General features: G+C 40.6%; 10 protein-coding genes across 12 annotated transcripts; 1 reads left to right on the forward strand and 9 right to left on the reverse strand.

Moving 5' to 3' along the window:
- Positions 1–12,202: 12,202 nt before the first annotated feature.
- Positions 12,203–13,309, reverse strand: LOC115731220 (acid phosphatase 1-like). Its single transcript, XM_030661859.1, has 3 exons — positions 12,864–13,309; positions 12,577–12,786; positions 12,203–12,476 (listed from the first exon to the last, which is right to left on the reverse strand). The coding sequence occupies exons 1-3, from the start codon at positions 13,268–13,270 to the stop codon at positions 12,299–12,301; spliced, it is 795 nt and encodes a 264-aa protein (XP_030517719.1). The 5' UTR covers positions 13,271–13,309; the 3' UTR covers positions 12,203–12,298.
- Positions 13,310–18,346: 5,037 nt separating this feature from the next.
- Positions 18,347–24,586, reverse strand: LOC115731221 (DNA repair protein RadA-like). 3 transcript variants are annotated; one of them, XM_048283411.1, is made up of 15 exons: positions 23,728–24,586; positions 23,249–23,304; positions 23,056–23,114; positions 22,858–22,929; positions 22,409–22,492; positions 21,983–22,090; positions 21,582–21,644; positions 21,303–21,383; positions 20,824–20,889; positions 20,204–20,359; positions 19,820–19,897; positions 19,414–19,452; positions 19,128–19,210; positions 18,862–18,934; positions 18,347–18,732 (listed from the first exon to the last, which is right to left on the reverse strand). In XM_048283411.1, the coding sequence occupies exons 1-15, from the start codon at positions 24,375–24,377 to the stop codon at positions 18,691–18,693; spliced, it is 1,710 nt and encodes a 569-aa protein (XP_048139368.1). In that variant the 5' UTR covers positions 24,378–24,586; the 3' UTR covers positions 18,347–18,690. The 3 variants fall into 3 exon arrangements, with proteins under 3 accessions (XP_048139368.1, XP_030526221.1, XP_048139367.1); XM_030670361.2 differs by having other exon boundaries at positions 18,347–18,740; positions 23,728–24,585; XM_048283410.1 differs by lacking the exon at positions 21,582–21,644 and having other exon boundaries at positions 18,347–18,740.
- A 1,010-nt stretch (positions 24,587–25,596) lies between these two features.
- LOC115737931 (receptor-like protein kinase At3g21340) lies at positions 25,597–31,072 on the reverse strand. Its single transcript, XM_030670359.2, has 13 exons — positions 31,003–31,072; positions 29,836–30,355; positions 29,140–29,612; positions 28,926–29,061; positions 28,660–28,731; positions 28,435–28,506; positions 28,265–28,345; positions 27,860–28,020; positions 27,173–27,411; positions 26,953–27,079; positions 26,606–26,668; positions 26,320–26,509; positions 25,597–26,125 (listed from the first exon to the last, which is right to left on the reverse strand). The coding sequence occupies exons 1-13, from the start codon at positions 31,064–31,066 to the stop codon at positions 25,708–25,710; spliced, it is 2,616 nt and encodes an 871-aa protein (XP_030526219.2). The 5' UTR covers positions 31,067–31,072; the 3' UTR covers positions 25,597–25,707.
- A 9,542-nt stretch (positions 31,073–40,614) lies between these two features.
- Positions 40,615–42,891, reverse strand: LOC115738007 (ankyrin repeat-containing protein BDA1-like). The gene is made up of 2 exons (XM_030670483.2): positions 42,292–42,891; positions 40,615–41,376 (listed from the first exon to the last, which is right to left on the reverse strand). The coding sequence occupies exons 1-2, from the start codon at positions 42,889–42,891 to the stop codon at positions 40,615–40,617; spliced, it is 1,362 nt and encodes a 453-aa protein (XP_030526343.2).
- A 4,671-nt stretch (positions 42,892–47,562) lies between these two features.
- On the reverse strand, positions 47,563–102,853 carry LOC115732958 (receptor-like protein kinase At3g21340). Its single transcript, XM_048283409.1, has 12 exons — positions 102,363–102,853; positions 102,138–102,273; positions 101,845–101,916; positions 66,542–66,613; positions 66,372–66,452; positions 65,959–66,134; positions 65,415–65,653; positions 65,195–65,321; positions 64,945–65,007; positions 64,661–64,850; positions 64,040–64,459; positions 47,563–47,660 (listed from the first exon to the last, which is right to left on the reverse strand). The coding sequence occupies exons 1-11, from the start codon at positions 102,769–102,771 to the stop codon at positions 64,042–64,044; spliced, it is 1,983 nt and encodes a 660-aa protein (XP_048139366.1). The 5' UTR covers positions 102,772–102,853; the 3' UTR covers positions 47,563–47,660; positions 64,040–64,041.
- LOC115737933 (probable LRR receptor-like serine/threonine-protein kinase At4g29180) lies at positions 47,682–58,199 on the reverse strand. The gene is given in 15 exon segments (XM_048283609.1): positions 47,682–48,099; positions 48,306–48,495; positions 48,592–48,654; positions 48,923–49,049; positions 49,142–49,380; positions 52,520–52,686; positions 52,921–53,001; positions 53,091–53,162; positions 53,334–53,405; positions 53,627–53,762; positions 53,852–53,896; positions 53,899–54,337; positions 54,563–55,041; positions 57,416–57,457; positions 58,127–58,199. Coding segments are annotated over 15 exon segments (2,643 nt in total).
- On the reverse strand, positions 91,132–94,788 carry LOC125316118 (ankyrin repeat-containing protein BDA1-like). The gene is given in 3 exon segments (XM_048283412.1): positions 91,132–91,534; positions 91,537–91,747; positions 94,649–94,788. Coding segments are annotated over 3 exon segments (642 nt in total). The 3' UTR covers positions 91,132–91,243.
- Positions 102,854–103,131: 278 nt separating the features above from the next.
- Positions 103,132–104,320, reverse strand: LOC115732817 (probable LRR receptor-like serine/threonine-protein kinase At4g29180). Its single transcript, XM_048283610.1, has 2 exons — positions 104,248–104,320; positions 103,132–103,595 (listed from the first exon to the last, which is right to left on the reverse strand). Exons 1-2 carry the CDS (start codon positions 104,318–104,320, stop codon positions 103,132–103,134), a joined length of 537 nt encoding a protein of 178 aa, XP_048139567.1.
- An 891-nt stretch (positions 104,321–105,211) lies between these two features.
- LOC125316155 lies at positions 105,212–106,012 on the forward strand. Its single transcript, XM_048283611.1, has one exon. It carries the CDS (start codon positions 105,212–105,214, stop codon positions 106,010–106,012), a length of 801 nt encoding a protein of 266 aa, XP_048139568.1.
- A 22,799-nt stretch (positions 106,013–128,811) lies between these two features.
- On the reverse strand, positions 128,812–131,251 carry LOC115732981 (ankyrin repeat-containing protein BDA1-like). Its single transcript, XM_048283624.1, has 3 exons — positions 130,652–131,251; positions 129,684–129,735; positions 128,812–129,635 (listed from the first exon to the last, which is right to left on the reverse strand). The coding sequence occupies exons 1-3, from the start codon at positions 131,249–131,251 to the stop codon at positions 128,971–128,973; spliced, it is 1,317 nt and encodes a 438-aa protein (XP_048139581.1). The 3' UTR covers positions 128,812–128,970.
- Positions 131,252–144,179: the final 12,928 nt, after the last annotated feature.

Here is a 144,179-nt window from a genome sequence, read left to right on the forward strand (position 1 = left end):
AAAGGAAAATCTCCTATGTTGTAGTTGTAAGAATATCCTCCAGCATATCCACTGTCCAACTCCAAATGCTTTTAAATTCCACTATAGACATGTACTATCGTCTGGCTTATTTAGATTAAAAAAGCATCTGCATTAGTCATCTGAATTATTAAATAAAAAAGTCGAGTAATCCGGGCACTAACCACGTTTGTAACATTATATAAACCTGGAAAATATTTAATTAATGGAGGACCGTCTTCCCAACATTTTTTCTTTGATATCTTTATTATTTTGTTAACATTATCCGGATAAGTCTCTAGAGGGACCTCTCATGATTTAAGTAGTATCGACACGGACACGCGATATGATATAACGACACAACATTTCTCAAAACTTAGAGAATTTTCGACACGTAGTATATTAAAAAATATCGGATGTGAGTTTCTTCTTCTTCTGTTAAAAATTCATAATTTGATTTTTTTTTTGTCTGATTGGGTATATTAATCTTGGGGTGGCCGAATATACGAGTTAAGTTATATAATATATTTATCGATTTACGTTTTGACTCCTAATTTTTTGAAAAGTCTTAAAATTAATCTCATACTTGTTGAAATGCCCAACTCGTGTGTCGCTGGCATGTTCGAAGTGCTGATCACGTATTGGATATCTGACACTTATAAAGCACGTGTCGATCGCATATCGAAGAGCGTCGAACGCGTGTGATGTTCGACACGTGTCCGATATGACACGAAGCCTCTTGGATAGCTGATGATTTTCGTCCAAGCTTTTCGGTACGGTGCCCTAATCTTCAATGAGAAGCTCCAATTATATAAAGCTGCTGATTTTCATCCAAGCTTTTTGGGACACGTTATCTTCGTGAAACAGTCACGATCGGTCCCCCAATCTTCAATGAGAAGCTCCAGTTACATCTACTTCAATAGAAAAGAAGAAAAACAAAGCATCCGACCTCCATTCAATTTGACAAAGAAGATAACTTTTTCTTCATGCCTTTTTCCCTTTTTCATGCATTTCACCAACGTGAAATAAAATCCCATAATTACTTATGGATGGATAATCGAAGCATGATGGGTCATAATGTCTTATATTTTTTTCATAGCGCCTATATAATACAACATCCGAAATTTGCTCTTCTTTTTTACATTTTTTTTAATCCAACGGTCACCAACGAATTGAAGATCTGCTCTCGAAGAATCTTTAGAAAAAGAAGCCTTTCAATTCTACTTTAGGACTCTGTTTAGTTCGCGAGAAATGAATAATTCAAAGAATATTTTCCTAATAATGATACTTTGTATCGTGCGAAATAAATTAATTGATTAAAAATATTTTTATAATCGACAATAATTTATGTTTAAATATTTTCATAGAGGGTGAAAATATTCTTTCTTCATTTATTTTTGTAAACAATAAAGGTAATCATTTTTCAGAAAACTGTTTTATTGATAAAAAGTTTTGCAAACAAGAATCGGTTGAGGAGGATGAGGCTCGTCGGTTTCATTCTCTCTCTGTCTCTCTTAATCTTGAAGCTGAATTATTAGACGCAAGCAAGAATCGGCTGTCCTTTATACTAGGCACGGATGAATATTTAATTTGTCGAGATCCCACATCGGATAATTGATGTGGTGTGGAGCGGTTAATATATCTTAGTTGGCCCATAACTCATTGGCTTAAGCTTTTGAGTGAAGATGAGTCCAACTAGATATGTTGACGGGCTCGGACTTGGGCTCCCTCTTGGTGATCTCCCGTCACCTTGGCATTGTCAGTGGACATCTAATATTTCTCCTAATTCCCCTTGATGAGAAGGGGCTAGGGAAAGCTTGAATCTAATTTGTACAATGATCAACAGAAGCGCAACTAAAATGGAGCTAAGGTCCAACTCTGGGGATAAGATGTAGAGGGGAAAATCCATTCTACTAATTCTACCACTCAGTCAATTCTGTTAGGCTTGATCCCTATTTTATGGCCATGTGTTTTCCAGCTAAATAGAGAGAAACCTTTCTACCGTTATTCAAATCCGATTTTCATTTCTTTCGGTTTCAAAAGTTGTTTTTATTTCTTTCGTTCCCACTCCAATTATTACGGAATGCCATTTATTCGACAAAACAAATCAATATTGGAGGTGCTTAAGTACCTACCTAATTCCTGGCTTCATCCATCATCTTAAAATGATTCTTTTGTTATATATTATAAAATAGTTCCCTAGAATCGATTAGAAACTAACATATGAAGCCGAAAAGAGGTGTTCTTCTTGATTAACTGGAATTGTTCTGTAATCAACCAAATTATTCATCCGCCGATGATCGATCGTGTTGAAGTATTCCAAATCGTATCTCTACAGTGTTTGTATGTCATTTATTTACACGTGGTCCCATTCACCTATCAGTTTAATCTTTTGAATGGAACTTTTAAACACATTATCAAATTCAGTTCCGTCTTGTTTATTTCAAATGTGCGGTTCCGATTCGTCAAATTTTACTTTGTGTGTGGGGACTCTCCCTCGACATTATTTCATGGAAACATGGATACCACATATATGAACGAAGTCCAATGTCCTCCGAGGTTGGGTCAAAGAATGAACGTACTTTCACTGCTTGAGTGTGCGTGATTGGAATTTGAGTCCTCGTTTGGGTAATTGGCCTAATATTTTGCATTCGATGGAGTTAGAGATTTATGTAAACATTCAATTAATGGTTTGTCCCGCCAACGGATGACCAATGCCGACATCTCTTGTCCATGTATCTAGAGATATCTATCAATTGCGTTTTTCCGCTCAAGCAGTAAAAGTATGTTCATTCTTTACTCGATCAAGGCATAGGTTCCGATTATCTTATTCGTAACTTCTCTCGGAGACACTCTTGAGATTATGAAGCTATCGTTCTTCAGCAGTTATGTTATACGCATGGGATGAGTTATTGTCACTCTTAATAGAGGTTCATCGAGCATTCAACGAGCCCGGGATATATCATTATTAGAGAAGGAAAAAAAAAAGTTAAATCCTGCCAAGTTCTATGTGATAATTAAATCAATTTTGTAGTGGGAAACCTTTTTATAAAAACACGAATTCATTCAATTTTCATCCCTTCCAATTTCAAAAGTTGTTTCTATTTCTTCCATTTCTACCCCAATTGCTATGGGAATATAGCTTAGTCCACAGAAAAAAAAATCATTTTGGAGATGTTTAACGTTCCTACAAAATAGACAAGTGCATTGCCGCAATTAATAAACACTTCTTTTCAGATTTAAGTATAATCTACCTAACCCAAAAAAAAAAAAAAAGTGAAAAGTCTCATATGATAATTTAAATCAATTTTGTAGTGGGAAACCTTTTTACCGTTACACGAATTCGATTTTCGGGAATACGGTTTAGTCCACGAAAAAAAATCTATTTTGGAGATACTTTAAGGTTCCTGTAAGATGGATACATGCATTGCCACCGCTAACATTTCTTTTCAGATTTAAGTATAATCTACCTAACTAAAAAAAAGGTGAAGAAAAATTGAAAATTCTGCCAAGTCCCGTGTGATAATTTAAATCAATTTTGTAGTTTGGAAACCATTTGACCGTTACATGATTTCGATTTTCATCTCTTCCGATTTCGGAAGTTGTTTCTATTTCTTTCGTTTCTAATCCAATTGTTATGGGAATACAGTTTAGTCCACAAAAAAAAAAAAATCAATTTTGGAGATGTTTTATGGTTCATACAAAATAGACATATGCATTGCCACCGTTAATAAACATTCTTTTAATGTATAATCTACCCGTTGACACCTAATTTTAACAGTCTCGTATTTTATCATCTTCTTAAAATAGAATATTTCTAATTTATTAAATATGCATCTTCTCTTGGGTTATTGAAAATACGAAAAAAAAAAATAATAATTGATGAATTGATTTGTTATTTTGAATTTTAAAATTAAATAAAAAAAAGAAAAAAAAATCTGACCGGGCCAGTTTAACTCAAGCCCGCGAGCCTTCTCCTCTTCCCGCGCGGGTTCGCTCGGGTGTGGGCCCCCTTTTTCCTCCTCCCTTGCATGGACCTGTCTTGCCTTCCTTTATTTTTCTTTTTCTTCTAGGCCCAGCCTTCCTTTTCTTCCCACGTGGGCTTGGGCGGACAGCCCATCTTCTCTCCCTTTTCCCCCACAGCCCGCCAGCCTTCTCCTTCAGTTTGACCACACATTTCACGTGGTCAATCATCAGTACACGTCTCTATCAAGCGGGTTTCACTCCCGTCCATGTAAGGAAGCTTGGGGAAGGAGGCGAAAGTGACAATATAAGCAGGAGAGATGGGCAGGCTGTGTGTTGATCTCCGGGAACTCACCCGCGAACCTACGACTTCGTACGTAAAGGTTGGCCTGCTCTCTCAAGTTTGGTTGCCCCGTTTCAGTCCCGGAGTTTGCCGGGCCGGGAGTTTCCATGTCTCGGACGGGCGAGCCTTGGGTCGCGGCGTTGTCTTGGCCGCTACTGGTTTTGCTATCGAGTTCTTAGTTTGCTTTAGTTGGGTACCCATGTCCGGTCGTAGGCTTCCGATTCGCTATTCGTGGGCACTCGTTTGCTCGGGTTGTTAGCTCACTGTCTTTATTCGGTTTTGAACTATGGCGGGTCTTTTGAGTGAACAACTGTTCGGAGAGGTTAAGCCGCGCGAGATGGAGTAGTGGTGGTAGTCTTGAGCCTCTGCTGAACCCCGTTGTTGGTGGTCGTTGGATCATGGTGAGACGTTGGAGTTGCTTTGGGAGGTGACCGGTTAAGTGGTTCAAGGTCCGGCGGGATTCCGACGCATGAGGAAACCCCGAGCTCGTATCAGTGGCGACGCGAACGTGAGTGAAGGCGGAGCGCGAGCCGGTCATGGCGGTGAGGCAACCTGAACCAGTGTTTGCGCACGAGGTCCGGAGGTGACTGCGAGTTTGGGTTGAGGCGACGCGAGTCCGAACGGAGGAGAGGTGAGGCCGACTGAGTTGGCGAGAGAGGCGACTCGAGCTCGAGCTGGGGCTTACGAGCTCCGAACGGTGACAGCGCAAGCGGTGACTCGAGTCAGAGGCGATGGCGCGGAGGTCGGGTCTCAGCGTCGCGATCTCGGCGCCCGGTGAACAAAGCCGGTTGGCTTCCAGCAGGCCCAACGGGCGGGTCCTGGTGGCGGTTCGATGATCGAGTCCCGGCGGTGCAGCGGCTAGGCGAGTAAAGGCTGTTGGCGTCGGAAGGGCAGGACCACCGTCGGAGTCACAGAAGGAAGACGCGGCCGAAGAAGACGATGAATACTAGCGTGAATGGGTCTTTGGGCGTGTGGGCTGGTCGTGTGGGCTGCTGTGGAGAGAAAAGAAAATATTTTGGGCCTGGGCTGTGTGGCTGATCGAGTGGGCTGGCCAGAGCAAAATGAAGAGCAAATGCTAGTGGGCTGGTCCGAAAAGACTGAAAAGAAAGGATGTTGGGCTCCGAGCGGGCTGAGGGAAAGAGAAAAAGGATTTTGGGCTTGGGCAGTTTTGTTCAAGAGGGTGGCTGTTCCGGGCCAGAAGGAAGGCTGGGCCCAGTTCGGTGGTGATAAAGAAAAATGGGCCTGAGCCATCTTTGTGCCAAGGCCCGATTAGGGTCGTTTCTACCTGGCCCGATCAGGTCCGACGGCCTGATCCAGGCCCGGATCCGAGAAACTGACCCGACCCGGACCCAGACCCTTTTAAAAATAATAAAAATAGTAAAATAATAAAAATTCAAAAAAATAAGAAAAATTTCAGAAAATTAGAAAAATGGTTTCATAACCTTTTTACTCCAAATGCGAATTTTTAAGTCTTAAATTGGCGTTGATTGAAGACCGATGTCCAATCCGGTCTGATCTTGTTATAATTCAACCTTCGAGTCGAAATTGTTTGTTTAAATATCGCCATCATAGATTTGGTCTGCATATGCTTATCCCGATCTTTATTTGGCATATTTACCTGATTGAGTGTTTATAACACTGTCTTTTGAGAAATTGCCTATTAATCGCTTTTTCCGTATTGTACGAAATGACAGAAAACATTATGCATGATCATTTAATACTTGGTTAGATACTTGACGAGCTTAAAATGATATGCAGAATGTGTGGTCACCTTAGAGAATATCGACCGGTTAGGTACCGAAATGACGCTAATTATCTAGTTAGCGTAAACAAGTCCCCCGAACCTAAATGCTCGGTTGCGTAGCAATCAAAATAACCCTCTTGTGTCTCGATTGGTTTCTAGCTGACCCCAATAGGTTAGTGACGACTTTTAATAGCATTTTAGTTTGTTAATCAGTAAAAAATGAATCCAATGTCACGCGAGGTAAGGCTTGGGAGAGTCCACGCCATAGATCGATTGCAATACCTTTAAATCCGTTGGACCCTCGAGAGAGACCGAAGGCAAGGTCGCGGCACTACCTAATAAAAAAAAGGTGAAGAAAGATAGGAAATCCTACCAAGACCCATGTGATAATTTAAATCAATTTTGTAGTGGGAAACTTTTTTACCATTACACAAATTCGATTTCCATTTTTTCCGATTTTGGAAGTTGTTTCTATTTCTTCTTTTTCTACTCCAATGGTTACGGGAATATAGTTTAGCCCGCATAAAAAAAAAAAATCAATTTTGAAGATGCTTTAAGGTTCTCACAAAATAGACATATGCCACCATTAATATAAACTTCTTTTTAGATTTAAGTATAATTTAGCTAACTGAAAAAATATACATGAAGACAGATCGGAAATCCTGCCAAGTCTCATGTGATAATTTAAATGAATTTTGCAGTGGAAAACCTTTCTACAATGACACGAATTCGATTTTCATTTCTTTCGATTTTGGAAGTCGTTTCTATTTCTTCCGTTTTTACTCCAATTGTTAAGGGAATATAGTTTAGCCCACGAAAAAAAATCAATTTTGAAGATGCTTTAAGGTTCCCACAAAATAGACATATGCCATCGCTAATAAAAACTTCTTTTTAGATTTAAGTATAATTTAGCTAACCGAAAAAATATACGTGAAGAAAGATTGGAAATTCCGCCAAGTCTCATGTGATAATTTAAATGAATTTTGCAGTGGAAAACCTTTGTACCGTGACATGAATTCGATTTTCATTTCTTTCGATTTCGGAAGTTGTTTCCATTTCTTCCGTTTTTACTCCAATTGTTACAGGAATATAGTTTAGCTCACAAAAAAAAATCAATTTTGAAGATGCTTTAAGGTTCCCACAAAATAGACATATGCCACCACTAATAAAAACCTCCTTTTAGATTTACATATAATTTAGCTAACCGAAAAAATATATGTGAAGAAAGATCGGAAATCCTGCCAAGTCTCATGTGATAATTTAAATGAATTTTGTAGTGGAAAACCTTTGTACCGTGACACGAATTCGATTTTCATTTCTTTTGATTTTGAAAGTTGTTTCTATTTTTTCCGTTTCTACTTCAATTTTTACTCTACAAAATAGACATATGCATTGTCACTATTAATGAACACTTCTTTTCAGAGTTAAGTATAATTTATTTAACCGAGGAAAAAGGTGAAGAAATATCGAAAATCTTGCCAAGTCCCATGTGATTATTTAAATCAATTTTGTAGTGGGAAACCTTTTTACTCTTACACAAATTCGATTTTCATTTCTTCTGATTTCGATAGTTGTTTTTATTTCTTCCGCTTCTACTTCAATTGGTCCAGGAATACAATTTAGTCCATGAAAAAAAAATCAATTTTGGAGATGCTTTAAGGTTCCTACAAAATAGACATATGTATTGCCACCGTTAACAAACACTTCTTTTCAGATTTAAGCATAATCTACCTAAAAAAAAAAAAGATGAAGAAAGATCGAAAATCATGCCAAGTCCATGTGATAATTTAAATCAATTTTTTAGGGGGAAAACCTTCTAGGTTACACGAATTCGATTTTTATTTCTTTCGATTGCGGAAGTTATTTCTATTTCTTCCATATATACTCCAATTGTAATGAGAATATAGTTTTGTTCATGGAAAAAAAAATCAATTTTGGAGATACTTTAAGGTTCCTACAAAATAGACATATGCATTGCCAACTTAATAAACACTTCTTTTTAGATTTCAGTATAATCCACCTAACCTTAAGAAAAAGAGAAGAAAAATCGAAAATCCTCGCAAGTCTCATGTGATAATTTAAATGAATTTTGTAGTGGGAAACCCTTTTACCGTTACACGAATTTGATTTTCGTCTCTTCTGATTTTGGAAGTTGTGTCTATTTCTTTCGTTTCTACTCCAAATGTTATGGGAATTCAGTTTAGTCCATGAAAAAAAAAAAAAACAATTTTGGAGATGCTTTAAGGTTCATACAAAATATACATATGCATTGCCATCATTATGGAACACTTCTTTTCAGATTTACGTATAATCTACTTAATAAAAAAAAAAGTGAAGAAAGAGAATTCCTGCCAAGTCCCACGATAACTTAAATCAATTTTGAAGTGAGAAACCTTTTTACCGTTACACGAATTCGATTTTCATCTCTTCCGATTTCGGAATTTGTTTGTATTTCTTCCGTTTCTACTTCAATTGTTACGGGAATACAGTTTAGTCCACGAAAAAAAAAATTGGAGATGCTTTAAGTTTCCTACAAAATAGGTATATGCATTGCTATCGTTAATAAGCACTTCTTTTCATATTTAAGTATAATCTACCTAACCGAAAATAATGTGAAGAAAGATCAGAAATCGTGCCATGTCCCATGTGATAATTTAAATCAATTTTGAAGTGGGAAATGTTTTTACTATTACACGAATTCGATTTTCATTTTTTTCGATTTCGGATGTTGTTTCTATTTCTTCCGTGTCTACTCCAATGGGAATACAATTTAGTCCACGAAAAAAAATTCAATTTTGAATATGCTTTAAGTTCTTACAAAATAGACATATGCATTGTCACCATTAATAAACACTTCTTTTCAAATTTAAGTATAATCTAGCTTAAAAATAAAAAGTAAGAAAGATTGGAAATCCTGCCAAGTCCCATGTGATTGTCATTGCTTGGAGTCAATTTCAAGAAATTAGATATAGTGGAAAGAATTGGTCAAAAAGTACTGTTCAACCAAATTATTACCTTTATTCTCATTTTTTTCGTCATAATTGCCATTATTTTTAATTTCTTTGGTCAGATAATTTTGCAACTACACATTAACCAAGTCCCATGTGATTGTCTATGATTGCTTGGTGGACAAAGAATGGATGCCCCATGTGCCATAGATTCGATGTAGATGATAATTATATACTGTAAATTGGAGGTCAATGTGTAGTTGCAAAATCGTGCTTGCTTAAGGGTCTATTTTTATTTTACGGTGTTTTACTACTAAAATTGAATAGTTTGACTCAAAATATGAAAAAGGGAATATGCTGTCTCTAATCTACGATGCTTTTCCAATAATTAATTGTATATGATACAGCCCACGTGACAGTAATGGTGTTCTCCCACAAAAAAAAAAAAAAAATAATTATGGTGTTCAGAATTAAGCTCATGAAACATGCACGAGGTAAATTTATTTGCCTCGTTTTGCTACGGTCCAAAAAACAGATGCAAGTCCCCGTTAAGTTGAAAAGGATATGGGTTAATTTTTTATTCAACTTATAGAGAAAAATACTTTACATATATAAACATTTAAATAGTATCTCTTGATTGAGATTGCCCAACCTAATTTCTGACTTCAATGATCATCTTAAATGAACCCTATGGTAGGATTTGGTGCACAATCAATTCGAAGTAAAACGTAAAGTGAGAAAAAGAAATTGAGACACGAGATTTTATCCTGGTTTACCTTTAAACTAGAGTTACATTTCGGAGAGGATTCCACTATAATTTATGAGCGGGACTCACGTGCTTTTCCGTCGTTGGAGAGTATGAACCACACCTTAACACCATTTTTATTAATTTTATTAAATGGTTCATAAGAATCGATTAGAGACTAACATGTGAAGCCGAAAAAGACGCGGTCATCTCAATTAACTCGAGCTGTTCTTCAATCAACCAAATTATTCATCTGCGCCGATGGTCGATCGTGTTGAAGTATCCCAAGTCGTACGTTTATGGCGGTTGTATGCTATTTATTTACATGTGATCTCCATTTATATATATGTTTAAGCTTTTGAATTAAACTTTTTAACATATCCGAGAAAATTCCAAATAAGGGTTCGAAGTGCTCTAATTTTTTCAAATAAGGGCCTGAAGTGGAACTTGTTTTGAATAAGGGCATGAAATGCCCTTTTTGTTTCAAAGAAGGGCCTAGCTGAATGACATTTTCATCTTTTACTGTTTTATTTTTTTTTCCTTTCTTTCCTCTTTTCTTTTCTTTTTCCATTTTTCTATATCTTTTTCTTTTCCCTTTTTCTTTCCCCTTCCCCAGCCAATGCCGACCTCGCCTGAGGAACGCCGGCGAGGCAACCCTCGCCCTACGTTGGCCTTGGGGTAAGGACCGCCTTGCCGAATCCGGTGAGCAAAGCCTTCATCCGCGGGGTTGCCTCGCCTAGTATTTCCATTGATCATCGTTTCATGAACATAATGGCTTGAATCGGTTGCATTGGCGATTCCTCTAATCCATGTTCCTGTCGTTTTAAGGACCCGGCATTGACATTTAGAATCAGATTTGCTTGTAAAACTTTTTGGTATCACTATATCTCCCTATCATTTTTTTAGGGGATGTACTCTCTGGAAATCAGCCCGATCAGCCCGATGAATCCGTCCATCCGGGGATCTTGCAGGAGTGGCTCGGTGTTCCCCGGTGGAACTCCCGAGAATTTGCGCTCCTTCATTCTAGCGTTTGTCATGCTTCCACTATTCTTGCTGCGCCGCGTTGGTGAGTATTTGTAGGCCATCTTTCTTTTTAACTCTCCCGCAGTCATGGGAGCGAGACGGTTGTGGTGAGGAAAGCCCTCGCCTAGGCTGGCGAGGCCGGTGTCGAGCGAGGGTTGCCTTGCCGGATCCGGTGGAGCAACCCTCGCCCTACATTGGGAGGTTGGCGTTGGCTAGGGAAGGGAAGGGAAAGAAAAAGGAAAAAAAAAAAAGAAAAAAGGAAAAAGAAAAGAAAAGGAGGAAAGAAAGGAAAACAAAACAAAAAGAAAAGGAAAAAAAATGGTAAAAGATAAAAATGCCCTTCGCTAGGCCGTTCGTGAAATTCTACTTTGTGTGTGGGGCCTCCTCCCACAACATTATTTCTTGGAAACACGTATACCGCAAATATGAATGGACTCACTTATTCATATCCGAAACATCGCATCGCGCAATCACACGCGGGTATAGTGGGTTCTAGCTCACTTGCCAATTTCTTTATTCTGAAAGACTATTGTGGCCTTCTAATTAATAAAGAGACTTGCACTCTTCTTTCTATCCTATGTGGGATTGAAAATGCAGCTTTTGTTTTAACAAACAAACTTCAACAGGATCAAATGAAACTCGACAAAGAAGTCTCGGTTGCCTCATCCAAAGCGCAGCTATATTTGGATCAGAATAGACCTGTCTAAAGCTCCTTTAAGCATAATAAATGGTCGACATTGCTGGATAAGAATGGACCAACCAACGAACAGATTTTTTTATTTCGGAATTTGATGTACATTTGAGTCCTCGTTTGAGTAATTGACCTAATGTTTTGCAATCGATGGAGTTAGAGATTTATGTAGACATTCCATAAATCTTTTGTCTCACCAACAAATGACTAATGCCGACATCTCTTGTCCATATATCCAGCGATATTTATTGACTTCGCTTTGCCGCTTGAGCGGTGAATGTACGATAATTCTTTACTCAATTAAGGCGTGGGTTATGATAATCTTATTCGTAAGACACTCTCAAGATTATGAAGCTTGGAGGTTAATCGAGCATTCAACGAGTCTGAGATATCCCATCATTAGAAAAGATTAAAAAAAAAAATAAGTTTCATGTACCTGAATTCTACCTATCCAAACCAATTGAATTCCACGAATCTCAAACGAGTCTCAGCACGTAAAAAGGAAAGAAAGAGATAACAGTGGCACAATTATTGCATTTCCAATAGGACATAGGTAAAGACAAGACGTTAAAGACAAAGAGAAAAAAAAAAAAAAGGACATAGGTAAAGACAAGACGTTAAAGACAGAGAGAAAAAAAAAAGGACATAGGTAAAGACAAGACGTTAAACATAACGAGGGAATCTGTCTTTTAAGCTCTTTTTTTTTCTGTTTGCCGACGAAAAGAGCCCTCGAGTTAGCTAGCGTTGCTAAGCATTCGGCCTTTCAAATACCACAAATTATTGGGGCATAGGTTCAGACATATTTTTAATCGAAGCTGGAATACTTTGGACAGTGATCCGAGGTTCAGGCGATGTAGAACATCGGATTCGGGACTTTGAATGTGCGGTTCCCGACGTGAGTCCCCAGCAGATCGCTCCACTGGTCGCCCATGTTCCCCAGGATTCTGTAGCCCGCCTCTTCGAGCTCCTTCCTCTCCTTCGACTTGTACACCATTGCTGTCGTCCCAGATTCTGATGTTTGCCTGCATATGTCAACGTTTTTTGCTGTTTAGTTTTGGGTCGGGAGGGAGTGAATGGGAAGATCGTCGGGGGAGATGGAGGATGAGGGTGGTGCTTGCTTACTTGAGGATGAGCTTCTCCCAAGTGTAGTAGCCCACCTTCTTCATGTTGTAGACGGTGATGGACCTCAAGCTCTCGGACTTGCCGGAGATGAACACGATCTTGAACCCTAGTTTCAGCAGCCTCTTGTACAGATCCAGTATCGCTGGCACCGCCGGTGCTTTGCCCTCCAGTTCCCACTCCTTGAACGTCGTCTCGTTGTACTCCTTTGCCCTGTATCGTCGAACATCGTGAAAAAACACTAGCTGTTTTCATTTAGATCGTAACACTAGCTGTTTTTATTAAGTTACCCGAATGCATTGTCGGGGCGGGCATAGTAAGGGAGATTGGAGAGGGAGGTCTCGTCGATGTCGAAGACCCACACGTCCTTCCCGTCCTTCTTGAGCGTCAGCCCCTTGGCGTAGTCGTACGCTGCCCACGCTGCGGCGTTGCAGTCCTTGCGGTACTGGTGGCCGAGCATGTAGTGCCCGACGTAGCCCTCGCAGGACGAGGGGACCAGGTCCCAGTCCCGGATGTTGTCGGTCTCCACCGCCAGCCGCCAGCTCAGGCAGGAGACACCCGGGATGCGGTGGCCGCCGGAGCCAGCTTGTGTCCGGAGGGGGTGGATTCGGTCGGGCATTTGGCCGGCATAGGTCAACGATGTCGGCATTGTGATGGCGAGGATGAGGAGGATGAGGCTTGGGGGCTTCATTGTCATCTAACTTTAATCTTGCAGCTGAATTATTGAACAACTAGGGCTCTTGCCAATGACTTTGCATGCATGCACGAATTGGTGGTCCTCTAAATAGGCAATGTCCCTTCCCATTTTTGCAGGCAAAGTTCCCAAGCGCCACGTCCCGACAAATATCTCTAGGAAATAATCTTTTAATTGATCTATCTCTAGGATATTTCAAACGTGTTTCTTAGTGCCCAGTTAATCTTCATCGTATACATATAGATTAAAAAGATTATTTCACGAGAAATAGATAAATTATATTGCTTGATCTATAATAAAATGTTGTGTTGTTCTGTCTGTGGAGTAGGTTGCACTGACTGAATCGCGTAAATCCGACGTTCGAATTATTTTTCCTATTCTATTTATTTTGTCATTTTATCGTTCATTTTTCGTAATATTTACGACTCCCTATATGATGTGCGCTTATGTTAGAAAAAATCATGAATGAAGTGGTGTGGCGAAGGCGACGCATGATATTATTGAAACCATTTGGGGCTAAAACTACAAAAATTGTTACATAAAATGAGAAATGAATAGGACAGTTTTAAGACATAAATAGGAAGAAGGAAAATTTCCTATGTAGTAGTTGTAAGAATATCCTCCAGAATATCCACTGTCCAAATGCTTTTAAATTTCACTATAGACATGTACTATCGTCTGGCTTTTTTAGATTAAAAAGGCATCTGCATTAGTGATCTGAATTATTAAATAAAAAAGTCGAGTAGTCCGGGCACTAACCACGTTTGTAACATTATATAAACCTGGAAGATATTTAATTAATGGAGGACCCTCTTCCCAACTTTTTTCTTTGATATCTTTATTATTTTGTTAACATTGTCCGGATAAGTCTCTAGAGGGATCTCTCATGATCTAAGTAGCATCGACACGGACACGCGACATGATATAACGACACATCATTTCTCAAATCTTAGAGAATTTTCGACACGTAGTATATTAAAAAATATCGGATGTGAGTTTCTTCTTTTTTTGTTAAGGATTCACGATTTGATTTTTTTTTTGTCTGATTGGGTATATTAATCTTGGGGTGGCCGAATATACGAGTAAAGTTATATAATATATTTATCGATTTACGTTTTGACTCCTAATTTCTTGAAAAGTCTTAAAATTAATCTCGTGCTTATCGAAATGCTGGACTCGTATATCATTGGCATGTCCGGAGCGCCGATCACGTGTTGAATATCTGACACTTATTGATCACGTGTCGGTTGCATGTTAGAGAGTGTCGAACGCGTGTGATGTTCGACACGTGTCAGATATGACACGAAGCCTCTTGGATAGCTGATGATTTTCGTCCAAGCTTTTCGGGACGGTGCCCCAATCTTCAATGAGAAGCTCCAATTATATAAAGCTGATGATTTTCATCCAAGCTTTTTGGGACACGCTATCCTCGTGAAACAGTCACGATCGGTCCCCCAATCTTCAATGAGAAGCTCCAGTTATATCTGCTTCAATATAAAAGAAGAAAAACAAAGCATCCGACCCCGATTCAACTTGACAAAGAAGATAACTTTTTCTTCATGCCTTTTTCCCTTTTTCATGCATTTCACCAACGTGAAATAAAATCCCATAATTACTTATGGATGGATAATCGAAGCATAATGGGTCATAATGTCTTATATTTTTTTCATAGTGCCTATATAATACAACATCCGAAATTCGCTCTTCTTTTTTACTTTTTTTTTAATCCAACGGTCACCAACGAATTGAAGATCCGCTCTCCAAGAATCCTTGGAAAAAGAATCCTTTTAATTCTACTTTAGGACTGTTTAGTTCGCGAGAAATGAATAATTCAAAGAATATTTTCCGAATAATGATAATTTGTATCACGCGAAATAAATTAATTGATTAAAAATATTTTTTATAATCGACAACAATTTATGTTTAAATATTTTCATAGAGGGTGAAAATATTCTTTCTTCATTTATTTTTGTAAGCAATAAAGGTAATCATTTTTCAGAAAACTGTTTTATTGATAAAAAGTTTTGCAAACAAGAATCGGTTGAGGAGGATGAGGCTCGTCGGTTTCATTCTCTCTCTGTCTCTCTTAATCTTGAAGCTGAATTATTAGACGCAAGCAAGAATCGGCTGTCCTTTATGTAGGCCCCATTCGGTCAAGAACGACCCCATTTTGCGAACAGAAAATCCCGAAACGCCACGTCCCCACAAATGAAAAAATATTAGACAGATTTTAAACGTGGTAATCATCATGGTATGCGTGAGATTTTGTAGAATTACTGCTAATTATTCTAAAAAGTTAAAGAGAACTGATTACATAACACTCTTTTAGTGACTGTAAGATTAACAATTTGTTTTGGGCCACAAAAAAGATTAAAATTATAGTGGGGTTCATATATATATATATTTTTTATAAATTTGTGGCTCATAATATACATTTACTCTCATAGTAAAGACTGTTATGCTAGCAAAGCCTGAATTTAAATATTCTAACACTCGTTTTCACGGGTAGGTTGGATTTTGGCCTAAGCCTAGGCGTGGAAATATGCAATGAAGGGCCCGAAAAAATTTAAAATTTAAATTTCTAGATAAATACGTGATTTATTATATAAATATCTTGACATCAAACATGAGCTGATCCACGTCTCACGGGGCATCCAATAATCATTGTGAACACATGGGCTCATCTCATCATCTGTTTTCTTTTAATTATGCATCAGCACTTCCTACTTTACATGACATGCTCTTTAGTCATGAGTCCTTTTCTTCAAATACCAGCTAAAAGGGGACATACGATTTGGGCGAATCAGATTGAAAAAAAATAAAAAAAACACTCTAGTAAAGGGAGACAATACGTGATTTGTCTTATTCTAGGAGATAAATTAATTTTTTGAGAGCGCGGAAGATTTAAGATTCGACTGTATCATAGAAATGGAAGATATTTTCCTTGAAAACAATCACTTGTATTGCTTAGGAAAATGAACGAACGAAAAGAATTCGCATCATTCACGAATATTTTTTTGAACATAAGTTATTGTCGATGATGAGACAGTTTTCATCGACTAATTATTTCAAGCGATACAAATAATAAGGAAAAATGTATGCCAAATCATTTATTTTTTGTGAAACAAACGGAACCTTTAAGTTTGGAATCCAGAAACGAGAGGGATTTATATCGGGTAGTAGCCATGGATCTTATGATAATTTTTCTGTACCAAAGAGTTTGAGGCTAGAGCTGGAATTGTGTTTTCTTCGCAACAAAGAGATGAGAAAATCGTCGCCATTTTCTAGCACGATACTTACATGATTATTGTAAAATGTGGTTTAATCACCATCAATTGTTTTAAAATCTGGTAAACATATAACTATTTTAAACACCCCTCCTCATTTATATTTGAACTTTTCCATAACATTAAAGTGTGTGGATATATATTAAGACGTGAAATGATTTGAACTCAAAATTTTTTTGCTCCGATAACATGTAAGATTTTGTAGGACCACTGTAGTTGTTCTGAAAGGTTCAATTGTTAGATTAAGGCGGGGTTTTCCTTTCATGCTGTCATGCATATGCTAGACTTTTGACTAGAGATTGAAGCTTGGAAATATATAATAGGAGATGAAAATATGGGTTTCGAAGTATTTGAATTTAAGATCTCAAGCTCCGACACAATGTTAAAATTTTGCGGGATCACTACTAATTAAGTATTTTGAAACTATTTCCAGGATAAAAATACAAAATTGTACTTTTGAAATGATAAATGTATGGTTAAAAAAAGATGTCCTACGTAGTTGTAGGAATGTCCTCCACTCCAGCATATCCACACGTACAAAGTCTGCCTTACCTCTTTGCTGTCCAAACGCTTTCAAATTCACCCGACACGTGCACTATCCTCTCCGGCTTATGTACATTAAAAAACACATCTGCATTACTGATTTAAATTATTAGATAATAAATTTGATTAATTCGGCATTAGTCACGTTTATAACATTATCTGAAAGTCTGGAAAATATTTAGTTAACCTTTTTTTTTTGGCGTTATTATTGTGTTAACGTTGGGACTTTTGATGATTCTCAGCAATGCTTTTTGGTACACGTTTTACACGTGAAACCGTCACTATGAGATCGGTCCCCAGTGTCCTTTTTGTAACTTTGGATGGGTTCGTCACCTTCAATGACAAAAGATCCAATTATATCTGTTTTAATATAAAACCCAAAAAAAAAAAAAAAAAAAGACAAAGCATCCAACGTCAAATCAATTTGACAAAGAATATAAACTTTTTAATGTATTTTGTCCTTTTTCATGCATTTCACCCGTGCGAAATTCTATGATTTACTGATGGATGGACATTCAAATGGAAAAATCAAATGAATGGTCTATGAATTTTTGGATAATGGGTAACATAATCCCTAAACTTTTAATTCGTTTAATATAATCCCCAAAATTTAGCACAACATATAATATAATTTCTGAACTTTTAATTTGTTCAATATAGTTCCTAGACTTTTGATACAAGTTCAATTTAGTTCCTGGACAATACAAATATATCCAGGAGCTAAATTGTTCGAGAACTAAATTGAATGTATACTAAAAGTCCAGAGACTACATCGAACAAAATTAAAAGTTCAAAAATTACATTGAGCATTAAGTCAAAGTTTGGAGAACGCATTGAACAAATTAAAAATCCATAATGACATTACATATTGAGCTAAGATTCGGGAATCATTTTTGTCATTATACCTATTCAAATCACAATGCATAATAAATTTGTACGTTCTTCCATATGTCCGGTACAAAATTTCGCAACGCAGCAAGAGAAATTTACTCTTTCTTTGAATCCAACAGTCGTCGACGGATTGGAGATCCGTTCCCCAAGAATCCGCAAAAACACCCCCTTCAATTCTACCTACTCGCGTGCTTGTGTGTCGAAGCTAAGTCTTTCACTCGAAGAGCAACAGTCACGCTGAGCTTCAGGGCTTCATAGCATGATGGCCAGTACCAACACGTAGAAGCAACGAAATCGAAATCGAAATTGTGATCTCATCTGCCAGTTTTTTACACATGAATGTGCAGTAAAAGAAAAAGAAATATTGAAGACATCAAAGAGACTTACAATTTTACTTCACAGCCTAAGTTTTCCATATTCTGACATGAATGAGTGCAACCTGCGTATCATACCCACCCTTTCAAGCTCTTAACAGACATGAACTTTTCGACCACCGAACTGTGGAGACTTCAATGTGATCTGTAATTGTCACATCCCTCTGAATATGTAATGATTGATCACAAACCAATCTTGCCTCGGTCAATTTATGCGGTAAACACGGTGTTTATTACTTCCTTCAAATTCCGACACCCTACGATGACCATGTCACCAAAGGATGAACTCGCGAGAGCCTTCTCAGCTGACCTTGGGACGATACACATTTTATATCCAAGCTTTGCCACGGTGTGCACCCTCTTCTCGATTCTAGGAACCTAGAAATTACGGCATCAAATGGATTGACATGGCAAAATCAAATTGCAAAGGGGGCACAATTGCAGTTGCTTTAGTGTAATGAAATAAGTGGACTTAAAAATTTGGAAAACTGGATCTTACCACGCGAAGCTCACCACCAAGGCCAATCTCTCCAATAAAAGCAACACCGGAGGGAATGGGAAACTCAAGAAAGCTGAAGAAAGCGTAGGAAAAAGGAAAAGAGAAGGAAAGAGAAAAGAGTTTCAGGTAATGAACACCACATCAATGCACTAAATTGATTGGTGCCAGGAAAATGAAATCAATGCCATAAAAGCTCATTTTTTTAGCAGCATTGTATTTTTCGTTCATGAGAATAATAGACATCAAGAACATAACAGAGAGCGGACCTGCTGCAGATTGCTGCTGCTATGGCAAGATCACCAGACGTCTCTGTTAGTGTCACTCCACTCACCACATTTAAAAAGATGGCCTAAAGGAGGAAATATCACTTACAATTACACAAGATACTCAGAATCCTTATTTTTGTAGGTCACATTGTTCAGAAGCTCTATGTGTACGACATATTTAGTCAGATGCTAAAGTCCAGTAATATGTATAAGAGGAAGAGAGTATAGAAGTTCTGAAGGCATTAACAACTAGAAAAGAAGGTAGATAAAGTGTAATTCATCTCACATTTTCCTGAAGCTTCAAACCAGCTTGCTTCACTAAAACCTACGAAGAGCACACACAATAATAGTTAGCTTTTTACTTCCAGATTTCTCCATGCAGGGAACAGAAACTTTCAGCTCAGCTCAATAAATTAGGCCAAATGGCCTATTACCACACTTTCATGCTTCATTCTCCAGCCATTACCAAATTGCAAACAAGACACCTTTAGATTTCATGTCCATACAAGGACATACCAATTTTATAGCCTCAGTTCTTAGAACAAATAATAGAGGTGTATGTTTGGTTCATGATGCAGATTATTATGTAGAGGGATTGTTCTCGGAGATATCTCATTTCCATACAAACCAAACACCCCCCGACCCCCCGACCCCCCAAAAAAAAAAAAAAAAGAAAAACGAGTGTCACTAACCGAAATAATCATGTCTGCTCTGCTTCCTTGGATGCCATTGACCTGCCTTGAAACAGTAGAGCTTGATAAACATAAGGCCTACAGCAAAGTTACAATAGTCAGAATGAAGAAGACAATAAACAACACCACACACAGCAGAGTCAACAGCAAGGATGATGCTAGAACAGGCATTAGCATCATGGCCGAAGAAAAAATGTACATAAACTTTGTGTCTCCAAAATAAATGTTTCTGAAAAGTTCAAAATCTCGCCAAAGTAGAGTTGCTAACCTAAAGTCCATTTGGAAAGATGTACCCTCAGATACTATTTTATTATCGGGATGAGCAACTTCTTGTGTGAATGATGACTGTTGTAGGACAAAGAAAACTGATTGTGAAAAATCTACCTGAATTTCGAGAAGAAAGGTTCGAGATCCATCCATCACAACAGCAACAGCTAATCCAGCCATGACTTCTGATTCAGAATGCTCTTCACTTAACAAGATCTCACTGGGATTCAAGACAGCTTCAAGTCCCGATTGTGACATTTCAAATATGCCAAGCTACAATAGGGGAAAGGAAGATCTAAGTGTCCCAACACCTTGAGAGTTCACCTCTGCTCTATGAAATAGGGATATTTTAGCTTGCCAAAAATCTTTTAGCAAGTACACGATTGAAATTAGCAGGTATGAGAGAGAGAGAGAGAGAGAGAGAGAGCTCCAAAATGGAGCAACAGTTGCCCACAGCAAACACTTTCAAGCACATGTATCTTCTATCTACAATTGTATCAAGATGACTGGAAAAAATTTTAGAGATCAACTTGGTAATCATGATCTAGTTGTGTGCCAAAGAAAACATACAAAGCAAAGATTCGATGTCAAAGACATCTCAATAAAACAGCATTCCAAACAAAAGAACAAGTCAAAGACACGCAAAACTGCACAAAGAAAGAAAAGAAAACAGCATGAATTCCGGTTCATGTGCTAACACAGCACATTTACTGAATGAATATGACAGTGTCATATACCTCATCGGTGGAGCCAAAGCGATTTTTCACGGATCGCAGCAGACGATGGGTAGAGTGCTTCTCTCCCTAAGAATCAAGAGAGAGGTTACAATAAAATAGTGCAAAGCACTAACTTTTCAAGAAGCTTTTACGTGTAGCTTACCTAAACTAAGTATGATATGTCAATTAGAAAAGCTCTGCAGTTATTACTGAATGAAATATACAAGATCATAGCATGAAACTTTGTTCAAATGAACCATCGCTCTCCCTAAGACACAAAATCAATCTAGAAATAGCTGCTGGATATTCTTTTAGATTACCCCAACTAATTGTATGTGAAGAAAACTTGGATTGCTCAGTTGGAATCAAATCACTTCACTGAGAGCAAAAGAATGCATTAAACAACTCTAGAAGACCTAAAATGAGATGCTACAGTTACGCCACAGCTACAGAAAATCCACTATCAATACTACAAAAGAAATGTTGATAAAGGTACCAACTTCAAGATACAAAACGACATCCACAATGTGCTCCAGAACTCTGGGACCAGCTATTTCTCCAGATTTTGTCACATGTCCAATCTGAAACATACAATCAACAAAAGTGGACTCGCATAAGCAAAATCTTCTAGAAAGATTGGTACAGCAACTAGAATATCACTGAGACACCAAAGACGCATGGGCTCACATAAATGATGTAATGTCTTATAGGAATAGTCCAAATCTTTAGGTAATTTACCACGTACAAAACAAATGATGAGACTAAAAAACTTCGAATACCAATAGAACAGGAATGTTCGTCTTCTTTGCAAAACGAAGCAATGCTGATGTACATTCTTTCACCTGCCACACATCAATGTCAAGATCAATCACACATTTGCCATCAGTGCATTTATAAAGATAGTGAAGATGAAGAAATCAATCAGTACTCTTAAATATTGGGTAAAGTTGGTTGGTTGACCAATAACATTGCTCAGAAAAGCTCACTCGAATATGCAACAGCGACCACATGCTAGTAAATACCGGTCAATCTCACAAGAGAAGTGAAAAAGCTATGGGCAAAAGAATTTTTGGCAACACGAGATCACTCAACAAATTAAAGTGTCTTAAACTCAATCAGTAATCTCCTGAATTCAGATCCATTTTTGCCTCTTGCAAGGGGGAGATTGCAAAGATGTTACCTGTGAGAGACCTCCAGCACTTCCAGCCACTCCTTTGAGATAAACTGTCTGAATTGAATCAACAATCAAAGCTCGAGGTGCAAGAACCTGAATTTTTTCTAGTATGTCCTGCAGAACAAAACACATGTCAGACCTCACACAGAGCAAATGCATAATCAGCACTCTTGAATTTGCGACAGATCTGGTCTTTTGTATATCCAAACAGAGAGAAATTTTTGAATGTAGACAACCCATAAAAAGGTTCCTTTAATAAGCATGTGTTTCAGTAGTTTTCTAAGGAATTATCATTTCCATTGAACCTTGGGAACCTGATGGCAGCTCAAGGATTCGATCCGATTTACACATGAAAAATCAGGACAAAACTGTGAACGCAATTTGAGAGGTATAAATAAGTGCTCAATGCAAAATTCCTGACTTTGCACTCACCTCAATATCAGTGCTTGAGTACAAATACAGTTCTTCAGTGCCAATGCCTAGACGGTCAGCTCTGCTTCCAATTTGCTCCACACTCTACCACAAAATCAAGGAGAGTCCACAGAAGGGGAAAAGGTAGATTGCAAGTGCAATATGATAATGTCATATACAGGCTGGCCACAAAAAAGATAAGCAACACATACAGCAGATGCCTATCAGAGATAATCCATACGTTCATTATGTAATGTAGCTTTCTATCAACACTCCTCCAGTGAAATTGACTCATGGCCAAATGATAGGGTACAAGCCAGAGAAAGCCTAAGACAGAAATTGTGGAAGAGCCTATATTTACAAACAAGAAAAAATCGTCCGAGAAGCTATAACAAATTTGATTTGGCAACAAGAATGAATATGCATGACAGCAAAGACAAGCAGCAGGCTAAAATGACAACTTAATTTACCTCTTCCCCAGAGACATATACTACTGGAGCCGATCTTCCAAGATCATGCCCTTCAGCAATCATTGCAGCCATCTTCCAATAGAAAAATATTAGTATAGGAGATGGACAAGGTAGCGCTCAATGGTTAGACAGGGAAATAGATATATAGAGAACTAAACATATTTTATGAATGTTTAACGTATCCTTGAAGTACACTACCTGCAGCAACAGGGTACTCTTGCCAACACCAGGATCACCTCCCACCAAAATCAAGGAACCTTTAGAGCCACAATGCAGCAAAATCAATAGCTTTGACAAAATTAAATTCTTCAAAACTTCCATAGATCTCAAGTGCAAGTTCTATTACAGCAGCAGATACATGGAGACCATACAGCAAAAAAGTAGGTCAAACCTGGCACGAGACCACCACCTAGCACTCTTGAAATCTCCTCTCCAAAGGGTCCATACCTAAATATCAAGAACCCTAAGAGATTATATACTCAACGGAATTTGGGCGACACACATGTTTTTTCCATAATTAATTAATAGAAGTACTAATGTGTTAGAATAACCAGCATGTATGGTTTCATCAAGGTGGACAACAGATTGTCATCAGGACCAAAAGTCATATCTTCACTCTCATATTGCTAAAAAAAAAAAGAAAAATACTATCATTCCAGCAAAATTTCATCAGAAAATTTCAGAATCACCATGTAACGCTCTATGATCCAACTCCTAGAAAGATGTTTCGAAATGAAACGTGTCAAATGTAAATAAGACAAAAAAATCAACTAAACAACAACTTTCTTCAACTATTTATCTTTCTGTAGCAGCTGCATATAGGGTCCAAAGATAACCAGTCAATAATTTCCAAGAACAGAACAAACTTACAGAGAAATCCGCCACTCTAACTGATTCAACCCCCTATTCACATCCGTCAACCGCAGTGGCCGCACCTCGCCAGCCCGCTGCGGCAGCCAAGTCCTCACCACATTCTCCGACACCTCGAAACCCCTCACTTTCTCACTCCCGCCGCCATTTTCCTCCACCGTGAACTGCTTCATCGTCCCGGCGCTACGGCATGACCTGCAAGAACCCCACCATTGTCCATCCGTGTACCCGCAATTCGAACAAACCCAACAACCTCGCTTCTTCCCCTTCTTACTACTCCCAGTATAAGAACTCCTACCACCCCCAAAATGCCTCCTTTCTTCGAAAATTTCGCCATTCCCACTTCTTGCTTCATTCTCAGGACCCGCCCCTGCTTCCCTGCCACTGCTTCTGACCCAGCGGGTGGCAGGGTCGTAGATATTATCAACAGTGGGGGCAGTGTCGCTCGTCTCTGACTCAGAGCTCGAGGACGAGGACGCGAGACTGGGCTCTTGAGAGAGAAGGCGCTGATTTGTGGAGTGAATACCGCGACAGAAGCGGGGGTTTTGGAGGGGCTTGAAGAAGGCGAGGGATTTGGGGTTAGAGGTGGGAGTGAGGAGGTGTTTGTGGGTGTAGAGTGTTCTCAAAGATCTCATTTCCGATGCTTGCATGACATGAAAAGAGCGCGCGAGAATCTCAGAAAGGCGGAATCTTTAGGGCTTGTTAGCTGAGTACAGAGCGAGAGGAGGACGAAGGAGTCAGCACAGAACCCCGCGAAGTTCAAAAGACAGGGGAGCTTCGGACAGGTATAGGTGGAGACAGTCGAGAGTCAGAGGATCGTCAGGTCCATGGCTCTTGTCTTTGTTTTCCCGAAACGATAAAAGATAAATTATAAGTGAGTCAGATTATTGAATTATGCCAAACACTCCAATTTTCCTGTTGCAATTCCCGTTTTGTCGTCTCATTTATACTAATCATACAAAGTAAAGAAAACTCTAATTCTTATAATTCTATATTATTTCATTCATCGGAAAATTTGAATCGTTTGAGTGACTTTCTTGAAAGAATTACAAATCTCGCAATATGCTTCTCTTTCATTTTTTATTTAGACAATATCTTTATAGACTCTAATCAATTCATTATTTGATGGTTCGAGTTTCTCGTATTAAGGTGGCTTAATTAAATAACAAGAGAGTTCCTTCTCACTTGATTTTTTTGGGAAACACGTAACCCGTGTGCACATTTACTAGATTACACGACATGTGGTAAAAAGGTTCGTTAGACTACTCGGCTTATCGATATAAGCAATTTTCATTTTGATCTAGTTTATGGCCTATTAGGAGTAGAAGGCGCTCTGGTGGGATCCTCGCGGGCTAATAGTTTTCATTTCACATCTCATGGAAAAACCCTTTTCGCTCCGCGTTCAAAAAAGGCGCAACGGCCAACAATAATTCATCAAACATGAACTCTCGTGGGATATTTTCACAGACATGAATCCAAACCAGGTACCTTGCCAAGGGATATATATCAAGCTCCAGAGAAGTCAAGCGTACCGTTCAGCTCCAACAGCTTGCTGGTCCATGTTCAGCCTCTCGTTCGCACGACCCTGCTGTCTCGACTAGTTTCCGAGCAGATGCTGTGATGCTCTCCAGTCTCCATATGGGCTAAGTACTTAGCTGGTTGTGGTTGGCAAAGATTGTCCAAAGATGAATCTGTTTTATAAAACAGATAGTACTACAATGAAGGAAATTCATTTTTCCTCTGTCTCGTTATACAGGTGTTCACATGGATAACTGAGAAAGGCTAGCTCTCAACATCTCCATAACTGTACAGTTTGTAACCTTATAAAGAGGTGCCAGAGTGTGAATTGAACTCAACAATGACAATTTAAGGTCACAAGCTTAGACTGTGTACTTAAGTTTTCAAATCTGTAGGATCCAATAAATAATCCACAACTTATACAAGGAATCTGAACATGATAACCTTATGTATGGAGTATAGTTAACGCGCATCCGGAGCAATGTCAAGCTCACTTGTTGCCATCTCAGAAGACTCACTTCTGCTCTTACTAGTTCCCATTCTTTGGCTTCTTCCTGAACCCATCTCTGCCATCAAGCATTCTTTTAGTTCTGACAGAACATGGTTTATGTCCGGCCTTTGGACCGCCGTTGTCGGCACACACGACATGGCTATTTCCACTGTTTTCCATGCAGAACCAATGTTATAGTGGCCATTTAACCTTGGATCGACAATGCTTTGGATGTCCCCTCTTTCTATAAGTGGAGTTACCCAGAGAAGTATGTGTATGCTGCCCTCTGGACTTCTTATAACGGCGGGGTGGCCAGTGATTAACTCGAATAAAACTATGCCAAAGCTGTACACGTCGCTCTTCTTCCTCAAGTTTCCCGATGTATGAAACCTGAGGATTCGAAAGGAATTGTTGCTTTGATTAGTACAATAATAGCTGAAACTGCCTTTAACAAACGTACTTACATATGTAAATCCAACATAAACATGTACGAATAGATGTATGGGCCTCTCTGCTGTTCTAAATTAGTACAATTATTCGTTTTCCTAAGTGGAATAGTCTCAAAGATGTTTCGAGTCACTTACTCCGGATCGAGATAACCAGGCGTTCCCGCTGGGCAAGTCGAAATATGAGAATCATGCTCTGTTAGAAATGCCTTCGATAATCCAAAATCAGCAATCTTTGCTTGCATATTTTCGTTTAGTAAAATATTGGGCGTTTTTAAATCTCTGTGGACAATGGGAGGTTTGCAGCCATTATGCAGGTACTCCAACCCTGCACCACCAACAAAATGGAAAACTTAATGAAATGTATAATGTAGCTCAACTTATGGAACCGAGAGCAAAGATTTCATCAATCTACTTTATGTACCTTGAGCTGCATCGATTGCGATTCGTAATCTCTGGCTCCAACTCAAAACATTAGGGCTGCGTGCTGCTCGAAAGTAGAGAAATAAGGAGTATTCCAACCATGAAAGATGTAAAAGCCCGTTCACTATCGTATTTATTAGCTGAGAAAGATAATTTCATCTCCATTAATTTCATCTCCATGGTGCTTTTAATGAGTATGTAACTTGACCGATTAATGCAAAAGCCTGAACTATCAAAGAACAGTGTCAAGATACAATATATCTCGACACATGTCGTGCTGTCATATAGTGAGAGCCTAAAGAGATGCTTTATCCGTTTAGAATTAGTAAAAGGAAACATCAGACGAACCTGACAAATGTTGCTGTACATTTCCATTGGACATGAATTCGTAAATCAGCGCCACGTTTTCCAATTCTTCGCAATATCCAATAAGTGAAACCAGATTTTTATGGTGAACGACCATTAGGAGTTGCGCCTGCACATCAAGGTATCAGAGCTTGTTATTGGTAGAACACCTAGAAGACCGAAAACACGCCACAGCGGCTCTAGTTGCACTAATGTCTCAAACCTCTGTGTGGAACTCCTTGTAGCCTTGCTTTGATGAACGAGATAACAATTTTACCGCGACTTGAGTGCCATCATCAAGTGTGCCAAAGTAGACTTTCCCAAATCCTCCCTCTCCAATTACTGCTCTAAAATTATCAGTAATTCTTGTAACCTCAGTGGATGTAAAAGGTCGATTTTTTGACAGCCTTAATTTCCCAGTAGATCCTCCAGAAGTGGTGGGAGTAGTAATAGCAGCAACATCTGGAGAGATGAAAAGGCAATTAAGTAACCTGAGCAGTATCGGGTCATGATCTTCGGTCTGATATCATATGCCTTCACTGCAAAAGAAACCTTCTTGAAGAAGTAAGTGACTGTGTTATGAAAAACAAACCAGAAAGATTGAAGCGAGTTACCTCAACCAAATGAAGCATGCCCAGAAATGTATTTATTAAAATGACTTGTGGGTAAGTGTTGTTGCAAGTATGATGTCATTAACCAATAGCTTGTGCATATTTTTTGAACATGAAACAGTGATTAATATGGAAACATGATTTCGTGAGTGAGATCAAGTCGGTGTGTCATGTTCACTTTTTCCAGGTCCAATTGCGGAAAGGGCCATGAGCAATTGGACCAGTTAACCATTTTGGAGTTCAAAATCACATGTAGCACTTATGGTTTTCCTTGCACAAGCAATATGCAAAAGAGTTACTTTGGATCTGTCTTCTTCTGATTATCCACAATACTGCAAGAGCTCCCAATATAAAGACCAGAACAGCTGCAACTGAAGCGGTGATTGGAGCAATTTTCTTTGGCTTAACATTGCTGGTCTGACAATTGTCTGATTGGCAAAGATCTGGATTTCCATCTATGCTGTCAAAAATCGTTGATAGTACATGTCAATGCTGAAAGATTAATGCATGAATTCATGGACATTCCACTTTCAGTAAGTATTACATACACATGTTGATCAAAATGAAAACTAGAAAAAGGAAAGTATTTCTTCTTTTTCATCCTTCAGTGTGAGCAGCTACTTACAGAACGAAGAAACAGATTGTGCAGATATTAATAAGCAATTAAAAAATGTAGAGTTACAATAGTGTGATAATGAGCGAACCGTAGTAGCACCGAGCCATCTGCCTTCTTCTTCAAGAGGGTTTGAGGAACAGAGCCATTCAAGTTGTTTCCACTTAGATTACTGCAAGTATTCATACTTGGAATTTGATAGCCATTCACGCGAGCTATTTAACCACACATAAGCTTTCCATTAGAAGCTCAGTAACTCACAGAACTTTCAAGCTCGGCATTTGTGCTAAAAAGTCGGGAACAGACCCAGTTAGCGAATTGTTGGACAAATCCCTGTAATTAAGCCAAAAAAGTAGTAAGAAACTTCATATAATGAACATCATGCTCATGCTAAAGTAATCTGTCGCTTTTTTGGGCTTAGTGTTGTGTATTCTGTTTCTGTGCAAACTAAGTAAACAATATGCAAGAAAGACTGCTAATACATACAGGGATACAACTGCTGTCAAATTAGAGATTGATGTAGCTATCAGTCCTTTCAGTCCACTAGAGCTCAGGTTCCTGCACATCAGCACAGCATCTAACACGATTAGAGTAAAATCCCTCCGCTTAAAACTTCTAACATGGAAAGCATTGATTTAGAGACTTCATTTTCGAAATCATTCCTCTTGTTGCATGAAGAAAACTTATCCTTCAAGACTTGTGGTGTTCCAATGCAGCCTGCTGTCAGAGAAAATATGTTTTTGTGGACTTACAATGAGACGATTCTTGGAGAACTATCAGAGCTACAATTCAGTCCGCTCCATGAGTACTGTGCAGGAATGCATGGATCCCCCTGCCAGCTAGCTCTGATCACCCCATATGTTTTCTTGATGTCATACATGGCGTTGACTAAATCACCAGATAAAGAACTCCGATCATAAGGAAATCAAAGAGTATTCGTAAGTAAGAGCTTAGATATATACATACAGTCATCGACAAAAATCGGTGTATTTGGAAGCTGGACCACATTGAAATACTCGACGGCATTTAGGAGAGGTGGCAGACTAGACCGGGCCGTCGCATTAATAGTCAAGTTCAAATCACGTCCACTTACGGGCAATGAGGCTATGGTCACTGGCTTTAGGTTCTCAAGCAAGACGGTTTCCACAAATTCATCTTGTACATATACTGCAAGTTCTCTGAATAGGCCCTTTTGCAGTTGCAATTCCACAAAGTGAAAGTATATACACCAGACAGTAGTGGAATTGTCTGAAGTCCCGAACAGATTCAAAGGAACGGTGACATTTTGTACTTGTGTGGCCGTCATCAAAACTTCAGGCGGCACTTTATAGGCATCATTACTTGTACTTGTCAGGATGGCCGTCGTGTTGCTGACTGACGACTGACTTCCACTATAAGTCTCACCGGTCCAGAAGCGATCATACACATCTTGTGGATGCCTATTCATGCCAACGCCAATCAAACGATCATAGCAGTAAGTGCAAGATGATGAACAAGCCGACACAAATTGGTTTCGGAATAACAGCACGTTTAATATTGTTCACGCTGTTGCATAATGTGAAAACATATGTCTAGTCAAATGCGAATACACGAACGCGTCATTTACAAATTGATGAATTTGGTCAACATCCGAATATCACAGGCAATAAGAAGGAAAATCACCTGTAGCTGTCTGTGCTCCCTAAATTATATTTCCCATAGGTTACAAGTGCACCAGAATTGATCTGGTAAGTTGAGTTATCCAGCAACCGCAACTCGAGAGCCGATATGAATGGATCTCCCGAGCCGGTATTCACCAGGCAAACTTGAATGTAATCTCTTGGAGGAGTGTAAACAATCTCTTTGTATGTCCAGGACGAAGACTTCACCGGGCACAAATAGTTACCATCAACATGAAGGTCAAATGCCGGGGTTTGATTCTTGCCATCATAATCCCCATAAAAAAAAATAGCCCTGACTGAATATGTGTTGCCCTTCCCTGCATCTGGCATTAATGTGTAACAATTCCTTGTTCCGTTGGGGAAAGCCCTGAGAGTATTTGATTGTTGGTCTTTGGATTGGTAGAGGGTAGACACCTGCATGTTTGTTCCAGAATCTACAAATCCCGCATCGGCCTTGTAGTATATGTCGAGCTTATCATCATAATAATCATTAGGTGCCCCGCAATCAATGCTTATGAAACCTAAGCCGATGTGAAATCAGAGATTGTAACTACTCTTCACAATTCATCAAATCGAAATATGAACAGTGTTCTAAATATTCTTGATTCTTTGCAAGGTCCCTTAAACTTTTTTTGTTGCATTTTTTTTTTAACAGCCGCATCAACTAGATAGATATTTCAGCAACGAAGATTGCGTCTGTAGGAATTGGCTGATAAATAGTAAGTTGAAAAGAAGTTGTGCTGTAGGACGGATGGCAAAGGCACGGGTGAAAAGCTCGAAAAAAGTGACGTCATTTGCAAATATAAAGTAAGCTAGAGGACGATACACTGCTATAAATATTTTCTGGAGAATCTCAAACGGCCTTAACTTTGCTAAATTCCTCAATTTTAGCTCAAAAGATTGCTCTACGTAGCTTTAAAACCGTTAAAATTTCTTGAGCTGGACCCGGCCTAAATACTAGGCGCTCATTTTTGAAATCAGAGTGGAGCATGACTATGTTTGGTCTTCTGCTTGAAAGGTCGATCACTAACGGGGAGAAAGGTAGGCAACTGGATCATCACTGTGCCCTTTCCTAGAATCCGTTTTCTTATGTCTCAAACTCTTCACAATTCAACCATCACTATGCGCGCAAGCTAGAGAGAAAGAGAGAGACAGACAGGGAGAGAACCTGGATTTTGTTGCCCATGAGCGACAACTCCTAGAGCTAGACAACCAATCAAGACATGCAGCATCTTCAGCATCTTTCCTGGCATGTCAAACCATCTCCGTCTTGGAGATAGAGAGAGAGAGAGAGAGAGAGAGATTTTTAAGTACATGGCCAAATGAAGCATAGCTAGAGCCATTACTATAGACTGGGTGTGCTGTCTTGCACATCCATTGGCTTATACACAAGCTTGACCTGGTACTGATTTTGTCATATTGCTTTGGGTATCCTTGCAGATGCTGATGGGAGCACCAATGTTTCTAAGCTCACATAATACAGCTCTAAAATATAGCCAATGTTCATAAATATATCAAGAAAATAAAGCTAAACCAGGGTTTTTGAGAGAAATTAGGGGAGGGTGAGGACGAAACATGAAAAGGACATTGGGTGTCTCTTACATCAATTGATATGTATAGGAAGTCGCTTTGTTAGAATAAGTCATGCGAGTGCGTGAAGGCCAATATATATTGGAAAATTGATTATGTAACAGTCTTTGGGGGACTGTAAGACTAATAGTCTTATGTCGCCAGATTTGGTGAGGGCACCGACTCGACCCCGTGGGTGGCAAGGGCTTCATGGCCCTTACCCGGAGGCGGCGGGGGTCGTTGATCCTCTCCCAAGGGTCAGCAGCATCGCCGGCACATTGAAGAAAAAAAGAAAGATAGAAAAGAAAAGAATAAATTATAAACAGAGCAGTAAAATTTTTATGTATACATTTTAAATTAGAAAATGGCCCCAATTAGCACTGGCCATGCCACGTAGGTAGCTGGCGCTAACTAGATTGCCATGACAGGGATTTCCAACAGGAATTTTAAATTTTTTGAAAGGTTTAGGATTAACATGGCAAAACCTCAACACGTTTAGGGCTAAAATGAGCACAATAGAAATGCTTATGATTCCGGACAAAAAAAAAAAGAAATGGAAAATTATCAAAATGATCAAGACTAAATTGGCACAATTGAAAGTTTAGGATTGAATTGACTGCCATATAATATGTTTAGGACTTTTTGGACAATTTTTCATAAAATGACATGTGTCCCCATAATTTAGAGTAATGACAATACCAAAATTTTATGTTACATTATAAACCGTGTGATGTAGATATTATTGGGGTACATCATCGATTCATGTTTAGTGACGACGTTAAACTGTGGTTGGCCATGGTTAAATAGGGAAATAAGTTTGCCTGAGTATATGGGCCGAGTTTATCAGTTTCCACGATCAAGCAACACTCTCTTCATGTCATCTGGCAATCACCTCTTTTTCGGACGATCGATTCTTCTCACAATAACAAACTATTTCAATGGAGCAATTTGCAGTAGCTCGTCCAATCTGCAAACTTCCAGATGACGCCAAATTAAGTTTTCCATATTGTCAATTCGAGTCCTCGTCAGATTGGTGGCGACTCTTTTGTGAAGAGTGTACGTAGGCAAGTATTTGTTGTGACGTTGACGCAGACTAGTTCCATGAAAGGAAATTGCAAAGTTCTTTGAAAATATACCGTAAGATTAAAGTCTGGGCACCATCAATGATAAGATGCTGCCAACAGATGGATTTTTGACTTAATCAACTAAAGGAACATATTGTTGGTTTAAGTCAACAATCGCATACTTAATGCAACGACCCAACTCGACGAGGGCGGAGATGGTCGCCGGGGTTAAACGGCCTAGATAAGGAGCAGCTCCTGATATGCTTCTAGGATGACGAAGGGGACATGAATGAATTAAATGTGTATCGAACAAGAGGAGAGCGATTCTAGAATATATATCTGAAAACTTGAATTAACTCATAGAGACGCCTTTTGACGTAATGGCAATACTTAGCTTTGGTACTCCAATATCAGCATAAACTAAGAAAAAACAAAGGAGAAAAAAAAAAAAAACGACAAACGAGGAAGGAGGCTCGAAGATTGCATGTTTGACATGCTTTTGTTGCTTCCGGTCAAACCTGTTCGTTAATCGCTTTGAAAACTTTGGTCCGAACTTTGTTCTGACTTAAACCCCGTTGAGGCAAACTTGCGTGCCCCACCTTCGGCTTTTGTCCTCGCATCGAATTCACAAATGAGAGCGCGAACATGAGGAGCCTGATACGCATTGGGCGCATTCACATGCATCAAGCGGATCGATCGGTGCGGTTCATACCGATATCAAAGCAAACACGCCGGCGCACGCGTGTAGCTTGAGAGGGTGCGAGACGAGGGCATAGAATTATCTGAGTAATCGGTCCGGCGACATGTCAATAAATCAAGTATGTGACCCCGGAGTTTGACTCCGTGATGAAATTTCTTTAACCAAAAGGGGTTCGCCGATTTTTCTTAAAATAGATAGGTTCTATGGTGATTATAGGTAGGAAATATCAAAAGTAGATAAGAGAATAACTTCACTTCAAACGGAACTTAATGTACACAAACAGTGCCAGTATTTAATAGATGACAAAATCTGCGGAAGTAATCATGTCAAACAGAAACAAACGTACACATACTATGCCGCAAGTTAGTCAACGACAAATCCTGAGAACATGAAGATGCAACTTCGGATTTTATTGATGACAATGCATGTAGGATATACAGCAAAGATATACGCCAAAAAACACGCCGAAAATTAGAAGATAGCATGTTCGTTCGTCCGTTGGTTCGGGGCAGGGGGGGGTGGTTTGTGTGTTTTGTTCTCCAGTAATTGAGGACTAGTTTTTATGGTGCCTATGACATGATCCGCTCGAGAGTATTTCTTCTGCAGTTTTAGCCATGCTTCCATATCTCCAAGAATCTCGATCTCATCATGCTAGTTTCCATGGTTATATTAGTGCTGTTTACTCTTTTTATTGGAGATGTAGGAATTTTCTTTCCTTTTAATCAAGAAAGAATTCATTTGGATATATTATCCAAATTGTTCAATCCTCATAAACCATTTACATTAGAATTCAAATAATTCTGTGGATTGGTATGAATTTGTGACAAATGCAAGTTTATTGGTGCCTCGGTCGCCGAAGCCAATGCCCTTGCCCTGGTGCTTGAGACTAGGTCCATCAAGGTTCGGCCTTAGACCCCAATGCCCATGCTTGGGTCCTCGGTGCTTGGGCCTGGGTCCGTCCAAGCCGGGGTCCTCGATGCCCATGCCCATGTCACTACCCTCGGGAATGAGTCCATCGAGGTCAGGCCTGGGACCTCGGCACAAATGCCCATTCCTTGTCCATAGAGGCCAATCCCATGATCCCAACTCTCGCCTAGTTCCATCGAGGCCAAGCCCCGATCCATCAAGGTTGGGCCAAGGACCTTGATGCTCGTGCCCGGGGCCCAAACACCCATGCCTACATCCATTGAGATCAGACTCAAGACTCCGCCATCAGAATCGAGTCCTTGATTTGCCTTGCACAAGTCTCTAATGCTTGAATACTGTAGGTCTCGTTAGGAAAATCAAATCAGATTTTCATTTGTAAACAATGAAAAATACTTTTAAGTTCATTTTCAGATTTTCAGTCAAACATCAGAAAATATTGTCATTTCTTGAAAAATATTTTTCAGAAATGTCACATTTTAATAAATGAAGTCTAAGTACTTTTTGTTTTTGCTTTGCTCTTGTTGAAGTGTATAGCATTCCTAGTACCATTAGGAAAGCTTCTCAAGTTCTTCGATTGGTGCATGTTGCTGTAGACGAGGTTACAAGGGACTTGAATTAACTGTCCGGAGCCTGCATATCTGGTGTCTGTCTTGTAGGATGCTTCAAGAATATTGTCGTGGTAATCATTTGATGTTGTCAAAGAAGAGTTGTCCAAAAATCTTAAATTTATTGTACGATTAATTCAATTCTAAACTTTTTAATTATGTCAACTTAATCTTAAACTTTTGACAGGTTCCTAATGTAGTCATTCCACCCAAATTTAACAGAAAGAAGGTAACTTATTTTCATAATTATATCCAATTATATCCGTTTAATTTAAAAAAGAAAAAGAAAACAAAGAATCCAACCTCAATTCAATCTGACAAAGAAGGTAATTTTTTCCTCATGTTTTTTGTCCCCTTTTTCGTTCCGAAAAACACGTGATCCATACATTTGACCTTTATGAAATTTGTATAATTTACTGATGGTTGCATAATCAAATCATAACGCGTCATAATTCCGTACATTCTTTCCTAGCTTCTATATATAATCTCATAATACAACATGCGGAATTCACTATTTTTTTTAATCCAACGGTCAAAAAAGACATTGGAGATAATCAAAAAAATTACTTACAGTTTTAACCTCACAATTTTTTTTTTAATCTTCTGATATAGAGGAGCGCAACCTGCATATCAAAACACACCCTTTCAAGCTCTTACCAGAAGACATGACCTTTTCGACCAAGTGAGCGTGGAGACTTCACAATGTGATCTGTTCTTGTCACATCCCTCTTGATATGCAAAGATTGATCGCGGACCAATAGCGCCTCGGTCATCATATTGGGGAAACACGGTGTCTGCGACTTCCTTCAGATTCTGACACTCTACGATGACCATGCCATCAAGGGCTGAATCCGCCAGATCATTCTCAGCTGATCTTGGGACGATGCTCATTTCATATCCAAGCTTTGCCACAGTGTTCACCCTCTTCTTCATTCTAGGAACCTAGAAGTTGCGGCATCAAACTTAATGACATGGAAAAATCAAATTGCAAAGGGGGCTTTAGGGAAATGCAGTGTGTCTACTCAAACATTTGGAAACTCGATCTTACCATGCGAAGCTAGCTGCCGAGGCCAATCTCTCCAATGAAAGCAACGCCAGAGGGAATGGGAAACTCGAGATAGCTAAAGGGAAGGGCGTTAAAATGCAGAAGGGAAGGAAACAAAAGGATGTTATGTTAATGGACGACGCATCAATTCATTCAATTGTTTAGTGTCAGGAAAGCGAAATCAACGCCATAAAAGCGATGACAGAGAGAAGCACCTGCTGCAGATTGCTGCTGCTATAGCAAGATCGCCAGCCGTCTCTGTTAGCGTCACTCCACCCACCACATTTAGAAAAATGGCCTAGACTTGGAAATAGTATTGAATTAGTGAAAGCATAAACAACTAAATAAGCTTAATCTACTCACATTGCTTTGAAGCTTTAAACCAGCTTGCTTCACTATAATCCACGAAGAGCACAGGCGACAATGGTTAGCTTTTACTTCCTGATTGCTCCATGCAGGGGATAGAAACTTTCAGCTCAGTTCAATAAATTAGGCCAAATGGCCAATTACCACACAAGCACATACAAATTTCATAGCCTCGGCTCCTGGCCTCCGATAATAAAGACACGTGTTTGGTTTATGATGCAGCTTCTTATGTAGAGGCGTTGTTCTCCTAGATATACCATTTTCAAACCCAAAATGAAAAAGAAGAAGACACAAGAAAAACAGAGTATCACTAACCACAACAATCACGTCTGCTCTGCTTCGTTTGATGCCATTGACCTGCCCTGAAATTATTGAGCTTGGCGGTGATAGTAAACATAAAGCCTACAGCGAAGTCACCGTAGTCAGAATGAAGACGACAAGAAATAACACCACAGGGCAGAGTCAACAGCAAGGATGATGCTGGGAACAGGCATTAGCATCGTGGCTGAAGAAAACATGTACTTAAAACTTCGCCTCTCCAAAATAAATGATTCCGGAAAGTTCAGATCTCCCCAAAGTAGATTTGCTAACCTAAAGTCCATTCGGAAAGATGGACCCTAGGGATATTATACAAAGAATCTGGTTGTGGTTGGCAAAGATCGGCAAAAGACGACTTTGCTTTTATAAAACAGCTAGTAGAACAATGAAACAAGTTCATTTTTCCTCTGCCTCATTATACAGGTGTTCACATGGATAACTGAGCAAGGCTAGCTCTCAACATGTCCATAACTGTACAGCTTGTAACCTTATAAAGAGGGGCCAGAGTCTGAATTGAACTCAACATTCACTTATTTATCCACTAAGCTAGAAAAGCAACAACCCCAACATACAATGACAATTTACATTCACAAGCTCGGACTTTGCACATAAGTTTTCAAATCGTACAGATCCTATAATCCACTACTTATATAAGGAATCTGGACATGATAACCTTACGTACACAGCATAGTTAACGCGCATCGGGAGATGTGTACGCAGTATAGTTAACGCCCATCGGGCAAGGTCATCTCATAAGACTCACTCCTTCTCTTACTATTTCCCATTCTTTGGCTTCTTCCTGAACTGACCTCTACCGTCAAGCAGTCTTTTAGTCCCGATAGAACATCGTTTATGTCCGGCCTTTGGACCGCCGACGTCGGTACGCACGACATGGCTATTTCCACTGCTTTCCATGCAGAATCGATGTTGAATTGGCCATTTAACCTCTGATCGACAATGCTTTGGATGTCCCCTCTTTCAATGAGTGGAGGGACCCAGTGAAGTACGCGCATGCTGCCCTCCGGACTTCTTATAATGGCGGGGTGACCAGTGATTAACTTGAATACAACTATGCCGAAGCAGTACACGTCGCTCTTCTTCCTCAAGTTTCCAGATGTATGAAACCTGAGGATTCAAAAGGAATTGTTGCTTTGATTAGAACAATAGACAACAAAACAACACTTCTTTTGAGAATTTGTATCTTATCGGAACAATAATTGTTTTTCATTATCAACCATCATTTCTCTTCATGTCAATAATTACTTCCTTTCATATCCAACAATCACTTCTTTTCATGATAACAAACTCTTTCAACAATCCCTCACTTAGTTTGTTCTCTGTACTGATTTACATAATTTCTTACATACAAGAAGGCATCTATTAAGATTTGAACCGTCAATTAGTGTAAGCAATTCCATTAACGAAACCCATGGTAGATAAAACTTTGAACCATGATTTCATTTGTTACACACCTTCGGTTAGAAATTTCTTATGCTTTGTCACTTTTATGACCTTGTGCTTCCTCATGCATTCATGACATCAACAAAAGTTCATCTACTTTTTATTAGAAAAAGCAGCACCACTTCGAATGTTCTAATAGACGAAGTTCCTAACTTCATTAAGATCCTCCTAACTTTCCATGAGTAATAACCTTGTGCCACGTTACTTGTTCATTAATTGTCAAGATACAATGACTTGTTATTACCCATCGAACTCTGACAAATTCCTTAGAAATTATAAAGTTGGGTTTCTACTATGCCGGATTGTCTCTGTTTTGCAGGTTTTCCTGAGCCGATCGATAGCCCCGTCGAGCGAACAGCCGAGTGCCAAGTCCCTCGGTTGCTAGCCTTAATCCGCAAGCAGTCCCCCGTCCATCGACCACCAAGAATGTACCCCCGGCCAACCTCGACCGTTTGAGCCGTGTCTGAATCCCGATCCATTGCGTTCAAAACTTGGAGTTGTCTGGTCCAGAACAGACTCGAAGGATCGGTGACATTTTGTACTTGTGCGGCTGTCATCAAAACTTCGGGCGGAACTTTATGGGCATCATTGCTTGTATTTGTCACCATGGCCGTCCGTTGCCAACTGACGACTGATCTCCACTTTTAAGTCTGGCCGGTCCAGATGCGATCGTATACATCTTCTGGATGCGTATTAATGCGGATACCAAAACCAACGATTATAACAATAAGTGCAAAATTATGAACAAGCCAACATAGATAAGAACGCATACGAAACCTTTCTAAGTAAGCATAGTTTTATCGAAATAGATACTTTGAGGAAACATTTGAGGCCTCCACTGAAGGGCGAAGCAAAAAGCATAGATGAAATTTTCGTCATCCTGGCTTGTCCGATACCTTTCTAAATAAGTGTCAGTTTTATCGAAATAGATACTTTGTTCACATATGGATCCCTACGTCGTTCTATTCCATTTAGGATTAGGCATAAGCATAGTCAGACCCACTTTTTAAGTAGCTCTCCTTATTTGGGAACGTATTTCACTTTCTTTAGTTTTTATTGAATCGAGAAATGAGTTTGATTGTCTATCTTTTTTATTTGATATAATATTTTCTTATCCTTATGAATCGGACAGTACTATGCTATTTTCCACGGTTATATTAGTGCTATTTACCTTTTTTTGTTGGAGTCTTAGGAATTCCCTTTCATTTTAGGCAAGAAGGAGTTCAATTGGATATATTATCGAAATTGTTCAATCGGTTTATAGACCTTTTATATTAGAATTGAAATAACTCCATGAATTGCTATGAATTTGTGACAAATGCAAGTTTTTTTGTGTCCCTGTCCTCGGCGCCCGTGACCTTGTCCCGGCGCCCGAGACTATGTCCATCCAGGTTGGAATTGAGACACCAACGCCCCTGCCCCGGTCCTCGGTGCTTGGCCTGAGTCCGTCCATGCTTGGCGTGAGTCCTCTATGCTCGTTCCCATGTCTTTTCCCTTGGGATCGTGTCCATCAAGGTCGGGCTCGGGATCTCGGCACAAGTGCCCATGCTTGAGGCGGGCCTAGTGTCTAACTAGGATTAATTTTAGAGATATAGAATATATTTAAGATAAAAAAAATGATATTACCTCATCATATTCGCTAAGTATATAAACAAAATTGAAGCATAATTTTTTCAAGATAAGATGTGGTCGTAATTATTTAGACCCGAAAAAGAGAATCGAGACAATAAAGAATTTTTAATAAAGAAATGAAAACAATATAAAAATAAAAATATATTAATCTAAAAATAAATATGTTAGATTGTGAAGAATAAAATAAAAGTAGACTAAATCTAATGATACACTGTAGCTTCAATAAAATATGACATTAACCATAAAGTGCAAAAGGATTGGAAGGAACATAATTGGTACTTTTTAAACTCAGAAAGATTGTCGGCCAAAAAAAAAAAAAACTCAGAAAGATTTAAAAAGATAATTAGATAGAAAGATAAAGAAGGAAGGGAAAAGGGGATGATAGTATATATGCTTTTTTTTTTATTATTTAAGTAAGAAATTCTGATCGATTTCGCAGATTTGTTTCCAAATTCCAAGAGTCATAGTAGAAAATGCTTAATAAGATAAGTCGACCTCTTAAACTCGAGGTCGAGCCTTTTTCCCTAACGAAGGAAGAATGATGTGGGGCTCCTCAAGTTTGGATTTACGTTTTCTATTGGTGAATTTTGGATTTTGGAATTCGGTATATCCTTCTTTAATTAAGTTAGTTTAGAATATTCGCTCATTATACATATCTGAATTGATTTTCTTCATTATTTCAATCTTCTAAGAGCGTCAAGATATCTTATTTTCTATTGGAAGACACCATTGGAGCTAAGTTTCTCTTTTAAGGTTTAGCTAACCTTTTGTTATATTCCCAATATTTCTGTTTTCCGTTACTTGATTAGTTTCTAGAAAAAGGGTAACCAACGTATTAATTTAGTTTTTTTTTCTCTCTCTCTCATATCACGCAGTTTTTTCCCTTTTCCCATAAATGGCAAAAGGAAAAAAAAATTTGAGAGTCCTGAACTTTAAGCAAGTTTAAAGTTGTCCTAGGATTAAGGAATTGATAGATGAGTAGAGTACATGCAACTAACAAACAGAGTCTAGTACTTGAAAACCTCAGTACCAGATACAGACATGGGCTCTATTACATACGGGGAGAAAAATAAAAGTGAATAATACTTTCAAACTATTTCCGATCTTTCAGCTCTAGGAGGTTGCCGACGCGTCTCCTTGCGGCATCGGTTCCACCTGTGAGTAGGCGGTAACTTATGTGCCAGCACAAGGGGAGCACCAACACGAGACCCAGCAGGACCATGCAAAAATTCACTATGAGATCTCCTGTGGTCCTATCGGACTTCGGGAATTCGATTACAGTGGTAGAGAAGAAGGAATAACCAGCAAGTGACGCTAACACGTAAACCGGGAGAGTCTGGGGCAATAGGGGAACAGCGGTGATCCAGATTGTGAGGATGGACACCAAAAAAACCGTACTGTTGAGGGCCATGAACTGGTATAGTTTCGAGCCGTTCAGGATAATGTTCCCGGCTTGATGTGGGTTTTCGACGGCAACGCCGCTGGAATTGGCGGTGGCAACGGTGGAATTTGCTGCGGGATCTGGAGTGTTGTCCCCCCAGTATCCTCCTGGAGGAGTGAGCCCGACTTGGTACGTGGCGGTCGCAACCAAGGTTGCCACTAAAAGGATTATGTCGCGAGCGGATTCATCTTGGTAGCCGAACTGAAATTTGAACTTCTCAAAGAGGGTTGGTTCCACGCTTAAAAGCTGTGACAGAGGGAGGTTGCGACTAAAAAGTCCTGCTAGGCATCCTAAGCGCAAGCTCTTCGCAAGACCTGGATCGCCACTAGGATTCGCTTGGAAAATTTCCAGCACGGTCTCACCCTGGAAGTTCTTCGCATTTACTTTGACATGGCCTATCAACAGCTTGATGATCTGGAAGAAATACAAGGATAACAAAATGAAGTACCCTTCAATTGCAACCACTGCTTTGTCGCTGGCTTTACTATGCGCACAAAGTGAGCTCATGCCATACAAGTTTGAGCGATGCTAGTGATGCAACGACGGATGTACCATGGAGACAAAACCGTATTTATCAAATGCAACCATTTCAACCCATGTAATGAAGTCTCGAATGTTTTTAAAAAGGGGGATTTCGTCATCTCACCCAACATTATTTACGTGATAGCTAGGAAGTGCGCACGCGAGCTGAAACATAGGCGAATTCGCAAAAGTGCTAATGATTATGATTTTTCATAAAAAGTGTAGGACTTCATCACAATATTATAATGAGCTTAACAAATTGGTTTGTCGCAAAGTTTATCGGCAAACACTTGAGGTTGAAATTTCCAACAATTAAGTTCTATAATAGAAAAAGATCCGAAGTCGCATAATATCGTGACAATACGTATTAGTAATCACAGCTGATGTATAAATGGACGTGTTCAATTTTTTTTATCGTGGAGGTTCAATATGGTCCAATTATCACAATAATCGCCTATAATCTATCATTTCACTAGACAAATCATTTTTATTGATCATTTTCTTGTTTTTGCACAGGACTACTCCTAGCAAGCAAATTTATGGACACTTCTATAGCTTACAAAACCATACTGTACAACATCAAGTGTCAATCGCTAGGTAGATGCTTGCTGGAAAATATCATAATACTATATGATATACCGTTACACAAAACATAGTTCAAATCTCGTCTCTATCAATGTTTCCAAATCCATGTACTTTCAACTCCTGATATTTCATTATCATAGCATTTGTTCTTGGATTAGATTATGTCAAATTCAAGGATCAAATAATGAAAGGAAGAACAACCATGAAATCAAAGAACCATACCTCGGGCTGCCTTTCTAAAACAGCAATATGTAATACGGTGTTACCATCTTGGTCTTTCCAATTCAAGATTTCTCTCGGATAGACTCGCTTAAGCCATCCAAGCAAAACCTTGAATGCTCTGAGGTTGTGGTTCTTGACGGCAACGTGAACTGCAGTCTCGCATTGGCTTGTCAAGTCTTCGATGGATGATTTGCAAGCGCATAAGAATTCAGCCAAGAGCTCCAGGAGTGCCTGGACCTCCTCCTCATTGTCTCCTTTTTCCCCAGCGACATAATGCAAAGGGGTGATCCCACCTTGTCCTCGGACTCGGATCAACTCGGGGTTGAGGGTCATTAGTGCCCTCGCGGTGCGATAATGCTTCTTTCGCAAAGCCAAGTGCATAGGGCTATGACCCCCTCGATTGAGCTTTTGAGCGAACGACGGCTTCAAAATGGCCATCTCCATGGCCACTTGAGTTTGCCCCTTGTCCGCAGCGTCGTGGAGTGGAGTATTTGCGACGGGGTCCTCAAATGTACGATCAAAGAGATCTGCCTCTTGCTCAATCAAGCGATATAGCTCATCTTCATTGCCACGTTCGATTACTTGTTGAAGCCTGTCCATTGTTTGACGAGGGAAGTGTAGGGGAAGAGGGCGTTGCTCGCTGATGATCGATGGAAGTAGGAGACTAGGAGTAGCGAACTTGCAATATCAAAAATAGCGCCATAGTCAACGAAAATTTAGTTAGATGAGTCATTGTTTATGATTATCACAGGAAATTCAATTAGGTAAGTCATTGTTCATGATTTATCCCGTACAAACAGCTCAACTGGCTGGGTGGTCTTTCTCCCCCATCTTGGTACTCTAGGGAAAATTACCAAAAAAACCCTTAAACAAATTTTAATTGTGCCAATTAAGTTCTTTAGCCAATTTTAGCAAGAAATCGCTTACATGCTCCAACCAATGCTGACGTGGCATGACCAAAGTTTTTTTAATAATATTTTGATTTTTTTTCCTTTTTCTTTTCTTTCTCTTATTTTTTTTATTCTTCTTCTTTCTCCTCTAGCCGATTGCTAAGTCCGATGACCATCTAGAGTCAAGGGATGAAGTGGGTGAGCCTTGCCTGTCCCTGGTGAGGCCGGCCTCACCATTGCTAGGCAAGGTTGAGGCTTGCCCAACGATGCCCAACCAAGGTTGAGGCTTGCCCAATGATGCCCAACCATGTCGGGGCAAGACCTCGCCGTCGTTGGGCAAGGTTGGCCTTGCTCGAGGTGAGCGAGGCTCGCCCTTGCCGGTGGCTAGCAAAGCGTATCCACTTCAGTAACAAATGAGGGTGAGCCTTGCTCGGCAGTCGGCTAGAGGAGGAAGAAGAAGAAAGAAAGAAAAAGAAAAATAAGGAACGCAAGAAAATAAAAACAAAAATAAAAATTCAAAAAAAATATTAAAATATTATTGAAAATTTGCAATATCAAATAGGGGTGAGCTAATCGGACTGATCGAAGCAGTTCTCAAGACCGCCGGTCCGGTTTCCGGTTCCGAAAATTGAGAACCGGTACCACCGGTCCGGTTTTCGGTTCTTGAGGGGAATTGAACCGGACTGGGACCTGCTAAAGCCTAATATCGGGGCTGGTCGCGTCATGTCAATGATTTTCGACTAGAATTGGCTAAAAAGAATGAATTGGTACAAATGCAAAATGTTTATGACTAAATTAGCACGAATGTAAAATGGTTAGGACTGAATTAGTTTACATAGCTACTAGCTACTCCTATGACTGTTGATACTTGACATTTAGTTATAAAAGATCCATGATAGGAAAATGACAGTAAAAGGACGAACTGCATAAAAACCTCCCTTGGTGAGCTCTTTTGTTAAGACGGCGGTTTAAGTAGCTTAGGGGTGAGCAAGATGGATCGACCGGAATGAGGACCGCCCTAACCGGATCGGTTCTACGGGTTTGGTCCGGTTCTAGAGGTCACCGGTCCAGTCCTCGGTTCCTTAAGATGGAACCGGTGTCCGGTGGTCTAATTCCCGGTTCTAGAGGGGAATCGGATCAATGAACCGCCTACCCGGACCGACAAATTCATCTATAAGGCATTTAAGCAAATACCTTTCATACAAAGGGAGGACTTACCAGAGAAAATGCTCTGCTGCTTGACGAAAGACAACCAAATCTCAGAGCCCAGAAGGGCATCAATGCACGAGTTTGGTGATAGAAAAAAGAACGTCCTTTTATGGGCGGTTCATATGGAAGAGTGCGAAAAAAATATGTGGTGGATAATTAACAAAGGGACGGTTTTTGTTCTATTTTTTTGTTGTTGGGTTGGTGAGTGCGGGTGCTAGTGCGAGTGCGAGTGCGAGTGCGAGTGCGCACTGCGCAGTGGGTGGAGGAGGGTTCCTCGGCCCAAATCAGAACCTATCGTCACTGAGTCGTGCTCGCAACTGGAGCAACCCCATCTCTTTCTGTCGGTGCTCCTGTGTTGCTGAGTCCTATGATGTTTACCGTGTTCTTCTAGTATCGACGGTCCAGAAAGAAACTAGGGATACATTCTCTGAGAAGGATTCAGTGATCGGCCTTCAACAGAAGATGAGTCGGGGGAATCATCATCTAAATTAGAGTTGAATGTATCGAATTTATCAGTTTACTATTATTTTTATTTTACCGGTTTTATTGGACTACCCGGGAATCGGACCCGATTAGTGATCCGGTCCAGTCCACGGTTCCAAAAATTGAGAACCGGAGTTCCCAGTTTGATCCCCGATTCTTGAGGAAATCGGACCAATTCGGACCATGCTCACTCCTACGTTGAACCAAATGATCGTGGCACCAACTTCACTGGCTCAAAACGATAAGGCGAGTACATGAGATGGTTGTCATGCATACCATAAAGAGCCAATTTCTTGTTCAGGGAGTCAACACATTTCAGTAGCAGAGGAAACTGCTGTTTGATTTGCACACACAAATTTATTTCCCCTCCATATAATTCAAACTAATGTCAGGATTGAATTGTCCTTGAAAAAAGCTTAAGTAACAGTCACCGTTACTATTGCAAGTAACAGTGACATCTCAGTCACAAGATATAATATTAAAAAGACAACTGCTGTCCACATTCCACCACTGGTGTTATGCTGGAAGTCCAACTGGCGGCTCAGATGCCACCGTTGCTAACGGTGACCATTCTCCTAGCACTACCCAATATTTACGTCGAGCAGGGCGATGCTACTGTTGATTTGTAAGATAACGTCCGTCGGCATATCTGAAGTAGCCGTTTTGTAAATGTTCGTCCAAAAAATTAAAAAATAAAAAAAAATCTCCATTTTCTGTACTATCTAAACCGTGCTGCTTCTTCTGTGCAAAACCAAGATCGAGAGAGCTTCAAATAGGAAGAGAATAAAGAAAGCATGCGGGACTTTTCACAAAACGGAAGGAAGGAATGAAAACAAGCGGGGTGAATATGGAGGAGTTGAACGTCGGGGTGGAGAGTCTGGAGGCAATAGGATATATAAAGTATGTGAAACTTTTTCTTCCATTAATTCATGATTGTGTTGATTGTTCGATGGACTCTTTTGGCGAGACTTGGCTCGGTTCCTCGAGAATGTAACTTATGACATGAGTCAAACGTGGGGCCTCAGTGTTATGTTGCGTCGGACATTCTTCGACACTCCAACATTCTCTGACATGCGACGGACATGTGGTCAACGTTCCAGACATACCACACCAGCGACACGCGAGTCTAGCGTCCCGGCACGCTATTTCGATACACATGGGGGTTAATTTTAAGCATTTTCAATAAATTAGAGGTCAAAATATAAATCTATAAATAATATACACATACTTAATTCATAAATCCAGCCACTCCAAAATTAATACATCTAGCTAGTCCAAAAAACCCTAATCGTCAATCCCTCATAAAAGAATAAGAAACTCACCGTTGATAATTTTATATGTACATGGTAATTTATCATGTACACATTTAATATACAACGTATCGGAATTTTTTTTTTTTTAGAAATCACGTACCGGCGTGTCATGTCGTATCGTGTCGCGTGTCGTGACGATGCTACGTAGCTTCTCATACAATCAATTGAAATTCAAAATGAAGGTTGCATCCTCCTTAAAAGATTTTAAAAAATGAACGAAGCGATTAGATATCGGGTTCAACTTGCAGCCTCCTAGGAATTATCCCCATGTTTTGTTTAGTGATATAGTTGGGATCGTAGATTTTAGACTCTAGTTTCTTTTAGTTTGTACCTTTGAACGAAAGAACTATTGGCACCATATCACTCAAAACAAATTAGAGTGCCCTACACTTGAATCGATAATATGCTGAACTTCGATCCGTTTTCCCTTCTTTGCAAGGAGGGGAGATTGCGAAGATGTTACCTGTGACTGTGAGAGACCTCCAGCACTTCCAGGCCGCTCCTTTTAGATAAACTGTCTGAATTGAATCGACAATCAAAACTCGAGGTGAAAGAACTGGAATTCTTTCTCGTATGTCCTGCAGAACAAAACGCATGTCCGGCCTTACACAGAGCAAATGCATAATCAGCACTTTTGAATTTGCAACAGATCTGGACTTTCTATATCCAAACAACAGAGAGTAATTTTTTGAATGGAGACAATCCATAAAATGTTACCTTTAACATCGCCTTCAGTTCGAGCATTCATCGCGCACTGTCTAGAGGGAAGGGTGAAGCTGAACAGAATCCCTTGGTTCATCAGCTACCTCGCCTAGTAATACATGTCGAGCTCAAGGGAAGTCAGTTCAAAGGGCTCATTCTGTCACGAGGCGTGCTCACTTTTGCCAGGAACATCGATCTCCAGAGCCAAGCATATTCCTTCAGCTCTGATAGCATGCGGGTTTATGTTCGGCCTCTCGTTCACAGTCGCACCCAGGCCACGCACGGCATTGCCGTTTCAACTAGTTCCCAAGCAGATGCGGCCCTCATAGCCTCTGATCCATGATGCTCTCTCTATATCCCTCTTGTCCATTGAGAGGCGACACCGATTGGATGAGGGCTGCTCTTCGCGCTTCTCATAGGGGCCAGGTGGCTAGTAGTTAGGGGGTTGTGGTTGGCAAAGATTGGCAAAAGACGACTTTGATTTATGAAACAGATAGTAGAACAATGAAACAAGTTCATTTTTCCTCTGCCTCATTATACAGGTGTTCACGTGGATAACTGAGCAAGGTTAGCTATCAACATCTTCATAACCGTACCCTTTGTAACCTTACAGAAGGGGGCCAAAGCGTGAATTGAACTCAACATTCACTCATTTATTCACTAAGCTAGAAAAGCAAACAACCTCAATATGCGGCACTCATAGTTTAAAGTCACAAGCTCAGACTCTGTACAAAAGTTTTCAAATCTGTTCCAATCCAATAATCAACAACTTATGAAAGGAAGATGGATGTGGTTAACATGCTCTCGGAGAAATATCAAGGTCAATTGAGGTCATCTCAAAAGACTCGCTTCTTCTCAAGCTATTTCCCATTCTTTGGCTTCTTCCTGGACCAACCTCTGCCGTCAAGCATTCTTTTAGTTCCGACAGGACAAGGTTCATGTCCGGCCTTTGGACCGCCATCATTGGCACACACGACATGGCTATTTCCACCGCTTTCCATGCAGAACTGATGTTGAATTGGCCATTTAACCTCGGATCGACAATGCTTTGGATGTCCCCTCTTTCTATGAGCGGAGTTACCCAGTGAAGTATGTGCATGCTGCCCTCCGGACTTCTTATGATGGCGGGGTGGCCCGTGATTAACTCGAGTAAACCTACTCCAAAGCTGTACACGTCGCTTTTCTTGCTCAAGTTTCCAGATATATGAAACCTGAGGATTCAAAAGGATTTGTTGCTTTGATTAGTACAACAACTGCCGAAGCTGCCTTCACAAAAATGTACTTACACACGTCTATCCAACATAAACATGTACGAATAGATGTATGGGCCTCTCGTGCTGGTCTAAATTAGTACAGTTATTCTGCTTCCTAAGTGGAATAGTCTTTGTATTCAGAGATGTTATTTCAAGTCACTTACTTCGGATCGAGATAACCAGGGGTTCCTGCTGGGCGAGTCGAAATGTGAGAATCATGCTCTGTTACAAATGCCTTCGACAATCCAAAATCAGCAATCTTTGCTTGCTTGTGTTCGTTTAGTAAAATATTGGTCGTCTTCAAATCTCTATGGACAATGGGAGGTTTGCAGCCATTATGCAAGTACTCCAATCCTGCACCACCAACAGAGAAGAAAACTTAATGAAATGCATTGTGTTGCTAAACTTGTGGAAATGTGAGCAAAGGTTTCATCAATCTACTTCAGGTACCTTGAGCTACATCGATCGCGATTTGTAGTCTCTGGCTCCAACTCAAAACATTAGGGTTGTGTGCCGCTTGAAAGTAGAGAAATAAGGAGTATTCCAACCATGAAAGATGTAAAAGCCTGTTTACTATAGTCTTCACTCGCTGTGAAAGTTAATTTCATCTCCACGGTGCTATTAATGAATATGTAACTTGACCGGTCAATGCAAAAGCCTGAACTATCAAAGAACAGTGTTGAGATAAAATATATCTCGACACCCGTCGTGCTGTCATATAGTGAGAGTCTAAGAGATGCTTCATCTGTTCAGAATTCGTAAAACGAAATATCGGACAAACCTGACAAATGCTGGTGGACATTTCCGTTGGACATGAATTCATAAATCAGAGCCATGGTTTCAAATTCTTCGTAATATCCGATAAGTGAAACGAGATTTCTACGATGAACGACCATCAGGAGTCGGGCCTGCACATCAATGTATCAGAGCTTGCTATGAGTAGAACACTCAAAAAAAGAAAGCATGACATATTGATTCTAGTTGCAGTAATGTTTCGAACCTCTGCATGAAACTCCTTGTAGCCTTGCTTTGATGATCGAGATAACATTTTTACTGCGACTTGAGTGCCATCATCAAGTCTGCCGTAGTAAACTTTCCCAAATGCTCCCTCTCCAATTACTGTTCTAAAGTTATCAGTCATTCTTGTAACCTCAGTGGATGTAAAAGGTCGATTTTTTGACAACTTTAATGTCCCAGTAGGTCCTCCAGAAGTGGTGGCAGTAGTAATAGTAGCAACATCTGGAGAAATGAGAAGGCAATTAAGTAACCTGAACAGAGTTACCGGGTGGTGATCTTCAGTCTGATATCATATGCCTTCACTGCAAACAGAACCTTCTTGAAGAAATGTGTAATGACTAATTCTAAGAAGAGACCGTGTTGTGAAAAACAAACCAGAAAGAGTGACGTGAGTTTCCTCAACCCAATGAAGCATACCCTATAACGTGTGCATAGTCTTTGAACATGAAACAGTGATGCCATAGAAACATGATTACGTGTGTGAAATCCTAGGATTTGTGAACTACTAGATAAGGGAAATAATTAAGGTGGGCCCTCTTTTTATCACTTGAGTCCTCCAAGTAAAAAATTTGGACTAGATATTCTCTTCCTCTCTCTCCTTCCACCGCATTCTTTCCCCCTTATTTCTGCCGCTTCTCTCTTCTCCTTTCTTCTTCCTTTTCTTTCGTTTCTTTGGAAAAGCAACACTAACAGAACACCACCACCACCGTGGACCACCTCCAGCCACAACCGTACGCTGTTGATGCCGCAAGCAAGCCCAAACAGCAGCCTTGAAGCTGACTCTGCTTCCTCCCCTGTTCTGCATCTTTAGCTGCTGCCCTGCCTGGGTTTCTGCTGCTGCAACGGCTTCCAACCACCAGCACCGCTTCAACCACTACCACACCTCTACTCTGACCTCCTCCGATGCTGATCCTCCTCTTGCAGCTGCCGCGAAACCGCGGGAGAACCCTGAACAGCCGGTAAACCCCAACCTGCCCTGTCTCCCCTGTTTTGATGCCGGTTCTGTTCTGCTGTGGAGCAACGCCTTCCGCCACCTTCCTCCACTACCAGCGGCCACACATGCTCCCCCACACCCCCACAGGCCTCCTCTATCAGTCCCACGAAGCTGCACCACCGTTGGAGCCCCAGAACAGCCCCGACCAGCTTGCCCTGCACCAAGTCTCCTGTTTTGGCCTGCTGCAGCTTCTGTTCGCTGCTGCCTGAGCTCCCTCCGGCCACCACGAACTACCTCTGGCCATCCTCAGACTTCCCTTGATGTTATCTAGCCGCCACCAAGTCAAGCCGCAGCCATAGCACGCTGGAACAGCCACGAATAGCCTTGCACAGTCCCGATTCCCCTGTTCTGCGGCTTCCCCTGCTCTGTTCCTCCAGCTGCAGCTTCTATTTGCTGCTGTTCCGCCCCACTCCGGCCACCACGAGCGACCAGCAACGTTCCCCGACACTCCTTGGGACCCCCACCAGTCTCGTTCGTCGCCGCCTCAGCCGTCGGCCACTCGAAGAATCTGAGGAAGCCCCGGAACAGCTCTACCGTGCCTGCCCTGTCTCTCGGGTGTGCCCTGTTTTGTGGGCCACCGAGCTGGGTCGTGGCCGAGATTCTGGGCCGAGTTGGCCGGCTAAGTTGGCCGAGATCCCGGGCCGCGTTCCGGCTCCGTGGGCCAATTTGGCCGAGAATTTTGGCCTATGGGCCGAGAGCATTGGGCCGATTGCTCGAGCCGTGTCCCAAGTTTGTGCTTGAAGATTTTCAAGGATCGCCGCGTCTAATTGACGGTGAGTCGACTTCTAATCCTTGGTTAGGTCGTTAATTACGTTTGGATTAGTTTAATTAGATTATTAGGGTGTTTATGTAGATTAATTAGGGCTGGTTTAGGCAAGAGACTCAGTTTAAGTTAAATGGCCGTAATTAGCTAGTTGGGACTAGATTGATTGATTGATTAATTGGCTTTGCTTGATCGTGAGCGAACAATAGATCAAGGATGAGTGTATGATTAATTGGTGATCTAGACCTAATTATGTGTGATTGAATTGAATGTTCTTTGTTAAATCATTTATCTACGCTTGATCTATGATCTATATGGATTAATTGATTAAGTACCTTGATGAATGGCTGGTTAAATTGATTGATTAGTTGGAGTTTGATCACTTGGTTTATGAATGCGAGGTCGCATGAATAACATGTGCATTTGTGTGATTACTCAAGAGTTTTGCTGTGAGAGCATATCGCGTGAGCATTTGACTAAATGCGGATTATAAACCGGCAATTTCTCGAGTATGCTTGAGTGGTCACACGATGGATTATTCCCGACAAGTTCGTACCGTGCCCGCAGTACGAAATCATACGACTTGTTGGATGTCCGTCAATCCGTGCCGTGCCCGTCGTACGAATCACATGGATTGTCGGATGCCGGTCGCAGCTTGTGATGGATCGAAGCCCTTATAGGGATTCCCGATAGTGTCGTGTCGTGTCGTGCCATTTGTACGAATCACACGGGCTACCAAATGCCGTCACCGGAAGTAAAAGACGAAGCTTGGTCCTGTCGGTAAACACTGCCAGTCATAGAGTAAAGTCACACCGGTCGTGTGCAATTGGGCCGGATTGTTGTTAATAATCGGATTACGTGTGGTGTCTGCGTATACGATTGACATGATATCTATGGGTTGTTATGTGTGGCATATTATGTTGAGTATTGCATAACATGTGATTTTTAGTAGGTGAGCTGCATGTGATTGGGATATTTATATATCAATATGTGATTGACTGTTAGGACCCTCTGGATGAATCAACGCCTTAGCCGGGCTTAGGCGTTGACTCACCGAAATTTATATCTCACCCCATCGTTGTTAAACCATTTTCAGGTTCTAAGTGATGGAGCTAGTAATTCTTGAAAAGTTGATAAGGATGAAAGTGATGTAACCCTATTTGGAGTAGGTACAAAGTTGATCCTACCCGTCCCGAAGTATAGGACCAATTAGCGTGTCATTTCGGTTGACTCACGACGTGACTGTAAATAAGATCATGTTTTTGAATTAATGCATTTTTCCTACGGCCTATCCCTACTTTATATTTTTGTCCGGGACTATTATACATTTCCGCATGCGTAGTTAATCTCATGGGTTGATAGCGTGTCAGGGACGCTATCCTTTTAACCCGAGAAACGAGATGATGGGGATGCCGCGTGCTCGAGGATCGGGGTGTGACAACGTGAGTGAGATCAAGTGGGTGTGTCATGATCACTTGTGGAAAGGGCCACAAGCAATTGGACCGGTTAACCAGTTTGGGGTACAATAAGCCGACCCGGGGCTGACAAAAATACATGTAACACTTTTGATTGTTCCTTGCACATGCAATATGCAAAAGATTTACTTTGGATTTGGTTTCTTCTGATTATCCACAATACTGCAAGAGCACCCAATAAAATCAAGACCAGAACCGCCGCAACTGATGAAATGATTGAAGCAATCTTTTTCTTTGGCTGAGCATTGCCGGACTGACAATTGTCTGATTGGCAAAGAGTTGGATTTCCATCTAAGCTGTCACAGAATGCCGATAGTACATGTCAATGCCAGAAGATTAGCACATGAATTCATGGATATCTCACCCTGTGCATATACATACCCGGGTTGACAAAAAGGAAAACTAAAAAAAAGGAAGTATCACTTTCTTCTTTTTCATCCTTCAGCAGCAATGTGAAGAATGAAGAAATAGATTTTATAGATAATAAGCGATTAAAATGTGGAGTTACGATAGCATGGCAATGAGTGAACCTTAGCAGTAATGATCCATCTGCCTTCCTCTTCAAGAGAGTTCGAGGAACAGAGCCATTCAAGTTGTTTCCACTTAAATTCCTGCAAGTATTCATGATTAGAAGTCGATGGCCATTTACTTGAGCTAGAAAACCAGACATAATCTTTCCATTCAAAGCTCAGTGACTCACAGAACTTTCAAGCTCGGCATTTGTGTTAAAAACTCGGGAACGGACTCCGTTAACGAATTGTCGGATAAATCCCTGAAATTAAGCTAGAAAAGTACTAAGAGAAATGCATATACTTATTAAAATGCATAATGAACATCGACCTAACGATAAAGAAGTGTGCCACTCTTTTTGGGCTTAGAATTGTTCATCCTCTTTCTGTGCAAATTAAGTGAACAATATGAAAGAAAAACTGCTAATGCATACAGGGATACAACTGCTGTCAAATTGGAGATCGATGTAGCTATCAGTCCTTTCAGTCCACTAGAGCTCAGGTTCCTGCACATCTGCAGCTACCACGATTAGAGTAAAATCCCCCTGCTTAAAACTTTTGACATGGAAGGCATTGGCATAGAGACTTAATTTTTGAAATCGTTCCTCCCGTCACATGATGTATTACCAATCTGTACTATAGTTATTGTCAAGAAAATTAATCTTTCGAGACTTGTGGGGTTCCAATACAGCATGTTGTTAGAGAAAATATGTTTTTGTGGACTTACAATGAGACGATTCTCGGAGAACTATTATAGCTACAATTCAGTCCGCTCCAAGAGTACTGTGTAGGAACGCAAGGATCACCCTGCCAGCTAGCTCTGATCACTCCATATGTTTTCTTGACGTCATACATGGAATTGACTAAACCACCACAGAAAGAGCTATGATCACAAGGAAATCAAAGAGTATTCAAGAAAAAACTTAAGTGAGTGCAATAGATATATACATACAATCATCCAGAAAAGTTGGTGTATTTGGAAGCAGCGCCACTGTAGAAACTCGACAACATTGAGGAGAGGTGGCAGACTAGAGCGGGCTGTTGCACTAACAGTCAAGTTCAAAACATGTCCGCTTATGGGCAATGAGGCTACGGTCACTGGCTTTAGGTTCTCGAGCATGATGGTGTCCACGTATTTATCTTGTACGTATACTTCGAGTTCTCTGAATAGGCCCAATAGGCCCTTTTGCAGTTGCAACTCCACAAAGTGAAAGTATATATACCAGACAGTGGTGGAGTTGGCTGAGTTCCAGGACAGAATCAAAGGATCAGTGACATCTTGTACTTGCGTGGCGGTCATCAGAACTTCAGGGGGAACTTTGTAAGCATCATTCCTTGTACTTGTCGCGATGTTTGTCGTGTTACTGACTGACGACCAACTTCCACTATAAGTCTGACTGGCCCAGATGCGATCATATACATCTTCTGGATGCCTATAATGTGGATGCCAATCAAATAATCGTAACAGCAAGTGCAAAGGATGAGCAAGCCAACACAACTTGGTTTGGGAAAAACTGTGTTTTTTTATTGTTTGTGCAACTGCATTATGAGAAAATGCGTGTTTAGTAAAAGTAACTGTGCTGATGCGTGATTTACTGACGGATGAATGCGATTAACATCGGATTATGTCTGGCAATAACAAACAAAATCACTTGTGCGGGCCTGTGCCTATGCTCCCTAAATTATATCTCCAGATGGTTACAAGTGCATCGGAATTGATCTGGTAAGTCGAGTTATCCAGTAACCGCAACTCGAGAGCTGATATGAATGGTACTCTGGAGTCGATATTCACCAAGCAAACTTGAATGTAATCTCTTGGAATAGTGTAAATAATCTCTGCGTATGACCAAGACGAAGTGTTCACTGTGGTCCAATAGTTACCATCGATATGAAGGTCAAATGCCGGGGTTTGATTCTTGCCATCATAGTCCCCATACCAAAATGAAGCCCTGACCAAATATGTGTTGCCCTTTCCTACATCTGGCATTAATGTGTAACAATTCCTTGTTCCATTGGGGAAAGCCCTGAGGTTCTTTGATTGTTGTAGGTTGTTTTGGTAGATGACCTGGGTAGACACCTGCATGTTTGTTCCGGAATCGACAAACCCCACATCGGCCTTGTAGTATATGTCAAGATCATCATCTGTTGACACCTAAATTTTGACTAGTCATTTAGTCATTAATTGCATTTGAAATTAGGGACTAAGTTTAGTCCCTACCAAAAATTAATATTCTGCATTGGCATCTATTGCATTACATTTTGCATTCAACCGAACCAGATGGGCAATAGATGAACTTAATTGAATACTTTGAACTTAATAAAGATAAGCCCACGGTGACATAAATTTAGACTCGCCCATTAATTCTCATGTGCGAACTTAAGGCCAAATGATTTACGAGGTCAATGATTTTGGGCTCTTAAGTAGCCGACGGTGTGAAAAAATAAAGGCATATACTCAATTAAGGAAAGTGGGTCTCCCGATGGTCGTAATCTTGATCAAGAAAGGGCACAGAATATTTCTTTTGTCTTGAAGGAAAATCAAAGATAATATATTCTATTCTCAAAACAAGAAAGAAAGGATGTGATCGTGAAAAGAAATAATCAGTTTTTTTGCCTATAAAAAGCTCACCTACGGTAACATGAGGGGGGACATTGATTGAGAAAATTCAGAACACACGTGAGCTTGACGGAGGAAAAGACCACATTAGGAGGTTTTCGTCAAAAAAGAGAGGAGAGAGCTTCTTTCCCTGGGGCATGCTGATGCCTTTCGCCGTCCAACCTAGAGAGTCCGACTGATCTCGATCTCGGTGCTATCCAACAAATCACAAGGAAGAGACTAGAGGCCACGTCCCTACTTGAGAATCTTGACAAGTCCCAGCACAAGTGGTGCGTCAGGTGATCCCCAAGTCAGCAAAGTGGTTCCTCAAGCCCAACAAGCAAAATTGGTGTTGTCCTGCATTGGATTCTGACGTGTCCATCCTCTGCTCAACGTTGGAGAACTTTCATATATTTTCTTGCAGATTTTCCTTGGACGATCTCGTGGAATTTCCATCCTTGGTGGTCTCGGATAGCTACTGGTCCGCTACTCGTCCAAGCCATATGTATGAGCTCATAGTTGCCAATCCACGAAGGTCCCCGTTCCCAAGCGGTTTGTGAGTCCAAACCGATTGTTTGAAATCCCAAGCTCGGGGTGCAACTTTCGAGTGCGGTTCGAATTTGGGAAAGCAATATCGCAATATAGGTATATTTCCAAACTTAATTTTTGCAATATTGCGTTGCCTATTTTGCATGAGTGTAGTCTTAATTGCATGTCTTAGAAAAATTGCTTTGCGAGATTGAGATATTTGATTGCCTTAATTGGAATAGTTGCTTGTTAAGTTTAGAAAATAAAAATTCCGAATATTCTTGCAATATGCCTCTTGCTCAAATCGGAAAGATTGTGATTTATGAGAATATTTGGAAAATTTGTGATAATCTCGTGGTAATTTGAAAGTCTTCTGAAGATACTCAAGATTCTCAAAATATTTTAAAATGTGATCGATTAGGAATTTCCTAATCCGCAACCGCGTACATGGGAATAAGTCTGTCTATCGGGCTTTAGATGGAATTATTTCCATAGCGGGAATTTCGAATTTTTAGGGTCGATCCGTCGGGCTTCGGATCGAAACTTAATTCGAAAGAAATAGCGGTAATTATCCTTTTCATTAAAAGATTTGCAACTTTAATTTAAATTCATTCATAAAAACTTAAAATCACAAAAAAAAATCAGAAAAATTCAATAAAAGAAACAAATCGTGCATGTCTCATGTTTAATTTTCATGTCACAAAATCCCAGAAAATAAAAAAAAGATGTAGCAAGATATGGTTTCTTAAAAACCACGTCTTATCACTTTTTTAGAAAGATAGGATTTTCTAGAAATCTTATCTCATGGATTACATTCAATAAACATGATCTTGGGAATCCATTAGGATAGATATTAAAAGATGCAGACATAGGGTTAAGATATTTTCTTAAAAAACTTGGGAATTAATGCAAGTTAAATCCGAAAACTTTAAGATGATCTTGAACCAATTCACTCTCATTTTCCTTTAATTTTTAATCTCGAAAATACATAAAGAAAAATAAAAAGAAAAATAAAAAGAAAATCCAAAAATTGCACCTTTGAACTGCAAGTCATAATTCATCAAAATTGTCAAATCAAACTTTTTTTCATGAAATTGGTACCGTAAGGGCATTAATTGAAAAATTAATATAACCAAGTCCCGAACTTAAGATCTACGGTTTGTAGAAATAAAATAGTTTTCTCCCACTATTTTATTTAGGTTTCTAATCAACCTACCAAGAAATGATTAGTGGCGGCTCCGAAAAATTTAAAAAAAAGATAATAATTTGAACCATAAGTCACGATTTGGTAGAACTTGGGAGAGTTCGTGCTAAATTAATTAATCTAATTAATTAATTTAGCAATCCATTAACCTAAAATTGGAACGTCCGAATTTTAGGTCGCGACATCATCATGGTAATCATTAGGTGCCCCGCAATCAATGCTTATGAAACCTAAGTCAAGGTGAAATCAGAGATTGTCACTCACTCTTGACTACTCATCAAATAGATATATTAACAGCCTTCTAAATTCTTTTGATTCTTTGCCATGTCCCTTAAAACTTTTCTATCTCATTTTTTTTTTAACAGCCGTATCGACTAGATAGATATTTCAACAATGAAAGTTACATCCGGAAGAATTGGCTTGATAAATAGTCGATTGAAAAGAAGTTGTGATGGAGAACAGACGGCAAAGGAATCCGTGAAAAGCTTGAAAACAGGGATGTCATTTGCAGCTGTAAAGTAAGCTAGAGGATGATACACTGCTGCCTCTCCAGTATTCAGGAGAATTCGTAAATTTTTCCTGGAGAATCTCAAACGGTCTCAGCTTTGCTAAATTCCTAGATTTTGGCTCAAAGATCGCTCTACATAGCTTTAAAACCATTAAAACTTCTCGAGTTGGACCTTGCACGAATACGAGGGGCTCATTTTTTCGAAATGAGATTAGCCCTTCTGCTCGAAAGGTCAATTGCTAACGAAAAAAAAAAAAAGAAGATAGACACTGAATTGTCACGGTACCCTCTTCGAGAGTCTCGTTTCCTTATGTCTCAACTCTTCACAATTCAATCATCACTCATCACTATCGGAACTCACATGAGAGAGAGAAACAGAGAGGGAGAGAACCTCGATTTTGTTGCCTGTGAACGACAACTCCTAGAGCTAGACAACAAATCGGGACATGCAGCATCTTCAGCATCTTTCATGGCATATAATACCATCTCCGCTTTAGTTAGAGAGAGAGAGAGAGAGATTTTTATTGTTAGGTACATTGCCAAATGAAGCATAGTTAGAGCTAGACGCGGCCGGTTCGGTGGAACCGCCGGTTCCGGTTCAGGAACCGGCGGTTCCGGTTCCACGAAAAGGTGGAACCGGAACCGGCCGTGAAAAATGGCGGTTCCGGTTCCGAACGGGAACCGGCGGTTCCGGGCCGGTTCCCGGGCCGGTTCCGGTTCAGCTTCGGAACCGGCGGTTCCGGTTCGGAACCGCCGGTTCATTCCGATTCATTTTTAATAATAATTTTTAAAATAATAAATAATAAAATAAATATAATAAATTATAAATTATAAAATACAATTAAATTGTACATTGTAATAAAATATGGGGAAAAAAAAAAAAGAAGGAATGGGCTTGAACTTAATGAATTATCATTAAGCGACCTACATATCTTCTTGGGGATAGAAGAATCAAAGCCCATGTAGTTCTTTTTACCTTTGAGAACCCCAACTTACCTCATCGTCAATCGTCGCTACCCGTTGTGGTACCCGTGGCGGTGGTATCTCCAACATCATCGCTAAAAAATTCGTGTTCACGATCTAACTCTTGGTGTCGATATTTCGCCCTCGTCCAATCGCCGACACAAGCTTGAGCTTCCACAGAGTCCGGGCTTAATCTTGAACGGCGAGAGTCCAAAATTAATCCTCCGGAACTAAATGCTTGTTCAACCGCAACCGTTGAAGAAGGGGTTGCTAATATTTGACGAGCGATGAGGGCGAGAACTGGATACTCGATTTGGTGACTCTTCCACCACTTCAGGATTTCGAAATCTGTACTATGTTCTCGCATCACGAAACTCAAATTGAGTGGTTAAATATTTTTCTAATTCAGAAATATTACCTGTTGCCCCTTTTTTTTTTTTTTGCCTACTCTTAAGCATATTATACCCTCTACTAAGTGAACTACCACCTTCGCTACGTGAGGCGTAGATTGTAAAGATCCGGAATCACTTAAACCATATCTACTACAAAATTCTCCATATAATGCTACTATAGATTCTTTAACATGTCCTAATATATTTAAAATATCTATTGAATCATCCAAATGTAAACAATCATGATAATACACATTCAAATAATCTTGTAAACCGTCTAATTTAATACGTGGATCAAAAACAATACCAACTAAATAGACAAGAGGAATTTGCAAATAATAATGCAACCATTTTTCTCGCATTACTAAAATAGTTTGACCTAATTCGGTATCTTTTTCATATTCACTAAAAACACTACTAATATTAACACACTCTATTAAAAATAAATGCGTTGTAGGATAATAAATACCAGATAAAGTCTTAGTAGCATCATTAAAAATTTTCAAAATATCTAAAATTTTCTTGCAAACGTCCCAATGTTGAGGAAGTAAAGTAATTTCGGGAATATTTTGTGAAATAAACATACATAATAAATCTTTATATTCAAAAGTTTGCCGAAGCAACTCGTACGTAGAATTCCAACGAGTCGGAATATCTTTTGGAAATCTTCTTGGCCTTCTCCCATTTTGTTTACAAAATTTTCCCCATGATTTCATACATTGGGGACGACTCCATAAAAATTTAATTGCACTTTTTATTGGGGCGAGAGAAGTGTCAAGAGTTCGTAAACCATTTTGTACACATAAATTTAAAACATGACAAGCACATCTAATGTGAAAAAATTGTCCGCCAAAAGTGGGTTTGCAAATATTTTCTAATTCGGGAATAGAAGCGGTATTTGCGGCGGCATTATCAAAACCAATTGAAAATACTTTATTTATTAAATTATATTCTTCTAAAACTTGCCTAATTATTCTATAAATATTATGAGCCGAATGGCTTTCATCAAAAACTCGGAATGCAATAAGTCTTTTTTGAATCATCCAATTGTCATCTATCCAATGACACGTGACACCCATATAAGAATGAATTTGCCAATGATCACTCCAAATATCGCTACCTATATGCACACGTCCATTGAATTCCGCAAAAAATTTTGCTAAAGATTTTTTTCCTTTTTTATAAAGATGAAAAACTTCCCGTTTAAGAGTATTTTTTGGAATAGTTGGCGCTATGGAACCAACGCAGTATTTATCAAATATTTCATATTAAAATTTTCACCAGTATTAAACGGAGCATGATCAAGGGCAACATATTCACCTAATGTTTGTTTATAAAGTGCTTCGGTGAAACGAAATAAAGGATGAGGCTTAGAAGTGGCGTACCCGGAAATTTGTTGTTGCGTATTGTCGATCCCCGCTTGCGTTGGATGTTTTTTCGTCAAATGCCGACGGAATGTTCCGTAACCGTCTCCTTTCGTGAATTTATAAGTTTGCGAACAATATTTACATTTTACATTATACTTACCTTCGACTTCATCACGTACCTTGTCGAAGTGTAGCCACAAGTCCGATGTATTATCTCGGCCCTTCCGTTCCGGCTCATTTGCCGTTGACGTTTCTTCGACACCCAGTGGGAGGATGAAGACTTTCTTGTGTTGGGATGTGCTCGACGTTCGGAATCGGGACATAGTTGATATTATCGTCGTCGTCTTCCCAACTTGCATACTCACGAGGATCGTATTCATGAAAGGGATAGTCGGAATCTCCCATAGCCATCTTGCCCTTGTCGGCATTTCGCTTCCACTTGCCATTTTTTGAGAGAATTGATCGGGATTGAGAGAATTGGGAGAATTTGAACGATTTGAGAGGATTTCGGAGAGAATTCGAGAGATTGTTCGGAGAATTTGTGACAAAAATGAAAGGGGAAGCATATGTATTTATAGGCAAGAATCATTTTTTTTTTTATTATTTTTTTTTTAAAAAAAAGAAAAGCAACGGCCCAAAGCGGGCCGGGGGGGGGCCGGGGCGGAGAGCCCAACGGCTCTGCGCCCGGCCCACCATTTTTTTTTTTTTTTTTTTTGCGGTTCGGAACCGTGGGCCCGGTCAACGGGCCGGTTCCGGGCCGGTCAACGGGCCGGTTCCGGGCCGGTCAACGGGCCGGTTCCGGGCCCACGGGCCCAAATGGCACTCACTAGTTAGAGCCATTAATAGAGCGCGTTAACTCAGTTGACTCGGTTTGCCATCTTGCACAGCCATTGGCCTATACACACAGCTTGACCTAGCTGGTACTAATTATGTCCCATTGCTTTGTTGTAACCTTGCAGATGCTGATGGGAGCACCCATATTTCTGAGCTTATATCATACAGCACTAGGATATTGCCAATATTCATAATTATCTCAAGAAATTAAAGCTAACCTAGGGTTTTTGAGAGAAATTAGGAGAGTGTGGGGACGAAACATGAAAAGGAAATTGGGTGTCTCTTACATCAATCAATATAAATAGGAAGTTGCTTTGTTAGAATATGTTGGGAAACAAACAATTGGGGAAAATGGAATCAGACTTTAAGACGTGAATGCACCGCCTTTAACGAATTATTTGCCCAACGAAGCTGTTAATGGTTACTGAAAATAATTCTCCGAGATATAACAAAATCTCAAGCGAGAATACCTATTAGCAATTCTGGTACTTCTCCGATGAACTCTCAAAAACAGAACAAATTGTAAACAGTTGCTATATTTTTGGGACAGGAAAGAATGGGAAGTAAAAAATATTTAGCTGGAAAGGACGAACTTATAACAGTGCTTTAGAACAAACAGAATCTTTCCTCTGAATGCGTTGTATGATACTGTTTCATTAGACAAACTCTAAAATTTGGATAAAAAATCAAAAAGTAAAAAAGAATTTCTTTTGTTTATTTTAAATTTTAGGGAAAATTTTAAATAAGTGCCTAAAATGCTCTTATTTTCTCAAATAAGGACCCGAAGTGAACTTTATTTTAAATAAGGGCCTAAAGTGACATAACTGATTTCAAATAAGGATCCGAAGTGATCATGGAGTCTCCAAAAAGGGCCTAACCTAAAGGATATTTTTATCATTTGTCCTTTTTTTTTTCATTTTTTTTAATTTTTAAAAAAAGTAACCCCACACACACAAGCGGGAGGGCTCACCGCCCCACTTGCTGGGGAAGGGGTGCGACGAAGGCCAACAACTGCGCCAACCGGAGGCGAGGGCATGCTAGCTCTAACCAAAAGCCAAAGAGGGTCAAGCCCTCTCTCGGATATGGGCGAGGGTCACCAACCCTGGTCTAGAAAGGGGTGGGGGCTGCCAGCCCTCGCCTTGACCAAGGCGGGGGTTCTTGGTCCTCCCCTAGTTAGGGCAAGGGCCGACGAACCCCACCCGGATCCGGGAGAGGGCTTATTGGCCCTTGCCTCTAGTCGGCGGGATTGCTGACCCCGCCTCGGCTAGTGGTTGCGAGCCCCGCGGGGGGGGTTGCGGACCGGCACATAGCTTGTGTGTGTGGGTTTTTTCTTTTAACTGAAAAAGGAAAAGACAAATAAAAAGGAGAAAATCAAAAAAAGGAAAATATTTTTTTGAGACTCCATGGCCACTTCGGACTCTTATTTGAAATACAATCCAATTCAGACCATTCTTTGAGAAAATGATGGCAAGCCTTTATTTGAAATATAGTGCACTTCAAGCCCTTATTTGAGAAAACGAAGGCACTTCGGGCTCTTATTTAGAATTTTTCCTGAGTTTTATAGCTTTTGAAAAGATAGGCGCCTAATAATGGTTGATGAAAAATAACCCCCAGTAAGCAATAACCGCCAATTATGGAACAAGGCACCTCTTCTTTTGTTTTATAAACAAACTGTCAACAATCTTGAAGAGAAGAGGGAAGGTTGTATAAGATATAAAGTTAAGTAGCATGATACTGGAGTTTTCTAGGTTAAGTTCATCCATTGGCTTATATCTAGTCATATTCTGGAATATGACTTTCGATTTTTAAAAAGGAAATCATTTTCGAGAATTTAAGTTTTGGTTAAAAAACTCTTTTCATCGAATCATTTTCCTAAGTGATTCAGACACCGGAAAATATTTTTCGTGAAACAAACGAAGCCTAACAATTGCATCTTTTTTCCAACAATCAATTCTTTTCATGACAACAAACTATTTCAATAATTATTACTCGTGCTACCATTGACCCGCAACATATGGAGCAATTTGCAGTAGCTCGTCCAATCTGCAAACTTCCAGATGACGCTAAATTAAGTTTTCCATATTGTCAATTCGAGTCCTCGTCAGATTGGTGGCGACTCTTTTGTGAAGAGTATACGTAGGCAAGTATTTGTTGTGACGTTGACGCAGACTAGTTCCATGAAAGGAAATTGCAAAGTTCTTTGAAAATGTACCGCAAGATTAAAGTCTGTGCACAATCAATGATAAGATGCCGCCAACAGATAGATTTTTGACTTAATCAACTAAAGGAACTTGTGACCAAAAAAAAAAAACTTAAGGAGCAGATACTTGGTTTAAGCCGACAAGTGCGTACTTAGTTCCTAGCGATCGCTGTCTACAAACGTCTTGTTGAAATTTCTTAGCAATGAAAAGTTCCCAAGAATCGATTTAAGACTCTGAAGATTGACAGAAGATGAAACATGTAGCTTAACGGATCGATCTGTTTCCATGAACGTTCGGCTGAAACTCGGACTTAGCTAATACAAGTAGTACAGCAATGAAATAAATTCATGTTTCCTTTCTTTTCATTGTACAGGGGTTCCCATGGACAACAGAGCAAGGGAGCAAGGCCACATTTCAACATCTGAATAACTGCACTGTTTGTAAGCTTGTAAAGAGGGGAAAAGTGAACTGAACTCAACATACATTTATTGTATTTTCAGTGCGAGAAAAGCAACAATCGGAAATGATAACCTTATGTGCGAAGTATAGTTAACGCGCATCCGGAGCAATATCATGGTCCATTGAGGTCATCTCAAAAGACTCACTTCTTCTCCTACTATCTCCTATTCTTTGGCTTGGTCCGGAACCAATCTCTGCCGCCGAGCATTCTTTTAGGTCCGACAGAACACGATTTATGTCCGGCCTTTGGACAGCCATCATCGGCACACACGACATGGCTATTTCCACTGCTTTCCATGCAGAACCTATGCTGAATTGGCTGTTTAACCTCGGATCGACAATGCTTTGGATGTCCCCTCTTTCTATGAGTGGAGTCACCCAGTGAAGTATGTGCATGCTGCCCTGTGGACTTCTTATAATGGCAGGATGGCCCGTGATTAACTCGAATAAAACTACGCCGAAGCTGTACACATCGCTCTTCTTGCTCAAGTTTCCAGATGTATGAAACCTGAGGATTCAAATGGATTTGTTGCTTTGATTAGTACAACAATTGCCGAAGCTACCTTCACAAAAATGTACTTGCATACGTGTATCCAACATAATCATGTACGAATAGATGGATGGGCCTCTCGTGCTGGTCTAAATTGGTACAGCTATTCTGCTTCCTAGGTGGAATAGTCTTTGTATTAAGAGATTGCGAGTCACTTACTCCGGATCGAGATAACCAGGGGTTCCAGCTGGGCAAGTCGAAATATGAGAATCATGCTCTGTTGCAAATGCCTTCGATAATCCAAAATCAGCAATCTTCGCTTGCATGTTTTCATTTAGTAAAATGTTGGGCGTCTTTAAATCTCTATGGACAATGGAAGGTTTGCAGCCATTATGCAGGTACTCCAACCCTGCACCACCAACAGACAAAACTTGATAAAATGTATCGTGTGGGTCAACTTGTGGAAAGGTGAACAAAAGATGTTGCCGATCTACTTCATGTACCTTGAGCTGCATGGATTGCGATTTCTAGTCTCTGGCTCCAACTCAAAACATGTGGGTTGTGTGCTGCTTGAAAGTGGAGAATTAAGGAGTATTACAATCATGAAAGATGTAAAGCCTGTTTGCTATAGTATTCGTTCCCTGGATCTAACTTGACTGATTAATCCGAACGCCTAAACTATCAAAGAACGGTGATGCGATAAAATATATCTCGACATATGTTGTGCTGTTGGTAAGGGAATATCAGACAAACCTGACAAATGTTGCCGTACATTTCCATTGGACATGAATTCGTAAATCAGCGCCATATTTTCAAATTCTTCACAATATCCGATAAGTGAAACCAGATTTCTGTGGTGAACGACCATCAGGAGTTGGGCCTGCACATCAAGGTATCGGAGCTTGCTATGAGTAGAACACCCAAAAAATAGACAACATGACACATTGATTCTAGTTGCAGTAATGTTTCGAACCTCTGCGTGAAACTCCTTGTAGCCTTGCTTTGATGATCGAGATAACATTTTTACTGCGACTTGAGTGCCATTGTCAAGTCTACCGAAGTAAACTTTCCCAAATGCTCCCTCTCCAATTACTGTACTATAGTTATCAGTAAGTCTTGTAACCTCAGTGGACGTAAAAGGTCGATTTTTTGACAACTTTAATGTCCCAGTAGATCCTTCAGAAGTGTTGGTAGTAGTAATAGTAGCAACATCTGGAGAAATGAGAAGGCAATTAAGTAACCTGAACAGAGTTACCAGGCATGATCTTCAGTCTGATATCACATGCCTTCACTGCAAACTGAACCTTATTGAAGAAGTTTGTAATGACTCATTCTAAGAAGAGACCGTGTCATGAAAAGCAAACCAGGAGGAGTGAAGCGAGTGTGTCATGTTCACTTTTTCCATGAACAATTGGACCAGTTAACCAGTTTGGGGCTCAAAATACCGACTCGGACTGACAAAATCACATGTAAAGCTTTTGATTGTTCCTTGCACATGCAATATACAAAAGAGTTACTTTGGATTTGTCTTCTTCTGATTATCCACAATACTGCAAGAGCTCCTAAGAAAACCAAGACCAGAACAGCTGCAACTGACGCAATGATTGGAGCAGTAGAGATGCCCTTTTTCTTTGGCTGATCATTGCTGGACTGACAATTGTCTGATTGGCAAAGATTTGGATTTCCATCTAAGCTGTCAAAAAACGTCGATAATACATGTCAATGCCAGAAGATTAGCACATGAATTCATGGATATCCCCACCCTGTGTATATAGATACCTGGGTTGATAAAGAAGAAAACTGAAAAAAGGCAAGTAGTACTTTCGTCTTTTGCATCCTTCAGGGTGAGCAGCAATGTGCAGAATGAAGAAACAGATTTTATAGATAATAATAAGCAGTTCAATTTACAATAGTGTGGCAATGAGCGAACCTTAGTAGCAACGATCCATCTGCCTTCTTCTTCAAGAGTGTTCGAGGAACAGAGCCATTCAAGTTGTTTCCACTTAAATTCCTACAAGTATTCATGATTAGAAGTCGATGGCCATTTACTTGAGCTAGATAACCACACATAATCTTTCCATTCAAAGCTCAGTGACTCACAGAACTTTCAAGCTCGGCATTTGTGCTAAAAATTCGGGAACGGACCCTATTAACGAATTGTCGGATAAATCCCTGAAATTAAGCCAAAAAAGTACTAAGATATATGCATATACATATTAAAATGCACAAAACATGATAAGGTATTTAATGAATATCGTCCTAATTATAAGGGAAAAAGTGTCACTCTTTTTTGGCTTAGTGTTGTCCATTCTCTTTCAAATTAAATAGACAATATGAAAGAAAAACTGCAAATGCATACAGGGAACTAACTGCTGTCAAATTGGAGATCGACGTGGCTATCAGTCCTTTCAGTCCACTAGAGCTCAGGTTCCTGCACATCCGCAGCTAACTTCATAAAGAGTAACTTTTAACATGGAGCACTCTAATATGTAGACTTAATTTCAAAGTCATTCTGTACTATATTTATTGTCAAGAAAACTTATCTTTCAAGAATTTTCGGGTTCCAATGCAGCATGTTTTCAGAGAAAATATCTTTTTGTGGACTTACAATGAAACGATTCTTGGAGAACTATCATAGCTACAATTTAGTCCGATCCATGAATACTGTGTAGGAACGCAAGGATCACCCTGCCAGCTAGCTCTGATCACCCCATATGTTTCCTTGACATCATACATAGCATCGACTGAACCACCACATAAAGAGCTACAGTCACAAGGAAATCAAAGAGTATTGAAACAGAAAAACTAAGTGAGAGCATATATGTATACATACAGTCATCAAGAAAAGTCAGTGAATTTGGAAGCTGTGCCACGGTGAAAAACTCGACCGCATTGAGGAGAGGCGGCAGAGTGGAGCGGGCCGTCGCATCAATAGTCAAGTTCAAAGAGTGTCCAGTTATGGGAAATGAGGCTACGGTCACCGGCTTTAGGTTCTCGAGCCTGATGGTTGCCACGTTTGTATTTAGTACCTTTACCGTGAGTTCTCTGATATTGTTCTCTTGCAGTAGCAATTCCACAAAGTGGAAGTATATAGTCCAGAGAGTAGTAGATTTGTCTGAGGTCCAGACCAGACTTAAAGGTTTGGTGACATTTTGTACTTGTGTGGCTGTCATCAAAACTTCCAGCGGAACTTTATAGGCATCATTGCTTGTACTTGTCACGATGGCCGTCCTGTTGCTGACTGACGACTGGTCTCCAGTATAAGTCTGACCGGCCCAGATGCGATCGTGTACGTCTTTTGGATGCCTATTAATGTGGATGCCAACCAAATAATTATTAACAGCAAGTGCAAAAAGATGAAGAGCCGACACAAATTGGATTGGGAAAAAGAGTGTTTTCTATTGTTCGTACAGTTGCATTACTCGAAAATGCGTGTTCAGTAAAAGGTAACAATGCTAATGCGAAATTATTGATCGATAAATGTGGTCAATGTCCGAATATCATGGGCAATAACGAAAAAAATCACCTGTATGTGTCCGTGCTCCCTAAATTATATCTATAGTTGGTTACAAGTGCACCAGAACTGATCCGATAAGTCGAGTTATCCAGCAACCGCAACTCAAGAGCTGATATGAATGGAAATCCCGAGCCGGTATTCACCAAGCAAACTTGTATATAATCTCTTGGAGGAGTGTAAATAATCTCTTTGTATGTCCAAGATGAAGTGTTCACCGTGGTCCAATAGTTAGCATCAATATGGAGGTCAAATGCCGGGGTTTGATTCTTGCCATCATAGTCCCCATACCAAAATGAAGCCCTGACCAAATATGTGTTGCCCTTTCCTACATCTGGCATTAATGTGTAACAATTCCTTGTTCCATTGGGGAAAGCCCTAAGGTTCTTTGATTGTTGTTCGTTGTATTGGTAGATGACCTGGGTAGACACTTGCATGTTTGTTCCGGAATCGACAAACCCCACATCGGCCTTGTAGTATATGTCGAGATTGTCGTCATGGTAATCATTAGGTGCCCCGCAATCGATGCTTATGAAACCTAAGTCAAGGTGAAATCAAAGATTGTCACTCACTCTTAACTACTCATCAAATAGATATATGAACAGCCCTCTAAATTCTTTTGATTCTTTGCGATGTCCCTTAAAACTTTTTTTTTAACAACAGCATCCGCTAGATAGATATTTTAGCAATGAAAATTGCATCGGCAAGAATTGGCTTGATAAATAGTTAGTTGAAAAGAAGTTGTGATGGAGAACAGATGGCAGAGGCATCCGTGAAAAGCTTGAAAACAGAGAGGTCATTTGCAACAATAAAGTAAGCTAGAGGATGACACACTGCTAACTCTCTAGTATTTAGGAGAATTCGTAAATTTTTCCTAGAGAATCTCCGACGGCCTCAACTTTGCTAAATTCCTAGATTTTAGCTCAAAGATCGCTCTACATAGCTTTAAAACCATTGAAACTTCTTGAGTTGGACCCTGCCTGTATACGAGGCGCTCATTTTTTCAAAATGAGATTTGGCCTTCTGCTTATAAGGTCAATTGCTAACGGAAACAAAAAAAGGTAGACACTGAATTGTCACAGTACCCTTTTCGAGAGTCTCGTTTTCTTATGTATCAACTCTTCACAGTTCAATCATCACTCATCACTATGCGAACGGACGCGAGAGAGAGAAACAGAGAGGGAGAGAACCTGGATTTTGTTGCCCGTGAGCGATAACTCCTAGAGCTAGACAACCAATCAAGACATGCAGCATCTTTAGCTCTTTCACGGCATATCAAACCATCCCCGTTTGAGAGAGAGAGAGAGAGAGAGAGAGAGAGAGATTTAAGTACATTGCCAAATGATGCATAGCTGGAGCCATTAATATAGTGTTAACTCAGTAGACTGGTCGTGCTAATCCTGCACATCCAGCGGCTTATGCAGCACGCTTGACCTTGACCTGGTACTGATCATGTCACATTGCTTGGGTATCCTTGCAGATGCTGATGGGACCATCTCAAGAAAATAAAGGTGAACCAGGGTCTTTGAGAGAAATTAGGAGAGTGAGAGGAGGAAACATGAAAAGCACATTGTCTCTTGCATCAACCAATATACATAGGAAGTTGCTTTGTTAGAACATGTTGGAAAACAACCAATCTGAAAAATGGAATCATACTTTGAGGCGCGACTTTACCATTTTTAAAAAATTATTTGCCCCACAACGCTGCTAATTGTTAGTGAAAAAAATTCTCCAAGATATAATAAAGTCTCAAACGAGAATATTTATTAGCAATTCTGGTATTTCTCCAATAAACTCTCAAAAGGAAAGATTGAGAAACAAAAAATATTAAGATGGAAAGGACGGGTTTATAACAGTGTTTTAGAATAGATACGACTTTTCCTTTAAAAGTATTGCACAATACTGTTTCAATAGACAAACTCTAAAATTTGGATGAAAATATATAAAGTAAAAAACTAGTTTTTTTGTTATTCACTGTATTAGAATTTTATAACTTCTGAAAAGATAGGCGCCAAATAACGGTTGATAAAAAATTCACCCCTGATAAACAAAAACCTTCAATTGGGGAACAAGGCGCCTCTTCTTTTGTTTTACAAACACACCCTCAACATTCTTTAGAAAAGAGGGAAATTTGGATAAGATATAAAGTCAAGTAGCATGATACTGGACTTTTCTATTTTCAATTCATCCATTGGCTTATACCTAGTCATATTTTGGAAAATGATTTTCGAGATTGTAATGAGGACATCATTTTTCTGAATTTATGCTTTGGTTGAAATACTTTTTTCATGTCCTAATACCTATAAAAAAAAAAAAAACCCCCCAATTTTAGCATTTATTCCAATTATATTCAAAACTTTTTTTGTCTCATAAAAAATTTCAACTTTTACTTTTGTCCAAATTCTATCGGCCTAATACCCAAAATATCCTAAATTTAGCATATGTCCAAATTATAACCAAAACTTTTTTTTTGTCTCACAAAAAATTGTAAACTTTTACTTTTATCCTAATTCTACCACCGTCAGCCTTCCATCTATAATCATTATTAGCTAATCTACATGGCTCGAATTTTCTCGCCAAACTTACTAATGAATTTTCGAAATTTGAAAACAGCAAGTTTCAAGGACGACGAGATTTGATATTATTTGTCCAAATAATAATATATTCACGTCTATCCATTCTTTGGGCTATTGAGTGCCAAGAAAAATCCAAATGCGCCGTCTTATGTGGCTTTGTATCTCTTAGCAGTGTGTAGGGGAAACATACAATATAAAAGAAGGTAGGGATTTTTTCATGTCAACTTTGTTGAGATGTAATTTATTAACGACGTGTAAATGCCACATATGATTTACTAACGGTGATTATGTGGAGTAGGCTAACAAGGTAGAATTGGGACAAAAGTAAAAGTTGAGATTTTTTTATGAGACAATTTTTTTTGGATATAACTGAGACAGATGCTAAAGTTGAGGATTTTTTTGGTTATTAAGCCGGTATAATTGAGACAAAAGTAAAAGTTTGAGGTTTTTTATGAGACAAATATTTTTTTGGACATAATCGGGACAAATTGCAAAGTTGGATTTTTTTTTTTTTTTTTTTTTGTATTGGACCCTTTTTCGTTGGTTTATTTTCCTAAGCGATTCAAACGCCGGAAGATGTATTTCGCGAAACAAACAAAGCCTAACAATTACATCTTTTTTCCGACAATCAATTCTTTCCAGGATAACAAGCTATTTCAATAATTATTACTCGTGCTACCATTGACCCGCGACATATGGGGCAATTTGCAGTAGCTCGTCCAATCCGCAAACTTCAAGATGACGCTGAATAATGTTTTCGGGTACAATATTGTCAATTTGAGTCCTCGTCAGATTGATTGCAACTCTTTTGTGAAGAGACTACGTAGGCAAGTAATTGTCATGACGTCGCCTCAGAAATTGTCCTACAAAATTGAAGTCTGTGCACCAACAATGAAAAGTTGCCGCCTACAGATAGGTTTTTGACTCAATCAACTAAAGGAGCTTGTGACCATAAAAAAAAATAAAAAAAAGTTCTAAAGCAGCAGATTCTTGGTTTAAGCCGTCAAGTGCGTATTTAGTTCCTAGCGATCGCTGTCTACAATCGTCTTGTTGAAATTTCTTAGCAATGAAAAGTTTCCAAGAATCGATTTGAGACTCTCAAGATTGAAAGAAAACCCTCATGTTTTTTTTTTTTTCCTTTTACGGTTACTGCAGGTCTTCCGGAGAAATAATTCAAAAGCAAAATCTCTTTCTTTTATGCTTCATTTATTTCGTAGAAAACAACTTTTTGAAAAATATTTTTTGAATTTTCTAGCATTTGGGTGTGAAAAATAAGTTAGTCCAGAAAAATATTTTTTCCAATAAAAAAAAACTAATTTAAAAGTGAGGAAAATGTTTTCCTCTTTTTGAGAAGAGGAAAACATTTTCCTCATCTTTCCTTCTTCCTCTCTTTCACACTTTCTTTCTTTATAATTATATTTTTACTTTCTTTTCATTTTTAATTTTTTCTACAAAATAAAAAATTTTATTTTTTTCTCTCTTTTTTTTAAATTTCTTTTCTTTCCTCGTCCTTCCTCGTCCTTCTTCCTCCTTCTGCCCTTCCTTCGTCGATCACAGGCCTCGAAGACGTGCGGCAGCCTGGCGATCGGCCATGACGCAGGCCAGCGAGCTCGAGGTTCAACCGGTCCCAGCGATCCGTATTCTCGGAAATCATGCAAATACGGATACATGCACGCGTGGATTGCTGGAAATTGGTCTTCAAGTCCTTCGCCCACAATTCTCTGTTTTTTTATTTACTCTCTCTGTTTTCATTTTTTGACGAGAGATTGAGGAGTCAAAGTCAAACCGCACAAGTAAAACAGAAGAGGAGAGAGAGAATACGAAATGGAGACGTGGCCTTCGTCTCCGTCTTCTAGTTCGTAGCAGCAGCGATTGAAGGAAGGTGTGACCGGTCTTCGGTCATCGCCAAGCCACTCTTCTCAGCTCCATTAATCTACTGTCTCTTGATCGATTTAATCCCAATCCCAACACCACCCTTGGGCGGGCTCAGGGCTCGCCGGCCTTGGGCAAGCCCCGGATCGCCGGGACGGGCCCAACTTTTAGCTCACCTGCGGCCGGTGTTAAAAGAAAAATATAAATAATTAAAAAATTGATTTTTTAAAATAAAAATGAAAAGGAAAAACAGAAAAAAAAATTATTAAAATGAGTCCATGAAGGAAACTCACATCCAATTTTTCATACCAAACAACGAAAAACATTTTCCGAGTCTTTTTCATATTTTAGCCAAACACCGGAAAACATTGTCATTTTCCTGAAAAATAACTTTCCGGAAAATATTTTCCGAAAGCCTCACATTTTTCATGAAACAAACGACGCCTAATCAACTGTAGTCATTCAATATGCCCACCTTTTGGTCAACCGGTCAAACATGGATATTTTCAAGATTTTCATGTTCTTTGAGAGATTGGTTTATATCCGAAAACAGTTCAAACTCGACACATATTTAACAATTCTCTAACTTAGCTCGAAATTTGAAGCCAAATTATAGTATTCATCATCAATGTTGCTCTCTCATCTTCTTGAAAGGCGATCACTCTTTACGGAATTCAATTGTGCTTAAGCAGAGCTTGAGCTTCGTCAAAGGAACATGTTTAGTCATCATGTCCATGGGGTTCTCCAGTGTCGCTATCTTATTTACAATAATCTTACCTTCCGCTAAGACATCTCGAATGAAGTGGCACCCGATATCGATATGCTTTGTCTGCTCGTGATAAACTGGATCATATGCCAATCATGATGTATATTAATACTTTTCTGTTTTAACCCAAAGTCCAAGAGTAAAACATGTAACCACATCACATCCTTTACTATAAAGGTAAGTGCCATGTACTTTGCCTCGGTTGACGACAAGGTAACTTAGTCCCGTAAGGACGCCTTCCAACTAATCGCACCACATGCAAGCATAAATACGTACACTACCAAAGGCCTGCATTCATCCAAGTCACATGCGTGATCCGAATCCACATAACCGGTGGTCTCACCACCATTATCGTCCCTTCGATATACTATATAAACGTCTACTATTCCCTTCAAATATCCGAGAATCCACTTCATAGTTTCCCAATGAATTTTACTAAGACGCTTCATATAACGACCGATTGCGCTTACAGTCTATGAAATATCAGGCCTAGTGCATACCATAGCATATATAATACTACCCACTGCACTAGAATAAAGAACGTAAGACATATGTTTCTCCTCCTCAATCCGCGGTGATACCTTATCTAAAAGTTTAAAGTGCTTCGCTAATGGTGTACTCATAGACTTCATTGATTGCACATTAAAACATGCTACAATTTTCTCAATATGTTTTTTTTTTTACGGACGTAATACTCCTACAGTCATATTATGCAAAATCTCCATACCCAAAATTTTCTTTACAGCACCTAAATCTTTTATCTCAAATTCAGTACTTGATTGCCTCTTCATCACATCAATATCAAAAATATTCTGCCCAATCAACCCAATCCCTAGGTAGGAAACAACAAAAAGCAGACTGAAACCCAAGAAATTTAGAATAAAGAAAGGGGCGGGCTCTTTTCTCAGTACTATTCTTAACGCGCCCCATCCCAGCATCCATCTCCGATCGACGGCGAGGATCGCAGATCCGACCAGCCCAACACCAAAGATTCGGCACATTGAAAAAATCACGCCAAGATTCCCCCCCTCCCCGGGGGACAGAAAGTTCCTCCTCTTATTAGTCCAAGGGAAGCGGGCAATGGGGAAAAAGAGAACCGGACAATCATCGACAAAAGTCCCTCTTCACCGTTCGTCTATTTCGAATGAAACAGACGCCGAATTGAAGGAGGAGAAAATGAAACCCCATCTAGAAGCAAAAGAGCTTCCCCGAAGCTGAAGCTCCACGTTTGCCATCAAAGCGACTTTGCGACAAAACGTGTCCTATGATGAAATTCTCAAGACCAGTGCATCTATTCACATATGGATCCCTACGTCATTCCATTCCATTTAGGATTAGGAATATGCTCGGACCCGCTTTTTAAATCTCCCTCCTTATTTGGGAACCTATTCCCCCCCCCTTTTTTTTTTGGTAAATACCTATTCCACTTTTTTAGTTTCTGTCGAATCGAGAAATGAGTTTAATTGTCCATCTTTTTTATTTGATATAATATTCTCTTATCCTCATGAATTGGACAATACTATGCTATTTACCATGGTTATATTAGTACTTTTTGCTTTGTTTGTTGGATTCTTAGGAATTCTCTTTCATTTTAATCAAGAAGGAATTCAATTGGACATATTATAGAAATTGTTAAATGTTTCTATAAACCTTTTACATTAGAATTCAAAAAAGTTCTGTGAATTGGTATGAAATTGTGACAAATGCAATTATTTTTATGCCCGTATCCCCAACGCCGGTGCCCATGTCCCATCGCCCAAGACTGTGTCCGTCGAGGTTGGGCTTGAGACCCCAACGCCCATGCTTGGGTCCCCGATGCCTGGGGCTCAAGTCCATCCAAGCTGGGCATGAGTCCTCTATGCTCGTGCCCATGTCCTTGCCCTTGGGATCGAGTCCATCAAGATCGGGCTTGTGTCCTCAGCACAAGTGCCCATGCCTTGTCCATTGAGGCTAGTCTCGGGATCGTAGTGCTTGCCCGGTTCCATCAAGGCCAAGCTCGGGTCCATCGAGGTTGGGCCGAGAACCTCGATGCTTATGCCTGAGGCCTCGAAACCTCTGTCCGGACCCATCAAGATCAAACTCAGGACATCGCACCTAGGACCGAGTCCTCGACTGGCCATACAAAAGGCACTAGCACTCGAGTAGTATATGTCTAATTAGAAAATCAAATCAAATTTTTATTTCCAAATCATGAAAATATTTTTCAATTTATTTTCGAGTTTTTAGCCAAACACCCAAAAATATTGTCACCTCTTGAAAAATGACTTCCTAAAAAATATTATTTAAAAATGTCACATTTTTCGCGAAATAAACAAAGCCTAAATATTTCTTGATTTTGCTTTGCTCTGGTTGAAGTGTATAGCATTCTTAATACCATTAGGAAAGCTGCTCAAATTCTTCAATTGTTGCACGTTGTTGTAGATATAAGGTTACAAGGGACTCGAATTAACTGTCCGGAGCCTGCAAATCTGGTGTCAGTCTTGTAGGATGCGTCAAGAATATTGTCATGGTAATCATTCCGCATTGCCAAAGAATAATTTTTTCCAAAAACTTAAATTTATTATACGACAATCAAGTGAATGATAAACATTTTAATTATGTCAATTTAGCCCTAAATCTTTTCACGATTTGCCAATGTGCAGTAAAAGACTCCAGGAAATTACATAAAAGGTTGTAAAACAGGCATTTCAACAACGTCCCTGTTCATTTTACACGACCTGAGTTGATACAAAACTTATACAGCCAAAAAAGACGTTGAAGATATCAAAGAGATGCTTACAGTTTTAACTTCACAGCCTGTATATCAAAAACGGGCATTTCAACAACGTTCCTGTTCATTTTCATGCAAACTGCATATCAAAACACACCCTTTCAAGCTCTTACCATGCATGACCTTTTCGACCATGTGAGTGTGGAGACTTTAATGTGATCTGCACTCGTCACATCCCTCTTAATATGTAATAGAAGATCGCGGACCAATATCGCCTCGGTCATTATATGGGGGGAAGACGGTGTTTATGACTTCCTTCAGATTCCGACACCCTACAATGACCATGCCATCAAAGGCCGAATCCGCAAGATCATTCTCAGCTAACTTTGGGATGATACACATTCTATATCCAAGCTTTGCCACAGTGTTCACCCTCTTCTTCATTCTAGGAACCTAGAAATTAATTACAGCATCAAACTTTATGACAAGGCAAAATCAAGTTGCAAAGTGGGGAAAATTACAGTTGCTTTAATGAAATGCAATGTGTCTACTAAAACATTTGGAAACTCGATCTTACCACATGAAGCTCGCCACCAAGGCCAATCTCTCCAATAAAAGCAATGCCAGAGGGAATGGGAAACTTGAGATAGCTAAAGTAAAGCGCGTTAAAATGCAAAAGGGAAGGAAACAAAAGATGTTAGGTTAATGGACGACGCATCAATTCATTCAATTGATTAGTGTCAGGAAAGGGGAACCAATGCCATAAAAGTGATGACAGAGAGAAGCACCTGCTGCAGATTGCTGCTGCTATAGCAAGATCACCAGCCGTCTCAGTTGGTGTCACTCCACCCACCACATTTAGAAAGATGGCCTAGAGGTGGAAATATCAATTACAACTATACAAAATACTGAGAAATCCTCATTTTTTGTAGTTTCACATTTTTCAGAAGCCATATGTGAATGACATATTAAGGCAGATGCTAAAGACCAGTAATATGTATATGAGGGAGATAGTATTGAATTAGTGAAAGCATAAACAACTAAATAAGATTAATTTACTCACATTGCTCTGAAGCTTTAAACCAGCTTGCTTCAGTATAACCTACGAAGAGCCCACGTGACAATAGTTAGCTTTTACTTCCAGATTTCTCCATGCAGGGGATAGAAACTTTCAGCTCAGCTCAATAAATTAGGCCAAATGGCCAATTACCACAAAAGCACATACAAATTTTATAGCCTTGGCTCCTGGCCTCTGATAAAAAAAGACACATGTTTGGTTTATTCATGCAGCTTCTTATGTAGAAGGGTTGTTCTCAGAGATATATCATGTTCATACCCGAAAAGAGAAAAAGGAAAATGAAGACAGAGCATCACTAACCGCAATAATCATGTCTACTCTGCTTCGTTTGATGCCATTGACCTGCCTTGAAATTCTTAAGCATGGTAATGGTATACATAAAGCCTACAGCGAAATTACAACAGTCAAAATGAAGAAGACAAGAAATAACATCACATGGCAGAGTCAGCAGCAAGGATGATGCTAGAACAGGCATCAGATCTAACATAGAGTCCATCATTGGGATGATGCTTCATGTGTGAATGATGGCTGTAGCAGGACAACGAATACCGATTATGGAAAATCTACCTGTATTTTGAGAAGCGAGGATCGAGATCCATCCATCGCTACAGCAGCAGCTTCTCCAGATTTAGAATTCTCTTGACTTGATAAGATCTCACTGGGATTCAAGACAGCTTCCAGTCCCGATTGTGACATTTCAAACACCCCAACCTATATTATCGAGAAAAAGAAGTGTTACAAAAATCTTTGAGCATTGTACACCCTTGAAATTAGCACGCAGTGTATATGAGAGGGGGATGAAAAAGAGGGAGTGCAATAGTTTAACGAACCATACAAAATGAAGCTCCAAAATGGAGCTGTGTTTCTTCTATCCATAATTGCATCAAGATCACTGGAAAGAGTTTTAGCGATCAACTTTGGTAATCGTGATCCAGATGTGTGCCAAAGCAAACAAATAAAGCAAAGATTTGATGTCAAAAATATCTCAGTAAAACAGCATTCCGAACAAAAGAACAAAGTCCAAGATACACGCAATTGCATTAACAAAGAAAAGCAAACAGCACGAGTTCTGGTGCATGTGCTAACGTAAAACATTAACGGAATGCATACCTCATCGGTGGACCCAAAGCGATTTTTCACAGATTGCAGCAGACGATAAGTGGAGTGCTTCTCCTCCTAAGAAATCAAGAGAGGGGTTTTACTAAGATGGTGGAAAGCACTAACTTGTGAAGAAGCTCGTACATGTGTCATGGTCCTAAACTAAGTATCATACGTCAAAGAGAGAACTTCTGCAGTTATCATCGAATGAAATACATGAGATCATAAGTTATGGTTGATAACGTAAGAAACTTATTTTGTTGAAATGAGCAGTTGCAATCGCTGAGACAAAAATTCATTCTACTAGCTGCTGGATAATTTTTTTAGATCGTTGACACCTATAACGACCCCATTTAGTCATTTATTGCATAAGAAAAATAGGAGTCGACCCCGACCCTAAAAAAAATATTAATAAAATTTACATTTGCATATTAGAAGCATTTTAATAGTAACAAGCCTATATAGATTGAAATTTTAATTAGTTTGGCATTAGATCTTGGATACATCACATAATCTCTTTGGTGCAATTTAGGAAAATGCTATCTTCAGAAAAGCCCTAGTTCCATGTATGTAAGAAATAATATTCATGTCATATATCACATGTCATCTAGTTAGTCACATAATTTGATGTTAGTGTCTTGATAAAAATCACATCACGTAGATAGGTTTAATAGATGATTGCGTTTCGCGCATTATTCGTGATACATTTCATAAAAAAGTAAAATAGAAAAAAGAATTATCAATGCATTAGGTCATTTTTAGTGTCCTAAAGTTTATTCTTTTATTTATAAGAAACAAAACACAAAAGCAAATAATCTTTCATGAGGTTCAAATAATAGGGTTAATTTATAATTGATCTCATTACATGTTATTAAAATTGCATATAGGTGGCATTTGACTTAATTATAACACAACATATATGTCATTTAGATTTCATATTAGTTCATCAACTTATGTTAGATTATAATTCATGTGGTATCTTGAATAAGAAAAACCCAGAAAGAGTCCATTAGCATTGCGTAATTACATTTAGAAGTCATGTTTAGGTCATGCATGCTTCGCATCGTTATTTGCTTTCTAGTTAACATCGAGTAGAACCTTTGTTGCATTTGTCGATAACGAAGCTTTGCTCTTGATTTGTTACAAACGCTATCCTAGAGTTGAGGACAAGCAAAACTCATACACTGCTATAAATATTTTCTGGAGAATCTCAAACGGCCTTCACTTTGCTAAATTCCTCAATTTTAGCTCAAAAGATTGCTCTATGTAGCTTTAAAACCGTTAAAACTTCTTGAGCTGGACCCGGCCTAAATACTAGGCGCTCATTTTTGAAATCAGAGTGGAGCATGACTATGGTCTTCTGCTTGATGTAAGAAATAGACTCAAGGTTTGAGAATGAGTTTCGCTTGTCCTCAACTCTAGGATAACGTTTGTATTTATAGAGTTTTCCTAGAATGACTAATTTAAAGTATTTTGAATTAGTCCGTTACAATATTAACTACAGAATATAACTACATTAATGGACTAATTCAAAATTAGTCCGTTACAGTATTAACTATAGACGTTACGGTATTAATTACGGATGTTACAATATTAACTACAGAATAATTTTGAATTGTCCGTTACATATTAACTACATTCCGTAACAGACCCCCGCAAGTTGAAGGAGGTCTTCTGGATGATCTTCAACTTGGAGTTGAGCATATCATGACGACAACATGTAAGAGGCTTGGTGAAGATATCCGCTATTTGGTCACGTGTGGATATGAAGCGAACCTCAAGTTTACGTTGTAACACTAAATGTGGACAAAGTGAAAATCTACCTCGATATGCTTTGTTCTAGCATGAAAAATTGGATTCACCGTAAGATACGTTGCCCCTAGGTTGTCGCACCAAAGGATAGGGGGTTTTGAGTGAGAGATGCCCAATTCTTGTAACAACGATTGTAGCCATACTACTTCTGTCATGGCATTTGCCAATGCCCGATACTTGGATTCGGTTGAGGAATGTGCAATGGCATGTTGCTTCTTAGCTGACCAAGAAATCAGATTTTGGCCCATATAAATTGCATTACCTCTTGTTGATCGTCTATCGGTGGGGCAACCTGCCCGGTTGCATCACTTGTATGCATGGAGTTCTATGGAGGATTGAGAATCGATAAGCAGTCCATGCGAGATGGTTTCCTTTAAATAGCGTAGGATGCATTTCATTGCACTCCAATGGTCTTCTGTTGGTTCTTTCAAGAACTGGCAGACTTTATTTACCGCATAGGAGATATTTGGCCGAGTGAGGGTGGCATACCGAAGAGCTCCCACGGTGCTCCCGTATAAACCGGCATCTTCAAGTGGCTTACCTTGATTAATTAAATTGGTATTTGTAGCCATGGGTGTGTGAGCCGGTTTAACACCATCCATTCTGGTTTCGTGGAGAAGATCCGTAACATACTTTTGTTATGACAAGAGGAGCTCAGATGGATGTTTGAGCACTTCAATTCCCAGGAAATAATTAAGGTCACCCAAGTCCCGTATGGAGAACTCTTTGTTCAAGCGTTCAATAGTGTCTTGAATAAATGCCGGATTTGATCCCGTAATAACAATGTCATCAACATAGATAAGTATGTAAATGGAGAAATCGAGTCAATGTAGTATGAAGAGGGAAGTATCGGTTTTTGATCCGATAAATCCCAGTGTTTCTAAAAAGATGCTCAATCGGTGGAACCAAGCCCGCGGTGCTTGCTTCAATCCGTATAAGGATTTTTGTAGCTTGCATATATGGTTTGGCTTTTCTTTGTCAATGAAGCCCTAAGGTTGGGCCATGTAGACTTCTTCAGTCAAGTTACCATTTAAAAACGCATTGCTAACATCTAATTGCCGGAGTTTCCAATTCCTTGTCACTGTCAATGAAATAACCGTACGGACGGTGGTTGCTTTAATGACGGGATTAAACGTTTCCGTATAGTCAATACCCTCCTGCTGATTGCAGCCCTTGGCCACTAGACGGGCTTTGTACCGATCTATCGAGCCATCCGTACGTGTCTTGACTCGATAAACCCATTTGGAGCCCACGACATTTGCTTTGGGATTCGATGGAACCAAAACCCATGTTTCATTACGTAACAAAGCATTAAATTTTTGAAGCATCGCCTCCCTCCATTTTTCATGTTTATTAGCTTTGGTGAAGCACCGTGGCTCTTCTTTAGAACTCTTTTCAGTCAAGTTCACATCTAGTAATGGATATTTACTGTTGCGCTTTGGGTTCCGACGCAGCCGCATTGGATGGGTCCTCGGTGCTTGATAAGCCGGTTGTGGAGGTATTAGAATAGCTTGCAATGGAGAGGCATCTGAAAGATTCTCGTTAGAACCTGTACCATCATTAGACATACTAGAAAGCAACGTGTTAGATGTTGAAGCAGTATTAGCATTTGATAATGTCGGTGATGGTTCTTCAAAGATAGGTGGGGCGGTGCTAGATGATGGCGTAGAGGGCAGGATATTACCATTAGCACCATGGTGCGCGTGGGAGGATACATCAGCTGTGGAGATCATTAGCCAAGGATATGATGGTGAGAGTATTTTTGAATGATGTGAAGCAAATGTAGCGAATGAAAAAATGTTTTCAATAAAATGAGCATGTCTTACAATGTACATGCGTCCGGTTTTGTAATATAAACAACGGTAACCAACATGCAATGGGCTATATCCTAAGAACACGCATTGACTAGAACGAAGTGAAAATTTATGCAAATTGTATGGCCTTAATCAAGGGAAAACAGCACAACCAAATATTTTCAAAAATTTGTATTTCGGTTGTTGATTAAAATGTGTTTGAAAATGCGAGATATTATTTAAAACTGGTGTTGGTAATATGTTAATAAGATAAATGGTAGTTTCAAAAGCATAAGGCCAATACTTAAGAGGAAGAGATGCATGAGCCAATAATGTAAGGCCAGTATCAACAATATGACGAATTTTTCACTTAGCTGCTCCGTTCTGCTCATGAGTGTGTGAACAAGCTACACAATAGATAATTCCATTGTTAGAAAAAATTTAATTTAGGGTTCTGCATTCACCACCCTAATCGGATTGTACAGCTTTGATGGATTTTTCAAATTGTTTCTCAACCATAGTCTTGAATTTTTCGAAAATGGAAGGGACCATAGATCGATTTTGAATAGGATAGTACCAAGTATATTTCGAGAAATCATCAACAAATATAACAAAGTACTTATAACCCGAAATGGAATCAATTGGAGCAGGTCCCCATACATCGGTAAATACCAAATCAAGAGACGCTTTACTAATGCTATGAGTTGGAGGTAGAGGTGTTTTATGAGATTTGCCTAACAAACAAGAAGCACATTTATTGAAATCAAATGTAGAACATGGCAAATTATTTGAATGAATCAACGAGCGCACTTTGCTTTGTTGGGGATGACCCATGCGGGCATGCCAAGTAGTGGCAGTGGTGAAAGAGTCAAGTGAGATGGTGTTGGCGGATGGGGACGAGACATAAAGACTTGACAACCGGTATAGTCCATCCTTAAGCGAACCTTGGAGCAGTGGTGTTTTGGTCTGCAAATCCTTCACAACAAAGTGAAATGGATGAAACTCAAAGAAGCAGTTGTTATCACATGTAAAATTGCAAACAGAAAGCAAATTACGCGTAATGGTAGGGACATGAAGGATATTCAAGAAATTAAAAGATTTGTTGATATGGGTTTTTAGAGTGAAAGAACCGACATTAGCAATGTTTAAACCTGCTCCATTACCTACACGAAGAGATTCGTTACCGTTATGTGGTGCAAAGATCTGCAGATTGGCAATGTCGGGCGTCACATGGTGAGTGGCTGCAGTATCCGAAACCGGGTCTTGCTACGACGAGGTAGGAAGAATTCCAGCCATATTAGCAATAGGCTGAATTGCAGTATTGTTAGATCTGGAATACCTGAAATAACATCTTACGGCAGTATGATTATATTTCTGACAAATTTGGCATCGATCCTTTATGTTTTTAGATCGATTGCCCGGGTTCCCATAATTACGCTGGTTGCCTTGACTATGATATTGCGGACTTTGAGTGGTAGAAAGTTGAAAATTGGAAATCGGTTGTGGTTGAATAGGAGGGGTGGATGATGGAGGAGTGTAAGCAGTAACATTTGTGGCGGACTTCAGTCGAAGCTCATGATTGAGGAGCAATCGATGGAGTTCAGGAAATGTTATCGGATCAGGCTTTGTAGCCAAGGCAGCAACAATGTCGGAAAAATCAGAACCAAGATTACGGAAGACAATGGCATTTAATTCTTCATTCCCAAGAGGGCGATTGGCATCAGCTAATTGATCTGAAATATATTTTACCTCGCGGAGATAAGTTGAGACAGACTTGTCACCTTTAGATGTATTCTGGAGTTGTATATGAAGTTGAAGGATGCTTGTATGCGATAGAGATCCGAAGGCAATTTGTAGAGCCTTCCGGACATCGGCAGAAGTATCTAATCCAACCACATAGGGTAAGACATCGGGTGAAAGAGAAGATATCATCCAACTAAGAACAAGTTGGTCTTTCGAATCTATTCATCATATGCAGGGTTTGGTATTGCATTAGTAGAGTCCGTAGGGGTGATGGTTGGAGTGGGACAGATAATGGTGCCATCAAGGTATCCCATTAAGGATTGGCTACGAAGCAACGGAAACAACCGAGTTTTCCACAATAGAAAATTATCATCGGAAAGTTTAAGGCTAAGGTGGTGTTGTACGGCCGGAGTGGAGGTGGAAGATGACATTGTGAATAGGAGAGATGGAAAATGGTAAAAAATAAATAGCGTCGGTATTGTCAAGGATTCTACCGGGTCATCGATACCATGTAAGAAATAGACTCAAGATTTGAGAATGAGTTTTGCTTGTCCTCAACTCTAAGATAGCGTTGTATTTATAGAGTTTTCCTAGAAGGACTAATTCAAAGTATTTTGAATTAATCCATTACAATATTAACTACAGAATATAACTACATTAATGGACTAATTCAAAATTAGTCCGTTACGGTATTAACTACAGACGTTACGGTCTTAATTACGGACGTTACAATATTAACTACAAAATAATTTTGAATTGTCTGTTACATATTAACTACATTCCTTAACACTTGAAAGGTCGATCACTAACGGGGAGAAAGGTAGGCAACTGGATCATCACCGTGCCCTTTCCTAGAGTCCCGTTTTCTTATGTCTCAAACTCTTCACAATTCAACCATCACTATGCGCGCAAGCTAGAGAGAAGGAGAGAGACAGACGGGGAGAGAACCTGGATTTTGTTGCCCGCGATCGAAAACTCCTAGAGATAGACAACCAATCAAGACATGCAGCATCTTCAGCATCTTTCATGGCATGTCAAACCATCTCCGTCTTGGAGAGAGAGAGAGAGAGAGAGAGAGAGAGAGATTTTTAAGTACATGGCCAAATGAAGCATAGCTAGAGCCATTACTATAGATTGGGTGTGCTGTCTTGCACATCCATTGGCTTATACACAAGCTTGACCTGGTACTGATTTTGTCATATTGCTTTGGGTATCCTTGCAGATGCTAATGGGAGCACCAATGTTTCTAAGCTCACATAATACAGCTCTAAAATATAGCCAATGTTCATAAATATATCAAGAAAATAAAGCTAAACCAGGGTTTTTGAGAGAAATTAGGGGAGGGTGAGGACGAAACATGAAAAGGACATTGGGTGTCTCTTACGTCAATTGATATGTATAGGAAGTCGCTTTGTTAGAATAAGTCATGCGAGTGCGTGAAGGCCAATATATATTGGAAAATTGATTATGTAACAGTCTTTAGGGGACCGTAAGACTAATAGTCTTATGTCGCCAGATTTGGTGAGGGCGCCGACTCGACCCCGCGGGTGGCAAGGGCTTCATGGCCCTCACCCAGAGGTGGCGGGGGTCGTTGATCCTCTCCCGGGGGTCGGCGGCATCGCCGGCACATTGAAAAAAAAAAGAAAGATAGAAAAGAAAAGAATAAATTATAAACAGAGCAGTAAAATTTTTATGTATACATTTTAAATTAAAATGGCCCCGGTTAGCACCGGCCATGCCACGTAGGTAGCCGGCGCTAACTGGACCACCACGACAGGGATTTCCAATCAGAATTTTTTTGAAAGGTTTAGGACTAACATGGCAAAACGTCAACACGTTTAGGGCTAAATGAGCACAATAGAAATGCTTATGATTCCGGACCAAAAAAAAAAAAAAGAAATGGAAAATTATCAAAATGATCAAGACTAAATTGGCACAATTGAAAGTTTAGGATTGAATTGACTGCCATATGATATGTTTAGGACTTTTTGGATAATTTTTCATAAAATGATATGTGCCCCTGTAATTTAGAATCATGACAATACCAAAATTTTATTTTACATACTAAACCGTGTGATGTCGATATTATTGGTGTAACACCTTGAAAATTGGGCGATCAAAATAGTGAAATCTAGTCTATGGAACAACTAGAAAATTTTAATTTGATGTCCAAGGTCGGATATTAAGAAATTAGAAATTGGAAATTGGGAATTTCCGGGACCATTACTCGAATTGGAATACATTTTGATTAAATGAGTAATTGCGTCCTAGAATTAGAAAATTTCATATTAATCTTCATTCGGGCTATTTTGACTCGAGTTCGGATTGAATAACCCTCCGTCGGGTTTTCGGGCACCCGAATTACTTAGGGTGTGAAATTACCAAAATACTCCCGGCCAAAGTGTGAAATTACGAAAATGCCCCTTGGGTTTTATGAGCTAAAAGACAAGGCCATTAACTTAGTGGACCCCACCTGACCAGCTCAGCCTTATTCATTTTTCCAGATCTCTATCTCTTTTTCTCTCCCTCTCACACGTACACCCCCCATTGAACTGACTTTCTCCAGCCCTTCTTCTTCCTTCATTTCTTCATTTCTCAGCGACAACCACCATTGAAAACGACCACCACACCATACTACAACACTCACAGAACTTCCTCCATACCGCCGGACCACCGTCGCACCGCCGGAGTCGCCGGAAAGCCGGCTGCGAGAAGCTTCAGCAACATACTCTGTTTTTCGTCGGGATTGGGGTTGCAGAGCTGGTGCAGCTGCTCCGAGCTGCCGCCACCCCAACGACCACCACCTCGAACTCCAGCCACCTTCTCTGACCTTCTGTGACGCCGTTCCACCGCTTGCAGCAGCCGCGAAGTCGCCGGAAAGGTTGGAACAGCCCCGAACCACGGCCTGCCCTGTTTTGACTTCTGTTACACCCGGTTCTGTATCCAGCTTCCATCCGCCGCCACGCCGCCCTTCTCCGCCCACCTCCGGTCACCAAACACTCCCCAAGACCCCCTCAAACTTTGGCCACCAGCCCCGCGACCTCTCGTTACCATCGGAGCTCCGAAACAGTCCCCGACCGCCTCCCCTGTTTCTGCTCCCTTGTACCCGCGAAACTGCCCTGCACCGGTTTTGGTTGCTGCCAATGCCTGCTCCGGCCACCGTGAGCCACCACCGGCCACAACCATCTCCCTCCGACCACCTTGCACCTCCACCGCCAACCTCGAAGCCAACCACCGCCCTTAGACCCCCCAGAACAGCCCCCCAGCCGTGCCCTGCCCTGTTTCTGCAAGTAGGTGCCCTGTTTTTGGGTTGGGCCGAGTCTATTGAGCCCAAATCTGTGGGCCCGCGAGCTGGGCTGAGGCCGAATTAGTTTGGGCACAAAGTTGGGCCTTATATTAGGCCCGTGGACACATTAAATCAGAAGTTGGGTCCGTAGTTCGAGGATTTTGGTTCGCGACCCGTTCGAGCCCAAAGTTCGCGCCGAGGATTTTTCCAAGGATCATCGTTGGCTTAATCTCACTCAATCAACGGTGAGTCGATTTTTAATCCTAGGCTAGGTCGTCAATTACGTTTGGATTAGTTTAATTAGATTATTAGGGTGTTTTGGTAGATTAATTAGGGCCGGTTTAGGCTAGAGACTTGGTTTAGGTTAAATGGCCCTAATTAGTTAGGTTAATTTGATTGTGGCTAGTTTGGACGGAATAATTGATTAATTGATTGGCATGGCTTAATCGCGAGCGAACAATAGGTCAAGGATAAGCGTATGATTGATTGATGATTTGGATTTAATTATGTACGATTGAATTGAACGTTTGTCTTTGAATTATTTATCTACGCTTGATTATAATCCATATAGATTAATTGATGAAATGCCTTGGTGGATGGTTAGTTAACTTGATTGATTGGTTGGAATTTGATCACTCGGTTTATGGATGCGAGGTCGCATGGATAACATGTGCATTTGTGTGATTATTCAAGAAGTCTTGCTGTGTGAGCATATCACGTGAGCATTTGATTAAATGTGGATTATAAATTGGCTATTTGCTGAGTATGCTTGAATGGTCATACAATGGACTATTCCTATCAAGTTAATCTTGTGCCGGTCGTACGGAACCATACAACTTGTCAGATGCACGTCAATTCGTGTTGTGCCGGTCGTACGGATTACACGGATTGTCGGATGCCGGTCGCAGCTTGTGACGGACCGAAACCCTTACAGGGATTCCCGATAGTGCCATGTTGTGCCGGTCGGACGAATCACACGGGCTACTAGATGCCATCGCCGTAAGTAAGGGATGAAGCCTGGTCCTGTTAGTAGACACTGCCGGTCGTAGTGTAAAGTCACACCGGTCGTGTGCAATTGGGCCATATGGCCGTTAATAATCGGACCACGTGTGGTGTCTACGTGTGCGATTGATGTGACGACTATGATTTGTTATGTGTGGCATGTTATGTCGAATATTGCATGATGTGTGATTTTCAGCAGGTAAGCTACATGTGATTGAAATATTTATATATTACTATGTGATTGAGTGATAGGACCCTCCGGACGAATCAACGCATTAGCCGGGTTTAGGCGTTGACTCATGGAGATTTTTATCTCACCCCGTGTTAACCATTTTCGGTCCACAGTGACGTAGCGACTTGTCGCCTTCGGGGTCCCGGTTGACCGGTCCTACGATATCGTGTATCGCCCGGAATCGGGTACGAATAGGACACGGGAACTTCACATCACCACGATCCGGGTGGACGAAGGCTTGCTGCAACGTGTGGCACATATCTTTAAAGCCTGGTTCTTGGATGATGGAGTGGAAACTTGGGGCCCACTTCGTGGATTTGAGGGGCCATCTAATACGGTTCCACCTGTTCCATCTTGGGTTCCGATGGAGCTCGATACGCCGGATGGTGAGATCGTAGACCCCGAACACGACTCCGACCCCGACCCCGACCCGATTGAGGAGGATATCGTTGAGCCTTCTTCGGAGCGTTCATTGACCTCCGATCGCGATCCTTCACCCCGACTTTGAGGGTTCGTAGTCTTTTGGATAGGTACTGATGTGGATTTTTGGGAGTAGCTGAGAATTTAACCCTACCCGACCCTTATATCTTTTTGTTGGTCTTAGAGAACCGCCCCGAAGAATGGGGTTGTATGTGACTATAGCTTTGTAGGGATAATGATCATCTGCTTTTAGTATTGTATCGACAATTGTTCTGATATATGACTGATGTTGTTGACTTTATTTCTATCCCTACTGTTTTTCTTGATTTGGGAGAATTCGCGTTTCCGTGTGTGTGTTATAGTATGGACGGTCAATAACGTACCTAGGACGTTATCTTTCATGACCGGAGGTGTTTTGGTAGGGATGCCGCGTATTCGAGAGTCGGGACGTGACAATTGGGGTACATCATCGATTCACGTTTGGTGACGACGTTAAACTGTGGTTGACCATGGTTAAATAGGGAAATGAGTTTGCCTGAGAATATGGGCCGAGTTTATCAGTTTCCACGATCAAGCAACACTTTTCTTCATGTCATCTGGCAATCACCTCTTTTTCAGACGATCGATTCTTCTCACAATAACAAACTATTTCAATGGAGCAATTTGCAGTAACTCGTCCAATCTGCAAACTTCCAGATGACGCTAAATTAAGTTTTCCATATTGTCAATTCGAGTCCTCGTCAGATTGGTTGCGACTCTTTTGTGAAGAGTGTACGTAGGTAAGTATTTGTTGTGACGTTGACGCAGACTAGTTCCATGAAAGGAAATTGCAAAGTTATTTGAAAATATACCGCAAGATTAAAGTCTGTGCATCATCAATGATAAGATGCTGCCAACAGATGGATTTTTGACTTAATCAACTAAAGGAACATATTATTGGTTTAAGTCAACAATCGCATTCTTAGTGCAATGACCCGGCTCAATAAGGGCGGAAATGGTCATCGGGCTAAATGGCCTATATAAGGAGCAGTTCCTGGTAAGTTTTTAGGATGGCAAAGAAGACATGAATGAATTGAATTGTATATCGAACAGGAAAAGAGCGATTCTAGAATATATATTCTGAACTTTAAGCAAGTTTAAAGTTGTCCTAGGATTAAGGAATTGATAGATGAGTCCAGTACATGCAACTAACAAAAAGAGTCCAGTACTTGAAAACCTCAGTACAAGATACAGACATGGGCTCTATTACATACGGGATAAAAATAAAAGTGAATAATGCTTTCAAACTATTTCCGATCTTTCAGCTCTAGGAGGCTTGCGGCTTCGGTTCCACCTGCGAGTAGGCGGTAACTTATATACCAGTACAAGGGGAGCGCCAACACGAGACCCAGCAGGACCATGCAAAAATTCACTATGAGATCTCCTGTGGTCTTATCGGACTTTGGGGATTCGATTATAGTGGTAGAGAAGAAGGAGGAACCGGCAAGTGCCGCTAACACGTAAACCGGGAGAGTTTGGGGCACTAGGGGAACAGCGGTGATCCAGATTGTGAGGATGGACACCAAAAAAACCGTGCTGTTGAGGGCCATGAACTGGTATAGTTTCGAGCCGTTCAGGATAATGTTCCTGGCTTGATGTGGTTTTTCGACGGCAACGCCGCTGGAATTGGTGGTGGCAACGGTGGAATTTGCTGCAGGATCTGAAGTGTTGTCCCCCCAGTATCCTCCTGGAGGAGTGAGCCCGACTTGGTACGTGGCGGTCGCAACCAAGGTTGCCACTAAAAGGATTATGTCGCGAGCGGATTCATCTTGGTAGCCGAACAGAAATTTGAACTTCTCAAAGAGGGTTGGTTCCACGCTTAAAAGCTGTGACAGAGGGAGGTTGTGACTAAAAAGTCCTGCTACGCATCCTAAGCGCAAGCACTTCGCAAGACCTGGATCGCCATTAGGATTCGCTTGGAAAATTTCCAGCGCGGTCTCACCCTGGAAGTTCTTGGCATTTACTTCGACATGCCCTATCAATAGCTTGATGATCTGGAAGAAATGCAACGAGAACAACATGAAGTTCCCTTCAATTGCAACCGCTGCTTTGTCGCTGGCTTTACTATGCTTACAGTGTGAGCTCATGCCATACAAGTTTGAGCGATGCTAGTGATGCAACGACGGATGTACCATGGAAACAAAACCGCATTTATCAAATGCAACCATTTCAACCCATGTAATGAAGTCCCGAATGTTTTTAAAAAGGGGGATTTCGTCATCTCACCCAACATTATTTACGTGATAGCTAGGAAGTGCGCACGCGAGCTGTAACATAGGCGGATTCGCAAAAGTGCTAATGATTATGATTTTTCATAAAAGTGTAGGACTTCATCACAATATTATAATGAGCTTAACAAATTGGTTTGTCACAAAGTTTATCGGCAAAAACTTGAGGTTGAAATTTCCAACAATTAAATTCTATAATAGAAAAAGATCCGAAGTCGCATAATATCGTGACAATATGTACCTGTAATCACGGCTGATGTATAAATGGACGTGTTAAATTTTTATCGTGGAGGCTTCAATACGGTCCAATTATCACAATAATCGCCTATAATATATCATATCACTAGATAATTCATTTTTATTGATGATTTTCTTGTTTTTGCACAAGACTACTCCTAGCAAGCAAATTTATGGACACTTCTACAGCTTACAAAACCATGCTGTACAACATCAAGTGTCAATCGTTAGGTAGATGCTTACCGGTAAATATCATAATACTATACGATATACCATTACACAAAACATAGTTCAGATCTCGTCTCTATCAATGTTTGTAAATCCATGTACTTTCAACTCCTGGTATTTCATTATCATAACATTTGTTCTTGGATTAGATTATGTCAAATTCAAGGATCAAATAATGAAAGCAAGAACAACCATGAAATCAAAGAACCATACCTCGGGCTGCCTTTCTAAAACAGCAATATGTAAGACGGTGTTACCATCTTGGTCTTTCCAGTCCAAGATTTCTCTAAGATGAACTCGCTTAAGCCATCCAAGCAAAACCTTAAATGCTCTGAGGTTGTGGTTTTTGACGGCAACGTGAACCGCAGTCTCGCATCGGCTCGTCAAGTCTTCGATGGATGATTTGCAAGCACATAAGAATTCAGCCAAGAGCTCCATGAGCGCCTGGACCTCCTCCTCATTGTCTCCTTTTTCCCTGCGACATAATGCAAAGGGGTGATCCCACCTCGTCCTCGGACTCGGATCAACTCGGGGTTGAGGGTCATTAGTGCCCTTGCAGTGCGATAATGCTTCTTTCGCAAAGCCAAGTGCATAGGGCTATGACCCCCTTGATTGAGCTTTCGAGCGAACGACGGCTTCAAGATGGCCATCTCCATGGCCACTTGAGTTTGCCTATAACACCCTGAAAATTGGGCGACCATAATAGTAAAATCTAGTCTATGGAACGACTAGAAAATTTTAATTTGATGCCCAAAATCGGATATTAAACAAATTAGAAATCGGAAATTGGAAATTTTCGGGATCGTTACTCGAATTGGAATAAATTCTGATTAAATGAGTAATCGCGTCCTAAAATTAGAAAGTTTCACATTAAGCCTCGTTTGAGCCAAATTGACTCGAGTTCGGATTAAATAACCCTCCGTCGGGTTTCCGGATGCCCGAATTACCTATGATGTGAAATTACCAAAATACCCCGGTCAAAGTGTAAAATTACTGTTTTGCCCCTAGGGTTTGTGAGTACAAGATAAGGGTAATTATAGCTATGGGTTCCACCTTATCTCTAAGTCTCCTCCAAGTTAAACTTCTCTCTCTCTCCCCCACTCTCTCCACCGCCACTCTCTCCTTTTTCTTCTCTTTCTCTCCTTCGTTCTTTCATCTTCTCCTTCTTTGTTTTCTTTTGTTTTGGGGGAAACAAACGAAAGCCCTGGAAGGTCACCGAACCACCTAGACACCTCCTCCCCCTCCTCTAGTTGTTGCCGCACCACCACCAAATGCCGGCGAGTTGCCGGACAGCCGCAACAAGACCAAACAGTCGCCGAGAACCCTGGTTCCCCTGTTCTGACCCCTGCTGCGTTTGCTTCTGCTGCTGCTGCTTTGCTTTGCTTCGTTCTTCCTCTCTAGCCACCTCCGACCCACACCAGCTATCCCCTCATCGTCTTCGTCGTCTCTACACCTCACCGGACCACCTTTACGCCTCACCGAACCGAACTAGACCCCCTGCTCTGCTCTTGACGCCCTGTTTTCTGCTTTGTTTCCCTGTTCTGCCATGGCTGCTCCACCCTTACTGCGACAGCTCCGACAATCCTCAGACCTCCACAGACCTCCCTTGACGTTGTCCAGCCATCACCAAGTCAAGCCGCCGCCATAGCACGCCGGAACAGCCACGAACAGCCCTGCATAGTCCCGATTCCCCTGTTCTGCAGCTCCCCCTGCTCTGTTCCACCTGCTGCAGCTTCTGTTTGCTGCTGCTCCGCCCTACTCCGGCCACCAGGAGCGACCAACGACGTCCCCCGATACTTCCTTAGACCACCACCAGTCTTCCTTGCCACCTCCTTGGCCGCCTATCGCTGGAAAAAGCCGCCACAGTCCTAGAACCCTCTCCCTGCACCGCCTGCTCTGTTTTGCCCGAGTGCCCTGTTCGGGCCTGTTTTGTGGGCCACCGAGCTGGGTCGTGGCCGATATTCTGGGCCAAGTGGGCCGGCCAAGTTGGCCGAGAGCCCGGGCCATCTGCCGGCTCCATGGGCCATGTTGGCCGAGAATTTTGGCCTGTGGGCCGAGAAGATTGGGCCGATTGCTCGAGCCGTGTCCCAAGTTTGTGCTTGAAGATTTTCAAGGATCGCCGCGTCTAATCGACGGTGAGTCAACCTCTAATCCTTGGTTATGTCGTTAATTATATTTGGATTAGTTTAATTAAATTATTAGGTGTCTAGGTAGATTGATTAGGGTTGGTTTAGGTTAGAAACTTGGCTCGGGTTCAATGGCCCTAATTGATTAAGCTAGTCCGAATAGCTAGAGTTCGTGACTGATTAAATTTGATCGATTGATTAAATGATTGTTAGTGCTTGATTGCGAGCGAACGATAGGGTAGAGACGAGTGTACGATCGATTGACGAATCGGATTGATTAATAATGAATTTACGTACTAATTTAGGCTAAATAATCGAGATTGGAGTGAATCTTCGTATTGATATGTTCGGCCTTGATTAAATTGATTGATTAGTTGGAGTTTGATCACCTGGTTTATGAATGCGAGGTTGCATGGGTAACATGTGCATTTGTGTGATTACTCAAGGAGTTTTGCTGTGTGAGCATATCGCGTGAGCATTTGACTAAATGCGGATTATAAACCGGCTATTTGTTGAGTATGCTTGAGTGGTCACACGATAGATTATTCCTGTCAAGTTCGTACCGTGCCGGTCGTACGGAACCATACGATTTGTCGGATGCCCGGCAGTCCATGCCGTGCCGGTCGTACGGATCACATGAATTGTCGGATGTCGGTCGCAGCTTGTGACGGACCGAAGCCCATACAGGGATTCCCGATAGTGCCATGTCGTGCCGGTCGTACGAATCACACGGGCTATTAGATGCCGTCGCCGGAAGTGAAGGACGAAAACGGGTCCCGCAAGTAGACACTGCCGGTCGTAGTGTAAAGTCACATCGCCCGTGTGCAATTGGGCCAAATGGTCGTTAATAATCGGACCACATGTGGTGTCGTGTATGCGATTGACATGATATCTATGGGTTATTATGTGTGGCATATTATGTTGAGTATTGCATACCGTGTGATTTTCAAGCAGTGAGCTGCATGTGATTGGGATATTGGTATGTCAATATGTGATGAACCGAGAGGACCCTCTAGATGAATCAATGCCTTAGCCGGGCTTAGGCGTTGACTCACCGAGATTTATAGCTCACCCCATCGTTGTTAAACCATTTTCGGATCCTAAGTGATGGAGCTAGTAATTCTTGAAAAGGCGATAAGGATGAGAGTGACGTAGCCCTATTTGGAGTAGATACGAAATTGATTCTACCCCGTCCTGAAGTATGGGACCAATTAGCGTGTCATTTCGGTTGACTCACGATGTGACTGTAAATAAAATCATATTTTTTGAATTAATGCGTTTTCCTACTTACCTATCTCTATTTTATATTTTTGTTCGGGAATATTATACGTTTCTGCATGCGTAATTAATCTCATGGGTTGATAGCGTGCCCGGGACGCTATCCTTTTAACCCGATGGACGAGATGACAGGGATGCCGTGCGCTCGAGGATTGGGACGTGACATTGCCCCATGTCCGCAGCGTCATGGAGTGGAGTATTTGCGACGGGGTCCTCAAATGCACGATCAAAGAGATCTGCCTCTTGCTCAATCAAGCGATATAGCTCATCTTCATTGCCACGTACGATTACTTGTTGAAGCCTGTCCATTGTTTGACGAAGGAAGTGTAGGGGAAGAGGGCTTTGCTCGTTGATGATCGATGGAAGTAGGAGACTAGGAGTAGCGAACTTGCAATATCATAAATAGCGCCATAGTCAACGAAAATTTAGTTCGATGAGTCATTGTTTATGATTATGACAGGAAATTCAATTAGGTAAGTCATTGTTCATGATTTATCCCGCACAAACAGCTCAACTGGTTGGGTGGTCTTTGTCCCCCAGCTTGGTACGCTAGGGAAAATTACCAAAAAACCCTTAAACAAATTTTAATTGTGCCAATTAAGTTCTTTAGCCAATTTTAGCAAGAAATCGCTTACATGCTGCAACCAATGCTGATGTGGCATGACCGAAGTTTTTTTAATAATATTTTGATTTTTTTTTATTCTTCTTCTTTCTCCTCTAGCCGACTGCTGATTCCGACGACCGTCTAGAGTCAAGGGATGAAGTGGGCGAGCCTTGCCTATCCCTGGTGAGGCCGGCCTCACCGTTGTTGGGCTTGCCCAACGATGCCCAACCATGTCGGGGCAAGACCTCGCCGTCGTTGGGCGAGGTCGGCCCCGCTCGAGGTGAGCGAGGCTCGCCCTTGCAGGTGGCTAGCGAAGCGTATCCACTTCAGTAACAAATGAGGGCGAGCCTTGCTTGGCGGCAGGCTAGAGGAGGAAGAAGAAGAAAGAAAGAAAAAGAAAAATAAGGAACGCAAGAAAATAAAAATTCAAAAAAAATAATTAAAATATTATTGAAAATTTGCAATATCATATAGGGGTAAGCTAATCGGATCGACCGAAGCGGTTCTTAGGACCGCCGATCTGGTTTCCGGTTCCGAAAATTGAGAACGGGTACCACTAGTCCGGTTTTTGGTTCTTGAGGGGAATCGGACCGGACCATGAGCCGCTCAAGCCTAATATCAAGGCTGGTCGCGTCATGTCAATGATTTTCGACTAGAATTGGCTAAAAGGAATGAATTGGTATAAATACAAAATGTTAAGACTAAATTAGCACGAATGCAAAATGGTTAGGATTGAATTAGTTTACATAGCTAGTAGCTACTAGCTACTCCTATGACTGTTGATGCTTGACATTTAGTTATAAAAGACCCATGATAGGAAAATGACAGTAAAAGGATGAACTGCATAAAAACCTCCCTTGGTGAGCTCTTTTGTTAAGACGGCGGTTCAAGTAGCCTAGGGCTGAGCAAGATGGATCGACCAGAATGGAGACCGCCCTAACCGGATCGGTTCTACGGGTTTGGTCCGGTTCTAGAGGTCACCCGTCCAGTCCTCGGTTCCTTAAGATGGAACCGGTGTCCGGTGGTCTAATTCCCGGTTCTAGAGGGGAATCGGAACAATGAACCGCCTACCCGGACCGACAAATTCATCTCTCAGGCATTTAAGCAAATACCTTTCATACAAAGGGAGGACTTACCAGAGAAAATGCTCTGCTGCTTGACGAAAGACAACCAAATCTCAGAGCCCAGAAGGGCATCAATGCACGAGGTTGGTGATAGAAAAAAGAACGTCCTTTTTTGGGCGGTTCATATGGAAGAGTGCGAAAAAAAGATGTGGTGGATAATTAACAAAGGGACGGTTTTTGTTCTATTTTTCGTTGTTGGGTTGGCGAGTGCGAGTGCGAGTGCGAGTGCGAGTGCGAGTGCGCACTGCACAGTGGGTAGAGGAGGGTTCCTCTGCCCAAATCAGAACCTATCGTTCCCGAGTCGTGCTCGCAACGGGAGCAACCCCATCCCTTTCTGTCGGTGCTCCTGTGTTGCTGAGTCCTATGATGTTTACCGTGTTCTTCTAGTATCGACGGTCTGCATTCTCTGAGAAGGATTCAGTGATCGGCCTTCGACAGAAGATGAGTCGGGGATGTCATCATCTAAATTAGATCTGAATGTACCGGATTTATCAGTTTACTATTATTTTTATTTTACCGGTTGTCGCGACCTAAAAATTGATTTTTTCAGGTTAACGGATTATTAGGTTAATTAGATTAACTAACCTAATTCGGACTCTCCCAAGCCCTACCGAATCACAACTTAGGTTCAATTACATGCCAAGATTTTAAATTGGAATCGCCACTAATCTTTTATGGTAGGTAGATTAGAAACCTAAATAAAGCATTCGGGAGAAAATACTTTATTTCATACGAACCGGAGATTAAATGGATTCGGGGACTTGGTTACATTAACTTTTCAATTAATGCCCTTTCGGTACCCGATTTTCATGAAAAATCCTTAGTTTAATGATTTGAATTAATTTTTTTTTTGGTTTTCTTTTATTAAATGCAATGCTAATGCAATCTACCTATATGACATGTGAGATGTAATGACATGGCAAAAATACGTGACATGGCATAATGACGTGGCAAATATACACGACAAGGAAAATATAATAATGCAAACTAAACTATAATGCTATGCAACGTGGATGGTATTTTTTGGTATATTTTTGTGTATTTTCGGATTCATGAAAAAATAAAGGTAAAAACTACCCTAACATGAAGTAAAATCTAATTTAACTAAGAAATTGATTTCTCAAAGTCCTAATTTTATTAGACGTTATTTTCATGCAAAAAGTGAAGAGAAATATGATTTAGCTTAAAAAAACAAGACATCTTTTTTGGGATTTTTTAGGAAATTATTTAAACCATGAAAACAGTGAAATTTGAACAAAAATAAACAATATTGCCCATAAAACACCTTTAAATCCGAAATTCCGATTTTTATTCACAACATCCCCCGAGATTAGGGTTAGCAAGTGAATATATTATAGAATTACCGTCATCCCTATATACGTAGGGTAAACCTTGAAATTCTATTTAGGAATTAGCGATCCGCTCTTCGAGATCGAGGATTTGATATCCAATTCATACGTACGGGCACGATTGTACTTCGAGATCGAAGTCATATGTTGCCTTTAATGTACGTTTTCCAAGGGACAAGGCACAATTGGGGAGCATGTGTTATGGGCAAGATTGTTTACTAAAGTTCAAATTTTAACAAACAATCAATTACATGAATAAATAAATATGCACAAGGACATAGAATGCAAAAGCCAAGGTTGATTGAAGGTGATGCACCGAAGCAACGTCTCAAAAGTCTTTTGGCAGTCAATTAAAAGTCCATTCTTTTATGATCAAAAGGGTTTGCCCTATCAACTTTTAATGATAAATTGATGCACGTTCAGCAAGATACAATAGTATAAGTGCAAGTTATCGACTGAATAAGCATAAATCCACAATCTAAAGTTGCAACATGTCACCTTTTCCAAAAAAAAATCTGCGCTGCGTGATCCGTCCAAAATAGCCGCTTTTTAGCTCAAATTTTCAGCAAATCAAGCTTCTAAATAGCCAAGACTCCACCACCAGACGTAGCTTTGTTAGATCTCAAATAACGACAAAAGAACGAGCTGTTTTACCACCCAAATAAAGCTGATTTGAGTGTGAACAGGGGCTGGACAACAGGGTATTGACGACTTCGAGCGTGCAAATGAACCTTAGATATCGACAAGGCTGCACGAGCTTGAGTTGGGATGACGCAAGGCTGGATGATGGAGCTGGGACGCTGCACTGGATGGCAGAAGGTGGCAGTGTCTCGGTGGATGGCGGATGACAAAACGATGTCAGGATGATATGCCGCGGGGGAGGATTTTCCACCAAAGCTTGCTTGGACCGAACACCTCTTCCCTTTTGCCTCTCTAAGCTCACGTGTATTTTTTTATGACCGTCCCCCCTCCACTTGTGACCGTGAGTGTTCTTTTATAGGCGAGGATGAATTTGGATTAAAGAAAGAAACAAAAGCTTCTTTCCTCTTGGGAATGCTTAAAGATATATTTCAGCTTTCGTCTCTATCCTCACCATGGCTCATGCGTATTTTTTTTAGAAATCAAATCTCTTAAAATCTGAACGCCAGCCTTGCAAGAACCTTTCTTTTCGTCTCCTTCCAAGTAAATATATGAAACCTTGAGAAATAATCTCCTCCGCTACCAATTTGATTTGTTTGTTCATATCCTTGCGTCTCAGTCAAATATTCTTCTCTGTTAACCCAATCTTGGCCAAAACAGGAGAGATTTTCAGGATATTCCATGATAAAAGCCAAACCCACTAACGGCACCGTCAGAGGAAAAAGCAGGCTGGACAAAGACAAAATTAATCTCACTAACAACCAAACTCTAACACCAATCAACCGGCTAGACAGTGGCAGCGATGACACCGAACAGCAGTGGGTTCGGCTCCAAGTTGCAGCACAGGAGGACCTTGGATAACGCTTGGAGGAACAGCGAGCAATAACGTGCTTTAGGCGGATGAACAGAAGTCCACCAGAGGCGATCAGGCAATTTTCCAAACTGAACAGCAACGGTTTGAAGACTGATGCCGTGTCAGAGTTGATGCTGAATTAAGCAAGGTCAGCGCCGGATGCATTGTCGAGTCGAACAAGGACGTCATCGGCCAATGTCAGGTCTCGGGAACAACAGACGCCAGGAGGAATTGGGTGTATTAGAAACCGAAGCCTCTCCCTTTTGCTCTTTAATCTTCACGTGAATTCTCTATTGTGAGCAGAAAATTTTTCTGAAGTCCTCCCTTAATGTCAGTCCATGGAGAAGGAACAGAGCTTCTCTTCTCTTCTTGTTCCCTTTTGCTTTGACCTTCATGGTGGGACTTTTGTGTTGAAGAACCTGAGCATCGTGGGAAAAGGAGCTCCCTAAGAACGACTCTGCTTCTCTCCCTTTTCACTCTGGACGAATTCTCACCCGTCATCATTTTTTATTCATCACTTTTTTGGCCAACGACACAAATGAGTACTACTGTGATGCATAAAGAATTTTTTTTTTTTACTTTAGAACTAAAATTAGCTATAATTTTTTATGCAAAAATAACTAAAAAGGAAAGTCAAAATTTAGGTGTCAACACCGGTTTCACTGGACTACCCGAGAATTGGACCCGATTGGTGATCCGATCTAGTCCTCGGTTCCGAAAATTGAGAACCGGAGTTTCCAGTTTGGTCCCTGCTTCTTAAGAAATTCGGACCAATTCGGATCATGCTCACTCTTACGTTGAACCAAATGATCGTGGCACCAACTTCACTTGCTCAAAACCACGAGGCGAGTATATGAGATGGTTGTCATGCATACCATAAAGAGCCAATTTCTTGTTCAGGGAGTCAACACATTTCAGTAGCAGAGGAAACTGCTGTTAGATTTGCACACACAAATTTATTTCCCCTCCATATAATTCAAACTAATGTCAGGATTGAATTGTCTTATGAAAAAAGCTTAACTAACAGTCACCGTTACTATTGCAAGTAACGGTGACAACTCAGCCACAAGATATAATATTAAAAAGACAACTGCTGTCCACATTCCACCACTGATGTTATGCAGGAAGTCCAACTGGTGGCCCACATGTCACCGTTGCTAACGGTGACCATTCTCCTAGCACTACCCAATATCTACGTCGAGCAGGGCGATGCTGCTGTTGATTTGTAAGATAACGTCCGTCGGCGTATCTGAAGTAGCCGTTTTGCAAATGTTCGTCCAAAAAAATAAAAAATAAAAAAAAGATCTCCGTTTTCTGGACTATCTAAACCGTGCTGCTTCTTCTGTGCAAAACCAAGATCTAGAGAGCTTCAAATAGGAAGAGAATAAAGAAAGCATGCGGGACTTTTCACAAAACGGAAGGAAGGAATGAAAACAAGCGGGGTGAATATGGAGGAGTTGAACGTCGAGGTGGAGAGTCTGGAGGCAATAGGATATATAAAGCATGTGAGACTTTAATGTCCCAGTAGATCCTCCAGAAGTGGTGGTAGTAGTAATAGTAGCAACATCTGGAGAAATGAGAAGGCAATTAAGTAACCTGAACAGAGTTACCGGGTCCTGATCCTCAGTCTGATATCATATGCCTTCACTGCAAACAGAACCTTCTTGAAGAAATGTGTAATGACTAATTCTAAGAAGAGACCGTTTTGTGAAAAACAAACCAGAAAGAGTGACGTCAGTTACCTCAACCCAATGAAGCATACCCTGTAACGTGTGCATAGTCTTTGAACATGAAACAGTGATGCCATAGAAACATGGTTACGTGAGTGAGATCAAGTGGGTGTGTCATGATCACTTGTGGAAAGGGCCACGAGCAATTGGACCGGTTAACCAGTTTGGGGTACAAAAAGCCGACCCGGGCTGACAAAATCACATGTAAAACTTTTGATTGTTCCTTGCACATGCAATATGCAAAAGATTTACTTTGGATTTGTTTTCTTCTGATTATCCACAATACTGCAAGGGCACCCAATAAAATCAAGACCAGAGCTGCCGCAATTGATGCAATGATTGAAGCAATCTTTTTCTTTGGCTGAGCATTGCTGGACTGACAATTGTCTGATTGGCAAAGATTTGGATTTCCATCTAAGCTGTCACAGAATGTCGATAGTACATGTCAATGCCTGAAGATTAGCACATGAATTCATGGATATCTCACCCTGTGCATATACATACCCGGGTTGACAAAAAGGAAAACTAAAAAAAAGGAAGTATCACTTTCTTCTTTTTCATCCTTCAGCAGCAATGTGAAGAATGAAGAAATAGATTATATAGATAATAAGCGATTAAAATGTGAAGTTACGATAGCGTGACAATGAGTGAACCTTAGCAGCAACGATCCATCTGCCTTCCTCTTCAAGAGAGTTCGACGAACAGAGCCATTCAAGTTGTTTCCACTTAAATTCCTACAAGTATTCATGATTAGCAGTCGATGGCCATTTACTTGAGCTAGATAACCACACATAATCTTTCCATTCAAAGCTCAGTGACTCACAGAACTTTCAAGCTCAGCATTTGTGCTAAAAACTCGGGAACGGACCCCGTTAACGAATTGTCGGATAAATCCCTGAAATTAAGCCAGAAAAGTACTAAGAGAAATGCATATACTTATTAAAATGCATAATGAACATCGTCCTAACGATAAAGAAGTGTGTCACTCTTTTTGGGCTTAGAATTGTTCATTCTCTTTCTGTGCAAATTAAGTGAACAATATGAAAGAAAAACTGCTAATGCATACAAGGATACAACTGCTGTCAAATTGGAGATCGATGTAGCTATCAGTCCTTTCAGTCCACTAGAGCTCAGGTTCCTGCACATCAGCAGCTACCACGATTAGAGTAAAATCCCACTGCTTAAAACTTTTGACATGGAAGGCATTGGCAAAGGGACTTAATTTTCGAAATCGTTCCTCCCGTCACATGATGTATTACCAATCTGTACTATAGTTATTGTCAAGAAAATTAATCTTTCGAGACTTGTGGGCTTCCAATACAGCATGTTGCCAGAGAAAATATGTTTTTGTGTACTTACAATGAGACGATTCTTGGAGAACCATCATAGCTACAATTCAGTCCGCTCCAAGAGTACTGTGGAGGAACGCAAGGATCACCCTGCCAGCTAGCTCTGATCACCCTATATATTTTCTTGACGTCATACATGGAATTGACTAAACCACCACAGAAAGAGCTATGATCACAAGGAAATCAAAGAGTATTCAAGAAAAAACTTAAGTGAGTGCAATAGATATATACATACAGTCATCCAGAAAAGTTGGTGTATTTGGAAGCAGCGCCACTGTAAAAATCTCGACAGCATTGAGGAGAGGTGGCAGACTAGAGCGGGCCGTCGTACTAACAGTCAAGTTCAAAACATGTCCTCTTATGGGCAATGAGGCTACGGTCACTGGCTTTAGGTTCTCGAGCATGATGGTGTCCACGTATATATCTTGTACATATACTGCAAGTTCTCTGAATAGGCCCAATAGGCCCTTTTGCAGTTGCAACTCCACAAAGTGAAAGTATATATACCAGACAGTGGTGGAGTTGGCTGAGTTCCAGGACAGAATCAAAGGATCAGTGACATTTTGTACCAGCGTGGCGGTCATCAGAACTTTAGGGGGAACTTTGTAAGCATCATTCCTTGTACTTGTCACGATGTTTGTCATGTTGCTGACTGACGACCAACTTCCACTATAAGTCTAACTGGCCCAGATGCGATCATATACATCTTCTGGATGCCTATAATGTGGATGCCAATCAAATAATCGTAACAGCAAGTGCAAAGGATGAGCAAGCCGACACAACTTGGTTTGGGAAAAACAGTGTTTTTTTATTGTTTGTGCAACTGCATTATGAGAAAATGCGTGTTTAGTAAAAGTAACTGTGCTGATGCGTGATTTATTGACCGATGAATGTGATCAACATCGGATTATGTCTGGCAATAACAAAGAAAATCACCTGTGCGGGCCTGTGCCTATGCTCCCTAAATTATATCTCCAGATGGTTACAAGTGCACCAAAATTGATCTAGTAAGTCGAGTTATCCAGTAACCGCAACTCGAGAGCTGATATGAATGGTACTCCGGAGCCAGTATTCACCAAGCAAACTTGAATGTAATCTCTTGGAATAGTGTAAGCAATCTCTGCGTATGACCAAGACGGAGTGTTCACCGTGGTCCAATAGTTACCATCGATATGAAGGTCAAATGCCGGGGTTTGATTCTTGCCATCATAGTCCCCATACCAAAATGAAGCCCTGACCAAATATGTGTTGCCCTTTCCTACATGTGGCATTAATGTGTAACAATTCCTTGTTCCATTGGGGAAAGCCCTGAGGTTCTTTGATTGTTGTAGGTTGTTTTGGTAGATGACCTGGGTAGACACCAGCATGTTTGTTCCGGAATCGACAAACCCCACATCGGCCTTGTAGTATATGTCGAAATCATCATCATGGTAATCATTAGGTGGCCTGCAATCGATGCTTATGAAACCTAAGTCAATGTGAAATCAGAGATTGTCACTCACTCTTGACTACTCATCAAATAGATATATGAACAGCCTTCTAAATTCTTTTGATTCTTTGCGATGTGCCTTAAAACTTTTCTATCTAATTTTTTTTAACATCCGCATCGACTAGATAGATATTTCATTAATGAAAGTTGCATCTGCAAGAATTGGCTTGATAAATAGTAAGTTGAAAAGAAGTTGTGCTCTAGAACGGATGGCAAAGGCACCGGTGAAAAGCTTGAAAAAAGAGACGTCATTTGCAAAAATAAAGTAAGCTAGAGGATGATACACTGCTATAAATGTTTTCTGGAGAATCCCAAACGGCCTTTAACTTTGCTAAATTCCTCAATTTTAGCTCAAAAGATTGCTCTATGTAGCTTAAAACCGTTGAAACTTCTTGAGCTGGACCCTGCCTAAATACTAGGCGCTCGTTTTTGAAATCAGATTGGAGCTTGACTATGTTTGGTCTTCTGCTTGAAAGGTCGATCACTAACGGAGAGAAAGGTAGGCAACTGGATCATCATTGTGCCCCCTTTCCTAGAGTCCCATTTCCTTATGTCTCAAACTCTTCACAATTCAACCATCACTATGCGCGCACACGAGAGAGAAAGAGAGAGAGACAGACAGGGAGAGAACCTGGATTCTGTTGCCTGCGAGCGATAACTCCTAGAGCTAGACAACCGATCAAGACATGCAGCATCTTCAGCATCTTTCACGGCATATCAAACCATCTCCGTCTCGGAGAGAGAGAGAGAGAGAGAGATTTTTAAGTACATGGCCAAATGAAGCATAGCTAGAGCCATTACTATAGACTGGGTGTGCTGTCTTGCACATCCATTGGCTTATACACAAGCTTGACCTGGTACTGATTATGTCACATTGCTTTGGGTATCCTTGCAGATGCTGATGGGACTGGGAGCACCAATGTTTCTAAGCTCACATTATACACCTCTAAAATATTGCCAATGTTCATAAATATATCAAGAAAATAAAGCTAAACCAGGGTTTTTGAGAAAAATTAGGAGAATGTGATGACGAAACATGATATGTATAGGAAGTTGCTTTGTTAGAATAAGTCATGCGTGTGCTGTGAAGGCTAATATATATTGGAAAATTGATTATGTAACAATCTTTGGAGGACTACAAGACTAATAGTCTTATGTCGCCAAATCTGGCGAGGGCTGCGACCTTCGCTCGCAGGTGGTAAGGGCTTCGTGGCCCTCGCCCGCAGGCAATGGGGGTCGTTGATCCCCGCCCAAGGGTCGGCAAGCTCGCCGGCAAATTGAAGAAAAAAAAAAGAAAGAAAAGAAAAGAAAAAATAAATTATAAATAGAGTAGTAAAAATTTATATATATATATACACATTTTAAATTAGAAAATGGCCCCTATAGCACTGGCCATGCCATGTAGGTAGCTGGCGCTAACTGGACTACCACGATAGGGATTTCTAATCAGAATTTTGAATTTTTTGAAAGGTTTAGAACTAACATGGCAAAACCTCAATACGTTTAAGGCTAAATAGACACAATTGAAATGTTTATGACACCGGACAAAAAAAAAAGAATTGAAAAATTATCAAAAATGCTCATGGACAGAGCAAATGCGGCAAGACCCCCTCACTTTTGGGCATAACCGGAGACCAAGCAGTATGCGGATGGATGAGTGGTTACAGGATGTTTTAGAGAGACGGGATCTCAGTATTTCCTTTGAATTGATTGCAACAACTCTTTGGTGCATCCGGAAAAAGAGGAATGATTCAGTTTTCAGAGGAAGTAGACCAAACGCAACAAACCTTATCCATGATGCAGAATTAATCTTGAAAAGTTATACCAGATGGAATAAAAAAGATCTTAATATTGCCGAAGGGAGATCAAGCTTCCGTCCCAAATGGATACCTCCGACAACCTCAGCTCTAAAGCTTAACATTGATGCCTCCATCGGCAACGACACAACGAACGGAGCTATCGCCGGTGTTCTTCGGGACTCGAAAGGTACTCTGCTTGATGGATTCGTAGAGATAATCCCTCCTTTCTCGCCGATTGTTGCAGAAGCACAAGCCTTAGTACACGGTCTGAATTTTCTGAAGTCGAGGAGAGAGAAGAAAATGCAGATATTAGTGGAGTCCGACTGCTATACTTTGGTGAGTGCGGTCAATGCAGTGGGGGAGTTAAGCTGGGAAGATGAAAGTCGGATAGGTGAAGCCCAACACTTATTGGCCAAGATGAATAATGTATCGGTGGCGCATTGTGATAGAAGAGCCAACGAAGTAGCCGACTGGTTAGCCAAAACCCACCGTTCTAATAATGTGCCTTTATCTTGGTTATCTAGACCTCCTCAAAGTTTATGGAATTTGCTTTGTTTTGATGCCCCCTCGTTGGGCTTTTCATGTAATGACTCTTGAGTTTTTGCTATGAAGTTATTTCCTTCCGACAAAAAAAAAAAAAAAAAAAAATTGACACAATTGAAAGTTTAAGATTGAATTGGCTACCATATAATATGTTTAGGACTTTTTGGACAATTTTTCATAAAATGATATGTGCCCCTGTAATTTAGAGTAATGACAATACCAAAATTTTATGCTACATACTAAACCGTGTGATGTCGATATTATTGGGGTACATCATCGATTCACGTTTAGTGACGACGTTAAACTGTGGTTGACCATGGTTAAATAGGGAAATAAGTCTGACTAAGTGTATGGGCCGAGCTTACCAGTTTCCACGATCAAGCAACACTTTTCTTCATGCCATCTGGCAATCACCTCTTTTTCAGACGATCGATTCTTCTCACAATAACAAACTATTTCAATGGAGCAATTTGCACTAGCTCGTCCAATCTGCAAACTTCCAGATGACGCTAAATTAAGTTTTCCATTTTGTCAATTCGGGTCCTCGTCAGATTGGTTGCGACTCTTTTGTGAAGAGTGTACGCAGGCAAGTATTTGTTGTGACGTTGACGCAGGCTAGTTCCATGAAAGGAAATTGCAAAGTTCTTTGAAAATATACCGCAAGATTAAAGTCTGTGCACCATCAATGATAAGATGCTGCCAACAGATGGATTTTTGACTTAATCAACTAAAGGAACATATTATCGGTTTAAGTCAACAATCGCATTCTTAGTGCAACGACCCGGCTTGATAACGGTGGAAATGGTCATCGGGGCTAAACAGCCTATATAAGGAGCAGCTCCTGGTAAGTTTTTAGGATGACGAAGAAGACATGAATGAATTGAATTGTGTATCGAATATGAGGAGAGCGATTCTAGAATATATATCTGAAAATTGAAATTAACTGCTTTTTGACGTAATGGCAATGCTTAGCTTTGGAACTCCAATATCAGCATAAACCAAGAAAAAAAAAAGGAGGAAAAAAAACGACAAACGAGGAAGGAGGCTCGAAGATTGCATGTTTGACATGCTTTTTTGCTTCCGGTTAAACTTGTTCGTCAATCGCTTTGAAAACTTTGGTTCGAAAGCGTTTCGGCTGTTCAGGCAATCTTGTCTTTTGGGGGAAGGGGGGGAAGGACGCTACCATGTTCTGACTTAAACCCCGTTGAGGCAAACTTGCGTGCCCCACCTTCGGCTTTTCTCCTCGCATCGAATTCACAAACGAGAGCGCGAACATGAGGGGCCTGATACGCATTGGCCGCATTCACATGCATCAAGCGGAGAGGATGGATCGGTGCGGGTTCATACCGATATGGAAGCAAACACGCCGGCGCACGCGTGTAGCTTGAGATAGTGCGAGATGAGGGCATAGAATTATCCGAGTAATCGGTCCGGCGACATGTCAATAAATCAAGCCTTGTGACCCCGGAGTTTGACTTCGCGATGAAATTTCTTTAACCAAAAGTGGTTCGCCGATTTTTCTTAAAGTAGATAGGTTCTGTGGCGATTCCAAGTAGGAAATATCACAAGTAAGCAAGAGAATAACTTCACTTCAAACGGAACTTAATGTACACAAACTGTGCCGGGATTTAATAGACGACAAAATCTGCGGAAGTAATCACTTCAAACAGAAACAAACGTACACAAACTATGCCGCAAGTGAGTCGACGACAAATCCTGAGAACATGAAGATGCAACTTCGGAATTTATTGATGACAATGCATATAGGACATACAGCAAAGATACACGCCAAAAAACACGCCGAAAACTAGAAGATAACATGTTCGTTCGCTGGTTCGGGAGGGGGGTTGTGTGTTTTGTTCTCCAGTAATTGAGCACTAGTTTTTATGGTGCCTATGGCATGACCGCTCGAGAGTATTCCTACTGCAGTTTTAGCCATGCTTCCATATCTCCAAGAATCTCGATCTCATCATTCTAGTTTCCATGGTTATATTAGTGCTGTTTACTCTTTTTATTGGAGATGTAGGAATTTTCCTTCCTTTTAATCAAGAAAGAATTCATTCGGATATATTATCCAAATTGTTAAATCCTCATAAACCTTTTACATTAGAATTCAAATAATTCTATGGATTGGTATGAATTTGTGACAAATGCAAGTTTATTGGTGCCTCATTCGCCAACGCCAATGCCCTTGCCCCTGTGCTTGAGACTAGGTCCATCAAGGTTGGGCCTTAGACCCCAATGCCCATGCCTAGTTCTTCAGTGCCTATGTCACGACCCGAACCCCGCAAGCCGTCGACATCCCACCTGGCCACGACTGCGTACAGTTCTCCAGGATCCGAAAGGCCAACAAATCGAACAACACATGCGGAAGCAACATCAATCCCCGTACAGAAACCAACAAAACTACGATAACTTGGGATGGTAAAACACACTTATGTATATATGTACATAACTACTACAAACTGTCAAACTAAGGCTTCGGGGCCACTTGTACAAGCCCATGACCACCTATAACAAAAGGACACGTGGTCGAAGCCCGCTACACAACCAAAATAAAGTACTTTACAAAAGTTGAGAGGCCAACTATCCTAAGCCTGGACCTTGCTATCTCAAGCGGCTACTCAGCATCCGAAGGCTCCACAACTTCTCCTGGCGTCTCGATCTCCGGGTCGGATCATTGCGGCGGAGGGTTTGAAAAACAACGAACCCACGACGGGGTGAGATAAAATCTCAGTAGGAAAATCTCTAACCCTAGATCAGGTCGCTAGTGCCTCCAGACACATTTTCATTGAAAAAATTTCCGACAATCCCTCTTTCTTACCCAAAAATTCACAATTAAAATCCAGAAAAATTCCATTCTTTCTCCGAAAATTCTCACACCTTCTCCAATATTCTACGTTACTCCCGTTTCAGCGTTCCATGCCTCAGTCTGAAAATAAAATATTCTACGTGTTCCGGGGCCCGTGTTTAACACATCAGGCCTACTATAAATATCCACATTACCCCGAAAATTTTCACGTTACTCCAAAAATATCCACGCTACTCCAGAATATTCCACGTTACTTCCGAATATTGCACGTTACTCCAGAATATTCCACGTTACCCCAAAAATATTCCACGTTACTCCAGAATATTCCACGTTACTCCGGAAATATTCCACGTTACTCCACCGCTATCAAATAAGTTCATAACACTGAGCCTCGGACCTTTATGCAACACGGCTCTATATATATACCAGGGTTTTAGACACAAAGGAATACGACCCACAAATCTCGGTCTCGGACACATAGGAACACGACCGGATCAAGTCTCGGACAATTAGTCGAACACGACTCACTTTGGTCTCGGACGACTTAATTGAACACGACTTTCATACTTTCTCGGTCTCGGACAATCAGACGAATACGGCTCACTTTGGCCTCGGACGACTTGATTGAATACGACCCTCACATTTTCTCGGTCTCGGACAATCGGACGAATACGGCTTACTTTGGCCTCAGCCGACTTGATTGAATACGACCCTCATATTTTCTCAGAATAGTTCGGGACCACGCGATTCACTCACGTTAGAGAATTAATAATTCGGGATCACCCAATTAATTCACACTAATCCAAAGATTAATCCAGACCACCCGATCAATTAATACTACCATAGTATCCAATCCACGCCATGCGACCATATTATGCTAACGTAGCAATATATGAATAACGTGCAATTAAAATTATACTAACGTGGGAATTTATTAGGGCCGAAAAATAATAATTTTTTAACGTGCAATTAATTCTACTATAGTACTAAACTATAGTAATAATGCCACATCTAATTAGCACCATGGCATAACAATTTATTGTCACATAAAAGTGACTCTAGTTAAGATATAACTAACCATGGTTCAAAAATTAACTAGAGTCAAAACTAACCTAACCATGATTAATAAATAGCATAAAGTAACTATAGTTGAACATAAAGTAACTAGGGTTGGTAATGTAACCATGGTCAAACTTTGACCAAACAATTATCCTCTTGCATTTACTATTCATTTCAAGAACAAGCTTTCTCTCTCCTCCAATCTGCAATTTTCGGCCAGCACCATTTCAACCTGAAATCCACCAATTTCTTCATCAAAATTTCACAAATCCATGGTCTCTTAGCAACCTAACCACCTAATGTAGGTTTAGAAATAATCCTACCTCAAAAGCTCGCAAAAACCTCCGTTGAACAGTTGAGGAAAAGTTTGAATCGAGCCGCGATTCCGGCGGTCCTTGCACGGCCGGCGACTCGTCGACGATCTAGCGACCCAAAGCGACTCCGGTGAAAGCTTGAAGAATTTTCGGCAATGGAGGGTGAGAGAGAGTGAATTCGGCCAAGTGAGGGGGAGAGAGAGAAAAGTGAGCTAGAGAGAGTGTGTGTTCTTGGATAATGAAGAAGAAGAGGGCTAAAATAATTAATAATATAGGTTAAGAATAATTAATTGGGTCCACAAAGTCAAGAGGGAAAAAAAAATAATTTTCTCCCCACAATGACTAGTCAAAGTCGGCCAAAGGGGAAAATGACCAAAATACCCTTCGTTCCAAGTGAAAAATGGGGTATTTTTCGAGGGCAAATGAGTCATTTCCCATATCCAGTCCAAATCTACTTTTCCCGAACCTCTTTGAGGCGAACCGCGAAGGAATTGCACACGGGATGAGGAAACGTCCAAAATTTTTATTTATTGAAACCCTTGAAGGTCCGACGTCAAATTCTGAAGCTCGATTCGCGATCAATCTCGATCAATAGAATTTTCAGCGTATCTCAAACTAACGGGCGGCTTTTAGGAGTTACGTGTATCGACCTGTGATTAAAATCACGTTTAAGAATTACTCGAGACATGGCGACCTTGGTTGTCATTCAATTGCGAGGGTCAATCGCTAGTCCCGATGGACACAATCGTTAGAAAATAATTCGGGGACGTTTGGAACCCATACGAGGTCAAACGGAATCACTCATGATCCAAGCGTAGGGTATTATCCAAATCGTTCCTTAATTATTCTAGGATCGGCCTATATTGGTCCAAAATATTCCCTCGACAATTTTCATGGCCAAAAAGTCAGTCCATGACCAAGTTCTTAGGTCCACGTACTTGATTTTCCTAGCTAGCCATTCCCATTTGGTTAGTCTGCTCAAGATGGTCATTCCCGAGTGAGATTAAACTGAAATATATCAATGAGACTTTTCATTTATTCAAGGCTTCAAAACGAGCTGGATTACGGGATGTCACAATTCTTCCCCGCTTACAAAAATTTCGTCCTTGAAATTTACAACAAAACTTATCTATTCAAACAAGTGGGGGTGCGGTTGCCTCATCGTTTCTTCATTTTCCCAGGTTGCCCCTTCCGTTCCATGGTGTTCCCATACGACCTTCACCAGTGGAATTATCTTGTTCCTCGGAACTTGTTCCTTTCTGTCTTCTATTCGCACTGGCCTCTCCACTAGGATACTCTTTCATCAACTTCCACGACTTCATGATCCAGTATATGAGTTGGGTCCGGCTCGTACTTCCTCAACATAGACACGTGGAAAACGTTATGGACTTGGGACAAGTTCGGCGGCAAGGCAAGTCGATAAGCTAACGTCTCAATCCGTTCCAGGATTTCAAATGGACCTACGTACCTCGGACTTAATTTTCCTTTCTTCCCAAACCGAGATAAGCCTCGCATCGGCGACACTTTCAAGAAAACGTGGTCTCCCACCTGGAATTCCAACGGTCTACGTTGTCTATCCGCATAACTCTTCTGACGACTGCGGGCGGTCTTTAGCCTTTCTCTGATTATTTTCACTGCCTCAACGGATTGCTGAACCAGCTCTGGTCCCGTTATGCTTCTCTCGCCAACTTCATCCCAACATACTGGAGTTCTGCAAACTCTGCCGTACAATGCCTCAAATGGTGCCATTCCAATACTCTGCTGGAAGCTATTGTTGTAGGCAAACTCCACTAGATGTAGTTGTTCTTCCCAACCCCCTTTAAAATCTATCACGCATGCCCTCAACATATCCTCAAGTGTCTGTATTGTTCTTTCTGATTGTCCATCCGTCCGAGGATGATAGGTGGTGCTAAACCGCACTTGGGTTCCCATTGCATTCTGAAGACTTTTCCAGAAAGTGGCAGTAAACTTGGGGTCTCTATCCGACGTAATTGTTACTGGCACTCCATGCAACCGAACTATCTGGGGCATATACAACTCAGCATACTTTTCCATTGCGAAATCCTTTCGCACAGCCAGAAAATGTGTCGACTTAGTCAATCTGTCCACAACTACCCAAATTGAATCGTGCCCTCTCTGGCTCCTCGGTAGTCCCATGACGAAATCCATGGTAACATGTTCCCATTTCCACTCGGGAATCTCTAACGGTCGAAGTAGCCCTCCAGGCTTACAATGTTGTGCCTTCACTTGTTGGCACGTCGGACACTTAGCCACATGCTTGGCCACGTCCACTTTCATTCCATTCCACCGGTAATGTTGGCGCAGATTCTGATACATTTTAGTACCGCCTGGATGCACACTATAACTACTCCGATGAGCTTCTGACAAAATCTTTTCCTTGAGCTCCTCATCGTTAGGGACACACAGACGTCCACGGAATTTCAAGATTCCGTCCTCGGCCACTTGAAATTCAGGTTTCCTCTTGGTGGCATCTATCTCTAAAATTTTCTGAATGTCGGGATCCACCGACCGCAACACCTTAATCCTCGCTTGAATCTCTGGCTCAATCCTCAGAGTTGCCAATAGACTTGAGAGATTGCAAACTTCCAACTTAAACTCCGAATCTCTCAACTCTTCCAATAAAGTCCACTCTTTAACCAATAAATGCGCCATGCTCGACTTTCGACTCAGAGCATCCGCTACTTTATTAGCTTTCCCTGGGTGATATAAAATATCACAATCATAGTCCTTCAATAATTCCATCCAACGACGCTGCCTCATATTCATCTCTTTTTGGGAGAATAAATACTTTAAACTACGATGATCCGTGTAAATCTGAAACTTTTCTCCCCACGGATAATGCCTCCAAATCTTCAGCGCAAAAACAATTGCCGCAAGTTCCGGATCATACGTTGGATAATTATGCTCATGAGGCCTCAACTGTCGCGACGTATACGCGACCACCTTGCCATGTTGCATTAATACGCATCCGAGTCCCTTTAGCGAAGCATCGCTCTAAATTTCAAATCCTCCCGGACTCGATGGTATGGTCAGAACTAGTGCCGTCATCAACCTATGCTTCAGTTCTTGGAAACTCCTCTCACACTTATCTGTCCATTCGAAACGAGTTTCCTTCTTCGTTAGCTGCATCAGCGGAATAGCTATCGAAGAAAACTTTTCCACGAATCGGCGATAATACCCTGCCAAGCCTAGAAAACTTTGAACCTCCGTGACGGACGTCGGTCTTGGCCAATTCACCATAGTCTCAATTTTCGCCGGATCTGCTGAGATTCCATTACCCGAGACGATATGTCCAAGAAACACTACTCGATTAAGCCAAAATTCACACTTGCTAAATTTGGCATAAAGAACGTGTTCTCTTAAGGTCTGTAGAATGATGCTCGGATGATGTTCATGTTCTTCCAAACTCCTCGAGTATACTAGAATATCATCGATAAACACGATGACAAACCGATCCAAGAATTCTCTGAACACCCGATGCATCATATCCATAAAGGCAGCTGGGGCATTAGTCAATCCAAAAGGCATGACCGTGAACTCATAATACCCATATCTCGGTACGGAAAGCGTATTCGGTATGTCCTCCTTCTCGATTCTCAACTGGTGGTAGCCCGTCTTCAAATTGATCTTAGAAAACACCGCAGCCCCTTGCAGTTGATCGAACAAGTCATCTATCATTGGCAATGGATACTTGTTCTTAATGGTCACTTGATTCAATCGCCGGTAGTCAATGCATAATCGCAATGACCCATCCTTTTTCCTTACAAACAACACCGGCGCTCCCCAAGGTGATACACTGGGGTAGATAAATCCTTTATCCAGCAATTCTTGCATCCGAACCTTCAATTCCTTCAACTCTGAGAGGGACATTCTGTAGGGTGCCTTGGAAATCGGTTCTGTCCCTGGTGCTAACTCAATCACAAATTCCACTTCTCTTTCGGGTGGCAATCCCGGCAATTCTTGAGGAAAGACATCGGGAGAATCGCGCACCACGACTATATCCTCTAGCCTCGGTCCTTCAATCGACGAATCCACCACTGCAGCCAAATATCCTTGGCATCCTTCATTTAACAACTTAGTCACTTCCGGTGACGAGATTAGGGGAATCGAGATTCCTCCTCGACTTCCTACAAACTCAAATCTAGGATGTCCAATCGGATTGAATTGGATCACCCTGCTACCACGATCAAAAACAGCTCTTTGCTTTCCCAGCCAATCCATTCCAATTATCACGTCATAATCATGCATAGTCAAACCTGCTAGGTCTATTAATTCTTCTCTACCGCCAATGACTATCTTACATCCAGTACACCCTAGTGTAACCAATACTTTATCCTTTAAGGGTGTAGTTACGTGCAACATTACTTCTAGCAGTTTTAACTCAATCCCAGCTAACTCCACAGATTGATCGGATACAAATGAATGGGATGCTCCGGAATCAAATAAAGCATATGCAGCATGATCACATAAGGAGACTGTACCTATGATCACGCCGGGCGCATTCTACGCCTCATTGCACGCCACCGCATACACTCTCCCTTGCGCCGGCGGCCTATTTTGGTTATTCCGTGGAGTGGCTCTAATCTGAGGCCTCGCACGGGGTCTTTGGAGCTGAAATCGCTATTCTGGGGCTAGCTCCGGGCAACTCCTTATATGATGATCAAATTTTCCACATTTGAAGCACGTCCCTGTCCTACTCGGGCAAGGTCCATTCCCGTGACTCTTGCCACAAAATCGGCAGTTCTAGTTGGACCGATACACCGGTTTCCCATTATTCCTCCTAACTGGAGGGACGAAGCGCCGGTTTCCCATCATAGGCCTCTTGCCAAACCGGCGGTTATCCCTAGCCGGCATGAATCGCGATCCAAATGCGGCAGCCCTCTCTTTCATGTCTCGCTCTACCATCTGACCTCGCTCATACAACTCGTCATAGTCTCTCGGGTTCAGCGGGATCAACCGACTGCGAAGCTTCGGCCTCAATCCATCTCAAAACCTCCTCGCTCTATCCAGCGGATTCTCTACCATTCTCGGAGCATACTTTGACGGTCTCGAGAATTCAGCCTCATACTGATCTATCGTCATCCGGTTCCGGCGGAGCTGTTGAAATCCTAACATCTTCTGCTCCCGAGCGCTCTACGAAAAATATTTTCCATTAAAGACTTCCGTGAAGACAGTCCAATTCAAAGTGCTACCCTCCGGGAAAACTCTTCCCTTGGTGGCCTTCGACCAATCACCGGCCATATCCTGCAACCGATACACTGCCAGGATCACTTTCTCCTCCTTGGTGCAACCCAATACCTTGAATGCTTTCTCCGGATCTTCTATCCAACGAGGTGCAGCTTCTGGGTCACATTTCCTGGTAAACTTCACCAGTTTCAACTTTAGAAACTGTTCCACTAGTTGATGCATCTGCCTATTCCCATTGTCATTTCCTCGATTGACATTGCCCCCATGGGCAAGAAGAAGAACAGCAGCCTCGCCGGCTTGGGCAATAGTGGCAGCTCGTTCTCGAGTCCGCCTACCCATGAGATTTCCTATCTCCTCAAGAGCCCTAAGGACTCCATCTACTCTCGGATCTTCTCTAACTGTAGTTCTCGAACTAGAGGCTCCCCTAGAACCTCCTCTAGATGCTCCTCTAGAACTCCCTCTGGAACCTCCTCCGGAACCCGTACCTTGATTTTCCATTTCCATCAACTCTCTTCACAACACCTGAACCAAAATAATTCCGCCAAGGAATTAGAGACCTAAACCATCTACTCGGTCTAGCAGTCTCACATTGCTTAACACAGAAATTAGCTCAAAGCTAATAATCGTTTCTGAAAGAACGATTCAACAAACAAAATCAAGCACTCGGCACGACAGCAGTCAATCAAGCGGATTATAGGCGCATATTCAAATGCCCCGCATAACGCGATTAGCTCGCATAAACACCTAAGGTCTCTCTGCCTAACCATCCCAAAGTCATCGCTCCTTATCACTCCACAACTCTTCCAAACCTGGATCGAGCTGACCTTGCTCTGATACCACTCCAAACGGGGATGTCACAACCCGTACCCTGCGAGCCGTCGACATCCCACCCGGCCACGACTGCGTACGGTTCTCCAGGATCCGAAAGGCCAACAAATCGAACAACACATGCGGAAGCAACATCAATCCCCGTACATAAACCAACAAAACTACGATAACTTGGGATGGTAAAACACACTTATGTATATATGTACATAATCGCTACAAACTGTCAAACTAAGGCTTCAAGGGCCACTGTACAAGCCCATGACCACCTATAACAAAAGGACACGTGGTCGAAGCCCGTTGTCGCGACCTAAAAAATAAATTTTTAGGTTAATGGATTATTAGGTTAATTAGATGAATTAACTAACCTAATACGGACTCTCCCAAGCCCTACTAATTCGCAACTTAGGTTTGATTTTTAATTTAGGAGCCGCCACTAATCTTTTTTGGTAGGTAGATTAGATACCTAAATAAAGTACGGGAGAATACTTTATTTTCTGCTAATCAGAGGTTTAGGGTTCGGGGATTTGATTATGTTAATTTTTAATTAACACCCTTTCGGTACCGAATTTCATGAAAATGCCTTTTCCCGATTGATGATTTGTGATTTTGATTTCCCTTTTTTTTATTTTCGGATTTTCCCTTTCTTTTCCGAATTTTTGAATTGAAACAGATGAATTTGAACAAAATTAAACAAAAATGCCCATAATATACCTTTAAATCCGATTTTCCGATAAATCTTCTCATTCCCGAAGATCCAGGCCGGAGCGAGATTTTATCCGCTACATCCTCGAAGATTCGAGCCAGTATGCGGATAAGTATATAGAAATACAACGTCCCTTCTCACCAAAGGGCAGATGCGAATTTCTATATTTAAATCACCATCCCATCCCATAAGATCATGGGCGTGGCGTGTGATTTAATTTTCCGACGGGACTAGGCACCGGGGAGCATACATTATAGGCAGTTTTGTTTAAAGATGTGCAAATATTTATTGAATTTTTTAAAAAAATCCTTAAGGGATTCCAGAATTTTCAAGGGCATATGGCCCTATCCGCAAGGGATTGCATATCTTTTAAACTTAGGAAAGATTATCTCTTGAGATTTGGAATGAATGTTTTAGATAATTTCCCAGATTTTAAAGATATGTTTGAAATTTTCAATCGGGATACAATCGTATCCAAAATATTCGGATTTTTTAAAAAAAAACAACTCGAATTTGACCACCAGATTATACACAATCATTTAAGATAAAGATTGGAATTCAAGTTATCTCGGATTCGAACTACAAGATACATCAAATATTCAAAGACCTATCACATTTCCGAAAAAATAATATTCAAGATATGCACAATTATCCACAAAACCATAAGACAAGACCAACTAGGGAAGTTATCTCAAAGATTTCGAAAGACCAGGATAAATCCATAATTTAATTCGTGATCCCATCAAATCCAGTCGAGATCAGTCCAATTAAGCAACCCACTCAAGAATTTTTTTATTCTGAAAAAAAAAAACGTGGCATCTTGCTGGTCGGATGTTATTTCGCCCAAGTGCACAATTATTCAATCACCAGTTGACTACAATTCAAGGATTCCATGATGAAAACGACAAGTAAAAAGTCACATCCCTACCAGGACGTATTTGAATTTTCAAGAACTACAAGAACGTGACAAAAAATAATAATGATAATAATCTGGGTGCTAAACCTCCAATTCGATTGGCCTTTTGCAAAGTAATCAAGCAAGACATTGATATTGATACTAAAAGGTTTTTCCTCTTTATAGCAAGAACAAACGATCCGGAATAAGCAATCACCTCATGATATATCAATATACGCAAGAATGCTTGGAGAAGTATGCGAGTCAATCAATTAAGCACGTAAATATTCAACGATAGAAAAAAAAAATTACCTTGAACCAAATATCAGCTTTTGCTAATCGGACTTGCACGATAGAATGAATCGCACTGAAACAGCCCCTGTTTGGTCCAGATTTACAGCCAAAAGTATCCCCAAATCCACTGGAATTCTAACATAGATAAGCGACCTTGTTAGACTTCAAATAATAAAAAGAAACGGGGCTGATTTGCTATTGGGACAGGTTGAACAGCAACTTGGCAATGCCGGTAGGCTCTGATCAGGCGAGCTTCAAGTGGACAGACGGCTCGACATGTCGGAATTAGATGGCGAGCAATCAGGCGTTGGGGCCAACAGCAGCAGCGTTGAGCAGGCAGAGCAGATTCAATCAACACGCCTCAAGGTAACGCACCTTGGAGTAAAAAGAAGACCTCGACCGGTGGGGGAGATCCTTCAACTTTTTCTTTTTCAAAACAATCTTACGTGAATTTTTTTGTGCAGAATTTTTGCCGACCCCTTCTTCATGTGACCTAGCCATGTTTATATAGAGAAGCCCTAGGTCAAAATCTGATAATGCGGGCTTAAGTTTTGGCCTTATTTTGATTAGTAAACTTTAATTAAAAGGCCTTTTTCGAAATCAAAATTTAGTGGACTGAAAATTAGACCCTAAGGCCTTGTGATTTTCGACACTTGCTCCCTTATGATGGCCGAATTATGGAATATGGGCTCTGGTCTTCCGCATGTCAATCCTGATCCAAATCCCGTCATTGGCGCGAAATAACACAAATGCAATGCATGCTTAAGTTATATATGCTATGCATGAAAACTAATTTTTTTTTTGTGAGAATCAAGGCTAATTCTCATTTTTTGTGAAAATAAATAATTTAAGAAAAATCAAAATTTAGGTGTCAACACCCGCTACACAACCAAAATAAAGTACTCCACAAAAGTCGAGAGGCCAACTATCCTAAGCCTCGACCTCGCTATCTCAAGCGGCTACTCAGCATCCGAAGGCTCCACAACTTCTCCTGGCGTCTCGATCTCCGGGTCGGATCATTGCGGCGGAGGGTCTGAAAAACAACGAACCCACGATGGGCTGAGATAAAATCTCAGTAGGAAAATCTCTAACCCTAGATCAGGTCGCTAGTGCCTCCAGACACATTTTCATTGAAAAAATTTCCGACAATCCCTCTTTCTTACCCAAAAATTCACAATTAAAATCCAGAAAAATTCCATTCTTTTTCCGAAAATTCTCACACCTTCTCCAATATTCTACGTTACTCCCGTTTTAGCGTTCCATGCCTCAGTCTGAAAATAAAATATTCTACGTGCTCCAGGGCCCGTGTTTAACACATCAGGCCTACTATAAATATCCACATTACCCCGAAAATTTTCACGTTACTCCGAAAATATCCACGCTACTCCAGAATATTCCACGTTACTCTCGAATATTCCACGTTACTCTAGAATATTCCACGTTACCCCAAAAATATTCCACGTTACTCCAGAATATTCCCCGTTACTCCAGAAATATTCCACGTTACTCCACCGCCATCAAATAAGTTCATAACACCGAGCCTCGTACTTTTATGGAACATGGCTCTATATATATACCAGGGTTTTAGACACAAAGGAATACGACCCACAAATCTCGGTCTCGGACACATAGGAACACAACCGGATCAAGTCTCGGACAATTAGTCGAACACGACTCACTTTGGTCTCGGACGACTTAATTGAACACGACTTTCATACTTTCTCGGTCTCGGACAATCAGATGAATACGGCTCACTTTGGCCTCGGACGACTTGATTGAATACGACCCTTACATTTTCTCGGTCTCGGACAATCGGACGAATACGGCTCACTTTGGCCTCGGACGACTTGATTGAATACGACCCTCATATTTTCTCAGAATAGTTCGGGACCACGCGATTCACTCACGTTAGAGAATTAATAATTCGGGATCACCCGATTAATTCACACTAATCCAAAGATTAATCCAGACCACCCGATCAATTAATACTACCATAGTATCCAATCCACGCCATGCGACCATATTACGCTAACGTAGCAATATATGAATAACGTGCAATTAAAATTATACTAACGTGGGAATTTATCAGGGCCGAAAAATAATAATTTTCTAACGTGCAATTAATTCTACTATAGTACTAAACTATAGTAATAATGCCACATCTAATTAGCACCATGGCATAACAATTTATTGTCACATAAAAGTGACTCTAGTTAAGATATAACTAACCATGGTTCAAAAATTAGCTAGAGTCAAAACTAACCTAACCATGATTAATAAATAGCATAAAGTAACTATAGTTGAACATAAAGTAACTAGGGTTGGTAAAGTAACCATGGTCAAACTTTGACCAAACAATTATCCTCTTGCATTTACTATTCATTTCAAGAACAAGCTTTCTCTCTCCTCCAATCTGCAATTTTCGGCCAGCACCATTTCAACCTGAAATCCACCAATTTCTTCATCAAAATTTCACAAATCCATGGTCTCTTAGCAACCTAACCACCTAATTTAGATTTAGAAATAATCCTACCTCAAAAACTCGCAAAAACCTCCGTTGAACGGTTGAGGAAAAGCTTGAATCGAGCGGCGATTCCGGCGGTCCTTGCACGGCCAGCGACTCGTCGACGATCTAGCGACTCCAAGCGACCCAAAGCGACTCCGGTGAAAGCTTGAAGAATTTTCGGCAATGGAGGGTGAGAGAGAGTGAATTCGGCCAAGTGAGGGGAGAGAGAGAAAAGTGAGCTAGAGAGAGAGAGTGTTCTTGGATAATGAAGAAGAAGAGGGCCAAAATAATTAATAATATAGGTTAAGAATAATTAATTGGGTCCACAAAGTCAAGAGGGAAAAAAAAATAATTTTCTCCCCACAATGACTAGTCAAACTCGGGCCAAAGGGGAAAATGACCAAAATACCCTTCGTTCCAAGTGAAAAATGGGGCATTTTTCGAGGGCAAATGAGTCATTTCCCATATCTAGTCCAAATCTACTTTTCCCGAACCTCTTTGAGGCGAACCGCGAAGGAATTGCACACAGGATGAGGAAACGTCCAAAATTTTTATTTATTGAAACCCCTGAAGGTCCGACGTCAAATTCTGAAGCTCGATTCGCGATCAATCTCGATCAATAGAATTTTCAGCGTATCTCAAACTAACGGGCGGCTTTTAGGAGTTACGCGTATTGACCTGTGATTAAAATCACGTTTAAGAATTACTCGAGCCATAGCGACCTTGGTTGTCATTCAATTGCGAGGGTCAATCACTAGTCCCGATGGACACGATCGTTAGAAAATAATTCGGGGACGTTTGGAACCCATACGAGGTCAAACCGAATCACCCGTGATCCAAGCGTAGGGTATTATCCAAATCGTTCCTTAATTATTCTAGGATCGGCCTATATTGGTCCAAAATATTCCCTCGACAATTTTCATGGCCAAAAAGTCAGTCCATGACCAAGTTCTTAGGTCCACGTACTTGATTTTCCTAGCTAGCCATTCCCATTTGGTTAGTCTGCTCAAGATGGCCATTCCCGAGTGAGATTAAACTGAAATATATCAATGAGACATTTCATTTATTCAAGGCTTCAAAACGAGCCGGATTACGGGATGTCACAGCCTAGGCCCGGGTCCGTCCAAGCCGGACATGAGTCCTCGATGCCCATGCCCATGTCCCTACCCTCGGGAACGAGTCCATCGAGGTCGGGCTTGGGACCTCGGCACAAATGCCCATTCCTTGTCCATAGAGGCCAATCCCATGATCCCAACTCTTGCCCGGTTCCATTGAGGCCAAGCCCCAGTCCATCAAGGTTGGGCCAAGGACCTTGATGCTCGTGCCCGGGGCACCGGCACCCATGCCTAGATCCATCAAGATCGGACTCAAGACCTCGCCATCAAGACCGAGTCCTTGATTTGCCTTGCACAAGTCACTAACGCTTGAATAGTGTATGTCTCATTAGGAAAATCAAATCAGATTTTCATTTGCAAACCATGAAAAATACTTTTAAGTTCATTTTCAGGTTTTTAGTCAAACACCAGAAAATATTGTCATTTCTTGAAAAATATTTTTCAGGGATGTCACATTTTAATAAATGAAGTCTAAGTACTTTTTGTTTTTGTTTTGCTCTTGTTGAAGTGTATAGCATTCCTAGTACCATTAGGAAAGCTTCTCAAGTTCTTCGATTGGTGCATGTTGTCGTAGGTGAGGTTACAAGGGACTTGAATTAACTGTCCGGAGCCTGCAAATCTGGTGTCAGTCTTGTAGGATGCTTCAAGAATATTGTCATGGTAATCATTTGATGTTGTCAAAGAATAGTTGTCCAAAAATCTTAAATTTATTGTCCGATCAATTCAATTCTAAACTTCTTAATTATGCCAACTTAGCCCTAAGCCTTTTGACGAATTTCTCATGTAGTCATTGCACCCAAATTTGATAGAAAGAAGGTAACTTATTTTCATAGTTACATCCAATTATATCTGTTTAATTTTAAAAAAAAAGAAAACAAAGAATCCAACCTCAATTCAATCTGACAAAGAAGGTAATTTATTCTTCATGCTTTTTGTCCCCTTTTTCGTTCTGAAAAGCACGTGATCCATGCATTTCACCTATATGAAATTTCTATAATTTATTGATGGTTGCATAATCAAATCATAACGCGTCATAATTCCGTACATTTTTTCCTAGCTTCTATATATAATCTCATAATACAACATGCGAAATTCACTATTTTTTTTAATCCAACGGTGAAAAAAGACATTGGAGATAATCAAAAAACTTACTTACAGTTTTAACTTCACAGCCCAATTTTTTTTTTTTTAATCTTCTGATATAAAGGAGCGCAACCTGCATATCAAAACACACCCTTTCAAGCTCTTACCAGAAGACATGACCTTTTCGACCAAGTGAGCGTGGAGACTTCACAATGTGATCTGTTCTTGTCACATCCCTCTTGATATGTAAAGATTGATCGCGGACCAATACCGCCTCTGTCATCATATTGGGGAAACACGGTGTCTACGACTTCCTTCAGATTCCGACACTCTACGATGACCATGCCATCAAGGGCTGAATCCGCGAGATCATTCTCAGCTGATCTTGGGACGATGCTCATTTCATATCCAAGCTTTGCCACGGTTTTCACCCTCTTCTTCATTCTAGGAACCTAGAAGTTGCGGCATCAAACTTAATGACATGGAAAAATCAAATTGCAAAGGGGGCTTTAGGGAAATGCAATGTGTCTACTCAAACATTTGGAAACTCGATCTTACCACGCGAAGCTCACCGCCGAGGCCAATCTCTCCAATGAAAGCAACGCCAGAGGGAATGGGAAACTCGAGATAGCTAAAGGGAAGTGCGTTAGAATGCAGAAGGGAAGGAAACAGAAGGATGTTATGTTAATGGACGACGCATCAATTCATTCAATTGTTTAGTGTCAGGAAAGCGAAATCAACGCCATAAAAGCGATGACAGAGAGAAGCACCTGCTGCAGATTGCTGCTGCTGCTATAGCAAGATCGCCAGCCGTCTCCGTTGGCGTCACTCCACCCACCACATTTAGAAAAATGGCCTAGACTTGGAAATAGTATTGAATTAGTGAAAGCATAAACAACTAAATAAGCTTAAACTACTCACATTGCTTTGAAACTTTAAACCAGCTTGCTTCACTATAATCCACGAAGAGCACAGGCGACAATGGTTAGCTTTTACTTCCTGATTGCTCCATGCAGGGGATAGAAACTTTCAGCTCAGTTCAATAAATTAGGCCAAATGGCCAATTACCACACAAGCACGTACAAATTTCATAGCCTCGGCTCCTGGCCTCCGATAATAAAGACACATGTTTGGTTTATGATGCAGCTTCTTATGTAGAGGCGTTGTTCTTCTAGATATACCATTTTCAAACCCAAAATGAAAAAGAAGAAGAAACAAGAAAAACAGAGTATCACTAACCACAACAATCACGTCTGCTCTGCTTCGTTTGATGCCATTGACCTGCCCTGAAATTATTGAGCTTGGTGGTGATAGTAAACATAAAGCCTACAGCGAAGTCACCGTAGTCAAAATGAAGACGACAGGAAATAACACCACAGGGCAGAGTCAACAGCAAGGATGATGCTGGGAACGGGCATTAGCATCGTGGCTGAAGAAAATATGTACTTAAAACTTCGCCTCTCCAAAATAAATGATTCCGAAAAGTTCAGATCTCCCCAAAGTAGATTTGCTAACCTAAAGTCCATTCGGAAAGATGGACCCTAGGGATATTAGACAAAGAATCTGGTTGTGGTTGGCGAAGATCGGCAAAAGACGACTTTGCTTTTATAAAACAGCTAGTAGAACAATGAAACAAGTTCATTTTTCCTCTGCCTCATTATACAGGTGTTCACATTGATAACTGAGCAAGGCGAGCTCTCAACATGTCCATAACTGTACAGCTTGTAACCTTATAAAGAGGGGCCAGAGTCTGAATTGAAATCAACATTCACTTATTTATCCACTAAGCTAGAAAAGCAACAACCCCAACATACAATGACAATTTACATTCACAAGCTCGGACTTTGCACTTAAGTTTTCAAATCGTACAGATCCTATAATCCACTACTTATATAAGGAATCTGGACATGATAACCTTATGTACACAGTACAGTTAACGCGCATCGGGAGATGTGTACGCAGTATAGTTAACGCCCATCGGGCGAGGTCATCTCAAAAGACTCACTCCTTCTCTTACTATTTCCCATTCTTTGACTTCTTCCTGAACTGACATCTACCGTCAAGCAGTCTTTTAGTCCCGATAGAACATCGTTTATGTCCGGCCTTTGGACCGCCGACGTCGGTATGCACGACATGGCTATTTCCACTGCTTTCCATGCAGAATCGATGTTGAATTGGCTATTTAACCTCTGATTGACAATGCTTTGGATGTCCCCTCTTTCTATGAGTGGAGTGACCCAGTGAAGTACGCGCATGCTGCCCTCCGGACTTCTTATAATGGCGGGGTGACCAGTGATTAACTTGAATACAACTATGCCAAAGCAGTACACGTCGCTCTTCTTCCTCAAGTTTCCAGATGTATGAAACCTGAGGATTCAAAAGGAATTGTTGCTTTGATTAGAACAATAGACAACAAAACAACACTTCCTTTGAGAATATGTATCTTATCGGAACAATAATTGTTTTTCATTATCAACCATCATTTTTCTTCATGTCAATAATCACTTCCTTTCATATCAAACAATCACTTCTTTTCATGATAACAAACTCTTTCAACAATCCCTCACTTAGTTTGTTCTCTGTACTGATTTACATAATTTCTTACATACAAGAAAGCATCTATCAAGATTTGAACCGTCAATTAGTGTAAGCAATTCCATTAACGAAATCCATGGTAGATAAAACTTCGAACCATGATTTCATTTGTTACACACCTTCGGTTGGAAATTTCTTATGCTTTGTCACTTTTATGACCTTGTGCTTCCTTATGCATTCATGACATTAACAAAAGTTCATCTAACTTTTATTAGAAAAAGTGTTGAAATACTAACGTGGAAACTAACCAAGATCTTACAAATAAATCAATGCGAAAAGCCCAGAGAAATAACGATGAACAATAAATGACACTAGAGATTACGTGGTTCGGTCCGAATATCGGTACCTACATCTACGGGAGAGCCAAGAAGAACAATCCACTATAATCGGAGAATCGGAATTACAATCGCTCAATACGCTCGTGTATCCTATACCTAGATTATACCCAAACCCTAAGTGTTTACAAATAAAATAACTTGATCGGATATATAAAACTCACAAAGCACAAAATCTTCTTCTGTGTCTGAAGCACTTCGTACGGCTGAACTCAAGAACGCCTGGTACGTTCACTGCCCTCTATGCGTGACGTTCTTCTTCGAGCGGCTCGTTGATGGACTTTCTGTGCACGTACGGTTTTCGTCCAGAGAGAAAAAAAAATCCCTTTTACGTCTTCTTCTGTGCAACTTCTATAGGCACACGTTAGGGTTAGATAAAATCAAAGAAATCATTCTTTCTTTTACTCCATGGGCCCCACAATAAAATATTTTATTTAAGCCCCTCTCTTTTGTCTTTTAGTGACTCTCTTCTTTGCCAAAGAAGAATTTTCTCTTCTGTACGCAATATCAAAGATCGGTCAAACAAAGAAAAAATTTGACTTTCTTTGCCCAAATAATTCAAACAATTCAAATCAGATGCGCTCCAGATTTTGAACAAGTCAAAATCTTTCCATGGATTGGTTTCCGTAACCTATCAAACTCGAGACATAAATTAACAAAAAGCAGCACCACTTTGAATGTTCTAATAGATGAAGTTCCTAACTTCATTAAGATCCTCCTAACTTTCCATGAGTAATTAACCTTGTGCCACGTTACTTGTTCATTGTCAAGATACAATGACTTGTTGTTACCCATTGAACTCTGCCAAATTCGCTAGAAATTGTAAAGTTGGGTTTCTACTATGCCGGATTTTCTCTGTTTTGCAGGCTTTCTTGATCCGATCGACAGCCCCGTCGAGCGAACAGCCGAGTGCCAAGTCCCTCGATTGCCAGCCTTAATCCGCGAGCAGTCCCCGTCCATTGACCACCAAGAATGCACCCCCGGCCAACCTCGACCGTTCGAGCCGTGTCTGAATCCCAATCCATTGCGTTCAAAACTTGGAGTTGTCTGGTCTAGAACAGACTTGAAGGATCAGTAACATTTTGTATTTGTGTGGCTGTCATCAAAACTTCGGGCAGAACTTTATGGGCACCATTGCTTGTACTTGTCACCATGGCTGTCCGTTGCCGACTGACGACTGATCTCCACTTTTAAGTCTGACCGGTCCAGATGCGATCGTATACATCTTCTGGATGCATATTAATGTGGATACCAAAACCAAACGATTATAACAGTAAGTGCAAAATGATGAACAAGCCAACACAAATAAGAACGCATACGAAACCTTTCTAAGTAAGCGTAGTTTTATCGAAATAGATACTTTGAGGAAACATTTGAGGCCTCCACTGAAGGGCGAAGCAAAAAGCGTAGATGAAATTTTTGTCATCCTGGCTTGTCCGATGCCTTTCTAAATAAGTGCCGTTTTATCAAAATAGATACTTTGTTCATATGGATCCCTACGTCGTTCTATTCCATTTAGGATTAGGCTTAAGCATAGTCGGACCCCGCTTTTTAAGTAGCTCTCCTTATTTGGGAACGTATTTCACTTTTTTTAGTTTTTATTGAATCGAGAAATGAGTTTGATTGTCTATCTTTTTTATTTGATATAATATTTTCTTATCCTTATGAATCGGACAGTACTATGCTATTTTCCACGGTTATATTAGTTGTATTTACCTTTTTTTGTTGGAGTCGTAAGAATTCCCTTTCATTTTAGGCAAGAAGGAGTTCAATTGGATATATTATCAAAATTGTTCAATCAGTTTATAGACCTTTTATATTAGAATTGAAATAACTCCATGAATTGCTATGAATTTGTGACAAATGCAAGTTTTTTTATGTCCTTGTCCTCAGCACCCGAGACTATGTCCATCCAGGTTGGACTCGAGACACCAACTCCCTTGCCCCGGTCCTCGGTGCCTGGCTTGAGTCCGTCCATGCTGGGCGTGATTCCTCTATGCTCGTTCCCATGTCCCTTCCCTTGGGATCGAGTCCATCAAGGTCGGGCTCGGGATCTCGGCACAAGTGCCCATGCTTGAGGCGGGCCTAGTGTCTAACTAGGATTAATTTTAGAGATATAGAATATATTTAAGATAAAAAAATGATATTACCTCACCATATTCGCTAAGTATATAAACAAAATTGAAGCATAATTTTTTCAAGATAAGATGTGGTCGTAATTATTTCGATGCAAAAAAGAGAATCGAGACAATAAAGAATTTTTAATAAAGAAATGAAAACAATATAAAAATCAAAATATATTAATCTAAAAATAAATATGTTAGATTGTGAAGAGTAAAATAAAAGTAGACTAAATCTAATGATACGCTGTAGCTTCAATAAAATCTGACATTAACCATAAAGTGCAAAAAGATTGGAAGGAACATAATTGGTACTTTTTAAACTCAGAAAGATTATCGACCAAAAAAGAAACTCAGAAAGATTTAAAAAGATAATTAGATAGAAAGATAAAGAAGGAAGAGAAAAGGGGATCATAGTATATATGCTTTTTTTTCAAGTAAGAAATACCGATCGATTTCGCGGATTTGGTTCCAAATTCCAAGAGTCATAGTAGATAATGCTTAATTAGATAACTCGACCTCTTAAACTCGAGGTCCAGCCTTTTTCCCTAACCAAGGAAGAATGATGTGGGGCACCTCAAGTTTGGATTTACGTTTTCTATCAGTGAATTTTGGATTTTGGTATTCGGTATATCCTTCTTTAATTACGTTAATTTAGGATATTCACTCATTATACATATCTGAATTGATTTTCTTCATTATTTCAATTTTCTAAGAGCGCCAAGATATCTTATTTTCTATTGGAAGACACCATTGGAGGCTTTGGAGCTAAGTTTCTCTTTTAAGGTTTATCTAACCTTTTGTTGTACTCCCAATATTTCTGTTTTCCGTTACTTGTTTAGTTTCCAGAAAAAAGGTAACCAACGTATTAATTTGTTGTCTCTCTCTCTCTCTCTCTCTCTCTCTCTCTCTCTCATATCACGCAGTTTTTTGCCTGTGCCTTTGCCCACATATGGGGAAAAAAAAAATTGAGAGTCCTGAACTTTAAGCAAGTTTAAAGTTGTCCTAGGATTAAGGAATTGATAGATGAGTCCAGTACATGCAACTAACAAACAGAGTCTAGTCCTTGAAAACCTCAGTACTAGATACAGACATGGGTTCTATTACATACGGGAGAAAAAATAAAAGTGAATAATACTTTCAAACTATTTCCGATCTTTCAGCTCTAGGAGGCTGCCGACGCGTCTCCTTGTGGCGTCGATTCCAACTGCGCGTTGGCCGTATCTTGTATACCAGAACAGGGGGACCACCAACACGAGACCCAGCAGGATCATGAAACAATCCGCTATGAGACCTCCTAGGGTCTTATCGGACTTCGGGAATTCGATTGTAGTGGTAGAGAGGAAGGAATAACCGGCAAATAACGATAACAGGTAAACCAGGATAGTTTGGGGCAATAGGGGAACAGCGGTGATCCAGATTGTGAGGATGGAGACCAAAAAAACCATACTGTTGAGGATCATGAACTGGTCTAGTTTCGAGCCGTTCAGGATAATGTTCCCAGCTTGATGTGGTTTTTCGACGGCAACGCTGCTGGAATTGGAGGTGGCAACGGTGGAATTGGCTGCGGGATCTGAAGTGTTGTCCCCCCAGTATCCTCCTGGAGGAGTGAGCCCGACTTGGTACGTGGCGGTCGCAACCAAGGTTGCCACTAAAAGGACTATGTTGCGAGCGGATTCATCTTGGTAGCGGAACTGAAGTTTGAGCTTCTCAAAGAGGGTTGGTTCCACGCTTAAAAACTGTGACAGAGGGACGTTGTGACTAAAAAGTCCTGCTAGGCATCCTAAGCGGCGCAAGCTCTTCGCAAGACCTGGATCGCCACTAGGATTTGCTTGGAAAATTTCCAGCGCGGTCTCACCCTGAAAGTTCTTTGCATTTACTTTGACATGCCCTATCAACAGCTTGATGATCTGGAAGAAATGCAAGGAGAACAAAATGAAGTTCCCTTCAAATTGCAACCACTGCTTTGTCGCTGGCTTTACCATGCGCACAAAGTGAGCTCATGCCATACAAGTTTGAGCGATGCTAGTGATGCAACGACGGATGTACCATGGAGACAAAACCGTATTTATCAAATGCAACCATTTCAACCCATGTAATGAAGTCTCGAATGTTTTTAAAAAGGGGGATTTCGTCATCTCACCCAACATTATTTACGTGATAGCTAGGAAGTGCGCACGCGAGCAGAAACATAGGCGAATTCGCAAAAGTGCTAATGATTATGATTTTTCATAAAAAGTGTAGGACTTCATCACAATATTATAATGAGCTTAACAAATTGGTTTGTCACAAAGTTTATCGGCAAACACTTGAGGTTGAAATTTCCAACAATTAAATTCTATAATAGAAAAAGATCCGAAGTCGCATAATATCGTGACAATATGTATTAGTAATCACGGCTGATGTATAAATGGACGTGTTAAATTTTTTTTTATCGCGGAGGCTTCAATACGGTTCAATTATCACAATAATCGCCTATAATCTATCATTTCACTAGACAAATCATTTTTATTGATCATTTTCTTGTTTTTGCACAGGACTACTCCTAGCAAGCAAATTTATGGACACTTCTACAGCTTACAAAAGCATACTGTAACATCAAGTGTCAATCGCTAGGTGGATGCTTACTGGAAAATATCATAATACTATATGATATACCGTTACACAAAACATAGTTCAAATCTCGTCTCTATCAATGTTTCCAAATCCATGTACTTTCAACTCCTGGTATTTCATTATCATAGTATTTGTTCTTGGATTAGATTATGTTAAATTCAAGGATCAAATAATGAAAGCAAGAACAACCATGAAATCAAAGAACCATACCTCGGGCTGCCTTTCTAAAACAGCAATATGTAAGACGGTGTTACCATCTTCGTCTTTCCAGTCCAAGATTTCTCTAAGATAAACTCGCTTAAGCCATCCAAGCAAAACTTTGAATGCTCTGAGGTTGTGGTTCTTGACGGCAATGTGAACCGCAGTCTTGCATCGGCTTGTCGGGTCTTCGATGGATAATTTGCAAGCGCATAAGAATTCAGCCAAGAGCTCCAGGAGCGCCTGGACCTCCTCCTCATTGTCTCCTTTTTCCCCAGCGACATAATGCAAAGGGGTGATCCCACCTCGTCCTCGGACTCGGATCAACTCGGGGTTGAGGGTCATTAGTGCCCTTGCGGTGCGATAATGCTTCTTTCGCAAAGCCAAGTGCATAGGGCTTTGACCCCCTCGATTGAGCTTTTGAGCGAACGACGGCTTCAAGATGGCCATCTCCATGGCCACTTGAGTTTGCCCCATGTCCGCAGCGCCGTGGAGTGGAGTATTTGCGACGGGGTCCTCAAATGTACGATCAAAGAGATCTGCCTCTTGCTCAATCAAGCGATATAGCTCATCTTCATTGCCACGTTCGATTACTTGTTGAAGCCTGTCCATTGTTTGACGAGGGAAGTGTAGGGGAAGAGGGCTTTGCTCTTTGATGATCGATGGAAGTAGGAGACTAGGAGTAGCGAACTTGCAATATCAAAAATAGCGCCATAGTCAACGAAAATTTAGTTAGATGAGTCATTGTTTATGATTATCACAGGAAATTCAATTAGGTAAGTCATTGTTCATGATTTATCCCGTACAAACAGCTCAACTGGTTGGGTGGTCTTTCTCCCCCATCTTGGTACGCTAGGGAAAATTACCAAAAAAACCTTAAACAAATTTTAATTGTGCCAATTAAGTTCTTTAGCCAAGTTTAGCAAGAAATCGCTTACATGCTGCCACCAATGCTGACGTGGCATGACCAAAGTTTTTTTAATAATATTTTAATAATATTTTGATTTTTTTTCCTTTTTCTTTTCTTTCTCTTATTTTTTTTATTCTTCTTCTTTCTCCTCTAGCCGATTGCTGAGTCCAATGACCGTCTAGAGTCAAGGGATGAAGTGGGCGAGCCTTGCCTGTCCCTAGCGAGGCCAGCCTCACCGTTGCTAGGCAAGGTTGAGGCTAGCCCAACGATGCCCAACCATGTCGGGGCAAGACCTCGCCGTCGTTGGGCGAGGTCGGCCTTGCTTGAGGTGAGCGAGGCTCGCCCTTGCCGGTGGCTAGCGAAGCGTATCCACTTCAGTAACAAATGAGGGCGAGCCTTGCTCGACGGCCGGCTAGAGGAGGAAGAAGAAGAAAAAAAGAAAAAGAAAAATAAGGAATGCAAGAAAATAAAAACAAAAATAAAAATTTAAAAAAATATTAAAATATTATTGAAAATTTGCAATATCGAATAGGGGTGAGCTAATCGGACTGACCGAAGCAGTTCTCAAGAACACCGGTCCGGTTTCCGGTTCCGAAAATTGAGAACCGATACCACCGGTCCGGTTTTCGGTTCTTGAGGGGAACCGGACCGGATTGGGACTTGCTCAAGCCTAATATCGGGGCTGGTCGCGTTATGTCAATGATTTTCGACTAGAATTGGCTAAAAAGAATGAATTGGTACAAATACAAAAGGTTTATGACTAAATTAGCACGAATGTAAAATGGTTAGGACTGAATTAGTTTACATAGCTACTAGCTACTAGCTACTCCTATGATTGTTGATACTTGACATTTAGTTATAAAAGACCCATGATAGGAAAATGACAGTAAAAGGATGAACTGCATAAAAACCTCCCTTGGTGAGCTCTTTTGTTAAGACGGCAGTTCGAGTAGCCTAGGGGTGAGCAAGATGGATCTACCAGAATGGAGACCGCCCTAACCAGATCGGTTCTACGGGTTTGGTCCGGTTCTAGAGGTCACCGGTCCAGTCCTCGATTCCTTAAGATGGAACCGGTGTCCGGTGGTCTAATTCCTGATTCTAGAGGGGAATCGGATCAATGAACCGCCTACCCGGACCGACAAATTCATCTCTCAGGCATTTAAGCAAATACCTTTCATACAGGAGGACTTACCAGAGAAAATGCTCTGCTGCTTGACGAAAGACAACCAAATCTCAGAGCCCAGAAGGGCATCAATGCACGAGGTTGGTGATAGAAAAAAGAACGTCCTTTTATGGGTGGTTCATATGGAAGAGTGCGAAAAAAAGATGTGGTGGATAATTAACAGAGAGACGGTTTTTGTTCTATTTTTTGTTGTTGGGTTGGTGAGTGCGAGTGCGAGTGCGCACTGCGCAGTGGGTGGAGGAGGGTTCCTCGACCCAAATCAGAACCTATCGTCACTGAGTTGTGCTCGCAACTGGAGCAACCCCATCTCTTTCTGTCGGTGCTCCTGTGTTGCTGAGTCCTATGATGTTTACCGCGTTCTTCTAGTATCGACGGTCCAGAAAGAAACTAGGGATACATTCTCTGAGAAGGATTCAGTGATCGGCCTTCAACAGAAGATGAGTCGGGGGTGTCATCTTCTAAATTAGAGTTGAATGTATCGAATTTATCAGTTTAATATTATTTTATTTTACCGGTTTCATTGGACTACCTGGGAATCGGACCGGATCGGTGATCCGATCTAGTCCTCGGTTCCGAAAATTGAGAACCGGAGTTCCCAGTTTGGTCCCCGATTCTTAAGAAAATCGGACCAACTTGGACCATGCTCACTCTTATATTGAACCAAATGATCGGGGCGCCAATTTCACTGGCTCAAAACCACGAGGCGAGTACATGAGATGGTTGTCATGCATACCATAAAGAGCCAATTTCTTGTTCAGGGAGTCAACACATTTCAGTAGCAGAGGAAACTGGTGTTTGATTTGCACACACAAATTTATTTCCCCTCCATATGATTCAAACTAATGTCAGGATTGAATTGTCTTATGAAAAAAGTTTAACTAACAGTCACCGTTACTATTGCAAGTAACGGTGACATCTCAGCCACAAGATATAATATTAAAAAGACAACTGCTGTCCACATTCCACCACTGATGTTATGCAGGAAGTCCAACTGGTGGCCCACATGTCACCGTTGCTAACGGTGACCATTCTCCTAGCACTACCCAATATCTACGTCGAGCAGGGCGATGCTGCTGTTGATTTGTAAGATAACGTCCGTCGGCGTATCTGAAGTAGCCGTTTTGCAAATGTTCGTCCAAAAAAATAAAAAATAAAAAAAAGATCTCCGTTTTCTGGACTATCTAAACCGTGCTGCTTCTTCTGTGCAAAACCAAGATCTAGAGAGCTTCAAATAGGAAGAGAATAAAGAAAGCATGCGGGACTTTTCACAAAACGGAAGGAAGGAATGAAAACAAGCGGGGTGAATATGGAGGAGTTGAACGTCGAGGTGGAGAGTCTGGAGGCAATAGGATATATAAAGCATGTGAGACTTTAATGTCCCAGTAGATCCTCCAGAAGTGGTGGTAGTAGTAATAGTAGCAACATCTGGAGAAATGAGAAGGCAATTAAGTAACCTGAACAGAGTTACCGGGTCCTGATCCTCAGTCTGATATCATATGCCTTCACTGCAAACAGAACCTTCTTGAAGAAATGTGTAATGACTAATTCTAAGAAGAGACCGTTTTGTGAAAAACAAACCAGAAAGAGTGACGCGAGTTACCTCAACCCAATGAAGCATACCCTATAACGTGTGCATAGTCTTTGAACATGAAACAGTGATGCCATAGAAACATGGTTACGTGAGTGAGATCAAGTGGGTGTGTCATGATCACTTGTGGAAAGGGCCACGAGCAATTGGACCGGTTAAGCAGTTTGGGGTACAAAAAGACGACAAAGGCATCTGTGAAAATTTTGAAAACAGAGATGTCATTTGCAACAATAAAGTAAGTTAGAGGATGATACACTGCTAACTCTCCAGTATTTAGGAGAATTCGTAAATTTTTCCTGAAGAATCTACGGCGGTCTCAACTTTGCTAAATTCCTAGATTTTAGCTCAAAGATCGCTCTACATAGCTTTAAAATCATTAAAATTTCTTGAGTTGGACCTTGCCTGAATACGATGCGCTCATTGTTTCGAATTCAGATTGGAGGATGACTACATGTAGCCTTCTGCCTTGAAGGTCTATTGCTAACGGAAAAAAGGTAGACACTGAATCGTCACGGTACCCTTTTCGAGAGTCTTGTTTCCTTATGTCTGAACTCTCCACAATTCAATCATCACTATGCTCGTGCACGAGAGAGAGAGAGAGAGAGAGAGAGAGAACCTGGATTTCGTTGCCCGCGAGCGATAACTCCTAGAGCTAGACAACCAATCAAGACATGCAGCATCTTCAGCATCTTTCACGGCATATCAAACCATCTCCGTTTGAGAGAGAGAGAGAGAGAGAGATAGATTTTTAAGTGCATTGCCAAGTGATGCATAGCTGGAGCCATTAATATAGAGTGTTAACTCAGTAGCATGGCCATGCTATCCTGCACATCCAGTGGCTTATACAGCACGCTTGACCTTGACCTGGTACTGATCATGTCACATCGCTTTGGGTATCCTTCCAGATGCTGATGGGACCATCTCAAGAAAATAAAGGTCCATGCACGCCTTATATCTTATATGGTTAGCCCTCCACACGCACGACCCCACGCGGTGCTCCTAATTGACTGACACATTGCGACACCACAAGAAGACCAAGACTTGCAGCTAGGTCTTCGTCTGTAGATGTATCAAATTTTAAGTACCAAAGTATATGTCAATACACAGCTGTCCTCACACGTACCATTATTACAATACCCTGCGAAATTAACTTTTTTTGGAATTCCTATTTGGCTATATACTAAACTAAATTTTATATACAAAAAAAAAATTGGATTTGACCAGTAAACTGGAGGGGGGGAAATGGGGAAAAGGTGTCGGAGAAAAAAATGGGAAAAGTATCCAAAAAAATTCTAATATTTTGCCTTGGTGTCAATTCAATTATAAACCTTTCAATTGTGTTAATTTAATCATAAACCTTTTACATTTATGCTAATTAAGTTCATCCAGCCAATTTTGGCCATAAATTGGTTACATGGACGTTGATCGTCTTTCGTGGCTCTCGCCCGTACCAATGTGGACATTTTCTTTAATATTTTTTCCTTTACATTTTTTTTTTTTTTTTGGATTAAGGGCTGGTGACCCTCGCCTAACCCAGATCTGGGTGAAGGCATCACAAACGTCGCCCTTAATCCAAAAACATGGAAAAAAATATTAAAAGATGTCCACGTTGGCATCGACGAGGGCCACATAGGACGACATCCGGTATTTCCGGCCAAAATATTCCCATAGCATTATTTCTTACCAACTAAACACAAGAATCACCAACCAAAAAAATAAAATAAAACACAAGTATCCCAATTTCATTTCATTTCGGAATTTTACCAAACGAAATTACAGGAATTATCGTGCCATGTCATTCCCTGATTCCCTTCCACTCCGCCGTGTCAAACACAACATTAAACCCAATGGTACGTTAGGACACTAATTTCAATGCCGACGACTTTCCCGAAGGACGACTGCCGAAATGTGGTGATGGTCGAATTTTCCATGGAACATCTCCATCATTGGACGAAAAGAAATATCAAGATTAAATTTGGGGAAGAAAAAGTCGCCAACCCTTTTGACACGTTATTTATTTATTGAGTAGAGATTATTCAGGAGTTCCAAATAATTCAAAGTGGACTTCGATGGCATTTATTGGGAGATATTGTCCCAAAAAACAATGATACACATAAAAAGAAATCCAAATTATTTCGTCCATGATGGTCGTTTCGACTCCGTCTCCTGGAAAGCGCTCGCTTTCGAGAAAGACTTCTTTTGGCCAAAAAGCCTATAAGCATCGTGCCAAAGCTGAAGGTGTTAGACAGAATAGTTAGCATTGATTTCACAAACTTTCCATTCGCAAAGTCCCACAATCAAAATTAAATCGTTTGTCGATGTATAATCATTTTGCCCATGATATCACTAACTCCAGTCTTTTAGCAAAACCGACTCTAATTAATTTGGTAAAATGAGTACTTACCTCGAAATTGAGAAACGATGTGCTTTGAAAGTGCTCGTATTATTATTGTTAAATGATCCCTCAAAAGAGTGATTCATTGGATATCTATTCTTTGTATATAGTAATTCTCAACAGCGCTTGATCAAGTACCGGCTCCGAGGATCATTTGCAAGAACAATGCATAAATTTTTCAATAAAAATTTAAGCACGATCAAGAGAAGAAACAAAGCGCAAAATAAGCTCCATGAAAATGAATGCGACATATCTCTACATTTTGTTATCTGAACCCAAAGAGAAAAACAACAAAAAAATCTGGGCAGCCTCATCTTCTATCAAGACAATCGCTCACAAAACCATGATAGAACCACAAAAAACAAGAAATCAAACAGGCATTCCATCGCGTCGTTTTGAATTATCAAATCAAACATGCACGCAAATCAAACGGAAGATCAATCACTAGAACGACGGGAACCTCTGCTTTGCCTGATCAAGATTGATGCCACAGAACACCTAGAAAAAGAAAAAGGAAAAAGGAAAGCAGCCCAAGATAAATGGCCGAGAAACGTTTGAAAATGAGACACGAGAAAATTCTTCCTTATGGACTCATAAATCATATCCCCATGGTTGACGTCAAACCTGAATCCTAGTAATCATCAGTAATAGCCTGCCTTGGATTACCGTTACACAAGGAAGAAAAAAGATTATCTTTTTTGCTTCTGGCAAGCATGGATCAGGTTTTTGCACGTGAAAGGAAATGATATGTTGTCAACTGGCGCTGATTGCACTCCATGATCAACAATTTATCATTTCCCTCCCAATGATGGAAACATAAACAGAAAAAACGGGTCAATTTTCATACGAGTAAAATCATACTCATTTTGGAGTGACCATCAAAATGTCACATTTTATGGCAAGAAAGAAATGGTAAAGAACTCTCAATTCCTTCTTTCTTCAAAAATGGTAGTGAAATTCCAGTATCCAAAAAATTGTGTTCACAATACATAAAATGCCAAAACCAGTACACAAAAATGCAGCCAAAAAAAAAAAAACAGCCAAAGCTGCAAGGTTTCTGCTAATAATCTACCCCCTTCTGCTAATCGTTAGTGGAAAAAATTCTCCAAGATACAATAAAGTCTCAAGCGAGAATTTTTATTAGTAATTCTAGCATTTGTCCAATAAACTCTCAAAAGGAAAGATTGAGAAATAAAAAATATTGAGATGGAAAGGACGGATTTATAACAGTATTTTAGAATAGATACGACTTTTCCTTTGAAAGTATTGCACGATACTGTTTCAATAGACAAACTCTAAAATTTGGATGAAAATATATAAAGTAAAAAACTAGTTTTTTTGTTATTCATTGTATTCGAATTTTATAACTTCTGAAAAGATAGGTGCCAAATAACGGTTGATAAAAAATTCACCCTTGATAAACAATAACCTCCAATTTGGGAACAAGGCACCTCTTTTTTTGTTTTACAAACAAACCCTCGACATTCTTTAGAAAAGAGGGAAGGTTGGATAAGATATAAAGTTAAGTAGCATGATACTGGACTTTTCTATTTTCAATTCATCCATTGGCTTATACATAGTCATATTTTGGAAAATGATTTTCGATATTTTAACGAGGACATCATTTTTCTGAATTTATGCTTTGGTTGAAATACTTTTTTCATGTCCTAATACTAAACACCCCCCCAAAAAAAACTTTAGCATTTGTTCCAATTACATTCAAAACCTTTTTTTGTCTCATAAAAAATTTCAAGTTTTACTTTTGTCCAAACTCTATCGGCCTAATACCCAAAATATCCTAACTTTAGCACATGTCAAAATTATAACCAAAACTTTTTTTTGTCCGACAAAAAATCCTAAACTTTTACTTTTATCCCAATTCTATCACCGTTAGCCTTTCATCTATAATCATTATTAGCTAATTCTACATGGCTCGAATTTTCTCACCAAACTTACCAATGAGTCTTCGAAATTTGAAAACAGCAAGTTTCAAGGACGACGAGATTTGAGATCGTTTGTCCAAAGACGACGAGATTTGAGATCGTTTGTCCAAATATTAATTTATGCACGTCTAGCCATTCTTTGGGCTGTTGAGTACCAAGGAGAATTCGAATGCGCCGTCTTATGTGGCTCTGTATCTCCCAGCAGTGTGTAGGGGAAACAGACAATAGAAAAGAAGTTAGGGATTTTTTCATATCAACTTTGTTAAGATGTAATTCATTAACGACGTGCAAATGCCACGTATGATTCATTAACGGTGATTATGTGAGGAAGGCTAACAAGGTAGAATTAGGACAAAATTAAAAGTTACAATTTTTTTATGAGACAATTTTTTTTGGATATAACTGGGATAAATGCTAAAGTTGGAGATTTTTTTGGTTATGAAGCCGGTAGAATTGGGACAAAAGTAAAAGTTTGAGATTTTTATAAGACGGATATTTTTTTGGATATAATTGGGACAAATTGCAAAGTCAGTTTTTTTTTTTTTTGTATTGGGTCCTTTTTCGTTGATTTATTTTTCTAAGCGATTCAAACACCGGAAAATGTTTTTCGCGAAACAAACAAAGCCTAACAATTACATCTTTTTACCAACAATCAATTCTTTTCATGAAAACAAGCTATTTCAATAATTATTACTCGTGCTACCATTGACCCGCGACATATGGGGCAATTTGCAGAACTCGTCCAATCTGCAAACTCCCAGACGGCGCTGAATAATGTTTTCCGGTACAATATTGTCAATTTGAGTCGTCGTCAGATTGATTGCAACTCTTTTGTGAAGACAATACGTAGGCAAGTAATTGCTATGACGTCGACAGATACGTTTTTGACTTAATCAACTAAAGGAACTTGGGACCAAAAAAAAAAAAAAAATCTAAAGCAGCAGATTCTTGGTTTAAGCCGTCAAGTGCGTACTTAGTCCCTAGCGATCAATGTCTACAAACGTCTTGTTGAATTTTCTTAGCGATGAAAAGTTTCCAAGTATCGATTTGAGAATCTCAAGATTGAAAGAAAACCCTCATGGTTTTTTTTTTTTTTTTCCTTTTACGGTTAATGCAGGTCATCCAGAGAAAGAATTCAAAAGCAAAATCTCTTTCTTTTATGCTTCGTTTATTTCGTGGAAAACAACTTTTCGAATTTTTTTTTTTTTGGATTTTCCAGCATTTAAGTGCGAAAAATAAGTTAGTCCAGAAAAATATTTTCCTCAATAAAAAAAACTCATTTAAAAGTGAGAAAATATTTTCCTCTTTTTGAGAAGAGGAAAACATTTTCCTCATCTTTCCTACTTCCTCTCTTTCACACTTTCTTTCTTTATAATTATGTTTTTACTTTCTTTTCATTTTTAATTTTTTCTACAAAATCAAAAAATTTATTTTTTTTCTCTTTTTATTTTTTTAAATTTTCTTTTCTTTTCTCCTTCTTCCTCCTCCTTCGCCCACAATTCTCTGTTTTTTTATTTGCTCTCTCTGTTTTCATTTTTTAACGAGGGATTGAGGAGTCAAAGTCAAACCGCACGTGTAAAACAGAAGAGTAGAGAGAGAATACGAAATGGAGACGTTGTCTTCGTCTTCGTCTTCTAGTTCGTAGCAGCAGCGATTGAAGGAAGGTGTGTGTGACATCCTGTAATCCGGCTCGTTTTGAAGCCTTGAATAAATGAAAAGTCTCATCGATATATTTCAGTCAAATCTCACTCGGAATTGATCCCTCTCGAGCAGACTAACCGAATGGGAATGGCTAGCTAGGAAAATCAAGTATGTGGACCTAAGAACTTGATCCTGGAGTGACTCTTTGGACATGAAAATTGTCGAGGGAATATTTTGGACCAATATAGGCCGATCCTAGAATAATTAAGGAACGATTTGGGGTAATACCATACGCTTGGATCACGGGTGATTCCGTTTGACTTCGTGTGGGTTCCAAACGTCCCTAAATTATTTTTTAACGATCATGACCATCGGGACTAGTGATTGACTCTCGCAATTGAATGACAACCAAGGTCGTCATGGCTCGAGTAATTCTTAAACGTGATTTTATCACGGGTCGATACACGTAACTCCTAAAAGCTGCCCGTTAGTTTGAGATACGCTGAAAATTCTATCGATCGATATTGATCGCGAATCGAGCTCCGGAATTTGACGTCGGACCTTCGGGGGTTTCAATAAATAAATTTTGGACATTTCCTCATCCAGTGTAAAATTCTTCGCGATTCGCCCCAAGAGATTCAGGAAAAATAAAATTTGAACTGGAAATGGGAAATTACCCATTTGCCCTTGGGGAATACCCAAGATTTCACTTTAGCTCAAGGGCATTTCAGTCATTACACCCCTTGGCCGAATTTTTGGTTATTTTTGGTAGAGAAAATCACCATTTTACCCCTCTTGACTTTCAAGACACCAAGAATATTCCACCCAATAATTATCTTAACCTATATTAGTTATTATTTGGCCTTCTTCCTCTTTACTTTTCAAGAACCTTCTCTCTCTAGCTCACTTTCTCTCTCTCTCTCTCTCTCTCTCTCTCTCTCTCTCTCTCTCTCTCTCTCTCTCTCTCTCTCTCGGCCGAATTCTCCACACCACCACCATCCTCACCTAAAATTCTTTAAGCTTTCACCGGTATCGCTTTGGATCGCTTGGAGTGGTTGGATCGTCGTCGAGTCGCCGGCCGTGCAAGGACCGCCGGAATCGCCGCTTGATTCAAGCTTTTCTCAACCGTTCAACGGAGGTTTTTGCTAGTTTTTGAGGTAGGATAAACCTAAATTAGGCGATTAGGTTGCTAAGAGACCATGAATTTGTGAAATTTTGATGAAGAAATTATTGGAATTGAGCTTGGGAAGGGGTGGCCGAAAATTTCGTGGAGGAGAGAGAGAAACCATGTTCTTGCCATGAATAGTGAATTCAAGAGGATAATTGTTTGGTCAAAGTTGGACCCTGGTTACTTTATGCCTAACTATAGTTACTTTATGCTATTATTTAATCATGGTTAGGTTAGTTATTGACTCTAGTTAATTTTTGAACCATGGTTAGAGTATATTTTAACTATAGTTAATTTTATGTGACACAATGTTGTTATGCCATGGTGTTAATTAAATATGGCATTATTATAGTTTAGTACTATAGTCGTGAATTAATTGCACGTTAGGAGATTTTGTTCGGCCCCGATAAATTCCCATGTTAGTATAATTTTAATTGTACGTTATTTATTTATTGCTACGTTAGCATAATATGGTCGCATGGCGTGGATTGAATTCTGTAGTAGCATAAATTAATCGGGTGGTCCCGATTTATTAATTCTCTAACGTGAGTGAATCACGTGGTTCCGATCTATTCTCAGAAAATATGAAGGTCGTATTCAATCAAGTCGTCTGAGGCCAAAGTGAGCCGTATTCGTCCGATTGTCCGAGACCAAGAAAGTATGAAAGTCGTGTTCAATTAAGTCGTCCGAGACCAAAGTGAGTCGTGTTCGACTAATTGTCCGAGACCGAGATTTATAGGTCGTATTCCTTTGTGTCCGAGACCCTGGTATATATATATAGAGCCGTGTTCCATAAGGGTTCGAGGCTCAATGTTATGAACTTATATGATGGCGGCGGAGTAACGTGAAATATTCTGGAGTAACGTGAAATATTCTGGAGTAGTGTGGAATATTTTCGGAGTAACGTGAAAATTTTCGGAGTAATGTAGATATTTATATTATGGCATGATGTGTTAAACGCGGGCCCCGGAGCACGTAGAATATTTTATTGTCGGGCTGAGGCGTGGAACGCTGAAACGGGAGTAACATAGAATATTTGAGAAGGTGTGAGAATTTTTGGAGAAAGAATGGAATTTTCTAGAATTTAATTGTGGAATTTTTGGTAAAAAGAAAATAGTTGTTGGAAATTGTTGTTCGCCTAGGTTGTGTCTGGAGGCACTAGCGACCCGATCTAGGGTTAGAGATTTTCCTACTGAGATTTTATCTCACCTCGTCGTGGGCTCGTTGTTTATTTCGGACCCTCCGCCTCAGCCATGAGTGTTCCGCCTCCGAAGTTCGGTATTCCTCGGGACATGGATACGCAGGTGACAGAGTTTCCTGTCGGGAAGGACCAAGTTTATTATAGGTACGGTACTACGGTTTGGGTAGACACCAGATAGCTTTACTGGAAGCCCCGGACATACGAGGCATGGACTTATCGCCACGGGGACCCGACCGTGGGACCATTAAGCGGTTTCGATGTTCCATTTAATGGAGTCGTGGAGTACGATCCTGCGAATGCTGCACCTCCAGATGGAGTGGTGGTGAATCCCGATGCTGCACCTGAAGTTTTGGCGCCCGACCTCGTAGCTGCGGTACTGCGAGAAGAAGATGGCGAAATGGTGGAGCCTTTGGATGCCGAGCAGTCTCCAGAGTTGGATGAGGACCAGCTGGCAGCCTTATACGGGTTTGCGCCGGGTAGCGAAGACGAGGCGTAGGATAGTTGGCCTCTTAGTTTTTGTAGAGTGATGTATTTTGGTTGTGTAGCGGGTTTCGACCACATGTCTTTTTGTTATAGGTGGTCACGAGCTTCTACGGTGGCCCCTGAAGCCCTAGATTTGACAGTTTGTAACAACTATGTATATATATACATATGTGTGTTTTTACCATCCCAAGTTGTCGTAGTGTTAATGGTTTTATGAAACGGAGATTGTTGTTGCTTCCGCGAAATTTTATTTTGTTGGCCTTTCGATCCTGGAGAACTGCATACGGTCGTGGCCAGGTGGGATGTCGACGGCTCGCGGGGTTCGGGTCGTGACAGTGCGACTGGTCTTCGGTCATCGCCAACGACTTTTCTCAGCTCCATGAATCTACCGTCTCTTGATCGATTTAATCCCAATCCCAACACCACCCTTGGGCGGGCTCGGGGCTCGCCGGCCTTGGGCAAGCCCCGGATCGCCGGGACGGGCCCAACTTTTAGTTCACCTGCGGCCGGCATTAAAAGAAAAATATAAATAATTAAAATTTTCATTTTTTAAAATAAAAATGAAAAGGAAAAACAGAAAAAAAAATTATTAAAATGAGTCCATGCAGGAAACTCACATCCAATTTTTCATACCAAACAACGAAAAACATTTTCTGAATCTTTTTCATATTTTAGCCAAACACCGGAAAATATTGTCATTTTCCTTATAAATAACTTTTCGAAAAATATTTTCCGAAAGCCTCACATTTTTCGCGAAACAAACGGCTCCTAATCCACTGTAGTCATTCAATATGCCCACCTTTCGGTCAACCAGTCAAACATGGATATTTTCAAGATTTTCGTGTTCTTTAAGAGATTGGTTTATATCCGAAAACGGTTCAAACTCGACACATATTTAACAATTCCCTAACTTAGCTCGAATTTGAAGCCAAATTATAGTATTCATCATCAATGTTGCTCTCTCAACGTCTTGAAAGGCGATCACTCTTTACAGAAGCCAATTGTGCTTAAGCAGAGCTTCGTCAAAG

This window comes from Rhodamnia argentea, chromosome 8 (assembly GCF_020921035.1).
Source record: "Rhodamnia argentea isolate NSW1041297 chromosome 8, ASM2092103v1, whole genome shotgun sequence".
NCBI lineage: Eukaryota > Viridiplantae > Streptophyta > Magnoliopsida > Myrtales > Myrtaceae > Rhodamnia > Rhodamnia argentea.

Coding starts and splice junctions, on each gene's coding strand:
- LOC115732981 (XM_048283624.1), bottom strand. CDS start 131,251: ATGGACAGGCTTCAACAAGTAATCGAACGTGGCAATGAAGATGAGCTA. Junction 129,736..130,651: donor TTTTAGAAAGGCAGCCCGAG/GTATGGTTCTTT, acceptor CATTTCTTCCAG/ATCATCAAGCTGTTGATAGG. Junction 129,636..129,683: donor AAATGCAAAGAACTTTCAGG/GTGAGACCGCGC, acceptor GTGGCGATCCAG/GTCTTGCGAAGAGCTTGCGC.
- LOC115732958 (XM_048283409.1), bottom strand. CDS start 102,771: ATGACAAACATCGTGACAAGTACAAGGAATGATGCTTACAAAGTTCCC. Junction 65,008..65,194: donor TGTACGGCAACATTTGTCAG/GTTTGTCTGATA, acceptor ACTTTCAAGCAG/CACACAACCCACATGTTTTG. Junction 64,851..64,944: donor CGCAATCCATGCAGCTCAAG/GTACATGAAGTA, acceptor TTGGTGGTGCAG/GGTTGGAGTACCTGCATAAT.
- LOC115732817 (XM_048283610.1), bottom strand. CDS start 104,320: ATGCTGAAGATGCTGCATGTCTTGATCGGTTGTCTAGCTCTAGGAGTT. Junction 103,596..104,247: donor TCGCAGGCAACAGAATCCAG/GTTCTCTCCCTG, acceptor ACATTGACTTAG/GTTTCATAAGCATCGATTGC.
- LOC125316155 (XM_048283611.1), top strand. CDS start 105,212: ATGCGGCAAGACCCCCTCACTTTTGGGCATAACCGGAGACCAAGCAGT.
- LOC115731220 (XM_030661859.1), bottom strand. CDS start 13,270: ATGACAATGAAGCCCCCAAGCCTCATCCTCCTCATCCTCGCCATCACA. Junction 12,787..12,863: donor CGCCCCGACAATGCATTCGG/GTAACTTAATAA, acceptor TCGACGATACAG/GGCAAAGGAGTACAACGAGA. Junction 12,477..12,576: donor TGGGAGAAGCTCATCCTCAA/GTAAGCAAGCAC, acceptor TGACATATGCAG/GCAAACATCAGAATCTGGGA.
- LOC115731221 (XM_030670361.2), bottom strand. CDS start 24,377: ATGCAAGCATCGGAAATGAGATCTTTGAGAACACTCTACACCCACAAA. Junction 20,890..21,302: donor ATGTCGTTTTGTATCTTGAA/GTTGGTACCTTT, acceptor CTTGATTCTTAG/GGAGAGAAGCACTCTACCCA. Junction 18,741..18,861: donor TTGGTGGTGAGCTTCGCGTG/GTAAGATCCAGT, acceptor CGTAATTTCTAG/GTTCCTAGAATCGAGAAGAG.
- LOC115737931 (XM_030670359.2), bottom strand. CDS start 31,066: ATGCTGCATGTCTTGATTGGTTGTCTAGCTCTAGGAGTTGTCGCTCAT. Junction 28,346..28,434: donor ATGCCGAGCTTGAAAGTTCT/GTGAGTTACTGA, acceptor GAATACTTGCAG/TAATCTAAGTGGAAACAACT. Junction 27,412..27,859: donor CAGAAGAAGACAGATCCAAA/GTAACTCTTTTG, acceptor TCATCTCTCCAG/ATGTTGCTGCTATTACTACT.
- LOC115738007 (XM_030670483.2), bottom strand. CDS start 42,891: ATGGACAGGCTTCAACAAGTAATCGAACGTGGCAATGAAGATGAGCTA. Junction 41,377..42,291: donor TTTTAGAAAGGCAGCCCGAG/GTATGGTTCTTT, acceptor TATTTCTTCCAG/ATCATCAAGCTGTTGATAGG.